Here is a 121896-nt window from a genome sequence, read left to right as displayed (position 1 = left end):
TGATCGATCTCCTATCTGCATCCCAATAACCAAACCCTACGAAGACAATCCATTTTTAGCGACGGATAGAATTCGCTCGTTACACTCATATTTGATAATCAATATAAACCAAATAAAGTAAATTAAACCGTAAAAATAATTTTAAAATATACATGTCTATGTTTAAAACATATCAAATATCTTTTTAATTATTTTAAAAACTGGTGTAAGTTAAAATCATAAGATAGGATATTGGCACAGTTAAACTGTCATTTTCATACAAAGGTCTATCCACAGACACCGATGCGACCTACCACGGATAGCTCGTGACAGATGGCTATTACATTCCGTCGATTGGTTATTGGCAGACTTTTATCAATATTTGGATCAAGTTTTCTATCTCAAATCGTGTAAAATGGATTGAGATAGGTTATTGGGTTTGGGTGGCCAAAATACGTTAGACAAATATTATATGTGCTAAAATAAAAACTGTTTTATACAGCAAAGTTGATGACACGCTTCACTTTTTTTTTATAGAACAGGGGATAAACAGGCAGAAGGGTCACCTGATGTTAAGTGATAACGCCGCCCATGGACACTCTCAATGCCAGAGGGCTCGCGAGTGCGTTGCCGGCCTTTTAAGAATTGGTATGCCCTTAGCTTTTTTTCTATCTTTCTTCTTTTTTTAAGGGACTTATTTGCTCTATTCTTATTATTAGTGAAAACAAATATAATAACATATAATATTTATATTGAATCGCATTACTATCACAATACTTATGTTTAGCCAAACGACAACATTTCATCGTTCAATTACTCTATATAAAATCTATTTGCTCATAATGATGCACGTCTCACACTGCCCGCTACTACAGCTAAATATCTTGATACTTGTGTAATTAAAACAATTATTACAAAAGTTCATATTGTTTGCTCAGAGTATACGTTTATTTCTATCCAATACTGATTTTATAGTAATGAAAGGCAAGGAAAAATTTAATCGTTAATTCTAAATAGATTTTAAGAAGAATTTTTTACGTCAGCTATCATGCACTTGAACCAAACACAAAGATTTTATGTTTCAAATATTGATCTTCATGTACCATTTGTTTTTAAGTGTTTCAAGTATCAATCGCATCGCAGTACAGTAAAATGATAAACACAGTGAGCAGTGATTACAGGCCTAATTCGATAACTACGCACCCCCGCACTCCGCAGCTTCCCAAGCACCCCACACAGACACCCTACACATCATACAAACCCTCACACGGCTTTCTTTAAACGAATCATCCAAATTATACAACTGATGAATTGCACAAATGAGCAGGGGTCCGGCTTGACTTATCACGTCTTGTTTATGTCATACATAGACTTTGACAGTTGACCTGTACGTCAATTGACAAGTTAATAGAGCCTAATAATACTCATTGTCTTCCCTGTCTGTGCTAAATAGTCGTTGGTCATATATGATTGATTTAAGTTTAACAAAAACATTTTAAACGAATTTTTGAGAAATTATTATATGTAGTTATATCGATTGGACAGTTTTTTACTCATATTATAAATTCAAATTCAAAATAATTTATTCATTTGGGTAACACGATGTACACTTATGAACGTCTTGCTAATAATTGCTTGCTTCTAATTTTAGCCAATTTATAAATCAAGGGCGTAAAAAGGACGAGAAGAACTGGCCAATTCTCCGCCACTCTTTTTAATCGACAAGTTTTTTGTTTCACAAAATGTTCGTAAGGAGCTGCAACAATTACACCATCTTCCACGTGACTAGTTTAAGTAATTAACTAAAATAACAAAATATATAAACAAAAAAAAAACATTTATCGTCTATCAGTAGTAGGCATGGTGAAATAGGATCACGCACTTAAATTTTCGTATTAACAACACGCAAACACATGTGCAAGATTGGCATTAAGGTTACATAAAATTCTACGTCAAAAGATGGTAGAACCATTTTAATTTCTAGAAGGTTTATTAAGATGCAATTACAAGTAGAGTAACGAACAGGGAGCAATGTCACACTCCACTCTACGATTCCATAGACGTTAAGAAGATCGGGTACTATTAAGTTAGAATAGAATTATCTCTCACGAACAGCCCTATATTTACCGCGGGCGCGTTGCACCCAAATAAATCTTATTCTAATGCGTGACGCACTGCGTTTTAGGACATAAGTATCATTTCGATAATTGTGGCGTAAGCACATTAAACGCTTAGTAATGCGGATTCGTCCTCATTAGCTCTTAATGCCACGTACTATGAGGCAAAGTACTCTGTTCGGCGCCCCGTGTAAGCCTGGTGTGTTGGCTATTGGTGGGCAGCGAGGTGCGAAGTCGCGTGTCAACAAATCGCTCTCACGCAACTCACTCTATCGACGAATGAGTGAATCGTGAATAGAATGAGCGAAAATTGCAATTCGCAGCCACTGATTGTACGCCTTTGATCATTACGCGAACAAATGATAGCCTTGCCTGAGGTTATCACTTTGAATAAATTCGTATAATGACGCTACGTTTTGCTTTGGTAGTTACATTTCATCAACACAACGCGTGATTAGCTCTCCGCTCGATATACATGCTTAATATTATAATTCCTTTTACCGCTTTTCCATCTGAAATACCACAACACATCAATCGTACTCGTAATCCACAATTTCTGAGATATACATATAATCTCTCACCTTTATCTATTTTATAAAATACAAATTATACAGAATAAATTATTGGAGACATACGTTTACAATACCCCAATTTTAATATACAAAATTATGAACAAATTAATTTTTAATTAAAAATTATTCATATAAATCTATCGTTTACACAGAAAGCAAATACAAAATATACATTAATAAATATTGATAAATATGTTAAATACAACCAAAGACTAATTACGTAAAACTAAATATTATGTATCAAGGCACATAAATTTTTAATACATTGCCATCCAGATTATAATAAATAAAACCTTTTAAAAACTGTTAAAAGTACCTACATATAATTAACAATGTAGGTATGTTGTTAAAATAAAAAAAAATACACATAATATATAAATCTAAATATATTTAAAATAGTAAAAATTCAATTTAAATCAATGGAATAAATATGTATAACATAATGCATGTTGTAGTATAAATGCAAACTGTACTTTTGTAAATAACATTGTTTGTATATAGCTTATTTTCAAATAATTTCATAACACAAGCACCTAACTAACCTACTCTTAATTCTTAAAATAATTTATCGCTAAGTGAATGTAATTCTTTGAGAAATAAAGTATCCTTGAACCGGAATCTATAATCTAAAAATAAATGACACCGATCTAACTGGGAGTGTTGTGATCTTTTGTTTTGCAAAGTGCTACAAAAGCCGGACGAGCCGAGTCAGATGCTCGCAAAAACCGAATAAACTTTCATTCGTATAATTGATTGCAATCAGGTTTTCATTCAAGGCACGTTCGGTCCGATCCTGATACCGAAATAAACATCGGTAAAGACGCTTTGGCGAGGGAGGCTTTCGGAGCGGAGGGGGCAGCGGGTGGCGGAGTGCGAGGGGGGGGGCCTGCAGATTAGATTACCTGCCCCCGTGCGCTGCAAACAGTTCGTTACGCTTACCAGTAACGAATTCACTAACTTTACAATTTTCCTCTCGCCCAATATTTACCGAACGAAGTACAACGCCTGAATCTAATAAGTATGATATTATAATTTCTCAGAGTCTGTGACTCATATCAATAAATATATATTATGATTTATTAAAGCCTTTAATCTGCCAGTCCCGGGCTAGATACCCGGGCAAAACATTATTGTTTCGACCAATGAATGAATCATGTGTAACTCGTTTTAGTTTACTAAACAGTTTTTAGATAATATTAAATAATGATCTGTGGTTTGAGTGCATATCAAAAATGACAGAAAATAGAAACATTGTCACGGTTGATATTTCTAAGAATTTTATTAGTATGTAAAAGAACATTTTAAGTTTTATTCAGGCCGAGATTTTTTAACGCTTAAAAAACTGATGTCACAGTTTCTACAGAAACATCTGAAGTAAGTATCACTGTGTAAATAATATTCCAGAGACACATTTTTTTTTGTGTTCCTTTTATTTCATAAATTATAACATGGGTTGGATTAAGAATTACGTCGCCCGAATTTGATGATACGTAGGTGTCTGGGGGGACCTTGATTGCAACACCTTCAAGTGATTTTTGCTGTCGGAGTTACCTCTAAGTATTAAAAAATATATTTAAAATTTTGTATACTGTAGTGAAATTCGTAAACAAACCGTACATTTTCGGCTTTTCTATTGGTTATGAAAAACAATATATAAGTATTATAATAACGGAATAAAAAATTCAAAAAAAAGAACAATAAAAACAACTATTATAATATTTTTGTAACCCCGTGAGTGAAGCCTGCCCGTTTGCCTGCTCGTCCTTTGATAAAAACGATTTCCCATGCCATGCTACTTTTTGTAGGTTCGTTGACCTTTCTTAAAGCTTTATATTAAACAGCAGTAGTTTTGTTTTTGTAATAATTCATCCAATGTTGGTTACAAAACTACACTTAAACACTTTATTAATTAAAAATAAAACATTTATATAATAATACCATATCTACCAACAGTACATTTTAAGTTATTCTTTTACAGCATTCTATTATTAGCAGAAAACATAGAAATTGGAATCGGTTAGTTGTTTTCATGCTATTACGTTAAATAATATCATTCTTATTAACTCCATTAATTTTGTATTTTTTTATAGAACAGGGGCAAACGGGCAGGAGGCTCACCTGATGTTAAGTGATACCGCTTCCCATGGACACTCTCAATGCCAGAGGGCTCGCGAGTGCGTTGCCGGCCTTTTAAGAATTGGTACGCTCTTTTCTTGAAGGACCCTAAGTCAGCTAGGGCAGCTGGAAAACGCAAAATAACTTTACATTTTAGAATGCTAGGTCTCAATTTCCATGTATAGTCCTCATAAACTTGGTTTTAGGGCGAGTCAGTACGAAGACTTTAACGAATTTGAATGCAGGTGTATTATGCTTGGTGGTGGTGATCCACCAGTTGGGCGGATTCAGTCAGAGTCTTGCCGCTAATCCTTTGGCGTTGATCGGTGTGGCCCTCTCTGCCGGTGGCCTGGTGTGCCAGGCGGTCTCCATCCTCAAAGTTTTGATGCCATCGAGACGGGAGTTGAATCATAATAGTGTATAGATATTAGATATATTTATTTTCGTGAAATTTTAAATATATATAAAATTGTAACTGTGGCGAAATTGATTTGTAAATACTACTTTTCGTATAAATGCAATTAAAGTGTTCTATGATTTTGATTAGATAAGGAAGGATTAAGTCTCGAGTATTTAATGCGAACATTTTGCAGAGTTGGAAAATTTGTTTTTTTTTAGTGACATAACATAATTTACATTTCAAATAGCATATATGTTTGCTGTGCCGTAATGAATTCAATAATGAATACTCTATGGGAAGGTGGACGTGCTTCCAATGCAAAGCTCAGCGCAATGCACTGCTAATGAACATGTCGTGTAATAGACATAGACATAGATATATCATTTATTACAAACAAAAACACACATATATACACACAAAATAACAATAATCAGAGAGAAAAAATTAAATAAAAGATATAATATAATTTAGATATATATTTTTTTTTCATTTTCCCATTCGGTTCGTCTCAAGTGGGTAATGTGTGCTGTGGTTGTAATTGGCCCTGGCTCAGCATTATGCTGACGAGCAGAGTGTTCCACAGCGCTGGTCATTCTGCCAGAGACCACATCAGTTAGTTTTTGCCTCAGTCGCAAAGAAAAATAGTAACATTTAGTAGAAAATAATAATAATAGTAAAAATTAGCAATATCAGTTTTGAAGTCTTGTGTAATGTGGTGTGAAGTAAATAAAATAAATGTATATACTGAATAATACGATAAACCACAATCAATAGGCCTCTAATGGGTACTGCAAGTCAATGTTTGGTCGTCACATTGGCCATTAAACAATTCTGGAGCGTGAAGTGTGAGCGATCATGGCGCCCGCTGTCAGCCTCTAACGTCCTGTCTTGATCGAATAACATTTGCGACAGAACCTACTTTGGTATCGTGAATGGGCGTGGAGGGCGGAGAGGGGAGGGCACTGCTGTTGGCGCACTTCGCGATTTATGTCATCCGCCGTTAACAACGCGTTTAGCTGACGACAGATATACGGCCTCACATATTTATGACTGTTTGTTTGCGACTGTACTGATCACAAATGATCCGCATTTTCAGGGAATAAATATAAGCTTCCTGTCGGTGGACCTAAGGAACTTTATTTTATCTCTCTCTAATCAAATTATATTGTGTATCTAAGTGAACGTAACATGACAAAATATACTATGTTATGGTTATTTAAATTCTTTATGTAAATAACCCCAATTTATATGAGTTAATGTTTTGTTTGATTTTTTCCGTTCCATTTTACTCGTACGTCCTAAAAGCATGGTCAGAGTACGAAGCGGCGGAGACTCTAATAAGAAATTGATTTATAACTACAAAAGTCATTAAAATCCTCAGTCGTCTTCAGCTCGAATATTTCCAAAGATATTGTAGAAGTTAATTGAAAAAACGGGAGCGGCGATCGCGCGCGCCAATAAATCAGATTTAAGACCAAAATTATGTGTTGATTTTGGCTTCACTGAATCAGATACCTATATTGAGCCGCACATTCTTATAACTTTTAAATGCAATATATTTTTCCCTATTCCTTAAAAGAAGGTTTTAAATTGTATTTCATATATTCGTTGTCCTTCATTATAATAAAACCTTTATCTAATGGTTTTCCTTTGCACCTATTAATTAATTTAGTTTTAGTAATTGCACGCCTTAAAGAGTTAGGTTATTGAAATCGCGAGTTCTGTCTTTTATTAAATAAAGATATTGTTATTGTGGCTGCTCATGTTTCTAGATCCCGGATACATTGTGTCCCACTTTGATCCCCGGGGACACGGTGTTAGGGGCAATAACAGTACAATTGAAAACGAGTAGTTCGATTAACAAGTCCCGGGAGACATTTAAACATAAACTGCTTCTGATATTCATTAATTGCTTGATTTGCATATCCTCATTAAATTAAATTGTAATAATTCTTAAATTTTGACCACTGTATAATTATCTGCCGTAACGAAATGTCTAATCGAATACAGTCATATAGTAGACGGAGATTAGACATTTCATGCATTCATCTGAGTCTAAGATAGAAGCAGCTTCTGCAAGAAGATATCTACTTTATTTATAAATAATGGGGGGGGGGGGGGGGGTCGAGCCTGCTGGATACCCAAAAAGGGCAGCCGTCGCAGCCCATAGACACTTTATAGTGGGTGGGTTGGCCTTTGAGGGAGAACGACACTCGAATAACTTTTTTTTTATAGAACAGGGGGCAAACGGGCAGGAGGCTCACCTGATGTTAAGTGATACCGCCACCATGTATGGACACTCTCAATGCCAGAGGGCTCGCGAGTGCGTTGCCGGCCTTTTGGTATTGATACGGTTGGTACGCTCTTTTCTTGAAGGACCCTAAGTCAAATTGGTTCGGAAATACTTCAGTCGGCAACGGGTTCTACAAAGTGGTGGTGCGCGGCAAAAACTGCCTAGAAAAGCGCGCAGTTATGGAACGGTAGACGTTAAGTTTTTGAGCAATACCTTTTAAACTTTGAATTTTTATTACGATCTGAGAATATTGTGTGCGTAAAGGGTGCGCCATCGGGGCGTGTGGTCGTAGGGGTAATCACATCTCGCCGCGCGGCTGCGTTCGTATAATCCCATTGAGCTAATAGTCTTAACTCCACAAAGGATCAAACGCAGCAATTTGACGCGCCAAATGTCACTGCTACTGTTCACATTGTCATTTTCTCACTTAGGTATATACAACATCTAAGTAGACGTAATCATATAAGTACAAATTATATACATTTTAATACTATTTATATTTTCTCAATGCATTTAGTTATAGAGAAACGTTGTCCAATGGCATCAAATAAACAAATTCACTTGATGCAAACATTACATTCTAAAGGTTGTAAACATACGCAAACGAATCATTGAGATACAATATTCATTTTATTAAACTAGGCCTTAAGTAAGCTTCTAAAACTACTACTTTAGCCTGTATCTTAAACGCCATTAACAAATTGGTTAAGTTGTTGTCAGAGGTTTATTCATGTTATTATTAAACATCATGTTATTATTAGTGATTATTAAACTAATTCCCGTAAGTAAATGTAAAATTGGAATCATTTTATATATTTTTCTTTTTTTGACGTTCATAAGTGTACATTGTGTTACCTATATGAATAAATTATTTTTGACTTTTTGAGTGTAGAATCTATATAAATGTCCAATGGGTTATACCGTAATAAGTATGAATTTCGTCTTTTTAAGTGTTGTGGATGAGTAATTCAAATACAAGACAAAAAAAATGCTTAGTATGGTTGTACAGTCGCGAGGGACAGGTGGAGAGGGGAAGACGGCAATTGACTTGACGAGGACAAGATCGACTGATTGTTAATAGAGTCCCTGAGGGGATCCTCGCCTATCGCCACCCCATCGTATTCACCATGCATTTACCAAATATCATACGTCGATACACTGAAAACTACATAATTTATCCTTATAATATATTTAAGCAAAATATAGTCAACTGTATAATTTAGTTAAAGCAGTTAATGTAGCCAAATCATCATAATACCACCTACCGCTGCGAAATGTATGAATAACGAGACTAATTTTATAAAGATTGCTGTCTTTCAGTTACCAGTGTACACACTGATCGATAAGGTTTAATTCTGTGCCAATGGACTTCGTATCCGGCTAATAAATAAATTTAAAAAAAAGGTTTAATTCTATGTATTGCGGATCTTTTGTGTAAGTCATCGATGTCATTATGACAAATCAGCTAATTATTATCATTATTCTTTTCTACTGGGTTAAAATGCGAGAGAAATCAAGTTAAATAAGTTAAGGCCAGCAATGCACTCGCGAGCCCTCTGGCATTGAAAATGTCAATGGGGTATCACTTAACATCAGGTGAGCCTCCTGCCCGTTTGCCCCTGTTGTATAAAAAAAATACGTACTATTTTATTTAGTATATTACAGATACGGAAATATACTAGAGGAATAAACCTTAGTTAAAACTATGCATATACAAATCACTGGTACTATTATTATATTACCACTAAGCTGCCCTACAAACTGAACGTAAATCCGTTTTATTCGATTAAGTTCACGATACGAATCTTAGACATTTCAGTTAATATCCTTAATTAATTTGATTACAAAACCCGAATTTTGGATTTATTGGCTGAATCTTTGGACTGCCCAATCGCTTACATCTTTTCTGTGACGGAAGAGAATACGAGTATCCTCTTCAGTATTATTGAATATATCATGTGTAAGTATGGCTTAAGTTCTTTGTAATTAAAATATTTCCATACAACTTGTTTAAGTAAAATCGCTTCGATATCGGACCGGCGTGGCCACCCCAGCGGCAAGATCACGTAGGCTAAACTCAATTTAGCGCTGTTTTGTTACACGCCACGTTTTGATACCAGGATTTTTCCTTTATTTGCTCGCTTTACGCAATTTATGTGCTCTACATAAATCTAAACGACGAGACCCTTGTCCGAATGCGCGTCGTGGACAATCCTACTGGTATGCTGACGTCAGATTTAAATAGTTTGTGAAGAATTGTGTATATTAACGAACGGTTCGGGTCCTAGGTAACTGTCGTACAGACCCGTGTTGCATATGAAAGTAAAGTATATATTTAATTAATCACTTTTGCCATTTTCTATTATCCCTTTACTAGAAAAAAACATTCAGTCTGAAAAATAAAATATTTGAAGGCGGTTCCGACTGCCCCATCAAAGTTGAATTTTTACGTTGCAAGAAGTTATGCAAATTTGGAAAATAATGGTAACCTTTGGAGCAAGGTCCAAGGAGTACGGTGGATGACTTAGATATTCCAATTGAAGCTCTAATTTGGTAGCAGTCTGTTGTGCAGTGTGTGGTCTAGCGTCGCCGTGAAGCAGGGCCTACAGCGATTAACCAGCCTTGGTTATTTAGGGTTTGCAGCTACTACATCTGCCGTAATCGTCCGTCCAGTTTAAAGAAAGCTCACAAGTTATTCGGAGTCAATTTTCTCTTGGGGAACGATTTGGCTGGTTCAGCTGTTTTCCACTGGCCATTTCGATGAGCACTTCCAACAGCTAATGATTCGATTCAAATCCCTTCATTATTGTGCTGGTAGAGGAATGTAACGCAGCAGTTGACGCGCGAGGTACCCACCTTTCAAGCTTTTTCATCTTCCCAATTTGCTTTAAGTTGATTGATACAGTTTCATAACTATCACCGCCTGCAGTTAACTCCGACGTAGATTGCGATGCTTCTGCTTCCACATCCATCAATTCTTCAAAGTATCACCTTTGGTCTTCGGCCGTCCGGGCTTGTTCTGCAGGTTGAAAAACTACAGCCATACATATCATTTATCCTTCGAGCCGTTACACAGGTGCCACGGGGGAAGTCGTATTCGTAAATAATGCGATATTTCATGTTTTCCATTCTATAAATAGAGTGCAAAGAAAACACGTTAAGACGGAAAATAAAAAGGATCATGGTTTTCGAAAAACAAATACACCAGTAAATAATTGAATTAGGAATATCTAACTAAAAAGCAAACGCAGAAAAGGGAGACAATTCAGAAGGTGGATTGACCACATTAAAGAAACAGCAGGTGGTACATGGCAGAGAGTGGCACAGTGCAGAGAGGAATGGCGGGATTTGGAGGAGGCCTTTGCCAAAAAGGGGCACACAGATACACTAGAAGAGGATTAAAATGTAAATTTGTTTAAATGTAAAATTTATCTGATACAAGGCTATTATTATTATTTATTACTATTATTAACTAAAGTAAATATTAGAGGTCAAAGTGGACAATACGAATAAACATCAATTACATAAGCAAGGACCCTAATATTTATATCTTTTTGAGAAACAACCTAATTATCATAATTCGCCATCTGTGTTTTCTATGAAAAGTATTAATGCAATGTTTTAGATAAGTTATCAGTACAGTGGTACACCTGTTCACAAATGAGTACAAAACGCAAATCTAGATAAATTGCCTCAATTATATTGATACGTTGGGTTGGGCAATTTTTTAGGGCGTTCATACGCCGCCCGATTCCAATCGAATCTCATGAGCCAAGCGTAACCTCCTAATAGCGCGGGGTAAAAATATATACACATTACTATAATATGGTATTTGCCCGTTTCGTTACAACGTATACTTAATAATATCGTATAGCATAATTGTCCTTTAGCCTTTATTGTATATGTAGCATAAAGGCTCATAGATTTAGAGAATAAAAAAACTTTATCAAAGCTGTATCCAAGTATGTAAGCTGCCTTAGTCAATTCATTCGATTGTTATCTGCGTTGTGTTCGGAAGGTATTGACCTCGCGCCCTGCTATAACAAACCGCGAATTTGTGCGTCGTCCCTCTCGCAAATTTGCACTAGGGAGAAAGAGACGGAGCACAGGTTTTGCGTAATGAGCGTTAGGATTTCAATAGTTGCAAAAGCATCAGTTTGATCTAAGGCGTGTATGAATATTTCGTCTACACTTTGACAAAAAAGGCTCTTCGTTACCATAATTTCTGCAGCAGAAATCGAACGCCGATTCAAAGTTTGTTCGTCTGTGTAAACGTCGAGGGGACGGACATAATTAGAATTTCAAATTCGCATTCGCGATGAAAAATCGATCCTTCCGGCCAATCCGCTCCCTTCCGAGTTCCTTTGAATTAAAAACGCTACGGACGCCGGGCGGAAACTCACTCGCTATCGACGCCTGAAACTGCGTAATTACACAGTCTGCCTCCATCCCCTATCACTCCCTCCCCTTCTTTACATACCCCTCTCACTCCTCACTCCTTGATTCCACCTATATAGCTACACTAGTCTAGCTTTTTTTTTCGCTTTCGAAAATTTAAGTCATATAAGTCGTATCAATTGTTCATAAGCCAAAAATGGAGCAATTACTGTTTCGCGATTGTCATCTGACTGTCGTTAAGCTCTTCAGCACTTCAATCATTGTCGTCAGACCCTCGCATTAAACTAGCATGAAGTGCCATAAAAGATACAAGGCAAAGGATATTGTCATTCGCGTAATCAAGTTAATCATATGTTTACATATCACTCTTATTTAACGAAGAAACGTATTCCTTCCATTCTAGAAAATATATTTTAATGGGAAAAGTGTTTTTTTCCGATTAGTGAATAGAAAAGCTTGTAAAGAATTGCAATTCTGCAAATGTCCCCCTGTCCGCTCATTATGGGATCAATCGGAACAATGAGCAACAAGCCCTTTCTCCGCATTCACAAGCAAATCTTATAATTGAGTATCGACTGGGTTGTTCATACTCACAACTAGTATGCATTTCTACCCACTCATACTCATCTAAGGAAAACCACTGGGCAACTCAAAATGTGTATTAAATTCTAAATAAAACTAGACTTGCATTATACGCGCTACGAGACACTATGGATCATCGATGTTTATATATTACTTATTAAAGTTTACTACATCGTACATACTAAACTTACATACATACTTTCATCTCAAATGTATGAAAATTTAAGTAAAAGTGTTACAAAAAAAATTAAACTTAAGGTCTGCTGCATATACAAAATCGATAACTGTTTATTTGTCAAGGAAAACGTTTGAAGTTTTGCACACGCACATATAGAGCTTGAAATAAAGTTCAGATGCGTTGCTTTTATAAAAGTATGTATTTATAAATGGATCCTTTATTTTATGAAAATTATCTTTTTATCGACAAAATAAAAAGATGACTTTATTATAAAGCATTAAAATGTTCATTATTATGTCAAAAAGTTATTAAAAGGTATGATTACTAAAATTAAAAAATAATGTTAAAAAATACAAATTTATCCTACTTCAAAATATATAAAATATGTAAATTATACCTCGAAATGAGTGTAAAATGTAGATAAAACCTGTAATCTCAATAACCGCAACTAATCAATCGCAATAGATAGAGATTATCTGTTTCCTGACTTATATCATACTATTAACGATAACTTCCGAAACACTACATATCCGCGGCTGATTTTAATAAGATTTTCTTGAAAATCTACGCAACGAAATAAAATGTGAAGGCACCGGGAGACATAAGCACCTGTCCAAAGTCTAGACGAAGTAATAAAACTGTCTTCTATTATCGTATATTTATGTAAAAATACAGTAAGTGAGGGGCACTTACTGTATTTTTACATAAATATAATCCTAAAACCAGCTATTCATTATTTTCGTTAAAATCTGCATACCAGGGGCTCTAAAGATCTGACATAGGTACACATTATTTGACATACTTTGCGCTAATAAAAAAACATAATGCAAATGAAAAATCTTGCAAGATTACTACATTATATTAAAGTTCCACTCTTATACAATTCGATAAACTTTAAAAAGTTCGTCAATAAGAACATTCGTAAAAACGAATTGATAAGCCATTGTTCTAACATTTTCTATATCGCTACGCGCATGAAAAGCTTTTCCATATAAAGATATATATTATCTACATACAAATATGTTTATATCAATTTGTTTATGCCAAGATATTCTCATACATATAATTCGCTTGATTAAACGCAGCCAAAGAACTATAACTATACTATAATAACTAAGAGGAGATCAAGTATTATAAGCAACATGGATCGAATTTGTGATCAGCATAATAAGAAGATATGACAGAATTTCTTTCGCGCCATTAAGTACACGTAAGCTTAAAGAGTGTAGCTCACGACTTACAATAACAAACAAGAAGCTCGGATACAAAAAAATGCAGATATCATTTCGATTTACTCATAGCCGAGTACATGATGTGATTGAAAGCCAAGACTCGGGGCTAGAGACACGCCCGCCCGCCTCTCCCGCGCCTTCGACCAATGGTTGCCCTGCAACTTTGAGGGGCCCGTGCCGGTACCGCCTTAAACCATTGAAAAACTTAGTTTCAACCTAACTATAGTCGCGGTCGGTCGTGCGAATAGGGCTGTGTATGATGTGTTGTTTCAATTGACGCTCAAGCGAGTGGTTCGTGAGAGTCAAATTGTTGAGTGCGTAACGAAAATGAAGGTAAGTGGTTTCAGAATTATTATAATTATTAAACCTGTGGCCCAACATGTGTACATTATCTATCTTATGTAGTATCAACTCTTATGTGCTATTTAATCAAGAAATGTGGGTTAGGTTTGTTAGATCTCTTTGTTTCTGTAGTTGATTCTCCATGACACGTGAAACAAGGTAAAGGATCTTGCAAAACGAAATATATCGCCATTTGGAATAAACTTAAACCAGTGTATGAGTTGGGGACCTACTATAGTTATTTATGAAGCTTATACAAACACATACATAAGAGAGCAGGTTACATAAGTTATTAGGCAACGGTCGGTATACTATTATTGTGGCCAATAATTTTTACTAATAATAAATGTCCAACATTCATTCCCTAAAGAACTTTCTGCCGAACCGGGTAGTGGCCGACTGGAATAGGTTTCAGGAAAGTGTAATCAGTGCACCATCATTGAACTCTTTTAAAATAGGTAGATTAGATATTTTCTCCAAATCTCAAAATAGGCGCGCATCAACTTATTAAGCTGCCAGTGTAGATATTTAATTACATTATAATAATAATTCATCATCGATTTTCCATTTATTTTTCTGCCTCAAATATCAACAGATCTATAAATTCAGAGTGAACCAATAAGACTTTTTTTATCAACTGTAACATAAAAACCTTCGAATCACACTCACCACTTATCCCGTAAGAATCTCTTGCAATAGTTGTTGCACATCTTGCGATGCGTTATCTTGTATTTTTTTTAAGCAAAGGGGCAGGAGGCTCACCTGATGTTAAGTGATACCGCCGCCCATGGACATTCTCAATGCCAGAGGGCTCGCGAATGCGTTGCCGACCTTTTAAGAATTAGTACGCTCTTTTCTTGAAGGACCCAAAGTACAAATAAATTTTTTTTACTAATTTAATTTGAATTGTTTGGCAATTATTTATTTTTCAAACAATATACAGCAGGTCCGCCCGTCGGTTGCAGGAAGACTCTCGGTTAAATTTAGTCCCATTTGAATTACAAATGCGCCGTGTACCGAGTCGGCATCTCTCTTACATTCAAACAACATTTTACGTTAATTAAATCTTAATTAGTCTCTAGAACACTTAAAGTCCTTGTTCCCATTAATTATCTGAATATTAACTAAAACAGCCTCTTCAGATCTATCACGCACTAATACAAGTTTGTAAAAACAGATAAATTACACGGTAAATGTATAACGAAATGGCGCTCAAAGCTAAAAAAATAAGCCGAAGAAGATTAATATATAATAAATTACGTATACAATTTAACTTGAATCGATTTACAAAGTATAATGATGCGGAACAACCTCGAGAACACACACTTAACAAACTCACACTTTATTTTACGACTACTCAGATATGACGGTCGATTCTATGAAGATTGCTTTCTTTCTTTCAACCATTTTGTTCATCAACCATTAAAATGGTTCATTATAATGGCTTTTAATTTAAAGCAATGGTGCTACATGCATTGGCCTCAAATTTGTCTATCACTTTTTTCGTAATAAATTATTTCATATTAAACCATTTTGTAACAGACTATGTCGTATGTATATGCCTTTAACAGCCGAACTCGTCGACTATGACGACTATAAAGGCATGATTTTGATAGAGCAAATTAAGAACATCTAATAGACACTGTTGTTTTACAGAATATAAATTAAATATATCCCATATACAAACAATTCTAAAATAACTCAACGCTTATGTCGTTTACCTTTCCGTGTATTAAAAGATTAACTGAAGCGAAACTCATATTTTAAGTTGACATTTACTTAAGCTAACGTGAACTTAAGCATTCAATATTACATTCTACTTAGTAAAAATATTTTCTAAGAGCAATGCGCATTGATATGGCGACAAATGCGCCTAGCTGGAATTGCAAAATGTTTCTTAAACTTAAAACACCACTTGCGTTATTATGTTTTTTACAATACATTATTGATAGCTTTATATAATATATATACGATAATATATGGTTTGTTTTTAATTACACTCGAACTGACCGAATATTTAATGTGACATAATAAACATTTGCATCCGTCGGTCGTTACTTAAAAATTTACTTAGACTCGAGTAAAAGACATCAACGAGCTCTTACTATAATCGCTACGCAAAAACAATAGACTATAAAAACTATGCAGGGGCTTTATCAAAGAAATATTATTATTTGTTTTCAGACCTGTTATCTCTCGTTAATAACAATTAAATTAAATCAACTGATTTAATTATTTGGATGTCTAATTAGAATGTGGTTTAGTGCGAATTGATAATTAATATTTTTTTAAATCAGAAGTCCCGACACGAAATCCGATTATCGATCGAGAGCGGGCCATAAATCGAGAAGATGTCGCCTGTCGTCGATTCGATACGTTTTCCCAAAGTTATTCGACAGAGAGAGTTATGGCGGCGGACGCTTTGGCCGGTAATGTGTTAGTTAGGTGTAGTGGAGCCCTGCGGCGACGCCACCGGCTCAAAGACGATATTAATGATCCGAATGTATCTTCCGATGCGAATGTCTTCTTTGAGTATCGATTCTGACGGGTTTAATCGAGTCGCGACCTTTGAACCCCTCGTACGTCACGCTCGACGCCTCATGTTTTCAGAGTGACTTCTTCAATTTGTACTTTGGTTTTAAACGCTGCAGGTGTAGAATATTTGTTTTTTAAGATATTTTAATTCTTCTTGCTACTGCGCCTCTCGAAACAGTTGACGGTCGGTCGTCTACCACTGATCCCCTCTTTCCCTCCTCGAACACTGGATTGGGCTGTTTATTAAATAAACAAGAGCGGCCGTATTGTACCTGCATGATAAGACAGTTTTGAGATTAGGGATCCACGGTAGAATTATAAACTAATATTTCAGTAATAAAACATTCCTTGTTTATTATAACGTTCTTTTTCTTTCAGAGAGAGAAATTATAATAATTGTATGCTGCGTTATACGCTCTTTTGTACTTAAACAAGAATAAAACTGCAAACGCTATCGATGTATGAAAAAAATAGTAAATAAATAATTTGATTAAAAACGTCCGACACTTTTGTATAACAATATTGTGATGATGTAGAGATTCATAGATGTATTCTGATCGATGATACATCGTCAAACATAGAAACAGGCCGAGCAGAGCCAAGGCAGTGGTGTAGTCTTACTCACTATTCGCGGTTTTATGTATCGTACGCAAACGCTTTGATAATCTATAAACTAATAAAACAAAATGAAATTTCGTGTTATCAATACAATTTCCATTTTACGACATTCGTGTATTGGAAAATGCAAGAGGCACTCTTTTTGTATTTGTGCATACGAATTAGTACCACTTTCGGGAGTTCTTCTGATCTGCGAATATATGGCGGGCGAGACGCGCAGCTGGGGGAATTTCCATATGTAGTTGTTTTGGGACATCTTCATGAAGACAATAATTTTGAACTCACATGCAGCTGTAGCGCCCTATCACCCACCTGGAGCTTGACGGCCGCTCACTGTATGGATTCAAATGAGGCGAAGGGTGTCATCGCGTATGGAGATATAATACCAGGACAAAAATTTAACGTTTCAAAGGTTCTCAGGGTTTTTCCGCATCCGGGCTACAAAAGCGCAGGAAACGCCGAGGAGTATGAAACGGGTAACTGTTACGATATTGGCCTTTTGAGGACAAATAAAATCAAAATAGCGCAATATGGTTTGCTAAGTGCAGTTGATCACACGACAATCACCGGACATGAAGTGATCGTAGCTGGGTTCGGTGTTACCAACGGAACAAAAGATTTCTCCGGTGCCATCGCCGCAAATAAGACTTTGCAGGTTTTCAAAGGGATGATAAGCAGTTGCCTGGAGGAGGATTTCCTTTTGTGTTCCCGATTGTGTGTGTCTCCGACGTGTAAACAACCGTCCTTGATTTGTGGGGGTGATTCGGGAGGACCTGTGATTCACGCGTCTGGCATAGTGGGTGTAAATGGTTATCACAACATCGAATGTGAATATTTTACGGACGATCATTCTTTGGCGCAGGGCTCCTCTGTAGTTCAGGCAGTCAGCCCAGTGATTGATTGGCTGACTAATACTATAAACAGTCATTCCTAATTTTCCACTTACACTATTACAAATTACTGTGACTTTTCTCATACAAATAGAAGAATCATTTTATTCCATGAAAATTATTGTTGAGTAAAGCTGAGATGCAATTTAACCTTCACGCTCATGTTTTACTATGTCGATAAATCATCACACGGATACATTAATAGTGCTCGATAGTGACGGACGGACGCACACAATGCATATAAAAAAGCCAAAGAAAACATTACATATATCACTCGTACAGGAATCTCGACAGAGCACAAGGGTTGGGACTTTTTTATTCTGCATATTTGTACCCTTGCGCCTCTTGATCCGTGGTTTGGGTTTAGCCGGTCGGGAGGCAGTTTTACCGCGGTTATAACATAAATAATTACTAAGTTCATATGACTTCGGAACCTATAGAATTAATTAACACAAATGTGCAAACAAGAGAAAACGTTTGTAGATTTTTCTTACTTCTTTGTAATCAATTTCTCTCAAAAATGAAAAATACCTACCTAGAGGCGAGAGATGCACGCATTGTAACTAAAATAATAAAAACTATTAGTATTTGTTATGATTAGAGAAATTATTAGTAGTTGATGTAAAGAGATAGATATCACTGTATTTGATTAAGTTTCAAAAGGATCAGATTTGTACTATAACTTTAAGAGAGGAAAAGAAGAGAAGTTATAATAATTCCCTTATAAAATCATCTATATTATATATATAAAACAGTTTATTTAGGTACGTATTACATTCATGACGTTGTCGAAAACGGGGAGGTCAAATTAAAAGATGGGATGACGATCTACCAAAAGGATGGAGAAGGTCTGCCAAGGATAGAGAGACGTGGAAACAATTGGGAGAGGCCTATGTCGACAGACAACCTGACCAAAGCGGTTGATAATAAATTATTATTTTCGCTATGTATATTAGATTTAGGAATACCACTGTTTAATAAGAATAGCATATAAGTTAAAATGGTCAGTGAATAAAGGGCTTTTATTATTATTATTATATTCATGACGATATTCATCATTATCTCGGAAAATGATGAATTTTAATTGTCTTCATTTGTCCACTTGAAAATTTCATCAAAAAAACAATCTATATACAACATTTTACCATTTACTAAATAACTTAATATATTAAAAAATAATAAATGGAACTTCGTTTAGATTAGGACCTAATTAAGAAATTACATTTTCACAGTTCAGTGTATATAATTAATATTGTCGTACAATACGTTTTTTAATTCGTCATAATATGGATATGTACAGTTCATTAAAAGAAAGTAAGCTGTATCTTGTATTTTTAAACAACATATAGACTATGTAACATAGAAGGTTATATATAGGTATATTGATTTCTTTCTCATTAAGGTCACAGAATCACACACAGATCAGTAATCGGCTCCAAAATCCTATTAATAATTAGGTCAAAAAATGTTATGTTAACTATTGCAGTTCCTATCCATTTTAGCACCGACGTCCAGGTAAATTAATGGTCGTTTAATAAATTTAATTATCTTGTTAATAACACAATTTAAAAGAAATTTCTATTTCATAACGGAATTTATTCCAAAATAAAAAGCAGTCAAAGTACGGCGGAGCTTAAAGGAATCCTTACAAGACATTAGCATAATACACAACATCGATTATGAAGCGGCGGTTCGGACATTTTTCTTAATAAAATTATTATTGGAACTTGTAGCTTACAAATGAGTTTAACAGCTCGTACAATGGTGGCAGTTTGTCATTCGCTCGGCACCTTGCCGCCTCAGACGGCCTCGCGACGACCGAAGCGGCTTTCAATAAATCTCTTCTTCTGGTAATATTTATTGAGTCTACGTTGAACTATCCTTATTAATAACTAGTTAATAACGCAGGAATTCGATTTTAATTCGAGGGAACATGAAACTGGGCATCACGGATTTCTTGTTTGAGATACCAGTTGTTTTCCCAGTTTTAGTATTTAAATGTATAATTTTTTTTTTAATTTTCTGTGTTGATGTTTTACAGCGGATGACCGCCGACATCTAGCTATCCCGATCTGGATTTATTGTTAATAAATTACATCTGCTGTTTTAAGTGGGTACTACCAAGTTATATTATATTAAATCGGAATATTGGTCACGCTTAAAAGAATTATGCTTGTCCCGTCTGTAATTTATCAATTTGTGCATTTGGTATTTTATGAGCGCTTATAAACGCAGCGCCGGTACATTTACACCTCACAATCATAATCCTTATTAATGATGTCTTTTTCAACTTGAGATATTTTTAATGGTCTCAAGACACGCTTTCGATCGCGAGTAAAAAAGCCCTCTTGAATAGAATGGATTTTTATCTTAGTAATATCGCACAGAACTGTGTAATGTCTGAAATGTGTCGAATTTCGAAACATTCTAGAAACAAAAGAAATGTGGGTCGCGCCTCGAAGCCTGTGAGAAACCCAAACTTCGGCTGAATAACATCTTTATTATCGTATGACATGTTGCTTTCTTCTAGTACGACTATACGCGCGCAAGTCGATGGAATAGCAACCGTAATACCAAGATATAAAGCTTTATTTAGACAAATCACACCTGTGTACACAGTGGGACAGTCGGGCAGTCACTTGTGTCAATTATTTCAGTTTTTTAATGAAATACGTTAAAGGACATTAGTCCTTGTGCGTACGATTTAAAGTTGCAATCAGCACTCGCCAAACTAAATTGATTAAACAATATTGCGAGCAAATAAAGACTGTTATTTGGAAAATTCGACAAAGCATGAATAAATACGATGGCCGCACTGTTGACTGTCGGCGCATTCAAATACTGGAAACAAATTAATAAAATCAATTATAGTTTCTGCGTGTTCGCCGCATAATTATTGAAAATACTCTTCCTCGTTAATAGAAGACAGAAGCCCTGCCTTTTAAATTCAGCACAATCGCCTATGGCATCGTGATCATCTCTGGTGCTGGTACGTCTCTCGCTGCAATAAAGCAATCATTAATTTTGTAGCACTCGGCTCGACCACCGGGCTCGGTTGGGATTCCCTTATTCCAAGAAGAATAGCGGAACAGCGGGGCGTTAGAGCGCTCGTAGCAAACAATACTTTAGGTATGTTTGCGTCGACAATGGGTGGTATTTATGTATGGAGGAGTGAGGGGGAGGGGACGGGTAGGCACGAGCGGTGCCCGCGGTGTTCACACCGATTCAAACTGTCGGCTCTATTACGGCGATAAAAGTCGATTAATCCATAATGCTCTTCCCTTGCTCTGAGTTATCGTTTTACGGCCAAATAAACATGCAATCTTAACCCAATTTTAACTATCTTAGATGGACAATTCAATCCATTTCTACAGAAATGCATGCTAATATTTATCCCACGGATTGAGATACCAATCTAATTATTCAACTAATCGTTCAGAGGACGGATAAGAGATTAATAATTTTGGTCGTAAGTCACACAGACGGTAGTCAATGTCACTGATGATGACACTTCAGAGGTCCTAACTGATAGTTTCAGAACAATGCTTTTCAGTTGATGTCCACGTCACAAACTGTTGCAATTATTATTGAAATTGCTTTTAAATTAACACGAGAGCAGTTTTAAATTTATATTAATCTAATCGAATATTTTATCGATACAGGCACACCACTAGCGCCGGCTAGCAGTTAACACCTGCCGCGAGTTGTCTTTTTGCGATCTACTCAACTCGATATTATTTGTGAAACAGCCTTAATTGCCGGCGCTTGATTTCATCTTAAAAATATTTAATTTGGTTTCTCTTTTGTTTACTTTTTGAAGTTGAAGAATTATGAGAGTCAATTTTATACGACGCGCGCGCACACCGTCAAAATACCGACATCCTGAAGTTAGCTATAATCAACATTTTAGCGTTTTTGTGACATTTAAATAAATTTTATTTAATTAGATAATGTTGTAATAAAACTTTTCAATGTATATATACCTTTTTTCTATAAACGTAGAATAAATTTTTTGAAAATATTTTTTTCTTGTTACGTCAAAGAAGTATTGCATCTAACGCGTGCACGTACACACATGTTTTTTGCGCATCTTTGTATCAAGAGAGGTTTTAGCTTACTAGACTGTACTCATCAGAGTCGTCTAATCGACCTTACTTATCTGGTAAGCAAGGAGGTAAGTTTCTGGCTGACGTCACGTCGAGGGCCGAGCCCGCACTATACAACTTTTAATTAGTTTAGAATATTGTTCAAGACCGCTATGCATATAAAAGCGCCCGCCTAATTTACAACTTCCCAGCCGAACGTAATTAAACAGAACTAGAATTCAACTGGCGCCTTCGGCTATTTGAAAAAAGAAATTGGAAGTTTATACGTCAATAAGAGTTCGGAGGGCATTAAGGCAAATAGCGTCTGGCCTTATGGTCGCTTCAAGGGCCGCTCCTATTGCCGCCAGAGTTATGGGACAGCCGACGGAGACACGCCCGCCCCTGACACCAGGGCTGCCGCATTTGCAAATGCTTCGAGTCCTAACAGAAACACGATCTATTGTTAATAACTAGACGCTTAAAGTTTTACATTTCAAATTGCTCGGGTGTTAAAAACATTTGTTTTTTTAAATTAAAAGTTCCGACGCAACGAAAACGTAACGTCTCGGTGGCAGCCCTACGACACAACCGGCAATATAGGAGAGCAATAACCGTCTCTATAATCGATATGGTCTGCCATGTCTTGTTTAGAATGTTAACGGCCTTGTGAGTGCGGCGAAATCTTTCATTTTTGGGATCCCATCATAATATAGACGTTATAACATAAATCCTTTATTTAATCACAAACTCGAACGTTTCGGAATTGTTTTTTTCTAAATTAATATAACGCTAATCGCACACATCTTTTTTAAACAAGAGACAAAATAATATTAAGAAAAATAACTAAGGTAACATATGTTATACAATAAATAAACTAAAGTGGAAAAGGAAGGGGGGGTAAGAGGAACAGAAAAGTGGAGCAAAAAGCTACTTAACTGGTGCCCAAGGTATAGCAAACGTAAAAGAAGGAGACATCTCAGAAGGAGAGACCACATTAAGGAAACAGCAGGTGGAACAGGGCAGGATTTGGAGGAGGTCTTTGCCAAAACGGGCACACAGATACACTAGAAGAGAATGGAAAATGGAAATTTTAAATGTATCTGGATAAAGGATATTCTAAAAGCACACATACAAATCACTTCACTCTCGTCTTTCTTTTCCGAATCCATGTTTGCAACGAATGGAAACAGCAAAGACGATACAATTGTATCTTAAATTTGCCTGTGTGTGTCGTTAGTCGTCAACTACATCCATTCTCCATACATCTCCATCGAAACGACATTTACACGATGTAGGCGCGCCGTAATTGTCGGTAATTAGCCGGCGCGTCGGTTCGGCCGAACGGACAAACACACATTTATTGGCTGTTTATTGCTTAATGCCCGACCGATGGAGACCTTCATTCCGTGTAATAACCCAGCGGTTCCCACTCTATTTAATATTCTCGTTGAGATAATTAAAATATCTTTCGTCATCGTTGGACTGAAGTTAGTCAAAAAATAAACGCCGCTATTCGGTTTGGTTCTGAATTTGCGACCTACTGACGTTATTTAGATATTATCGAATCGTTATTGTGCAAGGCGCTTCAGCTGGAATTTGTTGAAACATTGTCATGAAAAAACTTCGAGTGGAATTTCTACTGACTGAATAAATTTGATTGTTTGCTTTAAGGTTCTTATCACGAAAACTACTGTTTTGAACTACAACATTTCTTCAATTCTTTTGGAGCGTTAGGGAAAAATGAGAATAAATTTTTACGACGCGCGCACACTGTCACAAAAAACACCCTGAAGTTAGATATGGTCAACACTAGTTTTTTTTGTAATAAACTTTATATAACTAGATAATGTGTTATAATAAAACCTAAAATGTATTAAATACCTTTTTTTCTGTTGTGGTGGTTTTTCTACAAATTTTTGAAAATATTTTTATCTTGTCACGCATAAGAAGTATAACTTCTAACGCGTTTACATAAGTACACAAACGTTTTTTATTTACTGCTTTACAATGCTTGACGTTCAATAAAATTATTGTTATTATTACTAAGCCTTTTTTGCTGACGTCCAGTCAATTAAACACTAACCTAAGTCAGTTTTGGGGATTAGCTTGTCCTGTGACACATTGGCATCTTCCAGCTACTTCTATTCGTTTCTAATGTTAGCTATTCTTGTCCACTCTGTGCCTCCTATTCTCTTTATATCGCCTGCTCATTTATTTCTATGTCTTCCTCTTATAGTTTTTCTATCTCGTGTTTGGCTTTCTTTCATAATTTATTTTAATTCCGCAAATAAATAACAATAATAAATGCATTTTATTCGCTGACCTTTTTAACTTAGCTGTGCTAGCATGCTATTCTTATAAAATGGTAATATTCTTAAATCTAATTCACGTAGCAAAATAATAAATTTATTAGCAACCACGTTGGTCAGGTGTCGACATAGGCCTCCCCCAATTGTTTCCACGTCTCCAGGTTATAGGTCCAGTCCAGTTCCATTTAAGTTTTCTTATTTTTTGTACAACGTCACGGACTTTCTGTTCGCATTAAAGCATTTGCTCAAATGGTAAAAGCAAACATTGTGAGGGAATCTTGCTTGCCTAAGACTGAAAAATACGGCGACGGCGTGTGTCACGCAGAGCAGGCTGAACACCTAATTACTTACTTACACCTACACCTACCTACTTTGTTTTTTACGCCGGTTTTTTCTCTCAGTCTCGGAGGGTGTGGTGTCTTCTTTGCCGATAAGTAGTTTCAAATTTAATGACGTGGAGTAAGTGATCTGTATCATTCCAATTTTTACCTATTAGATTGATAAATGATGAACAGATACATAAATCTGAGGCTGAGACTTTCTTTTTTTTTAAATTTATTTCTATATTTCGAATGAAATTGAATGGCTTTGTTCTAAAGTCGAATATATATGCTATTTATCTGAAGTTGGTATTGATATATGTCTTAATATCGTATTTACATAATAATAATAAAAAAATATGTGTCGCCTTTTAGATTTTACATACTCTCTCTGAAACTGACCTTTGATGTTGACAGCCTGAATAAAATGTGATGGACTGTTGTTAAGCTTAGAGCATAAACTGGTGAAACAAATAATCTAATCAAAAACGATAACGAGAGACAGTTTTCATGATTAGACAGAGTGAATATATGCCGCCATATTCACGTCGACAGCATAAGGTATCGCAATGTACAATCTACGTACGATGAAACGGGGCGATGACGTCATGAGCCACGCCCAGCCCCGCCCGCCCGTAAACAGTCCCCTCTCCGCCCGCCGACCCGACCGTAGCAAATAGACTCGACTCCCTAGCGAAATCTCTGGAAAGTTTCAATTTTTGACAAACAAATCATACGTTTAAAAACATCTGCCTGCGTATCCAGGGTGTAAACTGAAAACCAATCGAGTGATTGGGTAACCGAGGATGCACATATGTTTCCTTCTGCTAGACATGTAGTCCAAAATTATACGAGTAGCTTCTTATTTATGTATATAAACTCTGATGTCTCAAAAACTAACACAGGCACACTGCTGGATTATAACAACTTTCAGCTACACTATATACAAACATGCGCATACACACCAATTCACAATATTATTATTATTTTTATTTTACTTTTTTAAAACTGTTTTAAACATATATACCACGCACCACGGAATAATTTTCTTTTAGTTACCCACAACACAGGGCTTTGCTAGTGTGGGGACTAGCGATATATGAATCTTGTCACAACCCTTTTGACATAAATAAATTTTTTATTTATTTTAGTATTTTTCTGAAATGCGTCTGACAAGTCTGTGATATTTGATACAACCACCTCAGCTTGACGACTTATAAGTGTCTCTTGAAGAAGATTCAGTACGCCAGATCCGCTTCGTGTGTTGTGTGTGGACAAAAAACTGAAGATCAATGCGTGAACGGTGTGAAGCGACCCTATCGGCCGGTGAGCGGGCCGCGGGGTGTCTCTTTGTGTCCGCCTCACCGATCGCTGACACACACATATTATTTATTTCCGATTCGCTTTTGTGCTTCAAAACACATCTCATCCTCCACCAGACCATAAATCATACGACAAAACAAACAGCGAGTTTCTATTCGATTTGAATGTTTCTAACTCGCCAGGAAGGGGTTCGTACGGGGAATTCATGTCGCGGAGCCGCCGATTTGCAAGATTGACTAGTGTTATGGAAATTCGGATAGAAAACGAGCCTCGTTCGTACCTTTTGTTGTCTACTGTTTGTCTAGAACCGTTTCTTTTGAAGTATCTCGTTGCTTCTTGTTTTATTGGGTTATATATTTATTGATTCGAATCAAGCTTATAAGCTTTATTGTTTAACGCCCGAACCCAGTGATGGATCACAATCTCAGATTGAAAACAATCTGATCAGAACGTGACTTATACAGCTGGAGATTACGGGTTTATAAATCCAATAGAATAATAGGAATTTAAAGTATCGACGACGTAAAAAGAATTATCTCTTATCGTATGTATGTATCAACTGTCAACAATTTTGCTGTCTTACGCCCGAACCCAATAATTAATCCACAATCTCAGATAGAAAAAATCTGAGTTGATGGATAGTGAGACTATGACAGTCGATCGATCTCCTATATGCATCCCAATAACCAATACGATGACAATCCATTTATGGCGACGGATAGAATATAATTTCTTCGCTCTTTACACTCATATTTCATACCTACTCAATACACACCAAATAAAGTAAATAAAACCGTACAAATAATTTAAAAGATATACACGTCTATGTTTAAAACATATAAAAGAGCTTTTTAATTATTTTAAGATCTTAAGTTGAACTGTTATTTTCATACAAAGGCAAATCCACATACACCAATGCGACCATGGATAGCTTGTATAGACAGATGGCTATTACAATCCGTCGATTGGTTATTGGCACACTTTTAACAATATTGGGTTTAAGATGTCAATTTTAGATGGTCAAAAATGGATTAAGATATGTTAATGGGTTTGGGCGTTAAACACCTATAATGTCGTATTAGCTTCATAAGCATAATATCAGCAACTCGCAAGCTATTTGCGTAAGAGTCGATGCAGCTTAATACGAGATAGAATAACAAATACAAATCACTGGAGATACTGTGATCGGCTCGGGCCACGGAACGAACCGAGTATAATCTCCCGAACACATTTATCATGTTCAGACGATAAAAATGCCATTGAAATGAGCCGCTTACAAAGGGAAACAAGCTTCGTACCTGACACCGGGCCGAAAGTCAATTATATTCAAATATAAATCGGATTTGCGAACGTAAGCCATCTACAATGGGTGACAAAGGCGTAGGCGCCGCACACCGGCCCCCGGACCCCCGCAGACACGCATTATCTGCCCATTTGACCGGATATCATTTGGCACTTTAGCCACCGCTAGAATCGCTAGGAAAACGTTGATGATGCTGATGCCTCGCTCTGGTGATTAGCATAAGGCATGTTCATAATAATGTCGAGACGAGAGCTAATATCCGGTGATACAGTTATAAATGCTATTTGCCAAGGCTGTCAGATTTATCACAGATTAGATTGAATTCTGTAGGTGGTAATAAATTTTAAATAAATTATCTGTGTAAAATATGTAAAGTGTCAGATATTGTTCGAGAAATAGCTGAATAATATCTGTATTTCGAGCTAAATTAGTGCTGTTCATTTATAATTTATTGTTGACGGGTTGGGCTGACACGGCGCCACGGCGAGGTGTTGTCGTATCGCTCAAGTGAATAAAACCGTTCGGGTCTATAAAAGGTGATATTCCCCTGGTATTGTTAGAAGTCAATGCTACTTTACAATAAATGCGGTGGCGATTTAACAGTGCATAATCCCGCCCCTGCAATTGTCACGCCACAGGGTATTTGCCGCGATTCACACTTACTTTGTCATATAAAATCCATCATAAAACTGTAATTAAACGAGCGCCTAACGAGTGGCGTATATTAAACGCTGATGAAATTAATGCACGTCGAATAAATATAGACACTGAGAGTAGCTCCGCGTATCCAATTCCGTGAAAAGGCGAATCATTAGCATAATTTCCACTCGGAGAACAAACAGTCGTAAATGAGGCGTTAAATACACTCAAACGTCGTCATTATACGGGAGTAGCTCGCTCGCTCAGAAAAAAGTTGCATAAAAAGTGTATCCATATCAGTTGGAACAGGACAAAGCCCGGATTCTATTCTTTCACATGAATGGGGGCTCTTAAGAAATTTGTTAGGATGTTTGATGGGTGTCAAGCGGCATTGTGAGAGGCGCGCACCGTGTGCGCAGTGCGGTTGCGGCCAGCCCAAGTTTATAGCCGCGGATTTGTTTTGGGGTGGCTGAGCGTCGCTAAACGAACGCGCCGCTCGCCTCTGTTTGTTATTGTTTGAGCGCCGGCTGCAACTATTATGTGCCAATATCGAGTGCGTGAAGTTGAGGGCCATTCGATTGTATTTATGATGTAACGTGAATTATGACGCTGGTATCTATTCGGTGATCGACGATACTTCACCACAATTGTGTTATTGAAAACGCTTTTTGATTTATTCCATATTTATTACGATACATTTCACGTTGCAATATAAATAGGCGGGTAAATTTTTCGTGGGGAAAGCACTTCAAGCCCTATAGTTGAATAATATATGGATTAATCCGAAGACACAGACGTTATAATATATATTATTTATATATATATATATATATATATATATTTTATTATTAGATTTTATTTGTTACATTAAAATTAAATGAAATAACTTACATTGTAAGGGATGTATCGGACTACCTTTTTAATTCTAATAATTAAAAAGCTATTTGATTTTATATAATTTTTAATTATTAAGTAAATATTAAGAGTAAATGGTGAGAAGTATTTAAGATAAATTACAATTAACACTCAAAAAAATTACAAATACCATAATCTAAAATAAATAAAAATAATAAAATAAACTAAAAACAAACGGCCAATCTCACGAATCATAAATTAAAATTCTATACAAAAGAATAAGGGAATATATAAATTACAAAAGTCGCGATTGAGCAGGATAGGATATGGTTAGAACTTAGACATGTTAATTAGAAGAGTTTTAAAAGATAGAGAAGAAGGAGAAGAAGAAGGCGTTAGCCTATCGTATGGAGTTGGGAAGCGTATCCCACAACTTAATCAAAATCATTTATTCATATAGGTAACGCAATGTACACTTATGAACGTCGAAAAAGAAATATATATTAAATGCTTCTAATTTTACATTTACTGCCAGTTATTAAGTTAGAACGAAAGGAGATCGAAATGGCGGAGATCCTAAACGAATTGCCGTAAAAGGATGAGCTTCGAGATGGCAGTTCCGCAAATCATAGAGAACTTAGTTATGTATAATAAATTTTTATTTGGAATCGTTTTTGAGTTTGAAAAGACTTCAGTAGAGTTGAAGGAAATGAGCTTAAAGGTGCTGAGTGACAAAAAAGCTGATATTTTCCAGCATCTTCACATTTCCATAAATTTTCTTCTCCAATTGCCGCTATCAGCAACTTCTAAAGAAGCCTATAGTCAAAGTCTTCGTATACAATTAGCCGTTGAGTAAAACAAATAGACCAATCTAAGGAAAAAAATCATTGGCATTTAAAAATAATTCACGCGATACAGTCAACTTGCAATGCAAGCGGACCTTATAGCTATGTCCTTTTAGTTGAGTTTTTCGCTGGTAGCGAACGATCGAGAAACTCCATCTCCACTATAAATAAGTAATCAGTCAATCTTCTACAGATCTTTTTATTCTAATAATAGATCACTGTAAACTCCAGGCTATTGATCTGATTGATGCAGGAATGTACACGAGATACTGCATGCATGTTAATAGGTACACTATTTTAAATTCTCGGCTGCAAATAAAATAGAAGAACGCGCATTGTGCCGCTAACGGGATTAACTCGCGCCTTTGCGTCGCTCATGCGGCACAATTTTGTTGCAAATATTTAACTAAGTTAAGCTAGCGTTTGATTATCGCACGTCTAAGCTAGGGCGTTTTATTTATGCAACGGCTCTATTAGATTACGAGCGCCCCTCTTGGCCGACCGGCGACATGTGGCGCGATATTGTTTCACTAATATCTCGTGTTATTCGCGATTTACAATGTAATTGTATTTGTAATGTTTTTATTGTGGCAATAGGCGATTGACATAGACATAGACATAGACATATAATTTATTACAAACAAAACACACACACATAAATACACAACACAGCAGTAATCAAACAGAAAAAAATAAATAAAAGATATAAAGAGAGGTATATTATTTTTTTCCTTTTCCCCATCGGTTCGTCTCAAGCATATATTGCGTGTGTGCTGTGGCTGTAAATGGCCCTGGCTCAGCATTATGCTGAGGAGCAGAGTGTTCCACAGCGCTGGTCATTCTGCCAGAGACCACATCAGCTAGTTTGCGCCTCAATCGCAAAAAAAAAGAATATAATATTAATACTCTTTAGGAAATGATAATAATAGTATTATTGAAACTTGGCAATATCGGTAACAAAGTCTTGTGTAATATGGTGTGAAGTAAATAGGTAAAATTGAAGGTTAAAATAATGATAATTGTTAAGTTTTATTATTACAATTTTTTTGTTTAAAACTAGATTTCGTGGGATTTTTGTTGTGTTAATAGATAAGTTTTATAGCTGCGACAAAAATTAGACTTTAATTTAAGACTCTTCAGCGGAGGAGGGTTATCATTGAAACCCTCGGTGTCGGCGAGTGTCACACCTACATCTTTTTGTTGTGTTTGTCATCTGGGATGAGAAGGAGAGACGGCTTGCTGTAATGTATCTGTGTACAGACGGAGCATCGCACGTGCTGCGCGTGCGGAGAGGCCATCGCAGACCGGTTCCTTCTGGAGGTGGGCGGAGGCGCATGGCACGCTTCCTGCCTGCGCTGTTGCGTCTGCGCCTTGCAGCTGGACCGCCACCCGTCATGCTTCCTGCGCGACCGTCAAGTCTACTGCAAGCAGGACTATGCCAAGTGAGTTTCTGCATTTTATTCATCATTATCATGAACACCTTTGATGTGGAGTTCCACTTTTGATACTCCTAAGACAGTGGCCATATATTGGATTTAGTTTTTATGTAATTCCATTCATGAGTGACGTTGATGGTCCAATTTAAATTTATCTTTCGTTGAAATACTGCTTCCGCGATTACTTGTGTGCTGTTATGTATTATGTTATTTATATATAGTTTAAGGGATGCATTTTCGGTATGACTATTCTGACTACATGATGGTATAGCCATAGATGATCCATGTAATTCTTTTAGATTGTGTCTTTCATTATTAATATTTTGAGTTTATAGTCGCAAAGATTTTTATTTTTACAATGAATTTTTTTGTTTCCCTTTAACACATTGAATAAATAAAGATATTGAAGTAATAGCCGGAAATCAAAACTTTTTATGGCGAATTTTGATTAAGTAAATATAAATGTTTGAAAATATGTATGAATGTGTTATTGTTATAAAGAATACTCATTTTTCGGATCCGAGTGATCGGCATACAGCACGTCGGGTGCCGAATACTCGGATCAGCAATGGTTTAAATGAACGGGACGCTCGCACGGATCCGAGTTGGCGACAACACTACTTTAGCCCCGCTCCACTCGGATCCGAGAAAAGAGCACTTAATGTGTTAAAATATATTTTTCATATCATGAATCCAATATTCAAAAAATGCTTGTAGATAAACGCGTCCCAACTATATCCATTCGGAGGCTCGGTCCGATCAGTGTTATCAGTCTGACCTCGCCATACCATACCAGTTTACTCTCATCAGGCTAAATTCTTAAGCTAGAAGAGTTCGGTCATCACAGCTCGCTCGGCCCGCATTAATTCCTACACAATACAGGGCCCGCGTCCAATTAACCTTACGTATTAGAAATGTTCATAGTCATCGATCCAGTCATTCGTTATCCGACCATTTCGAAAGGCTACGAGGCCTTTGAGAGGCTTGCGAGTCCGCCGCTGCCTTTAGTCGGCCGGGTTGCCGGAGGTATGCGGAGGCACGACCTCTGACCCTCGCTGTGTGGTCATGATACTCCATTATCAGCGCTATTCTTTATCAATTTCAATGCAAATCTTACCAATACTTGCTGATCCGTGTGTCATATCTCTCTATCTACGCAATGGTAGAAACTTGTTTCTAACGATAACAATTTACGGGTCGTATGATTATTACGGAAGGCGATTTACTTAAAATAATGCCACCTGCCTATTGTCAGAAAAGCTCTTAAGTATAGTAATCATAAACGTATAATTTTTTTGTATTTCATCTATTTAATTTGATTTGATGCACTTGTGAGAAGTCATATCACATATGGAGCATAATTCAGCGATCTGGACTCTATATCAAATTGAGTATAAGGTGATATTGGAGCGGGTACAAAATACATTTTTGAGACACATATATTTTAGGATGTACGCTGTGTATCTTTGTATCCAAAATTGTTTATTCTTGGTTCTTTAGGGTACAACGAGCTAAGAGTACGCCGAGAATTCGCGCATTTGATGTACTTATTAACGTTGTTACATGGCAAGGACAGTAATTCGGCAGTACTTCAGTACCTTAGCTTCAATGTGCCTGATGGATAGCTCAGAAAGTGACATCCTCCGCCGTTACTTCATGTGCCCACAGCTAGGACTAACCTTCTGCAAAGGGCACATGTTTTTTCGTTGTGTTAATTTACTTAACAAAATACATAAGTTGGACCTTTTTCAGTGAGCTGGCAAAAGTAATATTTGTTAGTTCCTACAGTTCGTTAGTAAATTTCTTGTATTTTTTATTTTGTAATTTCATGTGTTTGTATTTTTTTGTGTTTCGTCTGTAAAGTGTATTATTATTGTTCAGTCGTGTCAATTTAGGGTCACCTGTTAAGGCAGGAGTCTTTTTATAAATAAATTTAAAAAAATGTTCAAACATATACAATGTTGATGTAATCATCAAAAAATAAAATCAAAGACTATGCTTATGTGATACTTACGAGTTCTTACGAGTTTTATTTTCAAATTAGCGTACTTCAAATGAAATCACATATAATATTAATATGGCTAACGGGTAAGATGATAACCATGTGTACGAAGTATAAATTAAGTATTTATACAATTCCCTAAATATCTATATCTTGGAATTACTGAAGTATTTCCGAACCAATTCGACTTAGAGCCCTCCAAGAAAAGAGCGAGCTTTCTGGCATTGAGAGTGTCCATGGGCAGAGGTATTACTTAATATCAATTGAACATCCTGCCCGTTTGCCCCACGCTCTATTTAAAAAACTAGAAGTTTAATCAGTTATTAATTGAAGCCGTACGTGCATTCGCGTGTAATATCGAATTTGTCGTATGTTTTCGATAACTGCAAATAAATAAAACAATGACTTATGAAATACGTATGTATCCAAACAAGTTTGGGTCGAGAGTCATCGAAGATGTTTTCTCGCCGATTAATAGTTTATGTCGTTACCATAATGACTTGATTCAAAATAGACTCTTTTTATATTTTGTATTATTGCAGTTTCTTTTATAGTTGTTTGTATTATCGGTTTGTAATTTCGGTGGTCGTCTCTCAGGGACGGTACAGTTTTGATATTTCATTACGTCAGTTTCTTCTTGTACCATATGCTTGTCCTACTAAAAAAAACTATTGAAGCGAATACGGAAAATGTAAGTTATTGGCTGGTTTAAATGGTAAGTAATACCATAGTACACCCATAGTACACTGCACGCAGAAGGCAGAGGTGTCGGAGCGAGTGGCCTCGAGCGGCCAAATAAATCTCAGCTGGTTGATTGCTTTCCCTCCCCCTTTTTAATGGGTACCATTGAGCGCCACGACAACGACATGATTTAAGTTATTTGTTTTAGATAGCAGAGATTCATTGGGATATTATGCGCGTTTGTTTAAACCGAATCGCGGGCAGCGTCCGCCGCGGGCACTCTCAGACTGCACCACAAATTACACTAACAACTGGCAATGATAGCTTTATATGCCTGCTTTAATTGCTTCTTAGCTATTTCTCATTTTTAATATTTATATCCAATTGGAAAGTTTTCACGAACTTTTTGGTCATAATTCATAACGAAAGCTAAACTCGGCCAGTCTGCCGTTTCAGTACCAAATTCAAAGTCAATTTAATCCAGCCAAGACAGTAGAGGCAATATTATTAATGAATAAATTATTTATCGAAATACATTTGAGAAAATGAATTGACGCCGATCGGGCGGATGCGCCAGGATCGTTATCGCGCGTAATATTATGATTGCGGCTATATTGTTTAATATTCAGAGTGAATCGATTAAGCTGGGTTTATTTATCCGACTATAGAATAATTAAATCGAGAAGACACGAGACATTTACATAGAACACGGCGCATTTGTGGGCTTGCGAGGGCCGCGTGGGCGGCGGGCTCGCGTGACGGCTGCCGGACCTGGTCAATGCTTTCCTTGGCCACGAACTGCCAATAGATTCCATGGCGTGTCCTTCAAGAGAAGCATTGTTCACCCAAAGCGCGACCATAAAATCACTAAAAGGTTTTTTTAACTCTTTTATTGCTGCCGAAAATCGTCTTGAACGAAAGATAGTTAATTATTAATATATATCTGTGTTGTGTAACTAACCAAACGCCAACGATTCATGTCAATGTATTATAAGTAAATCTTTTTACCACTAGACACATATCCCGCTCGACAACAATGAAACTTAAAAAGCTTCACAAAAGACAAAGCAGCTTACACGCGTCAAACGGCTCCCCGCCAAAAACAAAAGATGTCCGGCTACCTGATAAAAAGACAAGTTAAATAAACAATAAACATGTGATATATCATCAAAAGCAATTACAGCCTGCGCCGGCGGCGACGTCCGATTTACGGCTGACACTCTCGCACTCACGGCATTAGTCAGCTGTGACGCGGTCATTTTAACGATTCCTGCCTTGCGTTTTCTCGTTGGGCTTAAACAATTGGGTTCCGAGAATTAATCACAGAAATAATATAGCATAGATAATATTTCCTCTAGCTAATTTACCTATATAAATTAAATAATAAGGACTCGTTAACAAAACAGCGTTTTATATTACTTATTTATTATTGTGATTTTTAGATAAATTGGTACCTCGTTACTTATAAAGCGTCCTAAGAAACTGACATAAATTTCCAACAATAGGGTATCAACAACAAAGCGCGCAATCACATCACACACACATACAGGGCACACCTATATATGGCCAGTCCATCACTAGTCTGTGGCATCATCGAGATTGGATACTTAATGTCAACTGTCAAGTGGCCGGCTCTTCTGACGTCTAACGTCTGACACCTCGTGACCCACCTGATTGAGCTCCAAGTGCCCATATTACTATCATATTTACAAAACTTATACGTCTTCTATTTGGATTTGTAGGTACCCGCAAGTAATTATATATAGATTTTCACTGATGATAATAGTAACTAGTACTTATTATATATTTATTTATTTTATCCTAGAAAATGAAGTGACGAATGGAGGGAAGTTACTTTAAATGAATCTTGCACTAGATGTGAGTCGACCGCTTGAAATTAATTATTTGTGCGACGAATGTGTTTATTCTAGCAAACAGAAAAAAAAACTATGAGAAAGAGCACATAAGACAATTAATTATATAATTTTACAAAAATATAATATATGTTTAAATATGTACTCTTTAGGTAATCTACAATATTCTACGGTTTCGATATTTGTAAATATGTGAGGAACATGTATATTAACCTTACAATAACAGACCTGTATAGTAGTTTTATTCTAGGAGTACATTGTCTTCACATATAATTATTTAACTAATGTATACAAATACTGTAAATTTTATTTTAAAAGAGTTAGTGTGGAGTTTCTTGCCTATTCTTTTCCACACGAAACTACCCTTTGGAAGGGGCAACTAGAATCTTCTTTATATTTTTTTAAACGTTGAAAAGTGCCATAGGTGGTCTAATTGGAATAAACGATTTGACTTTGACTTTTATAAGACAAATTCTATGATAATTTTAATTCCGCTCGTCATTTCTATGTATATCTCCTATTCTATATCCACCATAAGCCGAAGCATCATTTTCAGGCAATCAACGGTGTCATAGGACTTCAGCCGAAGGCGTCTTGGTGGTCCATTCCTATCAGAGCCTGTTCCGATTGAAATATATCGTTTCACGTCGCATCGACTTATCACAATCAAAATAAATGACAAATGAAAACGGCAGAGTTGCAAGTCACGGCGCAGCCAACATTCCGTCATCGCTTTGTTGTGCCACACTCGAGCCGAGCTTTTTTCAATACCGCTGCGGACATCGCCGTGGCCTATTCTCACGCACCTGTCCTGTAATAGACATTAGACACATGTGTCCTTAAAGGATGAAACACAATCTCCCATCGAACCGTACGGCGGCTACGGCTGTGTGACCACATGCAGTCTGCAACTGGTTTATTTCGAGCTAGGATCGCGGACCACCCCTCGCCGCCTGAATAGTGAATGGAGGCATTTATCGGTCGGTAAGCGACGTCTTCATTACGGCGGAGTGTTAAAACTTGTTAATCTGTCACCGAGTTAATTACTATGCAAGGTCCGGTTTTAATTGATGCTGCCGGCGACAAAATGTTAATACGTATGATAACGGTAGCCGCTGCTCACTTTGCCCCGCCAACACTTTTTGAAATGCAAATCGCTTTGAAACATCGCCCTGGATAACACGACTAACGTATTGCCTCCATTAATAAAGCGACTACACGCTATTCTGCATTCTGCTAAGCGACGACCACAGCACTATGGACGTCGCAAATTGTTAACCAATATTCTGTGGAGATTGTTCAATTTCACTCATTTCATAATTCACACATTTGGCATATTTTGTTTATTATCTTAATTGTGCTAACCTTGATTTGGTATTTGATATTTTCATAAATTATTTCCACTTCAATAAAACGCTAGCGGTGATAAGATGCATAAGTTAATATCGACAAGATAAGCGAAGGCTTCTGAAAGCAAAAGTATAAACAAAAAGTTCCCCAACTGTCGATACGATAGCGTGGTAATGGAGTGTCGCACGCCTTTATTTAGTTCTGTATCATGCGCCGCGAAATGCTAATGAGGCGCTCCTGATAACACATAACCCCAACACACTTTGCAGCGTAGCTCTAGAGTTATGCGGTTTAGGCACATTATTCGAGATCAGCTTACAGATGTGACTGACGGATAATGAATATTATTTTTTATTATTTTAAAAATAAGTGTTATCTTGGATTATATAGCGACACCACTAAATAATATTCTAAATCCAGCATGTGACTTGAAGCCAGATGATCTCCCCTGGGGACGTGGCGAGTTCTAAACGACGCGCTAACATTGCGTCTGTAATAAAGTTTGAATTTCTTATGATATACATGTAGGTATTAATTTTTTAATAGAACTATTAATATTTATTTTATGAAATTGGGTTACATATTGAAATATAATCTCCGTCGATGTGTATAATATACAGAATCTTAATAAAGTGATGGAGAACTATATATAATTGCCAATATAATCTCACAAAAGGTGTATTGCATATAAATGGAAATATTAATCGCGACATCAGCAATAAATTATCAGAAAATCATATAATTAAACAATAAATTTAAAATTATGTATTGTAAGTGCCTTTTTAGAGCGCACTTGCGTTATTGCAAAAATTGCATGTCAATTAAAAGTGAAATATAATTAAATTGATGCAGCGGGTCCGTTTGTGTCGCCCATTAGTTGTATTATTTATATCCACAAGTGTTTATTACACACGCGTTCAAACATTCGATATTATTAGCTATAAACTCCTGCATTATCACCATATATAATATTATATTCGTTTGTGGACCAGTCACATTGAATCGGATCATGTGCTTAGAACAAGAAGAACTATTTGCCAAGAGCACCCGCAGATCAAGAAGGCTGATAAGCCACCACGAGTTGCACCCTTCCCCCCACAACGCCCCTCTCATAACCTCTTATCAACTTAATATACTTCACTGAAGAATAATGGAATAGGACTATTAAAAAATCATCTCATTAAGTATAAAAAATATAACTAGTTGCGGGGCGAGTTGAAACGGACGTTTGCAAGCTCCGTTGCTGACGGGGATATTGCAACATTTAATTGTTATATGAAATTTCTAATGGACGCCATTCTGACGTATCTGTAAAGAAAAAAGTTTGATTTGCTTTTTCCTGAAGTTGCGGTTGCGTTGCGATGTTGTTTATCGGTCGTAACTCGCGCCTGCCATTCAATATAACATGTTTTGACATTAGCCGGCACGGAGGCCGATACGCACTTAGAGAAATTAATTAAAATAATGTTGATAACCGTAAACACTTATTTACTTCCTTCGCAAAATGTCAGGTTGGGCTCACCTGCAATGGGTCACGCGACGTCACCAGTTTTACCAACGATTACATATTCCGATACTAGAGCAACAGTAGACGTTCACATGTACCTCGTAGCTGACTTGACAATGTTTTGAGTCTATGGGTTTTTTTATTTGGGGAAATGCTTTGCACATCTGCGCGACTGCTTGTTGCGGAAGGGTTATGTGGGTCTCGCTATTGTGCATACCCACTAAAACCTCAAGGCGCCACCAACAATCTCCTTAGGCGGGATGCGGTAACAGCAGAGCCTTATCCGCTTCCTGACTTGCGATGCGGCGGTTGCGTCCGCCTCTTCACGCCCAATAGTCTATGGTATACCTCAGCTCGTCCCGTATTTTGTGGACTAGTATTTTTTCTTTATCGGCTACTTTTTTTTTTTTCCAAGAGCGCATCGTGCAATCAGTCTTCTGACTATGAGCAGATAAGTTGTAGGAATTGTAGGCTACTTAATGTAGATTTAATTGATTTAATTATACGATAACAACATATACATCTTTCCTCGTGAATATGATATAATTTACAGGAACCTTTTCATATGTGAAGACATTTAACGCTAAGTACAAGGAATATTTATTTCCGTAGCAGGTGGAAGGGAGGGATCACGTTATGTTGCGCAGTACCATGTGAATGTTAGCTGCTATCTCCATATTATAATTAACACATTAAATATATATGTTTTCGTCCCTTTGTCCTCGACAATGGCCTCATCAATAAAATTTGTCACATCACAAGGCTTGCCTTAACCACGGTACTAAGTGAAGCCAAGTTATTTTATTTTATTTTAATTTTAATCAATGTTAATTTTTTATTATATTAATAGCGAATCATAAATGAGAATAAGGCGCTTTGCGATCATTATTTGGGCTTATTGCGACTCTTAATACTTCAGAATAGCTTCACACGAACAATGTCTATGCAGTAATGTGAACTTGGGCGCAACTTGGTTCAGCCCTGTCACGATCTGAATATTGTTTGTCGCAGGAGCTTCGGTGCCAAATGCTCGAAGTGCTGCCGTGGCATTTCGTCATCGGACTGGGTGAGGAAGGCCCGAGAGCAGGTGTACCATCTCGCCTGCTTTGCCTGCGACGCCTGCGGCCGCCAGCTCTCCACCGGTGAACAGTTCGCACTTCACGAAGACCGGGTACTTTGCAAGCCTCACTACCTCGAGACGCTGGATGGGGGATCTATATCTTCCGATGGTAATTTCAGCATTTAGCAATAGTACACCTCTCTTCTACTTCTTACTCCTAAGTCCTGTAGTCCTGTACTCGAGCCGATCTTAAATGTAATTAGACAGCCTCAAAAACGTCATCACGGACGTAACAAAACTGAAATATTTTTCAAATTAATTTTAAAATCAAATCACAGACGGTTGCGATTCAGAGGGCTACCACAAAAGCAAAGCGAAGCGGGTGCGCACTACATTTACGGAGGAGCAACTTCAGGTTCTGCAAGCCAACTTCCAGTTGGACTCGAACCCCGACGGGCAGGACCTCGAGAGAATAGCCCAGGTCACAGGCTTGAGCAAGAGAGTCACGCAAGTCTGGTTCCAGAACAGCCGCGCACGCCAAAAGAAGCACCAGCATACAGGGAAAGGCAAACAGGGCCAAGGTAAGAGCCAGTTTTTATCAGCCGTTGCGAATGCCTTTGCGCCTTTGAAGCGAATGCGACTGTAATTATATGTGTATGTGCGTGTATAATAGCAGCATTTATTTGTCAGCAGTGATGTCCAGAGATTCTGAGCCAGTGGGGTTTGGGCGCCCCATCAACCTCCACCTCACCTATTCGTTTCAGAACAAGCCGCCGTTCGTGCCAATAGGTAATCCTCACTTTCATACTGCCACTATATGATTTTTACTTGTTGTAACTAATGGTTATTGGGATGAAGACGGACGTTTTAAATATGTAGTTATCTCTTTTTCGCAGATGGGACTTCTTTCACGGATTCCTCAATGGATGAGCTCTCTGAAGACTCCTCTATTCACTGCATGCAGAGTGAGGCGTAGATATCTCCGTGCAAGCTGCAGCTGCTGACACATTTAACATTCTTTTTGTCTTCGATGTATTTTAACCTTTGGGCGTTGGAATTCGGATTGGAATTTGAGGTTGATTATTTTTATATAGTTATTAATTCTCTACTCTCTTGTAAAAAGATAATTAATTTTAATTAATTTATTTATTTATTATAAGTAACTGTGATACGTTTCTTCAAATATATTTTGCTTATAAAATAGAAATACTCGCAACATTATTTTAAGTACTCTAGTAAGCTGATTGTGAGAGTCTGCCGTGTGAATAATTAATATTCTTGACCCGAAACGCGTAATTACAAACATTTTTGGCAATATACATAATCAAAAATAAAGTGTAAGAAAACCAGTTCCTTAATTTCATAAGAAATAAAGCCTTCTTAAAAAGCCGGCAACGCACTCGCGAGCCCTCTAGCATCGAGAGTATCCGTGGGCGGCGGTATCACTTAACATCAGGTGAGCCTCCTGCCCGTTTGCCCCCTGTTCTATAAAAAAAAATTCATGATCGGTTTGATTCTTCATATTGAGGGCTGTTCTTCCGATGTTGCCAAATTGATGAATGGAGAAATTGCCTAGTTTTAATAATTTAAGTTACATCGCAATATAATTTATCATGGCGTAATTAAAATATTCTTGTTGAAATTTATACAATATCTACTAGCGAATTGCCGACAAGGTAATACAAAGGCTTCAGCGCTAGTTGTATGTATTTTAATGATTATTGTAGAAAATGTAAATAAATAGGGTATTTTAATGTAAACAATAAATTATCCCATATCAGTTGGTAATTAGCAGTGAACAACTTACTCTAACCGAACCCGTGTTGCTCCCTTTGATAACCTCTATATATATACATACATTAGTTTATAGTTATATTATAAAGTACTGTTCATCCTCATAGTGTAATAACGAGATAGTTTTTTAGAAATAGCTCATAGAACCAGTCAATTAATGGATGATTATGTCTTCGCTTATATCTAAATTATTAGTTTAATGTAAGTTGTATATAATATAAATTTTAATATAATCACCAATTATTGTAAATTCTTTATATGCGACTCATCACGTCATTATTGTAGTACATAAGTAGCTGAGTACTAAGTACTTGTACTCTTTTATGTACAAATTATGAATTATATTATGTTGTTTAAAAGTCGTTTTAATTCTCGACACCTTGTAAATGATTCCTTTCTCAAATCACTAGAAGGTTATAATGAACGAAGTGACCTCAAAATCGTCATAGTGCTTACGAGAGAAATTGATACATTTTCCTATATCGGATAGGGAGTGGGTTAAGGGCAAAGTAAATAACTTCATCATAAATTAACTAAACATTTAATACCTTATATATAATGAAACTTTCGTTTTTTTTTAAATTAAATCGCCAATTCACTTTAAACAGCTGAAAATATATTTATTTCATTCTAAGCTGGTTATTTCAGAATGGGCTTTAAAATTAAACGTACCTATCGCTATTATACTAATTTTCATCATTTTATCCTAAATAGTATAAAATTATTAACGAGGATATAACTAGTTTTCAATTTACAGTTGAAGTCTTAAAGCTTTTCCATAGTGTTGAGGAGGAGGTTCATCTCTTGATGCACTTCCCGAAGAAGATCCCTCATCTGCTTCTGTGAGTCCAGAATGTCGATGCTCTGCGTGTATGGGTTGTACCTTACAGCGAAGTCTCGAGGAATCGTTTGAGAGAATTTTCTGAAAAAAAGATTACAGGAGCTTTCAGATATGCATATCACCTTTTCTACTTCTCTTTTTTTGTCACAAATTATTATTTTTTTATTTCAATTACAGCCACTCACTCAAATTATTCTTTTATATTTTTACATCACATCCATGTGGGATTAAGTGATATAATTATTTATACAAATAATTTTAAAACGCAATTCGTTTAAGTATTTATTACTACTCGTACTACACTTACATCATTTTCTCTTTGGCGCTCTCAAAGCTGTTGGCAACGAAGTATATTGGTTGATATTCGGTGATAGGGTACTTCTGTTCCCCAGTAACCTCTGGGTTGAACTCCTTTAGTTCTGGTTCGCTGGACAGGCAGTATTGCAGCTCACCAAACGAGGACAAAAGACCGGCGCCGTAAGCTTTCAACTGGCCGTCTTGGCGACAGAGACCGAACTCTACCGTGAACCAGAAACACTGAAATCCAGTTAATCTTTTTTAAATGTACTTCAATCTGTGCGAAGAAACGCTGATAAGCCGCCTCTTACAGGCAACATATCATAGTAATGTATTTTTAATACGAATAATTCGCATTCTAAAATAAGATGGTCAGACCATTCGTAACAATTTAAAAGCAAACTGTCCCCCGGTTTGCTGGGCTTATACTTATAAGACACTTATATATTATATCTTAGAATTTAAGTATACCTAATATATAATAATTAACGGTTTGGAGGAGACTTAGTTCCGCAGCTTACATACATGCTTAGCTACACTAAGGTAGACTTGTTTATTTTAGTTACTTACACACGTATGGCTTATTATTATGGGGTCATGCTGCTGTCGAAACTATTTTCATCCTACAAAAGAGGGCTATTCGTGCTATAGTTAGTAGCAAAGATAATTTTACTAGAATAGAACATACGCACAATGTTAATACTCGGAACAAACGCAGGCTGCAATTTTCCCGTACTAGACTCTAAAATCAGTAATTCTTTTTTGGGAAAAGGGATGCTCTTCTTTAATAAAATCCCAGGGGCTCTTTAATAAATTTAAAAAATGTTTTAAAGAAAAGCTGTGTGAAAAGCCTTATTATAAAGTTAGCGATGATCTATTTGATAAAAGGGCCTGGGACTAGTGCTGGGCAGGCTATTACGAATTAATTTGCTATATTTATTTTATAATAAGTGTTGTTTGATGATTTGCTTTTTTACGCCGGCATTTGCTCTCGGCCTACACCCTCTATCTTTGCCGATGAGTAGGGATGCCTACAGATTCAAATTTAATTACTTAGAATAAGTGATACCTAGGTATATCTAATGTTCCATAATAAACATATTTTTATTTTTACAATAACAACAAATGTTATTATAAGCAATGCAGCATGTACCGTGGCAAGTCTCTCGATGTAATCGTCGGGTGCACCCAACGATGCCAGTCCAATTTCCTGCGAGAACTGTGCAAAAGCTGGATCAGCGAAGAGCGGGGCGTGGCCGAGCAGCTCATGGCAGACGTCTGGCTCGGGCGTATACAGTGGTCGAGAATGATGGCGAATGTACTGAGTGCTGTGAAATACTCGGAACGCTAGCCCGGCGAGGAAGTCCCGGGATGATAGTAATCCAGCGACCGGACGTAGCGTGAACCCGGTACAATCTGCAAACCGGGTACATATTAACGCTTCATGGCAACCAGAGTACAATACATATTTGTCATTATATTCACCTTTAAGGAAATTGGAAACATCTTCCAGTTGTGGAATGTTGTCTACCCGGTAGCCGCAGTTCTCGATAAGCAGCGGGAAGACATGGTTGTGTTCTTTGCAAGCGTGCGTAGGATACAGCTCAGTGAGCTTTTGGAAGACGACGCCCCATGTGGCCGTCTCCTCTTTGGTGTATTCCACGTGCGGAAGCGGTTGGCCGTGCTTGTAATTGTATGCGATATCCGCAAAGTACTTTCGCCTCGCCCGGTATTTGGGGTCCGTGAAGCCTGGATGGTCCGCATCCAGCTCCGAGCCGTACGAAAGGATCTGGTTAGCGAACTTGTCCAAGTCTCGAATACGGCGCGGGAACCATGGGACCGCCGCTGTTACATATTAAACCAAAATTACCAAAACTGGTGTAGGAATTTTCTCAACCTACAAAGTAAAAATATAAATAATTAAAATGAAAATCAAAACAAATTTAAAAAGTTTGGTCCCTGTGGCACTGTATAGGAATTAAAAGAAAGAGTTTCCAAAATGCCTACATCGATTATCCTTGTAGTTTCTCGAAATTATGGTGAGATAGCCGGTATCTTTCTTCAGCTCGTCCAGAGCGGCTCCGAAATCGCCGGAACCATGCTCACACTCCACCATGAACTCATATCCAGGTCTTCGGGCTGAGGAGCGGGACTCGATGTGGCTGAGGTTGACTCCGTGGGTAGAGAACACGCTGAGGAACTTAGCGAGAGAACCGGCCTTATCTCTTGTGCCCGGAGAGAAGAGTAGCCACGTCGACTTGGTAGAGTCTCGACCTTCGGCTATATAGTTCCCTCCTTGCATCAATTTTGGCTGAAATATTATGGTATTTTAAATTTATTATCACGTACGTAGGTTTTGCAACAGTTTTTAATTACTTTCATCATCGATATTTTCACTAATGTGATGTAATGTTGTTTTTCATACAATAGGTATATAAATATTATCATATGATACTAAATATTTTGAATTATTATGACGCTGTAGAATCCTGATAACCTATGACACCGGTCAACGGCCGCGACTTAACAAACAGATAAGATTATTTGACTCCTGTTCTCGCGTTTTCTTTGATAATTATTTCGTTCAATACATTAGGTATACTTACTGAGTTTGCGGAATAATTATCTGAACAGATAAATGAATATAATGAGTGATATTTAGGGACATATTTCTTCTTCCTTGGGTAGAATGCTTAGCGACTCCCGAGGGCCCATCTTAAGGGCGTGTGATGGGCTGAGGTGTTTTTAGTGGGTGAGGTCTCGCTACCCCTCTGAATATCAGAGGGATTTGAGTGTAGATCCAGCCCCACACAAGAATCAAGAATATCGAACTTGACGCGGGGACTCCGCGTCAAGTTCGATATTCTTGATGCGGGTCTGCATAAGTGCATTTCCAACTCATAAAAAAGGGCCATATTTCTTGATGTACCAAGATGTAAAATGTTCATACTTTTAAAGAAATCAGTTGCGTACAACCATTATAGGCCTAGACTTCAGATTTCTGTATCTGTTTCATGATCATTTTCATTTGCAATCGGAAAGCAGGGGATCAAACCTATGACCTCGGAGATAAGAGTCGCTGAAGCCACTAGGCCAACGCTAGCTATTCCTACAAAAAATAACTGGCGTAACTCAGAATATGATACGATAAGTATTTCTTTACTCATTTATTTATTAAGTCATACATATTACGAAATCTACTGATTATTTTATAAAATTTTCTATCTAATATTTATGAAAATTTATGTAACAACAAGTTTTGCAAAAAATATAATTTAAAAATACAATTAAAAACATACACAAGATAACACACAATAAAATTATGATAAAGCCGCTCGGAGAGGTATTCCCGTTGGATATTTCGAATGACCCTTCGTTGAATACGGTCAACTGGAAGGAGGTACTGGGTAGCTTCCACCCAGAGGTGAGAACCGTACTCCATATTAACTTTAAGGTTTTGGACGGATATGGGCAATGGTTGGCCTAATCATAAAAAAAAGTTTAAAAAACGTAAAATCGCGACATATAAATTAAATTAAGGCCAAATATACCTGTTGTTAAACGGGTTTCTGACCTTGAAACTGATACACAATAATGTAACGATTTCGAGTGATTGTCCGGTATAAAATAATTAATATAGATAACAGACAAAATGGGAAATGTATATAACCATATATAACCATAATATTTAATAAACCGCTTAAGATATTTATAATTATAGTCAAAACTAATGATCTAAAACTCTTCTTTATTAAAGCGCCTTTCCCCTCGAAAGCAGTACACGGCAGTGACCTTTGGGAGTTGATTAAATAGTTTAACAGCGTCAAAATTATTTAAAAACATAAAGGTTTTACATCCCGGTTTTTTATCCCTCGGTAGATACAATCAACTATTTAAATGTTTAGAATAATTATGAATATAAAAAAAAATTCGGTTGATATATAAACTTGATACAGTCAAAATAGCGAGGATTTTTTAAAAACATTTAGAATAATATCGCGCAGCATTTTACCTTGTCGAGAGGAGAGGTCGAAAGAGTGTCCTGCGACAGAGTCTCCATAGTTGATTGTTGAGTCGTTGCGTTCGAAGCACTATCACAAAGAAATAAGCTCAAACGGCGCTCGGCGGTTTTATTACGGCCGCATGACGTCACAACCTTCAATACCACTGTCGTCCAACTAGCTAATGTCCGCCACTTTTCCTGCAATTGGATTAAAACTATATTCTGCTGGATTCAATGCAGTCTTATGCACCCACAGTTCTTTTTAAAGTTAATTATTAATTAGAATATTACGCACCTTTTTTATTGACGGGAAAGCATTTCCGCACAGTGTGGGACTCGCTGTAAAAGCCCTACCCACTAAACCCCACCAATCACGTCACTGTTGGGGTAACTTGGGGTCGCGTAAGCATTCTACCAAGAAACCCAGTGACTGGCTGCTGCAGCACATTGACATCGCCTTTAAAGTCTTTACAGTAGGATTGCAATTTCTTGCACCCAACACGTGATTTGCCGCCATGTTAGAATATTACGCACCTGAAGCTCAAGAGATAAACACAATTGTTTCCAAAACATATAAATATAGTAAAAGAAATGTCATTGTTCAAAAGTGTCCCTGACGCAATTGAACTACATGTGTAGTAAGTAACTTGGAACGCGTGACGTTCGTTGAAACAAATTGAACGAAAAACAACAATAAATACTGTTTTAAATTTAAGCTTATCACACATGTTATGCGATATGCGAAATTACCAATTTATTATATTTACATAAGTATTTTATCTTTACTATACAACAATAATATTATATAAGAATATATAATTGCAAATATAGAGTTTTAGAATCTTTATTTCTGGTACAATTTTACAACAAGATAAAATAATAAAACAAAACTACAGTGAACGAAGTACAAAAACTAGGTGTTGCACGAAGCACTGGGCCGCTCGCGGCAGATGATGATGATGGGGTAAGGGGGTAAGGAGTGAACTAATAATTAGGGGGGAAAGTCATATTCCCTCAAAGCAGGAGAGTACCTGTATAATATGAGGATGCTTGCAATACTGAGTCTTCTTCTCTCGGCAATTTATAGGTTTTTCGGCAAGTTTAAAACCATACTTACAATTTGTCAGCATAGCAAAAGCCTTTGGCCAAAATTCGACAAACTTAACTGTGGAACGACACCACCGAATATTTATAAAATGCTTGAAAAGAGTATCTAAGCATTACCGAAAAAATGTTTGAAATCGGTTTCATTAATTATACCGTCTTTATAATGTTGGCAATATGTAATAAAAATATTAATAATATACTTAGGGCCTGTTTCACAATGTCCGGATAAGTTCCAAATAAACTATTTATTACTTATTAGTAGTAATAATAGTATTTGTTGTTTCACGAATGTCAGATAGCGCTATTCGTCATGAAACGCGAAATCTTATTTAATATTTTATATTTCGAATAATGTATGTGTTGGACAGTTATTTGGTACTCTATCCATACATTGTGAAACAGGCCCTTAGTATTAGATACGACTCGCCAATACGTCAATTGATGCAAATCATAAACTAATACATAATAATAGGTCAAGACGAAAACACATTGTTTATTTTCCATCTGTAGGTGAAAGTTTTGTCGGTGGTAAATTCCTTGTTGGGCTCTGTAATGTTAGCAATAAGAAAGGGCGAAGATGCAGGTTTTGACGCGAAGACCCTTTTGCGTGGGGTAGTTTATTTATTTATTTATATAATCATTAGCTCTATACAGTGTATAAAGAGTGTGAATATATAGATATACAAATACTTGGAGTGATCATATACTGGTACATGAATCACCTATTAGGGCTTTTACCTTAGTAATAATTAAGTTACAAAAAAGTTTCTATTCTGACACTTTATACGCACGCACTTTTTCAATACAGGTAACAATTTTCTTAAATTTGACAGTGAAAATAACATATATGACAGTAAACGTTATAGTCCTGTCAGAAAACAGTAATTTAAGAATAAAATGGTCCAACTAAAGCAGGTTTCTCTGCGACTTAAGTCAATAAAAAATATTCAAAAAATCACCAAAACCATGAAGATGGTCTCCGCAAGCAAGTACGCCATTATTTTAACATTTATCGTAACTAGATAATTTAATATCGGCCTGGATTTCTGCTATATCCATTAGACCACCAATCCTGTGGTCTTCTTATTTTTCATTAATATTGACGAACCATTATAAATATTGGCTCTAAGAGTTGTTTTTGAGTTCTATTGTTTTGTTATTATATAGTATATTTGTTATGTTGATACAACTGTGTAACAATACACTGAAATGACGTGGAATAAGTGATACCATGATGATCTTATGTTCCAAAATAAACGTATTTTTTTATTTTTTTTTATATTGTCTAGATTTACAAGAGCAGAGCGGGAACTCCAAGCGGCGCGTCCTTTCGGTTATGGGCCCCGGAAGTTTTACGAGTCGAGCCATTTGGTGAAAGGTCCCGTAGACAAGAAACCAGCTGAAGATGCTAAGACTGAACCGGAGGCCGTCAAACCCGAGGATGATAAAAAGACAAAAAGAGTCTATGTCGCCATGACGTCGGATCGAGGTTGGTTATCGCGCCGCTGTCTGGTGTACTGGTTTCAAGTGGAATCTGTTATACTCGTGTGGTATTTGCAATCAGCATTTTGCCTACATCGTTTTATTTTGATAAAATGATGAGGTCAATGCCGACATAAATAGGACGCGTTCCACTGAACCATACGGCCTTATTTATTCATCGCACTGAAGCGACCCAAAAGTAATGTTTAAAGAACTATATTTACATGAGAAACTTAATATTAATATGTATATACGAGCGAGATATGGCAACGTCCATTAGCCGTCTCAATTTTAGTCAACAGTGTTCACTCTAACATGCATCTTTACTGCCCTTTTGAATTTGTCAAACACATCAATATTGCGAATTTTAGATGTTAATTTATTAAATAATTGCAGCAAACTCGCTCGACGAGTATTGTGTCTTTGATTTTTTAAAATGATTAACTAGTATAGGGAGAGTTATTTTTTTTGAATTAAGATACAGAAATAAAACTACTGCGATTATAAGGACGAAATAATTAATTACAGCAAACTTAACAATTGTAATACGATGATTGTAAGTAAGCAGAATTATAATGAAATTCCGTAGGCTGGTGTAATATTCGCGAGAATTTTCATCATACCCGTTTTTGCTTGTGCGAATAAATTTATCAAATTAATAATAATTGAAGCGTTATGATTCTTGTTATGATCATAATGTCAGAGGTTGCGATTCGTTAGGTAATGCCGTGCCATAATTAATGTTATTATTATTATTTTTATCTACGACTTAAATAAGGAATGGCGTTCTATTAGGCGTCTAATCAAGAAAATTTGAAATGTTTTGTCAGAACAATGGCTGTACATTGTAAATTTTAAGGGATAAGAAAAATACGGAAACCATTATTTCAGATTTATTTTATTACAAATTATCGATTTAATGGGTAAAACTTAACGCCTACCAAAAGTACGCTATGTAGCTATCTTTAGTTAATAATGACGTATTTGAGAAGTAGGTCTTTATAATTATTGTAGTTTATATACGTTTTATCGCTTGTAATTATCAGTCGTGATTGTTCATATAATAATTTATTTATTGCAAGAATATGGTACAAAATGTTAAGGTTGTACCATCGTAAATCGTTCGTATATTCTACACATTTACCTGTATCAAATTATATATAAATTAATATTTCAAACTAAGAGGATAAATTAAAGTTCCTTAATTGTCTTATTGAACATATACAAACTATAGCTACTTTTACCGCTACTCAATGCCTTCACAATTTAGTTTCGGATGACCGGTTTTTTTTGTGTTTTTTGGAAATTATATTTTGAATTAAGTACATATTAATAAAATGATGAAATATGAATATAAAAAAATATTCTTCGATCTTACCGACAGAATAATAAAAAAAATAGGTTATTTAAAGAAAAAAATCATCATTCTATTCATCATCATTATATTCTCTAGATCGACTTATCGCCCCCGAAACCCCCGCCGATTCCGAGATTCCAATAATTATATATTTATATTTAATATATACAAGAATTGCTCGTTTAAAGATATAAGATGCAAGAAATTGGGGGAAATTTTCCAAAAACACTTATGAGGTAGAATGGCACAGGCACATACAAACATATTTACATTATGTAATCTTTTTTTAAATCACCTATATAGATTTATTTTGGGCCAGATCACAGTAGTACTGGTAGTGTTATGTAGGTCTTTGCGGCGGCGTGCACAGTGGAGTGGCGCGGCGCATCAGGCGGGATTTGGCGGCACGGAAAGCTGAAGGCGCCACGCACAAATTGGTCTGTGTAGGCGATAAATCCCGAGGAGTCCTCCGTAGGAACTATGCCGAAAACATGCTCATTAATGTTAAAGATGTAAGTGCCCCATCTGGTTCAATGTCAAGGCATTAAACAATTTTTTTATAGAACAGGGGGCAAACGGGCAGGAGGCTCATCTGATGTTAAGTGATAACGCCGCCCGTGGACACTCTCAATGGCAGAGGGCTCGCGAGTGCGTTGCCGGTCTTTTAACAATTGATGTACCTTAGACCTAAATCAGTTTGATTGCAACTTCTGAATAAACAACTTGAACCTAACGAGTCACTTTACATCACCTTTCTGTCCGTTTGCACCCTGGGCTCCCTGTTCTCCTTGTTCCGTTTAGTTGTCTTTCTTTCACGTTTCTGACTGACTTGTCTTAGAGTCCTATATCTCTCAGATGAGGCATCCAGCGTAGAAGACCAGCTCTTAATTTCACTCCTCATCATTCTAGCTTCCATTCATACTTCAACATCATAAACTTATGTGATAACTTCGTCATGTCTTGGGCTCGTTTGTCTTAATTAGTTATAATAAGGGTGTGTGTGCAGATCGGGCGCATAGCGCCGGTGTTCGCAGACGCGTCTGTGATAGCCGCAGCCATCGCGGAATCGAAATATGGCTACGACGTCGGAGAAGTCTACTATAACAAGTACTTCAGTCCCGTCAAGTACGAGTTGACAATCGTTCCCTTCTTCAACAAACTTCGCATTGAGGTACTAAACTCAACAACATTATGATTCTAGTTGCCTAGATGCAGCTCTTTCTGTAATCCTGGAATACTGACTGCACAATCCTTATATATAAATGCAAAAGAGTATTTCAAAGTTGAGCAAAAAATTTTAAGCGCCTGTTCTTAAACACTGAGCAATGCGGAGGCAGAGATACCGGCACTACTGACTTATTAATAGGCGCTCATCAATTGAAGTAAAGCAGCTGCAAATCACAACAATAACTTCAATAATTCCCACAATGCATTACATTTATTTATTAGAATAATAATGGAAACATTGCCTTATAATATTGGTAGGCGTTCGACATAAATACAAATTATCGCAAGGAACATAGGGCAAAATTATGATTACAGAACGCTCCGAACATGTCTGCCTTCGACGATGTCGACGAAGACCAGTTAGAGAGTTACGCGGAATGGACGTTGGCGGCGTTGCTGTATTACGCTCTGAAGCAAGGCGCTGCTTCGGAACAGTCAGCGCGGATGGCTGCCATGGATAACGCCACTAAAAACGCTGAAGAGATGATCCGAAAACTGACTCTGCTATTCAATCGCACCCGACAGGCCGTCATCACAAGGGAGCTTATTGAAATCATCTCCGGGGCTGCCGCACTCACATAAACCACACCTTAGCGTAAGAAACGACGACACACTTCCTCCGTATTGGCAGATGTGCAGTTCCGAAACAGTTCGCCCCAACATTCATTTAATATTGTAATTTCATAAGCTTGTTTTTATTATTGGTAAAATGATAAACAATTGTCATCGTCTATTGTGGTACTGTTGCAGCGATAAAACGTATACAATAAAGATATTTGGATTGTTTTACCACTGTCTCTCTCTCTATTTACATATATATACTCTTATTTCTTTTGGTTTTTCTGTGAAGCATAGTCTTGTGTGTGTGAGACGCGAGTGGTTTTACACACACTCCCTATTTCCTAACACATATATGGAAGTAGGCTTTTTACGGCAATAAAACACAACCACCAGACCAAAATATTTAATTACTATCTGTTTTATTCAAAAACAAGTAGAAATTGTTGCACAAATAAAAATAATATCTGCACTGTAAGGCATACACACTTAAACACGATATATTTATTGACAGTTTGATTATAATAATGCCCTTACGAAAATTACATAAGCTAACATTAAACTAATATTTAACAGAAGCTTATTATTAAAAATCTTATATTATTTTAAATCATTACATTCTTAATTACATTTCATAGTACGAGATGGAGGCTCGCTTCAATACAGCAGAAAATCAATAGAGAGACAAAACTATTAGACGAAACATTAACTGAAAATTTTATAAACGTAAAACCTTGCAACAAAACGAGAGAAACAGAATCTAAATTATACAATTCATAAATTTGATACATTTTAAAAATCTCGTCCAATTTAAAATTTATTGACTGCCGGCAAAGATCACACCCCGCGTCAAAGCATGCCGTTTGAAGATTCCATTTATAATATAAAGTGTCGTGCAATGTAAAGAACCCTTCGATAACTATGCTTAATTTATTAGGCGAGCCGATAGCACAGATCTACCGCAAGTAGCAGGGAACAGCCTGGGCGGTGCTAAAGATTGCGCTCAGGGCACTGTATGCTGCAAAGGCGCCCCCTACAACTCCCACAACTATAACTTGCCAGCAGAACAGTTTGGTCCAGTTCGATGAAGCCCTAGAAAGTAATAGGATAGCCCTTTTTACAAAAATAACTAAATCAATGATTCTACCACTGGTTTCATGATCATTTCTTATCTAATTAGGTACCGGGTTACAACGAGTAACAGTTGTGGGTCTGTGCCGGCCCGACATATTATTACGGGTTTGGGCAAGGACGTCGACCCAGCTGTGCAAATGCAATGCAATTTTACAATTAAGATTTGATTTCTGGGCCTCAGATTTTTGTATGTTTCATGATCCAGGATCGACCGGGGGTGCGATACCTGAGACCTCAAGGTTGCCCACTCGCTGAGGCCACTTGGCCAATGCAATAAGGGTAGTGTGATTTAGTATGTTTGCCCTGACGTAGGCTGATCGCAGTCGTAAGTATACTCACACAGATGCAGGGGTTCCGGTTGGTTCCTTGGCGAGCAAATTGAGGTAGCAGTAGGAGGGCACTACGAAGGTGATGAGTGCTAGCGTGGTACCGCCGAGTAGCGCCAGGATCGTATAGAAGCGAGGAATACTCTCACCCAGGAACAGGATGCCGGCCATCACTGACAGACGCACCAGAGTGCGGTAACCCACAGACTCTGTAAATGACAAACGCTTTTATTCTGTTCAGTACATTGGAGACGACATTCGTTTTTGACGTGCATAAGTGTACAAAGTGTTAGAATACATGAAATATTTAAAGTGAATGTCAAGACTTTCACTGTGCGATCGGAGGACTTTAGCCGGTGCTATCTTCTTACATAAATTGCTAAATAATCATATAGAGCAGTGACCTCTTACAGGGTATTAAAATTGTAGTCCCATACTCGTTCCCTAGGTCTAAAATCACCAATATTTTCCAAGTTCCTTTTGAACCTAGGAGTTCAGGCACCTCTCGTTCGAATTCTTCGCAACTTTAACGGATTGAACACAGCTTATCCGGAGCTGGATATACTCGGTAGTGGGCTGATCGGTTTTAGAAAAAGCATTGTTGGCTGCCTTTCTCAAACCTAATTCGCTGTTTTTCTGATGATTTTTTTTCTCTACTTTAAGTACCAACATTCTTGGTAATTTTATTTTATTGTGTATTTGTCTTATCTTGTTTATGTTTTTAATTGTATTTTTTTAATTCCTATTTTTAGCAAAACTTATATCTAATATTGTCGTACATATTAGATAGAAGATTTTATAAAATTATCAGTAGATTTTGTAATATTTATGATGTTACTAGACTTAATAAATAAATAATAATAATAAATCTAATAAATGATAATAGAGTTAAGCTTAAAGAAACCTGAGGAGAAATCGGTTGTACGTAATACGTACGTATGTATTTACAACCGATTTCTCTCTTCGACTTCTCTTCACTCTACGTAATGAGTTTATCTGACCTGTAGGCACACGGTAAACGACCTCTTCTACATGTTGGCAAACAGGGTTGATGAGGATGACGAAAGCTGCAAGCAGGTGAATACTCATCAGCACGTTGCCAACTAGCGTCAGTGCAGTGGCCGAGAGAGACGCTGCTATATTGGGCGCTACTGCCTCACCGTATACCGCGTACCCCGATATCGCTATCACCAGGTACAACACCAGTATGGCTGCGGACAAATATCATTAGACTGCGCTGCGCTTCGATGTTAAATATGAGCTAATTATAATTTTGTAAGCGCATTCCTTGTGAGCCTTAAATAAATAATTAAAATACTCATCAATTGGAGAAATACATCAACTAAAATCATAAGGTGGTAAGAAAGAATACATTACCTGAGAAGCTGTACTTGAGACTAGTGTTGAACTTGGAACGATCGTTCATGTCGTTCTGAATGGTGGGGAAGGTGGAGGCGCCTCCAAAAGCAAACATGATGGTTCCAAAAGCGAGGAAGAAGTCCGTGAAGCCGTGGATACCCCATCGGAATACGAAAGGCTTTATATCGTTCATCATCTGGATGAAGTAGAACAGACACGCCAAGACTGTGGTCACAAACGCCACCAGACCCAATTTGCTGCAACAAATTTATATATTAATTAAAACTTCCGCCATGGTACATGATATTGTAAGGATGCATCGATACGCCTTTTTGTCGATACGATGCTGATACTGTTATTGAAATATCGCCGATACCGATACCGATACCAACGCTTATTGAATGAAAATTATATTTAGGTAAAATATATTTATATCAAGTTTAGTTTAAAGTTTTTAATTTAAACACTCACGATCTTCGAAAAGGATATAAGGTTTAGTTATTAAAATTCAGAATTCAGAATCATTAAATTAAAATACTTTAATAATTAATAGTAACTTTTAGTCTTTATAATTCTGTATTTTATTTTATTTGGTATCGAAAAATACTGGCAGTTAAAGCCAATTAAATAGTCCATGTATCGTTTGTAATGCACTAGATTTTTAAAACGCGAAATTTGATAAGTACCGTTGCAATTAAAATATCGCCGATACCGATATATCGGCAAACCCAAAATATCGCCGATATATCGATATCGGTATCGGATGCATCCCCACGATGTTGCATTGCATGAACACTTTACATACTTTGTCTGTGTCCGCTCTGCGTGAAGCTAAAAAAACACTTACGAGAAATCTTTAGGTGTTCCGAACAGCAGGAAAGGCGTCACACCACAGCCAACCACCAGGTACCAGATGCAAATGGTGACGTTGGGCATTAGCGACAGGAAGATCTGCTCGATAAGCTGTGCCGCCAGCAGGAGGTATACCACAGACATGCCGAATTGAGTGACCATCAGGCAAACGAATACCACCACACTGTAAACACGAGAATAGTTCAACAAGTGCTCCGTACGTCTTCTGAAATATTCAGACTAAAGAAAACGTCTCGTTTAGAGACGCTATCACAACTGCCATTAACTGATCCCTCGTGGGAGCTTTTATAAATCGCTTAAAAACGGAAAACTCATGTCATCGGTACCTCCAGATGGGCCCCAAAGCCTCGTTGGCTATGATGGCATACGGGTGTCGGTTTCGGGTTCTGAGTTCGGGATGGCGATTCTCCAACATGGTCCAGCAATCACCAAGCCGCTTCCCGCTAAAGGCAGCTGCCAACGCCATCGCGATTATCAACGGCACACCCACCCATCCTGCAAATACACGTGTTGAGTCCAGATGACGTAAAACAAAAGGGGATGAAAGCCTCATGGCTATGCCGCCTTTCGCATTTGTACATTTAACGGCCGCATAACACAACATAATTAGGTACATTCGCTTAGCAGTGCAATTTTTTATAGAGCAGGGGGCAAACGGGCAGAAGGCTTACCTGATGTTAAGTTATACCGTCGCACTCTCCATGCCAGAGGGCTCGCGAGTGTGTTGCCGGCCTTTTAAGTATTGGTACGCTCTTTTCTTGAAGGAATAATGCCAGAGAATTCATGAGTGCGTTGCCGGCCTTTTAAGAAGTGGTACGCTCTTTTCTTGAAGGAATTAGTTAACTTGTTTGTAAGTGTATTTTTACCAACTTTCGCTCGCCGCTTGAAATCAAAATGTTAATTCCATATATTTATCGAGATTTAAAACCTTGATTACAGAGACTTACTAAACCGGTTTACGTTGCAACATAGTCAGACTCTACGCTATTTTAAATAATCTACATATTAATAAGCGATGAGTGTTGGCGTAGTGCCTTCAACGTGCGACTCTCGCCTGAGGTCGTAGGGTCGATCCCCGGCTGTGCACCAATGGACTTTCTTTCTATGTGCGTATTTAACATACGCTCGTACGAAGGAAAACATCGTGAGGAAACCGACTTGCCTTAGACCTACAAATACTCATCACCTACTTGCTTATTAACAAACGATCATGAAACAGATACAGACATCTGAGGCCTAGAACTAAAAAAATTGTAGCGCCATTTGTTAACCTTTGTATCATATTTAATAAATAAAGCGATTAAGAAATCGTGTGAATTGTACTTAAAAATTAACAATACTCAAGTATCTACGTTATATTTTATAGCGATCAGTCAAAACCTGCCTGGTCTGTCTTATTTTATCACACGATTTCGTCGAGAAATATTTAATAATTATGCTTCTCGTTGACGTGGTTTGGATCAGATGGGAGTAAGACAGCTGAAGCGTGGAGAATGTCGATGTGCATGCGACTCACGATATGTTGATATATGAAATTAACTTTGTCATAGAACATCATATATATAAATAGTAAATGCTATCAGCCTTATTGTATGTACAAAAAAAAATTAAATGATTTTAAAACAAATGACTGTCACCAGTATAATACGCGAAATAGAACTAATTTAAGTGTACGACCAACCAGGCTCCAGAAGATAAACCACTCAATGTGGAAATTGTATTCGTTTTTACAACAAACTCCGAAGCGAAATAAGAGAATTATCACTGAATAAATTCAAAGCCCTCGTTAAAAGTAAATTGATCAATAAAGCTTTTTATAAATGTGACGAATACTTAAATGATAGTATTGTCTTTTATTAACATAACTTTTACACATTTAAAGAAAAACACTTTTTAACGGATTATAGTTATGTATTATTGTATTTAAACTTATAATTATTTAAATTATTAATTTATTTTTACTATAATCCGTTGAAAAGTGTTTTTCTTTAAATACTTAAATGATCCTAATTTTTGGGATTGATTTGCTCCAGTTCAAACAATTTGTATTAAAAACTTGGCGATTGAAAAGAGTGGCGGAAAGTTGCTCACTAGTTCTTCTTGCCCGTTCTACGCCATTGACTTGCGAACACCATAGTAAATTAACAATTAATTAATTAATTTGACGTTCATAAGTGTACTTGTTTACCTATATGAATAAAGATATTATGTTTCTTATCTACAAATGTGTTATTAGATGTGTGTAAGCTTAACTAATTAAAAACATATAAATCCGATCATTGAAAACTGTACGGAATTTGTTTGTTTTAAACTGTAACATTGTGATAAAGGGAGAACGGAAATATTTACCTCATTTTAACTAAAACTCGCCAGACTGGTTCTCTACCTGTCCTCGTCACACGTATGCGGGCTTTGTATTTCTCTGTTCAACATCTCACAGCGTAGGCCCAGAAAAGTTTTTATAGCCGAGATATGTTAATCTATTTTATTAAAAATTATGTTGAAATCAGTCGTGGCTTCGTCGAGTTAATGCGGAAACATTGCGCAATATATTCACGTGTTGCAGCCGACTTATAACGGCCGCTGTAGGCACCTACTTGATACTTTATTGTTGCTAATTGATATGTATAGTAGTTTTATTCTAGGAGTATATTGTTTTCACATAATATACAAACATTACCTGTCCACATCGTATCCTTAACATTCGTACTAACTACTAACTGACATGAGACTGATCTTGATTTAGATTTTCGTATTTCATGTGCACTTTTTAATTATTGTTTTTCAGGGATTCAGTATCATCCCCCCTAGAATCATCTTTATATTTTATTTAACGTTCAAACGCCTCTAATTGTAATAAATGATTAGACTTTGACTTTTATATTACTTTATATAAGATATAAAATAATATAAAGTAAAGATTTAATGTAAAATATAATAAGTAATTAATTAAAATACTACTGAATAATGAGCAAACAACAAAGTCACTCCTACTAAATATGTGGATCTTAATTGATTCAAAACGAGTTTAACCTCTGGGGGATCATTATCTGCATTTAGTTATTTCAATATCAAATGTCAATAGGCAACGCAGACATATTATTTTAGACTAGTATTCAAGTACTATACGTATATCTTTTCAAATTAATTATTTTATTTATGGTCACCACGAAAGAAGTTTTATTCAAACATCTCGATGCACCGGATCCACGTGTAATAATTGCCACATTTAATTAGGTACCGTGTTACAACTGTGGGTCTGTGCCGGCTCGACATATTATTACGGGTTTGAGCACGGTCGTCGACCCAGCTCCCATAACAATGCAAAGCAGCAAGACTCATTAAAAAGAACAAAGTATTATACAATAATTAAGAATGGATTTTTCAGGTCTTGGCCTCAGATGTCTGTATATTTCATGATCATCTGTTAATCTAATAGGCAAGTAGGTGATCAGCCTTCTGTGCCTGACGCACGCCCTCGACTTTGTCTGAGGCGAACCGGTTTCCTCACGATGTTTCCCTTCACCGATCGAGCGAATGTTAAATGCGCACATAGATAGTCCATTGGTGCACTGCCGGGGATTGAACCTACGACCACATGTATGAGAGTCGCACGCTGATGCCAACACTGACAGTTTTTTATTAATGCCAAACATCAAACAAAATATCATATCAAATATGGATAGGGAGTAGAAAATATTCGGAATGCACAAATGCGTGTGGGCATGTTATGATGCATTTAAAAGTATTAGTTAAATGAATATTCACTAACATTCACCGTCTTTCAAACGCTATGTTTCAAACGATTAGCATATTAACATAGGATCCACAATGATTAAGTATTTTTTACTCTCAGATACATGAAAATAGTATTTATGTTTTCAATATAAGAATAGCATGGCATTGAGTGTTCATGGGCAGCGGTATCACTTAACATCAGGTGAGCCTCCTGCCCGTTTGCCCCCTGTCCTATAAAAAATAAAAATAAAATAAGAAATTCAACTTTCTTTCGTCATTGGTGGTGAACACTGATGCTATCGGGTCGGCGACCGCGACATGGGAGGCCGTACCAGTGTATCAAATAATATGGATTTACAAATTTACTATTCCAACAAATTGGAAACCAATAATATTAAAATTATTATTTAATTATTACATACAATATGTATGTAATAATTCAAATAATTTCGGGTGTTATTTAAGTCTTTATTCACCAGACCTTTTAGGAGTTCATTGACCTTACCGAGTACAATTTTCCAAAAAAGTTTGATTATATATATATATGATATTGGGTAAAGTTTATGTAACGTCAAATGATATACATAGGAATGGAAATATGTAACGTGCGAATGGCGGTCGCGTCGGTTGAAACTCGATAAGACCTCGTTAAGTAGATTACTGCCTAAGAAATAACTTAAGCACAAATAGGCTTTCCGTAAAACTATTACTTCCCCTGTATTATTAAATATCAATTCTAACAGGACTTATAATAATAAAGTCCATTTATTTACAACAACCTTAAATAGTATTTTTATCTTATATCTAGAACTATGTTATTGGAACCCCTCCTCTAGTTCAAAATTATCATGTTCTTCAATATATTTTCATCCCACTTTCCTTACTTCCGCTATCCCAAGTATATCTATTTCCTTTTTTTAGTGTTTTATTTCTAAGTATCTTATCTCTGACCCATATGATCTGACATTAAATGCACCAATTTTTAGAGTTGAATTTTTTTTATTTTGCCTAGAGGCTTAGGTCCTATTTGCCCTCTAGGCAATCAGGACTTAATCCTCCTTATTTAAGTAATATAATATAAACACGGAGCCAAACGGAATATTTGGTATTAATTGCGAAGAATCATTACCGCCAGCCTTAAATTAACACGCACACAAATAAATAATCGCTGAGCAAAGAAAACATGAGATAAATGTTTAAAAACATCGTCATCGCTTCAGTTCCAGCTATTCTACAGGTTGTTGTGTTTCGAATTCCAATATGATTCCTTAGAAATGCTGTAGATACGATGGTTCTTCACACCTTTGTAGTCCTAACATATTAGATAATAAAAACTTTATAATATCAAATAATTTGAAAATAGACTGAAATTTTTAACATAGTATATACAAAACCAATATAATAATGTCAGTGGAACAATGGCGCCAGAATAAGTATAAAAGGGACCGACCTGTCTTAACGAGGGCCCGTGGAAGCGCTAACACTCCGCTACCAGCCATCTCGCCTGCAACCAGGATTGCCGTCTGTCGCACGGAGAGCCCTGGGCCGGACCCGCCCGCCTTGCTCGAACCGCCCGCGCCATCACTCGTGTCCACACCCTGTAGATAACCATGGTCATAAAAAATGTAAGGGATATTACCGAATACGACAAGATCAATGTTCCATCTGTTGAAAAGGATTCAATAATTGTTTCATCTTGGTGTAATTAAATTTTCGATGTCAGTAATAAGTGTAACAATCGAGGTTCTGTTACGTTTATCGGATAGAGGCCTCTTTATTTCGTGTCAAATGCCCCTTTGTTTAAAAAAATGTAAAAAAATACTTGTATTTCCACATGACAGTACGGTCATAGCTATTGAATAATGCATAAGGATTTATAATAAACAGATAATATTGAAACATCGCTATTTATTGATGATTTATAAGCTTAATATAACATTGAAGAACCAGTTATACGTCTAGAAATACACGAATTAGACGAAGTATGCTCCTACGCAAGATTATGTCGTCTCATCGACACGACCGTGACATATCTGCTGTGCACAAACGGCACTGTAATTCCACCACGTTAAAAGACTACCGACGATATCGAAGGTATTGGCAGGTGTAACTGTAGTAGATTGTTGACCGCAACCGGCGACATGTAAGCGATGCAGATTACAAAAAGTCTCAACTTTCATGTACACTGGACACGCAACTAAAGTCTGTCACGCCTGACTGGCGTGCACCCGTAGTCGCGACTCTCATCTACGATGAACAATTAACAATAATAGCCATTCAATATACTCGTAATGTTAGGACTATGTCTGAGGCTATTAAGGCTGGTGCGAAACCCTGATCAATGTTATAATTTTCTGACAATTATTGTTTAATTTAGTCGTATGCTTTAAAAACATCGCGTCGTGTGATAGATTAGCATGGCAACGAAAGTACCTATGCTGTCACACAAGTAGCCACAGTATTATATGTACTGGTGTAGCGTTCCTCTTAATGCTTTATTTCATTTACGTTTCCTAATTGTGATTTAATTGGTGAATTAATCACGGACATTAAATACTTTTAAAATATGTAGTACTTTGAAAAAAAACCAACTTACCGTTCTAGAAACTAGCGGAGTGGTTTCAGTCGGATTCTGGCCGGCAGCTTCGACTTCTAGCGCACTTTTCTTCGACATTGTTGATCTGAACGAGATAATGTAAAAATATATTGTTTTATACAACAAAAATCCCTTGAAACTCTGAATGAGGGTAAAAAAACATGAAAAATTTTATAGACGTCGTTTATAGCGTGTTTCGATGACTTTGGGACTATTGATAAGGACAATTTCCTGTGGCATCAATAAGCTCAATTGGTTCTTACCGTTTTAAGACGGGCTACGATGTTCAACTGTATGTACTCCAAACGGACGCTCCGTCACAACCTCACGACTCAGCACGCAACGTCACACTGGCATGAGGCATTAAGAAAGCATTAAACAGCCCCACTCGCGAACGAATTACTTTTAATTACTAAGGTCTTGTTTATGTTTCATTAAATCTGTAGGCTATGTAAATATATAAATATGGATAAATGAAATTAAAAGTAAAAAATGTAGTCAAGCTTCTAGTGTAAAAAATAGTGAATTGTTTGAATGCTACTGAAGTCGATAATTGTAAACTTTAAACTCATAAACAAAAGGGGAACTGTTGTTAACAGCAATTCTAAAATTAAAATAATCCAGTTTCGTGGTATGGCATTATGATAACTTTTATTTTAATAGAGAATTAATTTTTGGCGGTAAAACATGTCGGTGTGATTATAGCGAATGTACCTACACATGAAAACTAAATATCAGTTAAAAGCAGGAATTTCATGCACGATCCTGAGATCGAACCCTGAGGTGAAATTCGCTGGCTTAAACCACTAGATCATTGCTACATGTTATTTTTTATGGATCGTTGTATAAAATGTTGTTCTTAATACTGTACATTGTAAAAGAATTCTGTGGTATGGCATCTAATGCATCTGTGGTACGAATAAATACGAAACGAAACAAGAAGTAAAACTTCTACCTACTTTAAAAAACGAAGAAAGCTGTCCAAAAGATAAAAGTTTGTCTCTTACGTTATATATAACCTTTGCGCATGGGGGAACGAGACACGTAGTGCTGAATGCACTTGTACTTACTCACACATGATGTGCAATGATAATGCACAGTACTTGATAGTCGTTAGTTAATTTGGATGATGGTTGTATTTAAGTAGTAATTTAGAAAAAAATATCAAAATATTTAAGATATTTTTGTATTAGCGCTCGAGAATTTCTGATTTTTTTTTATTAAAGTGTACTGCACGCATTGTTAACGTATTAACGTTATACAAAATTTTAAAAATCAAATCAATAAATGTGAAAAATAAAAATCAATGTATAAAAAATATCTGTATCGGTTCAATATTTTATTTATCATACAACTATGCAAAAGGACAACTCTAGCCTGGAAGTACTGCCAACCACATATACTTATTACTTGAGCATATTTGGTTACTAATTAAATATAGGTAGGTACCTACTATTATGTTTTTTAGACATACTGTGGCAATATATGTATATAAACCGTCGTTTGTAACATCGTTTGCTATTATTCTTGTTCTAAGAACGAAACAAATTTAATTGTATTTTATTATTTGAAGCAATACTATCTTCGAAAAAATTTTAATGTATCAGAAAATGTAAAGGTGAAGCTACCAGTTGAACGTATATTTTATCTTACGCCCTCTTGAGGTCAGCCCCTAAATCATATCCTAATGCCTAAAGTTCAAAGTTGACGACGCTGAAAACAAATTCATTAATAAATTCATTTATTATGATTTTATGCCCTGACAAGAATGAATTCATTTGAATTAGAATAAATGAGCTTCAAGATAAGAAGAACAACTTTCAGGGATTACATGTAAACTTATACATATATTGCGAATTAAAAGTGAGAATATAGAAAACATGGAAATAATAAAAAATTTTTTTTTAAATCTGATTGTTTGATAATTAAAATTATTGGTTTTAGTAATTAATTGCAGTTTTTAATGAATACAGAATACAAATAATTATCTATATTTATCATATACATTAATGGCAACATTCACTTTTTTTTAATTTTGTTAAATCCTAAAATCTTCAATATAATATGTGATTAAAAGTTAAAACAGTTGAGAGGCTTTTCTCAAATCAGACTATAAATGAGACAAAAGTTAATGAGTTTAACGTTTTGCAATTTCACATTTACTCGTAACCCTTAGTTTGACTATCAATAAAAGTTAAATGGGTAGAACATTGTAAACGGTCTAAAAGTGATTTCTTTTATACTTGCCTGTAGTGTCTATAACTTGCACTTAAAAACCTGTAATTCTAAAACTCTAAATGTCCTCGAAATCGATTGAAACCCGTTGCTATGAGGGCTGCGGCCGCATTGGCCCAATACGGTGCATATTTTTGAGTGAATTTCATCCTGTGGCTGGTCCAAAAATTGTTTGCCAGGTATTTTTTGATTCATTTAAAGGTGTTTGAATTTAGAAATACTTAGTCTAAGATCAAAGCATAGAGCATTACATGTTCCTTATAAGATATTGTGTATCACGCTTTGTTTTAGTTCCCAGAAGACAATGTATCAAAAGATGTATTTCATTCCATCAGTGCATATATTATTCCAAAACCTCAATTTATATTAAAGTGCACTATGACAATGTAAGTAATAATAAGTATACAAACAACTCACTTTTAACATTGACTAATACTAAACTCTGAAGGGTTATGTTCAACCTTGTTGTCTATACAAAGTAGTGTTTATTTATATATAATAACAGCTTTACGATATAAGATATTACAAAACGTAGTTTAAACTCTCTGATCTACATCCTAACTTATCAAGTTACCAGTGTAATTTATGCATACTGCTTTTTATTACAGAATAACCCACTCTTCCTAGGTTCAATAGAAAAAACTTAGTATGAGGATAATGCTCCAAAGCTGTTAATAATAACCAGTTATTTGATTTCCAGAAACTCTCTTGGGCACAAGATCATCGGTTATCCAATCAGAATAGAAAACACTAGGTATGAGCGCAATATGTACATCTTCAATCTGTGCTTTGTCTGCGACAGCTGGTCTAAAACGGTTCAGTATGAACCGGTTGTTAAGAAACTTGGTGAATACCTGGTAATGTTAATATTATATTTTGATATTTATATTGTAGTTTGAGAGTTTGTTTGTTTGGTTGAATGTGTTAACTAAAAATCACGCTGCTAGCTAATGAGCTCTGGTAAAACTGCAAAGCACAGTTCGCTTGTTATTTATGTGTGTATTGATTGATATGTAATTAATAATTAATATATAAATATGTAGAAGAATTTTGACAGATCATTTAATTTGCAACATTCCATTGTCACTGAGTGAGGTTTAATATAATTCCTGTATACATAAATGTGTAATAATTATAGGTTTTGATGGAGGAAGATACTGGATTTGTGTCAAAGGGGTCAAGCAGACTTCCCACCCTGCTCGCTCACCTGTTCCACGACCTCAATACATATCACAGGGCAACCCTCGCGGGTGAGTTACGTCTTCGCAATCGCTAGTCGGGTTTTTCTGAAGTCTCTAAAGGGCCCGCCTCTGCGGCAGAGGGTGACATTGCAGTGCGGTTGCTGGTGGGTCGGCAGCGCGCTTCTCCCCCACCGGTGCATGACCACGACGTGCCCGTACCCGTGTTCCGATCTGCACTCCCTTCGCCGCCATCAACGCCCACTTCCAGCGATGAGCCGCACCTGGAGCCGGACGCCGACTGGGACCTCACCACGTCCCAGGTGCGTTTCGCCTTCGTTTCTTAAGGCTAACAAGACTAATGGTCTAAGATCCGACTGCAGGATTAGTGCGTTAATTGGTTAATTGTTATAAACTAAATTCTTGTGTATGTTTATAATTAGGAGAATGTATATCTACCAGGTTGCCTATCAAAATTTGGCGGCTAGTATTTTTAGTAAAATTATTTTGAATTGATTTTTTGGGAAAACATTTCGTTCACTTGTTATTTAAAAATAGAGTGTTTTTATGTTAAAATCCGTCAAGAAAAACGTCGCACAGGCGGCATTCGCTGTCCTCGTCTGACAAATGATGTTATGCGTTTACTCTCACTCTACCAGCAGCAGGTAACCCATATTTGCGGCCAGATTTAACAAGGCACCCATATACGATAAACAGAAGAATATACAAGCATTTGGTTTTTAGCAATTAACCGATGAGCGGACTAATCCTGAAGCCGGATCTCGTACTATAAGTTATTCTTATGGTAAAATTGTTTCAGCTGTTGCCTCACATCGACGGCTACAATCACGTGTCGAAGATCGCGGCCGACGCCGACGTCGAGAAGACGTTGGTCAAGTCCTGCATACGGAACCTCCTCTACTATGGCGTAGTGAGTGAATAAGGTGCCGTCGTATAAACGCATCCCGAGGCGATTTCTTCATTCGTCCTTTCGCAGGTGAGGTTGGTGCCGGTGCTCAAGTTCAGCAACACGTACCGGGCGACGCCTGCCCTTTCGCGCTTCTTCCGGGACTCCGAGCTGCAGGCCGCATGTTTGGCCTACGCCGCCCCTACCGCGCGCCGACAGGTGAGGGCATTTTATTAATCTTTTTTATTTTTAGCCTGGTCAATTTATATTTGAAGGTACATATAGTTCCAACAAGCTGTAAATCAGTATTAAAGTATAGTATATATTAGTAAATTAAATCAGTAAAACTGTTTAAAACATAATGATAAATAATATTTATAAGTTCCCCATCTTTTCTGAGTATAGATATTTTTTTATTCAATGTCAAAGGTAAAAAAATTAGGTAAAAAGTTTTTCGCGATTTCCAGTACCTAATACATTATTTTTACCTTTGACATTGAATAAAAAAAAATTTCAGCTTGTTGGGGCCTGAACCTTCACTCTCTTTTTTTGATCTAAATTGACTGAACTATAAGATGCCATTTGCATAAATATCTCAATATAATCTGTGACGTTGTGTCGTTTTGCTGTCGCAGACGGCTCTACGGGACGTCGGGCGAATGCTGTGTTCGCTGCAGCAGGGCAGCCCTCTGCGCAGTGTTTGTGAGCGCTGGGCGGCCATCGCGCCAGACGTGGACGTTCGACGGCTCGTCGTCTTCGCGCAGCTGCACGGGCTCATACGTTGCATCAAGAGGTATCCGTTGTGGAGGGGCGCGGAGGGAGCGGGGGGTTCGGCTGCCGACCTTCGGCACCTGTTCACGGGCGCGCTCTGCGAGGACGAGATCTGCTGTCGCGCGAGACTCGACCTGCAGTCGCTGCGGAGGATCATAGACGAAGACCCCGACGTGGCAGTCGTGTGGCGGTAGCCCGGAGAGGAGGATCTTCTCCTCCTCTCTCACTTCACCAGTCCTAACCAAATAAATTAAATTAAAAATATCCTTTGTTTTCGTTTCATTTCAATGCTTGCATAGCAATGCTTCGCGTAGTATACGAGATGCTATCATAGACTGTCGTCCCAGAGAGATATCCGTGCAAACTTAATTAAATGAAAAAATATTATTCAATTAATTAATTATATGCATAGCTTAACTATTATTACTATTTGTTGAGTAAATTAACGTGAAACGGGTAGCTGCACTAAATAATTAAATATATGAGAGGGTGGGAACTGAGAAACTACCAACTGTGGCGATGCTGTCGCCATAATTTCTAAACCGTACTTCTCAGACCTGATAACCTCATCAGAGCGACATAACAGAGCGCTAGGGGCAAGTCCGGTGTTCTGGTTGGTGCGGGGTGGGCAAGCCGAGTATGGGTGCCCCGGTGATCGCCTAACGAACGCCTAGACGCAGCCCGAAGCAGATTATTGGTCAAGTTATAAATAAACATTAATAAATTTATTATTATTATTTAATTATATTGTAATATATATTCAGATTATATTTTGGATTAAACATTTACATACGTACGAACATATCTGCGCGGAAGTTTTTCGGTAACTTAATGCAAAGAGTAGTAGAGTAGTAAAAGTAAATAGACAAATCATTGCTGAGGAAATGTCGTAACGTAACTAAGATGGATGTCAGAAGCTGTAATAAATAAGAAACGTTAACCTAATTGTACAGCTTGCCAGCAAGTGGACTGTGAAATATAATATTGAGATGACATGTAAGAACCTAACTACGGATGCCTACAAACGTACACATATATAGTGAATATATAAATAAGGTCTGGATGTTTGCACCAACAGACCTGAGGTAACAGACGAAGACCTACGGATAGGATCAAGAGTTCGAGGAGGTGGAATTATCTCAACCCTATCAGGCTCACCACTATAAGTAAGGGCTAGAAGTAGTCTCGCCACTTTGACAGTAAGCAAGCAATGAATAAAACAGAGCAATATTCAAATCAGATTTATTGTTCAAAGACCATATCTTACATACTATTTACGCCATATATGGTCGCCACCGGCCCACTGTAAGATATCTTATATACCAAAAAATATTACATTAGATACCTACATAATATACTCACGGGCGACACATCAAAAGAATGATTGCTTCTCAATTATTCTAAACTAGTTAATTCCAGATTATTCCTTCTTTTTTCCTATACATGGTGGCCAAAAAGTCGTGGGTCAAAAGCAACTAGGGGTAGAAGAGCTCATCAGCTGCAAAAAATTGTTCGACGGAAGGTCCTTCAGCTCCAGAATTTCGAATTCCATTCCCATTCCATTCCAATCCAGAATTATGAATTTGGTAGTGAAAACCATATTTTAATTCGATCCCAAGGGCCAACCATGCAAAGTTCAAGGCGTTTTTGCATTAAATATCGGATGAATAAATGTTACATACTATAACCAAATGAATAATGTTGAAAATATTTTACGAGCTTAGAAATGAGATAGCAGACTTTATGAAATGAAAGATAAAAGACTGTCGACTGACGAAATCTGAATTGGATATGTAACAGAATTTCTGGTCGATCTTACAGACTATTTGAATGATTTACATTTGAAATTTCAAAAACAATGTTAGTCATCTGTACAACCATGAAGAGTTTCAGATAAAACTATTGAAAAACATGCGAGGTTGCCAGTCTGAAGTACGGCAACATCGCAAACGTATAGGTATTTAAAGAATTATTCAATTATTCAAAAGCAAAAGAGACCCAAACCATGACGACGTAGGAATTAGGATATTGCAATTGGTACGTACATACACTGGTCAATAATATCTTTCATAAAATGGGAATACAAGTATCATAATTATATGTATCTATTACTGTATAGAATTTTAGATCTTGACTTAAAATAATAACTGAAAAACATGGCTTAAAAACAAAACTATATCATACAATACAATATAGAAGAACAATATGGCTTTTATTTATTGTGTAAGTGTTAAAGGTAATAAGAATGTATCCGAAAGAGTTCAAGGACAATTTTATTAACTCAAAACGGGACATTGGTTTGATTAAGGTCATAACAAGTAGTCAATGAAAAAAAACACTAAAGTTATTTATTTAAAAAAAGTTAGTTGGCTTAAAAGTTACGAATCACAAAATATAGCTATCCAAAATGTTTAGTTATATTTATCAGAAGATGGTGAGAAGAAGATGGAAGACGATTTCAATCAAGAATGAAACTCTTGGTTCTTTTTTAAATTCTACTGCTCAAATTTTGGCGGTTTCTGAAAACGGGACAATTATGCGTCCCACGGTTCATTTCAGGGACACCGGGACTCGTGATTGGAAAAAGGGACAGTCTCGTTCAAAACGGGTCGTCTGATCACGTTATTAATACTAGACCAATGAAAAACGAAACGTGCTAGTTCGGTAGGATTAAAAGAATACCTACAACCGAGATTAATTATATTATCGCTAAGTACACTTGTGTCGAAATAATAACAAATTCAGATTTATAGGTAACAATTATTTTTACATGTTCAGAAGTGGCGTATCAATATCGTTGAGTTCCATTCGGTAATTCATAGAATCATAAAACATGTCTTCAGCAAGAAAGCTCCAAGGTGCTCTCGGCATTGCGATATTGTATGTATCGCGCAAATTTTCTAGAACTAGTCTAATTATCAAGCTAAGTAAAATTTGTCTTTCTAATAAATTCAATAGGTCTAATTAAATTGGTTTAGATACTCACGTTATTAAACTAATTGTAAAAACAATGTTGTTAGTACGCAGCAACATATGATTTGGCATTTTACATTCCTAGATGTAAAGTGCAAAGCATGAAGCTAGCTAGCTAGCCTTGAACTAAAGCTGTCGGCGACATCAAAGAATTGTAATTGACTGAGTTTAACTTTTTGCGACACTTCACTTTAACGGTTAACTATCAGTGATTAAATTATAATTGTTGTTAACATTAATTCACATTTTTGTATATTGTTGTTTCTACCCCTAAGTGTTTAAGCTACTATCACTATTAAAACACGCACATCACTTATTAATTGCTATTGGGTTTATACAAATCACATCTTCATTATTCGTAAGACTTAGCATCAATACGCGCGCATATGAGATGAGTAAAAATCCTGCCTGCGCATGGGCATATTACATAACCAAATTCCGTCACAGCGACAAATCGACTGAGACCTTGAGAAGTGAGGTCAAAAGGTGAGTAGGGCAAGGTAGGGCATCGTCTCTTGTAAAAATTGTCAATATGAACTATCCATATTATAACATACACTAGACCGCAGTAACGATACATTTTTCACGGGACTGAGTCGTCGCCATTTTGACGTCCGCCTTTATTTTTTGTACAATGCCATTCCCAGTGAATATAAACTACAGGAGATGGATGCAATACAAAAATTATTTAGTGCAGATACGAAAGCTAAGGGAAATTAATTTAATATTCCATCGTGAGGTGGGGGGGGGCAGTAACCCCACCAATAGCGTCACGGAGTTAAGCGATGCTGTCCTGTATAGGCTGTCTTCTGTGCAAAGAGCTTCTACAGTGCCTCTAGTTTCTTCATAAATCATATATGTATAATAGATTAAATCAAAATAATAATGTTACGAATAATAAATTGTAGGTTAATAATGCTATCTTTAGGTTTAGCACTAAACACACCGTTTATGAGGTGTAGCCACATATTTATTTTTGAAGTAAGTACCTACTTTGATGTTTGCTTTTAAGAAGTATGTAACGGTTTCCTCAAGCTGAAATTCTCGGCACTCAATCGAATATATTGTGTGCAAAAGACTAAGCCATGTTGCCCATAAAACTTTAGGTAAAACATTGTTAGTTGTATGTATTTTACATGGAAATACAAAATAAAAATTCATATAGTTTTTACTTAGACTACCCTCAATTTTTTTCTTTATCTTTACTATAATAGTTAAATTGTATATGTATAATTGTAATATGCATATTATTGTTTCAATACAGAAGCATAACACATTGCACTATTTACAATTTAAACAGATAATCATAATATTATTACAGCCAGTTACACGGGGGCGGCGGGGGAGTGACGTATCGATCGCGTTATTGGTAAATCAGTTCATGTTTGTGTCCCGCGCTGCGATGCGACACAACTTATTTACTAACAACTTGACAACACTTTGAAACTTGTTGTGTCTACCTGCATTTTTGTTGCTGTTTTTGTTTTGTGAATTTTTATATACCTTCATCTGTGCTTTCTAGTAATAATTATTTAGTCTTAATTTGTAATGTTTTCTCAGCAAGCGAATTTTTAATTCATATGAGAAATAAAGTTATTCCAACCGTTAAACTACTAATACATATAATTTGTATACCAATAATTAATAAGAAATTTCACGCCGTAATATAAATGATACAACTATAATAATATGCCTATTAAAGATAAAGCATAGTTATTTAATTTTTTTATTAGAGCGCCACCTACTGCATACTAGTGTAATTACGTCATGTTTGACAAAATTCTTTTCAGCGCCATCTCGTCAACTTATGAGTAATTACCTTAATGTTTTTAGAGTTGATAATGTGTGTAAGCAAAACAATGTTATGCTCAACACAAGATGACGCCCAAAGGCTCGTAGAACGAGAATTTAAAAGGTTTTATGGACAAAAGAAATTACATTTTTACATTCCTCGTAATTGTTTAATTGAAATATAAAATATGGTTATAAATGAAAAAGCCCAAACAATATTTCTTATAGATAGTGGAACTGGCGAAATGTTCAGTTGTTTATTTTAATGTAATTCATTTGTGGCCAAAAAAGCATAATATAAACCAATATAATCATATACTTTAATATTCTTCTAGAAATTCAGTCAATATTTTCTACTATATAATATATAATACTTCGCCTCAAAATCCAAAATGTCAAAGAAAAGGATCAATGCCGCGTTTGATACTGATAAAAATTTGGTAATTGTTTTTAAAGTACCCGTTGGAAAACGTGTTAATATAATTCAGTCTTTTGTTTTATGTCGTGTATTATGAAAAGATGCTAAACATAAGAATAATGATGGCTAAGGGTATTATTAAAATAGCTAAGACCCTTAACAATCGAACAAGAGTGAAAACTTCGTATATTTCGACGTAGACGAAGAGTTTATTTATTTAGAGAAAGAGATACGATAAACATTATACATATAGGAGTGCTAAGTGATAGATATACATATACCTATTTCGTCATATTTTATTTTTATATATTTTGAAATGAGAGATTTTAACATTTATAGTTTTAATTCGATATTGTACGAAATACATATTTTCATTTAAGTATATAAATTTTAACTCTGCCGATCGGCACTTTTGTCACTCCTTTGTTTCGCTATACTTTTTTTTAATAGTTTGTTTCCAATTATATTCATTATTAATTATCTCCTCTATTGTAGGTATATATTTTTTGTGACTGTGCGTATTGTGAAGGCAAATTATTAGGACATAGTATATTATCATTCTAACCTGTCTTGTACCCAAATTAATTTCCTTCATAACCTTACGACTTACAATTGTGCCTTTCATGTTAATGTATATTTAAGAGTATACCATTATTTTTTATATTTTAGTATAAAATGTGTATCAACGCCACCGAACCGTTCTTAGTGCTCTAGACTTGAGTTAGTTTTGTTTCACAAGGACAGTCATCGCGGCCTATGGACACTAATTTTAGAAGGAGCGTTGCCGGCCTTCTAAACACTCACGAAATCAATGATTTAATTCCAATATTATTAATTATATAAGAAAAGTATTTTTAAGTCCTGGTCCTTCTCAGGAAGATTTGTATATTTGTAACGAATAAACTCTCTAATAAGCCTACTTATCAAATTTACTATATGAAAAGCTAACTGGGTCAGGCACAGAAGGCCGATTTGGCCATCCTTTAACCGTCCGCTTTAGGCCGCGATTGTATCACCAGCTCCTAAGCTACATATCTGCGCCGCTGTATAATTTAACTGTCTTAGCGAACAATTAAAAAGATTTTTAAACCCTTTAAGTTTTTTGTTAATTGATGACTTTTTACCGATACAACTTTTAACCGACAACACAAAGAATGCCACGGCTCTTTCTCCATTATCTGTAATTATTATTAGGCTTACGGTCTCTCTGCAACTTCTACTGCATTTCCTATGGAGAGTGTTTAGAGAAGTTGTTCGAACTAATATTGCAGGTATGAGTTTAATTTTTTTTTATAGAACAGGGGGCAAACGGGCAGGAGGCTCACCTAATGTTATGATAGTATTTTTGTATTCAAATGCCTATTTACCGAAAGCTGTAGGTTTTAGAACATAGTGCTACTGAATGCTGGTGGAACACAGATAGTATAATATAACACCTAATAAATAAGGTTTCAAATTCAAAAATCATTTATTCATGTAGGTAACATAATGTACACTTATGAACGTCAAAAAAAGAAATATAAGTTAAATGTTTCTAAGTTTACATTTACTGCCAGTTCTCAAATCAAGGACATAGAACGGAAGGGAAGAACTGGCAATAAACTCTCAGCCACTCTTTTTAATCGCCAATGTTTTTTCGTTTCTATACTAGAACTTTATAGCTGGCATTTTCTTTGCGATATATAAAAATTAAATCGATATATTTCCAACACACAAATAAACAGTATTTATAATATTCTTAACATTCATAGTAATAATAATAAGTTATAAAATAATTATTTAATTAATAGAAAATTAAGACAAATAACCTACTTGCCTGAAACAGATACAGAAATCTAGCAAGGCTTTCTGTGGGAATAAATATTTTTTAACGACGGTGTTTGGCGAAAGGAATATTTAAAAAATAAAACATGTTTTTTATGGAACATAAAATAGACAGGTATCTGTTATTCCACCACATTAAATTTAAACCTGTAGGCATCCCTAGTCATTGGCAAAGAAGACAGAGGGTGTAGGCCGAGAGAAAAAGCCGGGGTAAAGAACTAAAAAAGAAAATCATCAAACAGCACTTATTTTAAAACAAATTTAAAAAGAAATTAATTAGAAATTTTTAATCAAAATTAATTAGAAGTAGCCTGTCTAGCACTAGACCCAGGCCCTTTTATCAACGAGATAATCGCTAACTTTATAGTAAGCCTTTTTTACACAACTTTTCTTTAATATATTTCTTAAATTTTTAAAAGGCAGAGATAAAAGAGCCTCTGGGATTTTATTAAAGAAGAGTACCCCTTTTCCCAAAAAAGAATTACTAACTGTAAATAGTCTTGTACGAGAAAATTCCAGCCTGCGTGTGTTCCGAGTATTAACATTGTACGTATGTTCTATTCTAGTAAACTTATCACTATTTTTGTATACATACACAATATTTTTATAAATATATTGCGAAGGAAAGATAAGTACATTAATTTCCTTGAATTAATATCTCAGAGATTCCCTACATATTAAATTATAGATTGCACAAATAGCCCTCTTCTGCAGGATGAAAATACATTTTATAACATCCAATACAAAAAATGAAATGGATTGCATTTTGATGCAGGCTTATGTGATTATGAATTGGATAAGCAAATAATAATTGATTACTTATGATTAAAAATTTCGGACGACAGAACCCCAAGGATACTGATCTCACAAACTAAGCAAGAAAAGAAGAAAAAAGAAGAAAAATCGCGTCGTCGCATAGTCCTTTTATGGGATTGAGCTGTCAAGGTGCTCGGAATTTTAGGTTAGAATCAAGAACCACTAATTTGCGACGGCGAAAGATACTTGCGGAGTCTGTGGTCCTTAGTGCTGTACCTGGACTATGATGATGACGTGATCCACCTGTGCCTGACATACGTGTCTGTGGCCGCTTTCCTCTGTTTGTTTTTTTTTTTGTTGATAATATAAAAAATGAGGTCGATAAGTATCCTCTTTCAAACAAAAAACGCCTGTCGAATTGTAAGTGAAAAATATTAAATTATTATATTTAATTACAATATCAAGTTCGGGCGAAGACGACGGATTCAAAAATATGTCCGTGCGCGGATTAATATCGCGTAATCGAATTGTTGTGACCATCTTTTAGTTTAAATAATTTTTGATTTTCATACCCGGTCATAAGGTAACCTTTCTTCTTATTAAATTGTTATTTTCTCTTTTATATATTTATGATATATTCTCTTTTCTGGGCTGTTACTTGTATAACAAACTCAACAAAACTCTGAATATATATGATAAAACAAAAAAATGTGTAAAGCAAACAATTCATAAATTTTTAATTACTTTGAGCTATGATCAAACTGAAATTCTACTAGAAGTAATAAAATAATAATTTTCACATAATATGTTCTTGTCATGTCAAACATCCTTTAACACTCACTAACACACGCCTGCATACCCTTCCCCACTATCACACACAAATACACACACACTCACATACACAATCCCTAACAAACTTCCTTTTTGTTATGTATATGACTTGCTATGGAATGGAAGCCTGTTTATCCATATTACAGGTTCTTACCTAGTTTGGAAACCAGTCTCCCAATACTGTCACTATATTATGAATTATTATTGTTAATGTTTAAGGGAGAAAAATAAATAAATTATTATTATTATTATACTCTAATTTTCCAAATCGATACAAGATGGCGCCAGCATCATTTCGGTAAGCACGATGTACATCGATGGGCACGGTAGCCTAAAGCTTTCGGAATAATACTTGAATGCAAAAACATTTTGTTAGACATGTGTAGATGTTGATGTCTTCTATAAAACTGTAAAACTCAACAAAAAATATATTTATAAATATAATTAAAAATTCTCAACAGTTTCCGAAGCATAAAGGAATCTTTATTGGTCTTCACACCTTTGGTTAACTCGTAATATCTCTAACTTTTTTGAAACTATTCTACAGCCATCATCAAGGATCGAGGGTTTCATTATGAAAGTATTTTGCAAAACCAGTTTTGGTGCCTATTTAATGATACAATATAATATAATATAATATAATATAATATAATATAATATAATATAATATAGTAATTACATTTTAAGGTAAGTTATTCTATTTTGTTTAATATTAAGTGTTACATAATGTAATGTAAATATATTACTTCTTGATATATACATATATAAATAATTAAAATTATCTTAGTGTTATGAAACAGCAATTCCATGGTCACACTCCAAGATGCCAGATAAAGCCTCTCACAAAAATGTGCATATTTCATGCGAAACGAAAACTCCGATCTTATCAAACACTTGTTTATTTACCAGCCTTATAATTAAGGGACGTGGCACACTGAAGTATAAAAATTAAGTGGCATCTTTTTGGCTTAGTGGCATGCGACTCGTATCGTTGAGGACGTAGGTTCGATCTCGGTTGCTCACCAATAAACTTTCTATTGGTGGATTGGTTACGACTAGTGCTTATAGAAGTATATTATGTATAAGGTAAACCACAGTGAATATTGTATAAAGAATGTATTGTTTGTTTTGACTTTTGAATCAAATAAAGTAAATTTTAATTTATTTTTTATTATAATATTAAGTATTAATTATCTTTTGTTTAAGCTTGTTTTATTTTACTTTTAATCTATAAATGTACATAATTGACTAATATTTCGGATTGTCTACGTGCTTTCTTTTATAATATGGATTTAGATTATTGATAAGATTATTATTAAATAAATAAATAAATAAAAATACATAATATAACTAGCAGACTCGGCCAAGCGTAGCTGTGGCTAAGGTTGTTGTTATTACATGGTAGTAAACTATTTAAGGGAAACGGTAGGAGAACTTGTAATGTTAAAGGTAGATAGCTGTCTGTGTCTGTGAAACGTTGGTACTTTTAACACAGCGCCATCTGCTAGAATTGTCTATACTAATATTATAAAGAGGAAAGGTTTGATTTTTTGTTTGTTTGTTTGTATGAATTGAATAGGCTCCGAAACTACTTGGCAGATTTGAAAAATTCTTTCACTGTTGGAAAGCTACATCATTCCTGAGTGACATAGGCTATATTTCATTTTCAAAAAAAATAGGCATCCTTACTAAAATTACGATAACATTAACATTTGTTTATTATTTGATACAATTCTAACAGATGGCGCTGAGTTAAAGGTAGTTTAGTTTAGGTCCGTGTCGTGGTACCAACGTTTCACATAAGTTCTCCTACGGTTTCCCTTGATTAATTTACTACTATGTAATATAACAAAAACCTTAGCCACAGCAACGCTTGGCCGAGTCTGCTAGTATCAAATAATAAACAAATAATTTGCAGTAAAATAAAATTGCGAGTTTAATTTGAGATTTAAACTATCCTATCTCTCAAGTTGGATCGAACTGCACATGGTGTGCGAATTTTATTATAATCGGTTAAGTGGTTTAGGAGTCCATTGAGGACAAACATTGTGACACGAGATTTATAAATATTAAGACAGCTCAAATTACATTGCAAAATCAGTTTTTAAAAGTTATTTTTATGCGTATTTATTAAATTAATAAACTATTTATCCAAGTGAAAGGTGTTCCTAACAGAGTTGAACGTTAATTTACGATACATTTTATAAGATAAGATATTTTCATTGAACGTATTTTATGTGTCGCTTAACGAAATCTTAATATCACTCTATATACCAGTTTATATACTAAGATATAATTCAAAACACACTAAAAGGTATTAATTATGAATTAACATAATATTATTTATATGTTACCGGAATTAAACGGGTAGAGGCTTACTTGATAGCGCCACCCATAGACAATTGCAGATCGTAAGAATTTTTATAAATTAAATATAAAAATCCTTTTTGGCGTTAACTTTTTTCATATCATAAGGTTATTACCCGTTGGTCTGATGTATTCTTGTTAATAATCTGTATTTCATTTTCACAATAAATCTATTCCCAGCGACTATAGACTATAAGACTGTCAATCTTTTACAAATTGTTGCTGAGGTAGTTTTTTTTGTCCAAAAAATCACCCAAAAAGGAAAGTAATTTCAGCCGATGAACACCCATTCTAGTCGGTGCCAGCCTTTCAAGTATTAGGATATCAACGTTATTATATTAACGTTGGATATTAACGTATCAGTTAGGGCTTGAGACAGGCATGATCGTCAGTAATGAAGACCATGGAGAAGGAAAATGGAATAAAGGAAATATGAGAAAACCAGATTAAGATAGATATATATATATAGATAAATGAGACTTATGACTCTCATAAGATATGAGAGTCATAAGTCTCATTTATTTATTAAGTTTACTACATTATGCATAGTACCTAATAAATCTACGGAATAGTTTACAATCAATAAATCTTGCATTTAAAATTGACAATTAAACAATATATAAAATGAGATAAGCATACATTAATATAAAATAAAATTACCAGATTTTTTTGGTAAAGCATAAATAAAAATCATCAGCAAAACAGCGAATTATGTTCGAGAAAGGCACCAAACAATGTTTTCTCTAAACCGATCAGTCCATTACCGAATATATCCTTAGCTCCGGATAAGCTGTGTTCAATCCGTTAAAATCGCGAAAAATTCGAACGAGAGGTGCCTGAACTCCTAGGTTGGTTTTGGCAGAAGGAATTTGGAAAATATTGCTGATTAAGATGTTTTTAACCAACTGAGTGTAAAATCCGCACAGATAGACCATCGGTGCGCAGCCGAGGATCGAACCTTCGACCTCAGGGATGTCGCACGCTGAAGGCATTAGGCTACACCTTTCCTTCTAGTATGAGCATTATAAAAATATTTATGTGAACAGTAAGGTCTCAAATATATAAAATCCTCACTCTCAACTATTCTTGTAACAATACAATAAGTTTTAGAGCATTGAAGCCACCTGTCGGGTTTGACAAGGGTGTGGTCTTATAAAATGGTTCCGTACACATTGGTAATCTTGCCATAAATTAGGGTAAACGTTTAATTATAGATCTGTGGTATCATATGTGCTGTTTAAAATTGGGTGATACGAACTGAACAGAATTCGTAAAAGCTATGCCGGTTCTAAAGTTCGTATTGGTTTGTATTGTGGAATCCTGATTTACCTTAGCCAACAATATTTTAAATATTTCTTACATAAATGACCACACGAAATTATGGAAACGGCGGCGGAATGGCGGGATTTGGAGGAGGCCTTCGCCAAAAAAGGACACAGATATCTACAAGAATGAGAATTAAAAGTGTTAAAGTATCTGCAATGAAATGCTACCATTATTATTATTATTACATGAATGAGTCGCCATTTTGTCTTTCTCTCCCGACGTCAAAATTGACATTTGTCGTACATATTTTAATGATTTTTGGAGTAAATAGAATATTGTAGGTTTCAAATGATCATTTTAACAATTTTCCGTCGTTATATATGCTAATTTTTTCATATTACGTAAACTGCCACAGCAGGAGATACGGCTGTGGTGATAGTTTACATAAAGACTAATAAATAATATATATTATTAATTATAACCCACGAATACTATGTTTATATGTTGTCTATAATAATAATGGTATGGCAGGATATACAATCATGGATGATGTCGGGTTGGGTAGACCGGTACTTATGTATTAACGCCACCGCAACAAAATTTTAATGGTAAGAGTGGACAACCTCAACCTAAATTATTAATGATTAAATATAAAATTAATCAATTTTTATAAAATCAAAACACTTTAGATAGTTTAAGATGTCCACACTTTGTAACCATTAATTTTACCGCTGTGGCGTTAATATTTAGGGAAGTACCGGTATACCTTTCGTACCTGGAACAAATCCGGAAGAGAAGGCTATCAGCCTTCATGATAGGCCAGCGATCAGCTTTCTGCGTCACATTTTTGTTCCTTACGCATACCTTACTATGTTTAGTACTGGAGAGCGTTATGCTCATAAAAAGTCCATCGATGCAAGGCCAGTGTCTGTTCCTACGAAGGGACGAGAGTACGCACGGTAAAGTAAATTGACTAATTTTAATTTTTTTTCTTCTGCCATCTGTGTATACATGAAGTTTCATTCAAAATACCTTTTGTACCGAACTGTATACCGGTAAAAATGTATGGATCGGTATTCTAGATAATTATAGGCCCTTGAAAGCTTTATACACGATAAAAAGATTTAAAAACCATCATAATATCGGGATCCCTAATTTAAAAGTGTACAAGTCAATTGTCAACGACAATGACACTTCATTTAATGTCAATTACGTTGCCTCTTCGATCACAATGCATCTGCCATTTTAACAATAGCTTTTTTGTACGTTTTTTTAACACAGTTTGAATGACAATACTGGTCTAGAATTTCATCTCTTTGTTGTTTGAGTTTGATTTTAGGGAGAAAATATAAATATAAAAATAGATTTTAATAATTTTTTATTTATTTCTTTACACATGGAAATATCCTGAATTTGTCTAAATTCTCTGGTTTATAACTGTGGCAACATTTGCGACCTTGTTTTTGGAGTTGGTCCATGTACGAATGGTCATAAAAACTGTATAAAAATCCGTTCGATAGTTTTTTAATTTTTTGCCTTGATAAAAGCGATGGCGGACTGTTGTATAATTTATATATCTGTTGTATAAGACAGATACATAGAAATATATTTAAAATGAGAGTAATTTCTTAACTCTCATTCTAGGACGGTACGGTAAAGAAGTAAAAGGACACAAAGCATGTTTAATCCGCCATTTTATTCTTTCACGGAGTGGGTATGGATAGCAAATTCACAACAAAATATAAAATTATGAATTATTAAAAAATACATTGAATTTATATTTCCAATGAAGGAAATATATATTACGAGCAACAACTGCAGAAACTATTGACAGTAAGTGTTCTTCAGTTTCATAGAAGACATCGATACTTACACTACATATGTCTGACAAAAACTTTTTTATTTGAAAGTCTTTATCGAAAGTTTAAGCCTAAATTGTGCTACCCAAGAACTAAGTAGCTTTTAAGCTTTAAATTGTGGAGTATCACTGTCTTGAACCTTTGATACTGTCAGTAGATAGTAGTAGTAGACAGTAGATCCCTGGATATCAGCCCCAAGATACCTCAGGTATATCCTTAAAGATTCCTATATGCTGCGGAAACTGTTAACAAAAGTGTTCTACAGTTTTTAAGTTTAACACCATCTATCACGCTTGCCCTGGGGAACAATGTCGTAAAAGTAAAATCTATTTTTGTTAAGAAATATAAATTAGGTAATTATTCCAAATAAAAAAAAATAGCCACTATATTCCTATAGGGGCTCATATTTTTTATTTATTCTAAATAAGAAAACATTACAGTGGTAATAGTGCTTAACGATCCATCTTTATGCATATAAAATTTTAATTATCTCGATAATGTTTGTGTACCTGTATAAAATAAATAAATGCGTAATACTATAACATCGTCCGTACCAATATAATTATTTCTCTGACAGGAAACATATAGTATTAGATACATATAAGCATTTAAAAACAATATTAGTCTGGCCATTATCAAATCGCGTACACAATTGTAAAAGCAAATAACGGTATCAACGATATATCAATTGACCGGTTCTTCGTTACAAACAAACGAACATAAAACAAGCAGATATCAACCGCTATTAACACGTGAGAGACGAACTAAGGCCGTTTAAACACTTGAGGTTAATAGACATTATTTAATTATTCACAAAAATCTTTGCAGTTCTACGATAATGTCGAAAATATAATATTAAATACATAAGCTGATACACAATATCATCTGTGAACGCTGCGAACATATAACGATGTCAGAGACAGCATTTCGTAGTATTAAATATGATATTCCACGCCCATCACGATCGATTATTTTCTTACATTTATTATTTGACAATTTACCACATCACCTGATAGTATATTATGGTCTATACGACCGACGAAGCGTACAGTTTGACCTATGAATGAGTATCAATACAGTGAGGAAATGCCAGCGTCAAAGTTACACTGCGACCATTTTAAATTTGTTTCAATTTTCTATTTATTATTATTATATACCTTTTATTTTGACTTGCTACAGGTATTAAACCGATAAAAATTAGACTAAGCGCAAAACTTGAAATCAGTTATCAAAAAACAGCTGTTGCCTGTATGTGTAACACGTCCGTCTATAAACAGCCTTAAATTGCATTCTTTATCCGCGATAAGAAGTAATTCGAAGTGTTATCAAAGAAAAGACAATTATTGTCACTTTTTTGAAAATTTATTTGTTTCGCGTGTGGTCGGTTAATTACATTGGTCCCAGTGGTCAATTGAGGTCGTGAAGCCGGGCGGTTTAGGAATCTCGCTGGTGGCCTGAAGGGCCTTGACAGCTCCGCCTGAAGAAGGGCAAGTACTCCCGTGAGACTCGGACTTTCGGTTGGCCGTTGAACCAATATAGGTGATGAATATTATAGTTTTCAAGATGTATTATTTGTTGAAGCAAAACTTTACCGTTCTTGGGTGGGTTTGAATACTTTTAATGTCATTTTGGAGTCGGTTTAATCCCAAGGATTTTATCGCTTACCTGTAGGAAGACAATATCTAAAGTACACTAAATATATTGTATTTCATAATAATCATAAAGAAGAATAGATAGAAAATTTTAACAAATTTAAAATGCTGGCATTTCTGCGCTGTATTGTTGTCATGATATGTTATTACATATATATCGCAGTTTCAGATAACCAGGGATGGCGTTTTGGCATTTATTACTCCAATATATTTTGACTTGACGAAATCACAATTAATATAGCTTTGGTTCACGATACCTTTTTGAAGCATGGTACTCAATGTTATTATGAAAGTTTGATTCCCGTCTATAGAAAAATGTATTAGCTAGCTGTTTATATCAGATACTTCTAAAAAGGGGGATAGACGATATAGAAGCGTTAGCAGGACACGAATGAAGGAAGAAAGCCAAAGAAATAATATAGATATTAGAAAAAATCTCGAGAATGCCTTTACCTAAAGGGGTTCTGATCAACGGAACTGAAGGAAACTAGGATAATAGGATACAAGAAAAAAGCGTTTAAAAAACTTCTCAGCTGTAATTTCTACTTTAAAAAAATGGAAATTAAACGGGATCTTATTATTATGTTAATATTTATTGTTGTTGTTAGAGAAAGTAGTTGTTGATATTGTTCAGATTTCACTTAGGCCAAATGCTGACACGACTCAAGTGGTTATTCCAACAGCTTAAAGATGATGAGATGAGTCAGATTTGACTTTTATTTTTTCTTATTAATTTCTTGTTTTCTCTCAAAGTGGCAAAGACTTCTTCAAGCTCTTCATTTGGCAGATATATTGAAGATATTTCCATCACTTTAAACCTCGAATTTGGCTCAATCTGTTGCCTTATTTCCCTTTAATATATTTGCAGCTTATTATACATATACTATAATGAATATATATGTATACACACATTTCACAGTCCAAAACTGGGAAGCTATACATCACCTTTAGACCAAATCGTTGGGCACCGAGCATAAAGACCTGCTTCTGAATATAACAGTTCTATTGAGACTTGCCATGTGGAGAAGCATAAGTAAAAAGTACCAAGTCATAAAATGTGTAATACATTTTGTTTTCGGTTTGACGTGGGACCGTTGTCATGGCAACCCTATCTCGGTTTCTTCCTGAATGATCGTCGAATGGCGCAAAGCCTTCGACGCTACCACCGGTCCTCGATTTCAGATTTTATGTCATGTTACGAACATTTAGTGGAACATATAAAAATTAACATTCTATTGACTCCGAAATTTCTTCATTATAAAAAGACTTCTGGAAACCCGACGGGAGTTTTTTAAATTATAATAATACACTGTGGCACTATGTCCAGGGACTTTTTCTATCACTAAAATTTTTACTAAAAACATACAACATAGTAATTACAATTAACTAGTTCACGAATGACGCGTTAGGCTTCTCGCAAGAAGAGCCTCGGCTACATCGGTAATATTTTTATTTACAATATTCATGGGGCGCAATTCCTTGTGAAACCCGTTCTTTCATTATTGATTGCCGCCTTTAGATATTCAATATTTTTTTGCTGAATCGTTCCACGTATATACATACTCTTATTTTTATTTTTTTTTCAAATTCAATATTATCTTATCTTATAATCTGTAAGTTTTTGCTGGCAGAGTGTAGAGCGCAAGTAACTTTTAACTGTTTTTAATCCTGAAAAAGACCTTTGCAGCTGAAGCATCTTGGTATCTTTTTCAAGTTTTTGACATATTTTGTGAACCGTCGATTCTAAATTTAATTTGGATGCTAAAATCTCCCATCAGCTTGTAAATCCAGTTCACAGTTCATTTAGTGTTTTGTCTCGGTCGAGTTGAAATTTTCAGAAGATGATGCATTGGATCAAGCGAAGACGCGATTTCAGCGCGCCCCTCTAGATCGTCGCGCCCTAGGCTGCAGCCTAATTAGCCTAAGGGTTAATCAGGCCCTGCTAATATATAAAGTTACACAACTAACGCTATAAATAAATTAAAAAAGTTCGATACCTGTGCCAGAACTCTAAGGCTGAAATTTCTCTTGCGATATCGTTGAAGAAGGAAAGCACCAGATGGGCACTTGCACCAGTAGTATAGTCTACTTCGGACACGAAATCCTTAGAGAAAATACTATTATACTTGAGCCGTTTACTGCCGCGGCAGCTTTTGTTTTTTTTTACAAATATAATTTAAGTAGTAATTTTCAATTTCACTTCAAACTTCTCGAATACATTTATTGTCCACGCATACCGTCGTAGGGTGCTCCATCCTTGCGATACCCACCTCAATTTTGACATTTTCCTAATTAACGCGAGCACTTGGAAAATTTCGTTAATACTTAAAGGCTTCTGATACGACAGTTAAATTAAAATATGCTTCAGCTTTCAGAGATTTCTGTCTATATGAAGCTGAGTATCAAATTTAATTTAGCAAATTTCAGTTTGTTCGAATCACAAGGTTATTATATTAAAAGGTTGTATATATGTATTATGTATATAATACTGCGTTTAAAATCGCTCAGTTTTGGAACGGTGGATGTGATAAGGATATTGATGATTCTATCTTGACGATGACGAAACTTATCTGCATTATCAGAACTACTTCTCTGAACACTCTCCATGGTGAATGCAGAAGAAGATGCAGAGAGACATATAAAACACCTTGTTTGAATTCGCCGAACACAAACTAGTTTTTAAACTTTTCTGTTGAATTTTTTCAATTTTCGTTTCCATAAAAGCCTTTCTCAGAGTTCAAGGAATAACACTCGAACTGCTCCAGTCTTCGTTTCTGTTTTTACTAAGATATTTCAAATTTTGAAAGCCTTGTCTTAAATCTCTATAAAAAGAGGCAGCACCGTTTATTAAAATAAAAAGAATATAATATAATAAAAAAATAAAAATAAAAAGAAAATTAAATTAATTTTAAAATGGTCCCTGTGGTTGTATACCTTAAACGCTGGCAGCATTTCCTTGCTTCATTTTGATACTTATTCGTTGAGCGAGGAAATCACCAGGTTTGGGGTACCACCAAACAGATGCCAACTTAAGTCTTTATTTACGACTGCGAAAAAGACTTATAGTTGAACCGTTTGTATTTTTCCCTCTCCAGCTTTTTTTGCTTATTTATATACTTTATTAGTTGAAAAGAGACAGAAACCCATGCACTCAAAGTGGTATACAACCCCTTAAATTCGTATAGCAAACATTATTAACTGAAATTAATTAAATTCAAAAATGTGAACGAAATTAGACTTCCGAAATTTACCATCAGCTAATAGGTTAAGGCAGGCTCAAACCGCTTTTTCATTTACATTTAAGTGACTACGAAAACTGACCACCAGTTTGAACTTGTTTTTTTGGTTATAACTTGGTTACGATGATGAGGCTTTTAAGCAAGTTAAATCTCTTAATGTGTTTGTCCAGAAGATACAGAAGCTATAGGATTTTGATTAGGTATTTGGAATATTTATTTTTATTTAGAAGAGTGAGTAAAGTCACAGGACGTTCTTCTCGTGTTGTGATACTTATGGACACTTTCTCTTTTACTAATGGAACTAAACTTTAAAGTCAATTATTCTCATAACAGACAATAGTAAATTACATGGGAACTAAAGATACAATTTATTATGTCGAAGAGCTTCAAGGATAAATTGGCGAAGTATAACTTAGTAGACATTTACGAAGAGAATGGGATCTGTTAAGAGATGGTTTTTTTAGTTTTAATTTAAATATTGCCTGGCTGTAGCACTCCCCCAGCGCTAAATATTTTTTATATAATTGGTACTTAAAAAAAAAAGTCTAAATTTATTGTATTTTTACTCACGATATTATAAGAGTTGGTACGCTCTTTGAATACCTGTCGCCTCGAGCTCGCAAGTGCGTTTGAAGAATTGGTACGCAATTTGCACTACCCTGAGAGGTTCAGAAATACCAACCACCACGGGATACTGTTAATGCCAGAAGGTTTGCAAGTGCCTTTTAGGAAAACCCAAAATCAAATTTGGTTAGTACACTATAAACATAGGAATTAATAATTTTTACCTTCCGATAGCCATGTATGAAATGCCCGTAACAGCAACACGATCTTATTAATTTACGAAGTCTAGACTAGACGCTTTCTAAGCACTATTCAACCTAAAATAATCTGTATAATTCCCGTGTGTCAGTAACCAAACTCCTCTAAAACGGTTTGACCATTTTTTTGTACTTTGTAAGTCTGGGTTTTACCATATTTCAAGGCCGGCAACGCACTCGCGAGCCTTCTGGCATTGAGGGTGTCCATGGGCGGCGGTATCACTTAACATCAGGTGAGCCTCCTGCCCGTTTGCCCCCTGTTCTATAAAAAAAAAAAAAATTTTTTTACTAATTAGGATTTTAATGAAAAATTTAATAATTGTAATCATAACAGTCAATTTTACTGTATTCAAAATTCACAATTAACCTACATACTAATATTATTAAATAGAAAATTTAAAAAAATCATATGTTTGGTCCGTGTGGCAGTGTACCTTTAACGCTGACAGGAGTCCCTCACTGTATTGTGATACGTTATATGATACCGTTGAGTGAGGAAAATCTTTATTTACAGATTGTTTTATTTTTTTTTATACAACGCAAACGGGGGCAAACGGGCAGGGGGCTCACCTGATGTTAAGTGATATCGCCGCCCATGGACACTCTCAACGCCAACGAGTGCGTTGCCGACATTTTAAGTATTTGTACGCTCTTTTCTTGAAGGGCCCTTATTTACTCCATAGGTAACAAAAGCGAAGTTGAAGGAGCGACTCTTACAGTTGAGCCGTTCATTATTTTCCGAGTGTTATACATAAATAATATAATACTAGGAAAATGAATAAAATCATACATTTTTATTTGCAAAAATATTTCAATTTGTATAAAATACCAATGAATCTCGTACAAGAATTTGATACAAAACTTTGAGTGGGGATCAAGGGTGTGGTACACTGGGACATAACGGTAATTTCAAATATAGAACCTCTCTTTTTAATAAATCACATTGCTCTCGTCTCTTTCTCTCTAATTGTGTTTATATTTTGATAGAAGGAGATGAATGAGTAATTTAATTAAAGCAGTAAAAAAGGCTTTCCAACCGAAGGCCTGGCTTTTATGGATTTCTTTTAGGAAGTAGGTGGTCAGCCTTTGCCTGATCGGGTAAGAAATGTATAACGATGCTATCGCTACAATCTTTTAGTTCTGAGTCCTATGTATTAGTATCACAAGGCAAGTTGGTAATCAGCCTTCGTCTGAGTGGGTATAAGGTCGTCGTTACGATGTTCTCGATACAACCATTTAGTTCTGAGTCCTATGTATCGGTTTCATGAGTAAGAGAGCAAGTAAGGGATTCGCATTTGCCTGATTGGACAAATTTAATATTACGACGTTTTCTTTTATACGTCCGAGTGTTAAATATGGATAGTCCATTGCTGAAGCCTTATTACTATATATATGTGCTTTAGTTTAGAAATCTAGTCAAGGCCAACAGGGATATACAATTAAAAAAAAAATTAATTAACGGTGGTCTGTGAACCTGTGCACAATTTACTTTTAGAGATTTTTGAGCCGTGGGGTTCAAGTGCTCAGCTAATTAAAGATTTAAGTTTGCGCCAGTGACCTTAGAGCTGATGCTTTAGTTGACCAACGGTATCAAATTTTTGCACATTAATTTTAGATTTCTTTTATTTTTTTAAGAATATTGTAAATTACTGCTCCCGGTGTGTCCCGGGCGTCGTTATTTAAATATGTCAAGTGAGGCTCAGTCATATCGATCCAGGTAACGCCGAGTGGCACAGATAGTGAAGGAGTTGCTTAGATGTATTGTATTCTGAAAGTAAACATATCAACGTTGTACAACCATAGACAGCATATTTATTATATTTATTATATTATATATATAATATAAAACACGCGATATACTAATTAGTAATACTGAGCAAAAATGTACTTATCATTGTCTGATCTATGACAACAGATCATCTTAAATTAATAAAGACCTGGAGGATTTTTGGATTCTCCTGCCTATGTGGTAGTAAAAAAAAGTAATTTCCTACTAATTGATGACAGTGTTGGCCTCGTGGCTTCAGCGTCTGACTCTCATCTCTGGGGTCGTAGAGCCCCGTCTGTGCACTAATGGACTTTCTTTCTATGAGTGCATTTAAAACTCGCTGGTACAAAGGAAAACTTGCCTTAGACCCAAGTCGACGGCGTGTGTCATGAGGCTGATCACCGACATGTCTATTAGATTGGCAATCATTTTACAGATACAGAAATCAGGCCCAGACATTAAAAGGGTGTAGCTAAAGATTTTATCTATTTTATTTATTGTGAAACAATTTATTCAAGAGCCTTTCCAAGAGCTCTCATAAATTCTATTCAAAATATAATTTCACAAGAAAACAATTTATAATCCTCTTAACCAATTATATTTTATTTATCCACTCGACTTATTGCTTCAAAATTGTTTTTCGATATAATACTAAAAAAAATGGATAATACAGATAGTAACAGTCTCAAAAGAAAGTTTATATTTATTTAGCTTATTTTATGTGAAAATGTTAGATATCTTGGTGGCTGAACTTCAAAACTTTCCTGCCTATAAAACATGGTTTCAACAGGACGCAGCAACGTCACTCACGCCCAATTCTCTGCCACGAGTTCGTGAAATCTTCTCAGGCTTCTCATTCATCTCCAGGAGAGGTGGCATAAATTTAGCTCCACGCAGTCCTGATTTAACCCCTATGGATTTTTCTTATGGGGTTATCCTAAATCTAAAGTCTACTCCAATAGGTTAACTTCTTTGGCGCAACTGAAAGAAAATATCCGTCTCGAAATGGCAGCCATCACTGAGTCTATCTGACGAGCCGTCTCAAGTAGTTTTATTGTTCGATCAATCAGTGCCGCGAAGGTCAACATTTTCAGGGTATTATTTTTAAGAAATAAATTCCCAAAATGTGTACTTTAACAATAAATAAACACCTTCATGATACACGACTTATTTTTTTTAAATCAACTAAATATGAACTTTCTCTTGAGACAATTTGTATTGTAATACAAGTCGAACCACAGGGAAAAGAGCTAAATTATCTTTTGTTTTTATCCAAGATGGGGAAGACGGACAGGAGGCTCACCTGATGATACCACCCATAGACAATGCCGGAAGGCTTGCATATGTCATTTTCGAATTGGTACTCTTTGAAGGATTCTACATGGAATTGGTTCGGAAATACCTACAGCCCATGGACACTCTCAGTGCCAAGCTCTCGAAATGACGGCCTTTTAAGAATTGGTTCAAATCTATAACATTGACTTGTATACTAAAACTTAGGAAATAATAAATTCGTAAACTAACACGAAACGAATAAACGCAACGGAAAATAAACAACTTTGACATTGACATTTCCAAAAACAGAACATCTATTCAATTCAAATTTCACACCACAGATAATCTAAACAGGGAACGACCGATAAATATTTATTTATAAAAAAATGCAACCCTTTCTTAACAGGTGACCCTAAATCGACAACAATGCATCTTAAGAAAATTTTTAGAAAAACAAAATTACGTAGTAAAATATAAAATACTAAGTTTGGACACTAACAAATAACAGATTTGTCAGTTCCCTCAACGGGCAATAAAAAAGGTCCGTAAACCTATCTAAATTTTTCTCTTCATCTATGCCCTTCCAGATACTTAGTCGTTGCTCTGGGCACATGTGGACCAGGAGTTGTATTTTAGCCCTCTGAAGGCATAGCGCTTACCATGTCCACGGAATTTGTAACACAATGCCTGGAAAACGAATAGCGGTCAAAGACATAATAGAAGGGACCACACGGGAAAGGAAGAGGGGCTGATGACTGGATAGAAATAGCAGGACTGGAAAGGGTTAGAGAATTACCTAAGAGGAGTGAACATGGGCAACTAGCATTTAAAGTAAATACTAACAACATTTGAAATCTAAATTTAGGTTATGGAAAGTAGACTTTGTTATTATTATTAAGGACATCCAGGACTTGAATTCTGACACACTAAAGTCATAGTCTTGTGCTCATGTATTTTTTTTGCATTCTTCAGCGCGTTTTATATACGTTCACCCCTGATGAATGCCACTGGTATAACGTGTATTATTTAAATTTCAAATGCGCCCGCGCAGAATTCAAATCAGTCTTGTCCTATGTCGAGATCATTTACATTTCTATGTAAGGTTTCATATGTAAAATTGTAATACAAAATTATTTTTAGCTGAATATTTGCTTATAGAGGTAGGAAAAAGGTTTTGGGATGATAAAGGACGGAGCTCGGGAACAATATCCAGTAAATCCAGTATCCTAATGGGGGAAGAGAGTCAGCATAATCTAACTAGGGAAGAAGGGACTCAAATTTCAAAAGAGTTATAGGAAGAAGGCTAATCGTCCAAGAATACTTGAAACTGACTTCTTTGGCGAGACAAATGCTTAACGTTCGATCTATATAAACACTTTTTATGTATATTGTTAGTTATAAGGTTTAGGAATTGTAGTTTAATTTTTTAATGTTTGTATGTAGGTTAGTTGGTGTGGGTAGTATAATGGATTTCTATCGCATTAGTTGTAACTGTAAAGATAGGAAAATTTAATGGAAAATAAAATAAAATAAAATAAAAAAATAAAAATTTTTAACTCAATTTTAATTACCACGTTTATGGTATATATTAGAGGTAATAAGGTATTTCAAAGGGATAATTGTGTGTGTAAACTCATTGCTCCAATTCAGTATATTAGCCAAATAAGCTTTTATCTGAATAGGTGACTGAAGTTCTTGTGTAGCTTGGGCATAGATTTGGAGGACATCCACAAAATTTCAAGGAGTAGGTACGTTAACGACACTAGTAAAGAAAAGAGGATATAAAATACCTCCCTGTGAAACTCCAGATCTGATCTAACAGTATTGTTAGATAGATACATTAATATTATATGCTTCGGTACGGTTATATATAAATAGAGAACCAGTGGAGTTCAGGAGAAGCAACACTGATGGCACACAACAGCACCAGGAGTATGAGGTTCACTGGGTTAGCATTGCTATAATTACGAAGGTGAAAACTGTCCAGTCCCTGATGAATGTCATTGTCTCTTAAACAATATATAAGTGGAATAAAAATAAAATATTTAGAATAAAATACGTAGCGTGTGGCCCTTAGATGTCTGTATCTGTTCCGTGAGTATTTCTAAAAGGCAAGTAAGAAAAGTAAGTTCAAGCCGGTATTGAAGCTACTAAGCCATATCACTGCTGCAGTCAAATATTTATTTGTCAAATAATGTTTCAGTGTTCCGATATATTTTTTAATACTAAATGATGCAGAATGCACGTCGCCAATGGCGGATTACAAAGTTGTAAAAATATTCATTGGTAAGATGGTATTTTTTAATCCAATTAAAAATATATATATAAATATAAACGTCACTGGATTTTTAACTAAATTTAATAAGGATTTCATACCTGTTCAGCTAATGAACTATGATATGTGTGTTTGAATTAATAAACAAAAATATTTTTATTCATATAAAGTACAAGTACACTTATGAACGTCAAAAAAATTAAATTCATTGTTAATTTACATTTACGAGTACTACCAGTTCGCAAGTCAAAGGCGTAGAGCGGGCAAGAAGAACTGGCAAGATACTTTCCGCCACTCTTTTCAATCGCCAAGTTTTAAATACGAATTGTTTGAAATGCAGCAAATCAATCCCAAGGATTAGGATCATTTAAGTATTCGTTACATTTAGTATATGTATTATCTAGCTGGTCTAGATAATTAAATATATGAGAGGATGAGACCTAAGAAGTAATATATAAATTTTAGGCAAGGTTCCGAAGATACTGGCAGCGTTTAAATAGCTAGACTAATTCTTTGTCCGAGGTACCTACCAGCTTTTCGGTCTCATGTGATGTCGACTAACCTTTTCCAAAAAATTATTATAGCACTAGGACCCCACGGACCAAGGGTCTCAACACTGAATGGGACAAAATCATATAAATTACATTCAAACTTATTACATCGTTCATCTGTTATTGGAACAGCAACGTCAGCTGTGTCAGCAGTTGGCAAAATAAATAAGCATTTTGATTTAAATCAGCTTTATACAAGTTTTATCAATACTGTTAACGGAATGGGATTATGTTCCTCTATTTTTGTTATCGTTAAAAAACCACATTATCGCGGATTAACGGAATGTAGACACAAAACAAGAATTGTTAGATTCCCAGTTTAATTCAGTAGCTCCGTATTTAATGTAAAGACGGACAGAAACGTGGAATTTATTAAAATCACTGGCACAGGGACGGACATTGTGGATATTAATATGCCTGCAATTATTTATTAAAGTATACCATATATATTATATAGTATATGTTGCAATAAATATATTTTTGAAAATGTATATGTTAACGGAAATGTATGAAATCTTGGAATTGTTTACAAATCCTAGGAAATTTCAAATTCCTAGGCCATTTAGGAAATATTTAAAATATTGTTTCGAAAACTATTTCACAAAGGGGGAGGTATGACCTTCAATTGTGTAAAGAAGTATACTCTTCCCAAAGGCAACGCACTAAATTGGCCAATGACTGCCGTTTTTGGGCGTCCATTACATTCGTTTGACCCGCTGTATAAAGGATTAGCTCTGGGTAAGTGTTTATTGTGTTATATTATAGACAGACGGAATCTGGAAGAGTTTGCTGATTTTAAATTAAGGGACTGAATATATATAAACTTTGAGTTTGAGAACGCAGTGTTGGCATCCCTGAGCTCTTTTAACATCCGTTCGAACCGTGAAGTCAACGGCGTTGTACAGAAGACTCTTGCCTATTACATTGACAAGTCATGAAACAGATACAGAAATCTGTTGCCCAGACCTAAAAGATCGTTGCCATCCTATTTTTTTAACATTAACTTTAGCTGACGATTCATGATCCTGGTTCACACGGGCCTGAGTCAAGTGAACAAGTATTTATGGGTATCTTAGAAATTCTTATTCTTGCTGTATTTAATATGGTTGCTTTTTATATTTTAAATGCATTTCTGGAGGTCTAACTATTTTATACGTGTAACTGTTTGTGGGATTATTCACGGATAACAATTTCACATCCACATACTTTTCTAAGATCGTGATTTCGTGATGTTATCAGCTATTGCTTATAGTGAGTTGTAGGTGTTGGGACGACAAAACGTTATGCGACAGTAATCCAAAATAATGATAAATAATGATAATAATAATGTTCTAATATGTAGCTACTAAATGAATACATCAACCAATAGCGTGTATTTGTTCTCCACCTCCCTTACTCTCTCTCTCTCTATCTTTGTCACTATAGCTATCTCCCACCTCTCCCTCAACTGCACTGTGCGTGATGCGATGTTCAATCTATCTCACTCTCTCTCAATCGGTCTCAATAGCTCGAACCCTTTTCTTCGATAAAAACGCTGCCGTTTTTAAATTAAATTTTCGTGACGCTAATATTATTTTTATTGAGTTTCATCCGTAAATAATTTAATAAAGAAGTTTCAATTTAAAAAAATCAGGGAGTGAGTCAAGGTGGCTTTCTAGGTCCACATTACTGAATAATGAGAAATGTTTTATATTTGAAACGTCGAAATCCCTCCCTGTAGACATTCGAGTTCCCTTCAAGTTAACATAATTCTGACACAGATGCAGTGATGTGATCCGACATGGTTCAAAAATATATGGTGTTACTATAGGAGAGATAAGAGACTTCAACATGGCGAAATGCGGGCAAGTCTACGCTGTTGCCGAGTCTAGCCTTGCGTGATTGTTAGTAGCTCCGTAGGGTTTTAATGGGTAGTAGGTATGTCCCACATAACCTACTATCGCAAGGCAGTTCCGCCGTGAGAAGGTATGCGTAACGCATTTCCCCCCGAAGAAAAGCCTAGGGCAAAAGTCAAAGTACAACATGACCATGAAACTGTTTGTCATTTCTAACCAATCCTCGCTGACGGCTTTATTTTTAATAACAGTTAGATTTAACCATGAACTTCTTATTTTTGCCCACCATACATTATTATACCGTAATCTGTTTTAAATTCTTGTTTATTTCAATTTCAGAAATGTTTCACAGAACACAATGTCTTTAAAAGGCTTCTACGTCTATGGTCACTGTCTATGGTATTTATCTTTTGTTTTAGAGAACGGGGCGAACGGGCTGGAGGTTCATCTAATGTTAAGTGACCCATGGACAATGCTATGAGGCTCGCATTTCTTTTAAAGAATTGGTGTGCTCTCTGAAGGACCCTTAGTCAAAAAAATATTTTTTTGAATACGACTTCTCGCCGAGGAAGGTCGAGTACTAGTGTAAGACATAATGACTTACTTTTCGAATAAAGGCTATTTTTAATTTAATTTTTTTTACTCTGCGAGTAAACTATAGCGCGTTTGACGTTTATACCTTATTGCAGTGATTGTTAATAGTGGGAATAAACGCATGCTGAAATTTTCCCGTACTAAAGTTAGTAATTCTTTTTTGGGAAAAAGGGATGTTTAATACAATCCCAGAGGCTCTTTTATCTCTGCCTTTTAATAAGCTTCAGAAATGTATTTAAAAAAGTTGTGAGGAAAGGCTTACTATAGTTAGCGATTTTATCTATTGATAAAAGGGCCTGGGACTAGTGCGAGACATGCTACTTCTAATTAATTTGCTATATTTGTTTTAAAATAAGTGTTTACCGAAAGTTTTCACACGGCTTTTTCTCTCGGCCAACACCCCCTGTCTTCTTTGCCGATGAGTAGGGATGCCTACAGGTTCAAATTTGTCGTGTAATCTATCTTAGGTCCCATAATAAACATATTTGTTTTATTGCTGTAGATTTAATATGTCGCTACACTATATCTAACGAGATATAGTTATAGCATTCCGCAACAAAATGGGCAAAACTGCGGGGCATAAGATGAGATAGCTTATATCCTTTAAAAGCTTTAACAAGCGCACTTTAATTACAAATGTGCCTTTCAGAGCCGGCTTAGTTTACTTTGAAAGGCCTGACATAGTTTTACATAATTATAAACGAAGTTTCAAAGGATGTGTAGTCTAAAAACCTAATGATACTTATTCATTTTTATGTTAACAAACAACTATGATTTAATTTACTCACAAGCATAATGGGCCGTGACTCAAACGCCGGAAATCAAAAACGAATTTTTGTACAATTTCTAAGGAAAGTTTTTGTTATGGTTTTATGTAATTTACAGAAATATGGCAATCATTGCTGAGATCGGAATTTATTTATAAAATAAATGAAGAATTCCTTTTAATTCATTATGCCTGTCCGAATCTTATAATTAAAATTCAATAAAACCTCTTCCTCCAATAAACCTCCTCCACCTCTTCAATGAGGTAGTAGATTCGAACCTTGGCATATACCAATCAACGACTTGTATCACTTTCTATGTGAATTTAGTACATGCTCGTACAAAAGAAAACATCGTATTCCCGCATTAGACCCAATAAGCCAAGATACCAGCCAAGAACTACTTGCCTCTTTAAACAGATACATAATATACAAGATTATATATTATTATTTTCTGATTAGTGATCACATCTACTAACTAATTTATTTATTAGTACTAATTAGTTAGTAGTTTAACATTTATTATATACAAGAACTAGACTTAAAAGGTTGTAGCGAGGGTGACCTCTCTTTCTTTTCCTTGTTGAGTCATTCCATCTTGCTTTTACAACAACGTTCTACAACAAACTCCCAAGCGAAATTAGAGAATTATCACTAAAAAATAACTCTCGTTGAACATAAAATAATCAATAAAGCTTTTTTATAAATTTGACGATTATTAAAATGATCATAATTCTTGGGGTTTATGAGTAAAAATAGTGGCGGAGAGTTTGGTTGCCAGTTCTTTTTACCCGCTCTAGTCCCTTGACTTGCGGACTGGTAGTAAATGTAAATTTAGAATCAATTTAACTTCTTTTCTGACGTTCATACGTGTACTTGTTTACCTATATATGACTAAAGTTATTTTTAGTTTTAGTTACCCTTTTTGTTGAAAAATGCCTCCTCCAACTGGGTCCAACTCTAACCTGAGCATCTTTACAATTGGCCCCACCAACTAAGCCCACTATGCAAGGGCGACTTTCTGTTCTCTGGTGGCCGCTTGTACTTTATTTTATATTCTCCTTGTCAATCTGCCATTGTTCATGCAAGCGGTTTGGCCATTTCCACTTAAGTTTTTTGTTGACTCGTTATGAAATTAAAATAAATATTGGATATGTTATAAATCTATCATCATTTAAAATTCAAATGCTCTCAATTGCTCAATGCCTCACGTAAACAGTTTGTTAAGCCAGATGTTGGAAAAATCTATTTTTGCTTATTACGCATAGATCTTTGGTATCTGAACGGCTGAGATTTTTTAATTCTAAACAAATTTTTAATTAAAACACCGATGTACAGTTTCCAAATCTCTTTCTTTCCAATCTTTTCAAATATTTTATTTCTCCATGCGATTCCTAACGCTTCTATATGTATAAACTACCCAGCCATTTCTCGAGAGCTCTCTTTCCCTTCCATATAGTGGTCTCTCCTCTTTCCCTTCTTTGTCTTTAAAGTTCCCAATGCCACTTCTATGTTAGAGCAAACTTAATTGTCTAAATTCATATTGCTATTGTTTATTAAACAACATATGGCGTTGTGCATATGTAAAACGCGATAGCCAAACGATGACAGAAGTATATAGTGTATAGTAAACTAGTGTAAATTCTTGCAATCAAGCCGAGCCATGCTCGCCAAAACAGCCTGAACTAAGCTGTTAAACCCTTAAGGCTACGGCAAGATTCTACAAAAAATATCATTTCAGATTAGACTATGAATAAATAGATTAGTGTAAAAGAAATAACTTGGCGATTAAAAAAAGATGGCGGAGAGTTTATTGCCAGTTCTTCTCTTCCGTTCTACGCCCTTGATTTGAGAACTGGCAGTAAATGCAAAATAAGAAGCATTTAATAGATTTCTTTTTTTGACGTTTATATGTGTACATTAAGTTACCTAAATGAATAAATTACTAAATTACTAAATAACTATAGAAAAAAATATCGTTATAAATTTAATTCTGTTTTGAATATAAAAATAATTTTATTGCATTTTTGAGTCGAGTTTTTAAGTATTCATTATTGATAAAGATCAGATTGGAGACGAAAGCAATTGATGCACTAAGCCACGCAAAAAACTGAAGTGGAACTTGTAAACATGTAGCCCGCCTCACAAATTACTAACTACGAAAACACTAACTATACGTAGGAGTGGCCCAACAACGATCCATACCAACTGTAAAAGATATTTACAGTTGGTATGTTATACAATTTATAATTCTAGTGTTTATGATATATTTATATGTAAAGTATGTTTATCTAGAAAGTATAAACTCACATCATAATAAACTCGAAAAGTCACATCACGATAATCATCATCATCATTTCAAAGTTCAGTATATTTAATAACACACAAATATGGTATTTGCGATAAGAAAACTTACTTTAATAATTGAAAATTTAAACAAATTTAAAATTGATCCCTGTGTTCTTTAAAAAGCTTTCATCGCTGTAATGTGATACTTAGTAGTTGAGAAAGTATTATTAAATATTAGATGTCTGTATCTTACAATATTTTTAGATCATTAAAATGGATACATATTATGTATAATCGTTTTAATGATGTAAATGCTGTAAATCAGATTTTTTAGATCTGGGCTTCAGATTTTAGTAGCTGTTTCATGATCGTTTGGCAATGGGTGATCAGCCTGTGCCTAACACTCCGTCGACTTTTTGGGTTTGAATTTGGCCGGTTTTCTCACTATGTTCTTCGTACGAATGTTAAATGCGCACATATAAAGACTAGCTGGTCCCGCCCGCTTCCCTGGTCGAATTTTCAAAGGAAATAAAGTAAATTTTATTCATATTTTTTTATTCATTTTTTTTTGCTTTTTTGTTAATTTTTTTTTTCTGAAATTTTTATTTTCGGTTTATCATAAAATTAAGTAGGTTATATAAAAACAAATGAAATTAATTAAATAAAAAAAACAATTGTCTTTAACCTTTTTTATTTAAACAGTAAAAAAATAATCATTTGGAGTCTGTAGCAGTTACAGTTTGGAAACATAAATTTAACATTCTCACACCCACCCCCGCAATCCCTGTTGGAAATAGAATTTCGTAAAATCCTATTTGAGATGATTTCTGCATGACAAATAAAAGATTACTACCAAATTTAAAGTCTATAGAGGTTACAGTTTGGAAATAGAAATTTCACATTTTAACACCCACTACCGCAATCTTTTTCGGCGGTGGGTTGTTGTAAAATCCGCTCTTAAATCATCTCTGCATCACATATAGACGACTCTAGATAAATTTGGAGTCTGTAGGAGCTATGCCTTAAAAAATAAAAATTATCATTGTTAAACCACCCCCGCAACCCCCTGTGGGGTGAGCTACCGTAAAATTCGTTCATAGACTATTTCTACATCTCTTACAGAAGATTCCTATCAAATTTGGAATTTAAAGGAGCTATAGTTTAAAAACGGGACTTGTTCATTGTTAACGCCCCCGCAATCCCCTTGGGGGGATGAATTTCTTAAAATCCGTTTTTAGTTGACCTTTACATAACGAAAGTAATATTCCTACCAAGTTTCACATTTCTAAGTCCTATAGTTCCCGAGATTTCGTGATGAGTAACTATAGAAATTGGAATTCTTAGCTGAATGTAAAATAACATTATCCGTTTAGTAAACTCCGTTGCCATGGAAACAAAAGAATCAAGAGGAAACGCTTGCAATTAGCGGGATAAATGTTCATAAAAGTAAAACAGCAATAAAAAAATGAAGGAACGTTAGAATTCGATTCCCATCTAGGAAAAATTTCGCATCGAATAGTGGTAGTTTCATGTCGATACGATCAGTGGTTTAGGCGTGAAAGAGCCTCAAACGAAGACCATTTTCATTATATATCTATATATAGATAGTCCATTGGATCACAGTCAAGAATCGAAACTGCAAGACAAACTAGATAATATATTATATTATTTATATGTGCTTATGATATTTTGAGTAATGAGAATGACAACTGTCTGCCATTTTGCAATTGCCAATTGCAAGAAACTTGTAAGTATAAGACAAGTAAAAAGCTGAAAATATATCCAATCATTACATATTTTTACTTTTGGCTGAAAACAATACAGAAAATGATAAGATTGAAGTCTGTTCATTTTAGTAAAAGCACACCACGCCTTTTTCCGATTGATGTTATAGGCTAAATAAGTTTTAGACGGGAAAATATTAATTTCATTTCACCCTGAGCTAAGAATATTGTAAATATATAAATTGCTAAATAGTTCAATAGAGAAGCGTAACCTTTTACAGGACCTAATGATTGTCGTCCCTTGTTCGTTCCTAAGGTTTGAAATCGATTAATTTTCTAAATTCCGTCTGTCACTGAGAAAAAGCTGAAAAGTCCATTCTTGGCGAATGTAACAGAAAAAACAGTTTCCAGACTTAGATACAAACATACTACCCTACTTTTTTCTGTTAAGCATACCTATTGTATATGCTTTAATAGTTTTTGTATAACAATTAAGTGAGCACTGACGGCGACGGATAAACCATATCCGGTTTTGGTTCGCTGTAAAATGTACCTAAACCTAAGTTTTTAAATTAAATAAAAATCTTTGGTAGTGGGCTGATCAACTTTACAGAAAGCGTTTTTAGGTAACGAAATATAATCAGCTGTGATGCTGGTATTATTTACGGAACGTCACAAAGATGTGCAGCGTTTTTGTGGCGGAAAAGGGAGAGAGTGAATGAGATCGATTGAGAGAGAGCGAGGAGGGTGAACGTAGCAATGTCTTGTGCATAATAAACGCAGACGTTTTTGTATATTACAGTCGTATACAGTGTAAATATACATATAGAAATACATGGGAATGATAAAATACTGGAACATGATCATCTTTCGAGACTTTTACCTTAGTAATAATTAATTTACACTGAAGTTTCACTTCTAACATGTATACTTTGTATGCACGCACTTTTTTGTAACATTTATGTGTACAAGATTGTCATACATTTTATAAACGAGAGCTTCTAACGTTTTGTTGTACGTAGACATAGTATTATATATGATGTGGTCTTTAATAAATATCCGGTGTATTTGGGTAATAACAATAATTTTAATTTCCACCATCTCTTAAACAAACTTATTAATTATAGAAATTGGTGAAAGCTGGCAGTATTAAATTTGGAATGAAATCATGTCTATTCACAGATAGATCTACGATCTATGGCTGACGCGTCAAAATGGACGCGAAATGGCTACTTCCGGTTGAGTCAATGGTTTTCCTATCACGCCGCGAATATATAGTTTTTGATATAGAATTTACAGCGTTTCTGGTATAAAAAATGTAATAAAAATTTAATGATTCTTCTACAGCTTCTAAATGTGTTCAGCAATTAATTTTTGTTTTATGTGAATTTTTGTGTGTATTTTTCTATATTATATAAATTTCCCAATATCCCCGATTCTTGAGGTGTGAGACCTTATTTTCCCCATAATATATTTGTACAAACATATATATATACATCGCTCGAAAGCGATTAGACCGCCACTTGCCTCCTTTTCATTTAATGATGTTCAATTTTTATATTGTAATGTAAGGAAGTTAATAAATAAATAATACACATATACTTTAATCAATTTCCTAATATATATATCCATATACACAAACATTATATTACTACAAGTTCGAGTAAATGCTCGGTTTATCGATTTGTTGTTCAAGATCGCTGGAGGCTCCAAATACCTACAGGACATTCATGAGATGTATCTCTGTTTGACTTGTTTGTGAGTCGCACATACATGACGGATGTGATTTTAAGCTAAATCTGTCCAGGTATTGAGCAAACGCCCTATGTCCTGTTAAGTCCTTTTTGTGTGTATTAAAGACTCCTTTGAGATTTATTTTTATTAATCATACAATCAGTCTTTGCGACTATAAGTAGATACGTTGAGTGCTTCTTGACGTGTTAGGCGCTACTCCCAGCGGAGCCTGCCTTTTCTTATTTAAACTCAGTTTTTAATTAACCATTGAACAAGCTTTTTGTTGCTAACCAGCGCCGCTACGATCTCATGGGTGAGTCTCTTATGTATCGGTTTCATGAAGAATCCCGTTGTTGGCCTTAAGGGCCTTTACAGCACAGCACGAGCTGTTTTGGCGAGCTTAGCTCAGCCTGAAACTTAGCTCAGCCTGTAGCCAGAACTGCAGTGGTTATCTAGATATATATATATATATATATATGACCAACGGGAATACTTCGATAGCGCGTTTTAAGGTATGACGTCATCGCAGCGATTGCAGCCACAGTTTAGGTGTCGCTACAAAGGCTTACAATAATCACAAAAGTCTTGAGTCTTGATTGATTTAAGCCTCTATTGAAATATCCGCCAAACGCACTCGGATTCGAACCCGCTCCCCCTGTAGTCACCATATTTAATATTTCTTTTTAGTATTCTCGCTAAAATGACGACAAAATGGCGGCCGTAAATAGCATCGTTTGATGTGAGCGAATCAAATTACAAAAGACTTCCTGCGAGTTTAATTAATTTATTGACGAACGACACGCCCAACTCAACATGTTTTAGATGAGCTAGGTTAATAAATAAACCAGTGCGCTGCAACCCTTGCTTCTAGCAGATTTCTATATATAGAAAATGGCTGAACAAATATTAAAAAGGCGTCTGGTAACCCCAAAGCTGGTGAGTTCCATACATGGAAATGCCTGACCACACCAAAAGGGTGTGGTCAGGACATTTAGTGTGATTTTGAGAATACCGTGTTTTCTTAGTTTGATGAGTAAATCACTTCTTAGGTTATTTCAAATTGTTTATTTTTATTTAATATCACTTCTGGTTGCTAAAAATACATTTTAAAATTTCTATTACGTCTTATACTTGCATTTTAGACATATTAAATTTACTTGTTCTTCGAAAACGTGTGCGTTAATACGTTATAAAATAAACTACAAAACTCTTATGATAACATAATTGTTATATGTTATTCTAATTAAAATTCTAGTCATCCTAGCTTGTAATAAACATGGATACTTTAATGATTTTTTTATCCACTTGAAAAAGTAGATTATAGTTAGAATAAAAAAAGATTCCATGGTCCATGAATATCGAATTGGCATAACGAAGTAACGAAAACAAAATAACGGACACCGTTAGGATCGTAAAAGTACTTTGACACTTCAAGATTTGTTTTCCTTTGGTTTATTTCATTTGTTGACTTCTAACCTGTCTGTACAAATCTGTACAAATTAAGGAATTGTATTGAGTTATAAGTCCAATCCAACCCAGCCAACGTAGGCCGGGTCAAGATCGGGCAGTGACGGTTACCTGAGCCGACCTATCGTTCGGCTTAGGTACCACTGGATCAACAGGAGGACCAGCTGAAGCTCAAACCCAACGATTGGCGCTGGAAGATTATCATGGCAGTGTCCACTAGTAAGTAGTAGTAAGTTACACAATTATAAGGTTGGAAAACGCTTTCTAATATTATTCCACGGCTTTTTCCAGAACACGGGCATAGACCATGGATTTTTACCCGCCACCTGCATTTTTGCCACGACGTGACATACCTCTCTCACTTCACCCACTGTGCATGCTCGGCGTTTATGGGTACTTACATATCCCTTCTCTAATACGACCTGTATTTCGTCCATGTACGTCATTTTCTATATACTCATAGATTTTTCCAGAAGACAGAGGTCATCTACCTACTTTTGACCCGTCCCTTCTTTAGTGCCACCTGGATTTGGACCAGGTACGACAAGGCCCACCCAACCCGACTCCACCACTGTTGCCTTGTACTGGTGAACCCTTCTTCACCACATAAACAATACCTTTCGTATCCTTGATACTTCTTCCTACACCACACTTATTGAATTTTCTAACCACAATTGAAGTTGCCTGGAAGATTTATTATAAGTAATAGCATCTCCGTACACGTGCGTGCAAAGAATATATAATGTAATAGAATTTAATTGTTCCGTGTTGATGAATTAAATTTCAAAAAATCACTGATTTATTTTACTATTTCCCCTTAATTTGGGCGCATTAAATTGCAACACTAACGAATTTACAAATCGTTAGACTGTGGTTACCTTTGCAATTTGATTTGATTGCATTTTTAAATGAGCTGTTTCAACGTGGTAGTAACAGCTAAGATTTGACAATTTATTGAAAGAAAGAGCTTTTCGATCCTCTAGGTCATCACCAAGAATCTGTTGCACAGATCCTCCGATTTTTGATTATCGTATTGGCTTAGGTACTGAAAGGATTTGTAAAATTGTGAATAAATAAATAATTAATCTATAATTATATTCTAAAGAGGAAAGATTTGTGTTTATGTATGTATGTTTTTACACCTATAAAAACCTGCATTTTCACTGACTGACATAGGTTAAATTACATTTTCAATAATAATTAACATCTCTTATAAAAATGCAATAGTACCTATAACCCATGGTGTGAAAAAATACTCATAAAAATCTATTATGTGCGTACGCTGTGAAAACTATTGACGATAAAAGAATAAAATTTGGTACAGAATCTATAAAAATATTGTTTTCTGTGTTACAACTCCAGTGGAATTGTATGTTGACCTATCCCGAATCGGAAATCAATAACATCATTTTGGTGCCACAAACAAAACCACGTCAAATGTTGTGTAGAAAAATTTCTGAGACACTGTAGTTTTACAAATAAATCTCTTGTCTAATATTATGTAATACAGATTTGCAGTCACAATTTTTATGTTTTTTTAACAATTTTTATTAATAAAGTTAAAAATTCCTGAACTAATTAAAAAATATTTCATTATCCGCTTGAAATCGCGAATTTTGAAATACCTGTAGTCTGTATAGTATTTTTTAAATTTAATAATGTCGGACATTCTACGTCAACAATGTTACGAGTTTAAAATTATATTGGATATAATATACTCGTTTTAAAGTAAAATTCTGTATATTATAATTGATTATTAGATTATAATTGTAAGAGCGTATCTAATAATCTAAAAGGAAGTAATAAAAAACTAAGAAAATTAAATACAATTTTTACACAAAAATATATCTATCGTCTAACTTAATATACTTTTGACTACCACGATATCGGTATCTATGTGAAACCGCGGGGCATTGCTAGTCTTCGATAATTTTATAATTTGAGACGCCCATTATACGAAGCATGAGCCCCTAGTTAAATGGGAATTAAATATTTTAATAATTGAACGATCTTCGAAGGAAATAATTAATTCCTTAATATGTTTTAGGGTTGCCACAAGCATCTCATTGCCTACTGTTAAGTTTTTTTTATTTTTTGTAATAGTTTCTCTAAAATCTATGAAGAATTTTAAATCTGCTTTGAATACGTCATCACTTTAAACTTTTTTCATTGGACGTCGAGGCAGATTTCTAAATTCCACACCTGAAAACGCAGTCGCCAGCCCTCTGACATTGAGACTGTGCATGGGCGGTAGATATTTCTAACCGAATCGACTAGGGATTCTTCAAAGAGCTAATCAATCAAAAGTCTAAAAGACTGGCATCGCAGTCTGGCTTATATATATATGACACTCGTTGGCCTGTATTATATTTCAAACGATAAGTATATTAATCAAAGTATGAAAGTACCCGTTGCAGCTCCATCTGCCGGGCCGATTTGTGAATCTAAACCTGTATATTTAGCATAGCAACCTGCACCAGATAACTAAATAGATAGCAAGTGGGATACCTATGAACCTAACATATAAATAGTGAATATATATAAGGATGGGATGTCTGTACCAAGAAACCTAATGTAACAGACGGAGCCCTACAAATAGGATTAGAGGTTCAAGGTGGTGGGATGGTAGGGAGTGGCATGAGGGAGGCTTTACCTTTGACTTTGAGAGGTAGCGAGAAATGAATAAGACAGAGAAATCAAATGTGATTTATTACTACTTACACACATAATATATAACTCTCGCGAGGTATTAATGTTTCAGCTTCACCTATTAAATCAACCATGTAAGCCGTGTCAGCGATTGGTCAGAGTTCAAGTGAAATCTGAAGACAGAAACAGAAAAATCACAAAAATCGGATCGAAAAATTGATAAATTCTCGAATCGAACCAAACTATTTTCAAATCCGCAAATAGCCGACAGGAAATGTTCTCAGACAGCGCGGCATGTGCGGATCTATGACACGATTTAACAAGAAAATTATGATCCAAAATAAACTTAGTCATGTCAAAACTATTAATATACAAACTCCAGTAAAACACCAAAAATAGGACCCTTCAATCTATTAACCGTGGACAATACCGAAATCTCGGTATTGTCGATTTTATACGTTCTTTCAAGGAGTCGAATTCGTTCGAAAAGACCTACCGCCCATGGACACTCTCAATACCAGAAGGCTCGCGACTGCATTCCAGGCCTTTAAAGAATTGGTACGCTGTTTACATGACCCCAAGTCGAATTGGATCGGAAATACTTACCACCCATGGATGCTATCAAGGCCAGAAGGCTCGCGAGTGTGTTGCAGGCCTTTAAAGAATTGGTACGCTTTTAAAATGATTCCAAGTCGAATTGGTTCGAAAATCTTATCGCCCATGGACACTTTATATGCCAGTAGGCTTGCGAGTGCGGTTCAGGCCTTTCAAGCATTGGTACGCTTTTTAAATGATCCCAAGCCGAATTGGCTCGAAAATCTTATCGCCCATGGACACTTCATATGCCAGAAGGCTCGCGAGTGCGTTGCAGGCCTTTGATGAATTGGTACGCTTTTTAAATGACCCCAAGCCGAATTGATTCGAAAATACCTTGACTAGAATAGACTGCTAGTCGAATTGGTTCGGAAATACCTACTGCCTTTGTTTACGCTCAATGCGCAAAGGTGCGTGAGTGCGTTGTCGGCCTATTACGAATTGTTAGAGTATTTAACCCTAAGTCAAATACCTACCGTCTAACGACTGGCTTGGACCCTTTAAATAAGTTTTAGTTGTGAAACTCAGTTTGGAAACTGCGGACGATGTTCTTCGTCGGTCATCAGTGCCTGCCAAAGGCACTATAAGCATGTACCAATAGCATCCTAAGGCACCGGCAGTCAACTCATCGGTCGCTTGAGTCACATCCGCGCTTAAACATCTAGTTTAGTAAGGTGTTTTTTTTACTGGCAAACAGAAGAACAAAAACCAAACAATTCAAGCGAAATTATTCACCCAGGCAATAAAATTCGACGAAGCCTTTTCAAGCAATATTTTAAATTCAGCTTAATTGGTGCTAAATTCAACTGAGCAATGTCAAATATCTTTATCGTCCAAAAAACTGCGATTAGCTCGTGACAAATTTCTTTAAATTCAAAATCTTTCAAATGCCGACTCGCCAGGGTTCAGTTTCCCTTAACTTTTTGAATTTCTTTTGGCACGTTGGGGAAAAATTATGAGTGTAAATTTTTGCAATGCATGCGCACACCGTCACAAAAAGCCGACACTCGCACACCGTCACAAAAAGCTGACACCCTGAAGTTAGCATAGTCAACATTTTAATTTAAAAAAAATGTCCATTTCTTTAATTATGTATAAATATTTATTGTGATATTTAAATAAATTCTATTTATATAAGTGGGTGCTTTTAAGAATTGGAGGTATAGTCGGGAGTCATTTCTACGTTTCGCAAGAAATTTTCTTGTGAACTCCTTATTTGCACAAAATAACCCAATATGGAAAGGTATAAAGTTTGCAAAATAACGAGCTTATCTATGAACAGTTTCTATAAAACTACCAAACTGATTTTTATACAGTTTACACCAATCGATAGTTTGTTTCTTAAGGAAGGTTTTTAGTGTATAAATCATGGCTTTGTGTAAACTGACTGAAATATAACGATTATTGTTGAAGCAAAATATCTGCCAAAAAGTAATACAGCTTGGTAGGACAGGCCAGCTTTATTTATAGAAATTTCGGAATCGCGTTCCTTACGATACAGTTTGTGTTAAAGAAATTCAGACTTAATTGTGATGGATAGAGGGTTGTGTTTCGTTTGATATATGTTTTAAATTAATTGGATTTAATGTATATTTATTGGTGTCGCTAATTATTTGGTTTTGTCGGAGTTTTATAACACCAGTTAAATTTAATGATGGCTATGTTGACAATCTTTTGTGAGAAGTTTTATTGTTAACATACGAATGCAAAATTTATTGAAAAATGTTTTTTTTAAATTTTATTTAAAACATTTTTCTTATATTTTTTTAAATAGAGAATAGATATTTCTTTAGGAGTAATTTAACTTAATCTCATAAAAATGTCGTGTTCAATTTTGGAGACATACCTCATGTTCAGTGACACCACCCACAATACCAGAAGGCTCCGACTTTTATACAAATCGGTGTCCTCTTTGAACCCTTAGTCGAATTTGATACTTCAGTGGGCAGCTGGGTCCACATAGTAGTGGTGTCATAGATAACGCTCACTTGTGGACGGACGAGGTGATAATTTTTATACCTCATCATCTGCATTCATGTCAGTTTAATTTAAGTCACATTTATTTATCGCGTATTTATTTCCTCGTGTTATTGTTAATAAAAATTAATCAACGCATCCATCACGGCCACTTTATTTACATAATTATAATAATCTCCAATCTGTTAAACATAAACGCCAATTAAATGAAAATGATTTTTATCAACGATTTAAATAATTTTCGCGATCAACGAGATTAACATCAAATCCTAAACAAGATGGCGACTTATTCAAGATGGCGTTTTGGAATTTACAAAGAGTATAAATTCTGTAGATGGTGATCATTAAATATTTAAGACGTGTGTGGGACCTCAGTCCTACCGCAGAGCAGGCGAAAAATAACAAGAAAAAATAGCCTCCATAATTGTTTCAGCCATTTTGGAGACAGCAGGCTAGATGGCAAGCAGGATGGGAAGTGTTTGATTCCTTGGAGGTTAGGACGGGCTTTGGTATGGGATGCCACCTGTGGACACGTCAGCCCTGCTTCATCTCTCTTCAAAGAGCGTACAATTTATTTATTGAAGTTCACCACATCATAGCTACATCTACAGTTTGTGTGACAAGCTATTATATTATAAAATATTTTAATGTAAATATTAAAAATAACCGGCAATTTTCTTTTTAAATCTATCTGCCCCCTACCAAATCGAGACCCTGAGCTCCGGATAAGTACTGTTTAATGTGTTAAAATCGCGAATTCGGATGAGAAGCTTGAACTTCTAGGTTGGAGACAGTTGGAATTTGGGAGATTGCTGATTTAAGCATTGGGTATGAATAAAGGACAATGTTAATGTTCTGTAGTCCATGGGCTCGCCCCATAAAAAATCAAAATACTTTGAATAATCTTAATAACAGTAATACCAACTTAAGACAAGAGATTAGCTTTCATCAAAAGTAATCCAGTTCCAATCAGAACTAATCTCCAGCCATTTAACATTTACAACTTTAACTGAAAATATACTTATTCCAAAAATAAATTGTGTTATATTTTATAACATTTATAATAGCGCAAGCGAAGGAATTCACGGCTGAAATTGACCACTGACATAATTAAGGATCCAGTAGTAGGAGATATCGGTGATGCTACATAGTCTTAGTGTGATCGATGTTTGGATTTTTTTATTATACGCGACAGCCGAACCAGTGCGTAGTATTTACTGGAAGGGATCATCCTGGATATAGCTTAGCCAGGCCCACATAGTATTAATGGAACCGGTTTTAGACAAGGGTACTGTTATGACGCCCACGCCTTCCGCCCTTCGTTCCATATTTGGGCTTTAAATAAATTTATAAGGGTTAATAACGTTTATTTTATCTTTAAATTCTGTAATTTTTATTACAAAGAACACTCATAGTAAGAAGAAGGTTATTATTACTATTGAAGAAAAAGAAAAAAATATTAAGTTGAAAAATAACAATTAAAAGTGAGACAATAGAAAACTAAAATTTAACCTGATCTCTGACATTTTCTGACTGTATTGCGTACCCAATGGTGGAAAACACCAGCTCTGGGGTTACCGGTACTCGCGTCAGGCGTCTTTAATCTTTGATTATCTCTGAACTTGAACCCCACGACCCAAGAGTCCACTCCAAAGTTGGAGGAATGACTTATTGATGGAGGCGTATACAAATATATATACTATAAAAATATTATTTCAAAAATTTCATAAATTATAAAGCATGGCAAAAAATACAATAAAATTGTGATGAAAAATAACTCCAAGGCTATGTTTAACCGAGTCGTTTTATACTTTGCAGAGTTAATAATTTTGAAGTCTTGGTTGTGAGCAACCCAATTCTCAAAGAACTCGAGTTCTTTGTAGAGGATATGCATGATGATATGAATATATGATACCAAGGGCCTGTTCCACAGATTCGTTATTTCAGACAGAAGGTACTACCACATTGTGGAACTACTGAAGTATTTCCTAACCTATTCGATTTGGAGTCCTTTAAAAGCGTAACGAACATTACTAGCGACCCTTCTGGTATTGTCTATGACTGGTATCATTTAAGATCTGATGAGCCATCTGCCCGTTTGCCCCCTGTTCTATAAAAAATCAGTTCGGCTATTTTAGTACGATCCTACGAACAGATTCATGTAACACATAAATTGTGTGTGTTTGTGTGTTGTCAGTCATCGCAGTAATTGTGTACCATGTATACACTTTGACGATAATGACACGACCTGCTTACGCGGAGACAGCGATATATAGAACTAGATTGTTGAATTACAAGTGAACAAATTCTTATTAAAAATATGCCGTAAAACAATGTAATAGAGTTGAATTTGTAATAAAACAGTTATTTTATCTAATTTCCATTTTATTTATTTGTATTGTTTTATTGTCATAATTTTGGATTAATATTCTATTAAGCTTTTTCTTTATAGATCAAACGAATCATCTGATGTTAAGCGCTACCACTAATGGACAATAGAAGTCGAATTGTTTCGGAATTACCTACCACCCATGAACACTTCGAACAGCACCCAAGAACAGAGTATCTATTTATTAATAGACACTGTAAGAATCGTTATTGGATTTAATTAATTATGAGTATAAGTGTGTACCTATGTACACCCGTTAGAAGTTATACTTCTTTGGCATATGGAAAAAAATAATTAAAATGCAGTAGTGATTAACGATAAATATTAAAATTAATCAAAACTATTTTATATAAATAAATAATTAGTAAATACTATCACCATCGTATATGAAATTGATTTATAAATAATATTTATTCACACTGTTTAATTGAACTGATACGAAACACGTGTTCTAAATATAAAAATACTAGAATATACAACTTGAACATAGTTATCGATTTCCATGCCAACTAGACCTAACTTTACGATGTCGAAGTAAAAATTTACTTTCATCAAAAGAAGTATAACTTCAAAAATAAATGTCAAGTCTAGTTATCTATGGATCGTCGGCGAGCGGGTGCTTTTAGAAGCGTTATTCCTGTTTTCACTTAGCGAGCGGAGCGTCTATTTAAAATTTCATCATTCCTTTATCAGTGTCGCTTATTCAATGCTTTTAGATTTAGGTTCGATTAAAAAAACGAACCTAGAAAAAATCGTGTACATAGCAACATGGATGTTTGTGACTGTCAAAAAATGTTTATTAGCTAGTTAGTGGTAACTGTTGTTTTTGTTGGCAACATTGTTTTGTCATTGTAGTGAAAAGTGATATTATTCTTGTAACTTATGAAAAAAGTTATATATAGCTTTTTTTAATTTGTTTTATAATTTTTGCTCCCAAACATTTAATATTATATTTAAAAAAATATTTAATTTTTATTAGATTTTCAGCGCAGGTTCAAAAACAGCAATTTTTTTTAACAGCGAAACCGCTTATTATTACTACTTGACTATGAGAGTGCATCAAGTATTGTTCATCCATTAGACGTAATATACGTACAAACATTGTGAGACCGCTCTCGAACGAGCTACTGTACCAGAGAGCTATCTACGAATAGAGATATGTAAGGAAACACATATTTGTATTAGATTGTTCCAACAATATACGAAACTTCAAAAACTTAGATAAATATTCGTTTGGGTCACCCAAACATAAATATAATATTAAATATAAATTAAATGTTATATTAAATATTATATTATATATTATATTAAATATTATATTAAATATAATATTAAATCAGTTACATGTTAAGGTCTTACCTTTTATGTATCTATGTCACGATTCTCTCATTCATGATTCATGCCTCTTGTGTTTTTGCTCACGATGTTTTCCTTCTAACAAGCAAAAGTCCATCAGTGCTGGGGTTCCACAACTACAGGGATGGGCCTCAAACTTAGGTTTACGGGCATATTAATAAAATTCACCAAAGTGATGGAGGGGGTGCCGCAGGCTACTTGATTGTAGACTTGGGCAGAGACTGCGCGGCCGCTTACGGACTAGGTGGACGACATCGTCAAGAGTGGATACAGACAGACCAGTGTTTCCCCTACTGGAGGAAAATGGATTACGTCCAAAAATGAGACGAAGGAAGAGAGAAAGACCAATATCCTGATGATGATGTTGCATTAAAATTGAAGTTTCACTCTTTAACACACACCCAAAGCCGTGATTATTATACTTAGGGTCTGTTTCACAATGTCCGGCTGAGTTCCAAATAAGCTATTCATTACTTATTGGTAGGATAAAAACTACTGTTGCGTTTCACGACTGTCAGATAGCGCTATTCGTCATGAAACGCGAAATTTCTTATTCGGAACTTTTATACTCTGAATAATTTATGTGTTGCATACCTATTTGGTACTTTATCCATACACTGTGAAACAGCCCCATAGACTTGTGTGTATATGTGAAACAAATTTCTCCCGCTCTAAGCATTATTAGGTCTACAAATTGTCCAAACAGTTAAATGTGTTTGTCCAACACTTAGCAGCCACACGCGGACATTTTTGGACAATTTGACGTCACGTCAGGTATTTTAAAACCGAGAAACAATAGATCAAATATTATGTAAACGACTCAACAGTTACTAATAAAAAAAATTATAGGCCGGCAACGTATCCACTAAGAAGAGTGACTATAAGCTGTTTTTATTTAACGGGGGAACGAATAGGAGGCTCACCTTATGCCCCCAGAGCCCCACGTGTTTTTCAACTCTTTTTAGTCTATACTAAATTTTGTGTAGGCAAGTTGGTCTCCTAGCGATGTTTTCCTTTGTACGAGCGAGTGTTAAATCCACGTATAGGAAGTCCACAGCCAGGATTCTATGACCTCAGGGATGAGAGATGCACACTGAAGCCACTAGTCAATACTACAGCATATATATGCAGCTATATACCATATAGACCAGCCAATCACAGCTGTAGAAAATGTTGTATTATCTGTATTTATATATAGATAATTCAACATTTTCTACAGCTGTGATACTTTTTGACATTTAACACCTTTGTCTTCAGTCACCATGACCACGCACGCTGTAAAGCACGCGAAACGTCGGTTAAATTTAAAATTATGTCTAAATAATTATAAGTTTAAATACAATAATACATAACTATAATCCGTAAAAAAGTGTCTTCTTTAAACACTGAAGATTATTGATTTGACATTTCGCAAATGACATAAAAAGTAATTAGAATGTTATCTATGGCTTCACCCCATCAACAAATTCCTGTCAAAACACGTGTAATATGATAATCTATTATACAGAGTGTTGTGTAATATTTAACATAAACTTAATAGATTATTTATACATATAACCATTATACAGAACCATGAACACCTACAGACTATATTTAATTAAGGCTGTTGGATACTGACGAATGCCACGGGAGAATTCCTATGCCTGTTCTACGGTTGCACAACATGGACGTTCATGGAAAGAGTGAAGTCAGTGACTAATGACCAGAGAGCGATGGAGCGGATACGAAGTGATCACATCAGGTTGAAAGCTAAGACGTCTTACAGCTGAAATTGGAATGGGCAGATGAAAGAAGGACCGGCGAAGTCACCTTCTGCAGGGAACATCCAGGAAAAACTTGGAATGAGCACAAATGCGATGAGCTGACCATATACAGTCAAAGCTATAAACGACACTCAAGTGATTGTGCTAAGTTTTACTTATAAAGAGAAGTCGTTAATGGAAGGAAGAAAAATCTGTAAAAAGAAAAAAAATGTGACTTTATTTGAATTAATGAATTTTTTTTTGCCTGACGCCTATTGCTCCAGAAATTATGTTGTACTTTTTTACCTATTGTATTCATATCTTGCGATATTTGTATTTGTGATATCTGACGCTCTAGCAATCTCAATTTGTATACAATAGAACGGATTTCTCAGAAAGTTCGGTACGTACGATGCTGATAGTCGAGTTAATTACAGCCAGGACAATATTGCGACAAAACAGCGTACACAGCTCCGCAGTTTTATCAAATATTAGCAACTTAAACAGTACTTATGACTCAATTATTGTCGTTATGGAGAGTCAGTGTAATGCTATGTAGACTGTATTATTGTATGGAAGACAAGCCAATTGATTTCAACGTTTTAGAGTTTCGTTAAATCAAGAGACGTTATATGGAGTTACCAGTCTTGTGATTTGAACCAATATACGAATGAACGCGGCCAGAACAACTAGAGGCTTTTAAGAACACCCTGTCAATGAAGGCGGTATCCTGTGGGTTAAGTAAGCAACGATCAAGGCTGTATTGTAAGGAGAGGGCTATTTAATCATTACTTGATTTATGAGGTCCTTAAGTACCAACAGAGTTTTAGCCTGGTGTCTTCATCTCTGAGGTAGTGAGTTCAATCCCCGACTCTTTTATTTTTTGGAGGTCGCACATACCTGTCGGATCTGATTGCGTGTGAAATCTGGGAAGATCCTTGGGCTCTACCTATGCTCACACCTATGGACTTTCTGTCTATGTACCGTATTTAACACTTGCTCGTACGAAGGTAAACATCGCGAAGGTAAGCTTGCCTTAGTAAAAAAATATATTAAAACATTTAACATTTAGAATCCATCTCCATATTTTCTTACACATAACATCGCGTGATCTTGGTTATGGCTTCTCAAATATCTAGAGTATCCACCACAAAAAATTGTCGAATAACCTAGGTATAAGAGTGGGAGTGAGAAGCGGTTAACAAATAGGATATACAAGGCAACAATGGTGAATGTAGCTAGTGGATATTCTCTGCTTATCCGGCCTACACCCTTTGTCTTCTTTGCCGATGAGTAGGGATGCCTACAGGTTCAAATTTAATGACGTGGAATAAGTGATACCTTGATGGTCTTATGTTCCAAAATAAACGTATTTTATTTTTATTTATTTACCCTTTCGGAACTACAAGACACATCGCCGCGAAACTCCTTAATAACACCATTTTTTTTAACAAAGTATAGTCCTACCAACAAGACCTACCGGGTCATAAAGTTCGGTCTACGCAGTCTTGGTTGGAAATCAACGTTTCGGACTTCATCAGAGCTGAAGACTGGCCGTCGTCTAGTCCCGATCTTAATCCGGTAGATTATGATTTCTGGTCAGTTTTAGAGAGTACGGCTTGTTCTAGACGGCATGATAATTTGTAGGCCCTAATGGGCAGTGAAGAATTTGTGCGTGCTTTTATTGATAACTGACCTCAACGTTTAAAGAACTGTATCGCAGCCAATGAAGACCACTTCGAATATACTTTTTATAACATAAATTGTTTTTTATTTATGTATTAAACTAAAATACTGCAAACGTAATAAATGTTATTTGCAAAATAAAAAAAAAATTTTTTTCTTTGTTTCAGTATTTATGGCAAGACTTGGTATACAAATACATGGAGTAATCATATTATACTGGTATAGCTATTGGGGCATTTACCTAAGTAATAATTAATTTATGAAGTTTCACTTCTGACATATGTACTTTGTACACACGCGCATTTTATTATATATTACTTCTTTTAAACATGCTTAAACAGCAATTTATAATCGAACTAACACAATTTAACATCCAAATTGTATTTTTATCGATAGTTCGCATCACTTAACCTTCTTCTAGGGATGTTATTGTAGATATTTGGCAAGCATTCAACTTACATTTCCTTGTTGGATCACTATGTTAATTATGTAACGCAGATATTGAATATCCTGTAATGGGGTATGGAACTTAAAACTAGGTTTCAATCGTGCAATGTATATAGGCATGGTTTTGATTTTGTTTTAGTATCAAATCTGAGTGACATTGACATTCAAAGCCACGGCTCACATAGCTCTTACAGCTGAAGAAGTTAAATACCGACAGCTATCATAATGATATCAAAGGTAGTATTTAAGATATTTTATAACAATAAATCAGATTAATAATGATGATTAAATAAAAATAAAAATGTATTTATTCAGTTTAGATGCGACTTAAGGCATGCTTATGAATGTCAAAAACGTTTACTAAATTCGCGAAAGAGCAAAACTAGGCCATCCATTCGCAAGACTACCAGGAGGTCTTGTTCTGAGATTGTTCTTATATGTATTCGCTTTCGCTTCCTCTCGAAGTGACGAAGCCTCCTTCAAGCCCTGACGCCCGGTTTGAGACAATACCACCACCTTGAAGCTCTGATCTCACCAGGACTCCACACTACATACATAGTGTTCATATCTTTGTCTTCAGCAACAATTAACCAATGAACCAGCTCTTTCCTTTTCTTCCAATCCACATGTGCGAATGTTAAATGCGCTAGAAAGTCCAGAATTCTGCCTAACTGACTGAAAGACTGTCGATCTGTACACGAAAATATTAAAGTTTCTTTTTAATATTTCCACGAAATTGTTGGTACATTTTCCCGTACATTGTGTTGTAAATGTCAAAAACAGAATTCCCATTTAAAATATAAATTGCTTCGCTTTAAATGACGCATTTCGTCATATCTATACAATATAAACTATGTTATCAATACTTTGTATGTTTAAGCATATTCTCGAAATTTGTATAGGTTAATTTAATTTATAAATTTGTATTAGGTTCTTAATAACAAAGTCATCGGCTGTTACGACTATCGGTTTTGATGACCAAATATGAGTAGTGTCTTCGATGTCGTTATAACAGATTTTTTCAGATTTTTTTTGTTTCTATAAAACAGGGGGCAAACGGGCAGGAGGCTCACCTGATGTTCAGTGATACCGCCACCCATGGAGAGGGCTCGCGAGTGCGTTGCCGGTCTTTTAAGAATCGGTACGCTCTTTTCTTGAAGGACCTTAAGATTTTCTTACACATACAAATCCTTAATATGTAGAAATGCTTATAAATAAATACACTACAGAGTTTTGAACAATAACATCGGAGACGAAAAAAATACATTCCTTCACTATTGAGTCCGTTAAAAAAGGTAGCCAAATTATTGCTAATATTTATTGCCACAAACCTATAATTATTGACTAACAGGGCGTGGCGTTTCGGCTTCAACCTATGTTTTGGAGATGTATAATAAATTCTTTTCGTCGGATATAACTTTACAGACTAATACAAATATAAATGGTGAGAAATGCTTGAACGACTAGGTGACGCGACCCTCATTACAGAGGTCGTAGTTTCGATCCCCGGTTCTGGCTGTGCACCAACGTACTAAAAATCAAAAATCATTTATTCATGTAGGTAACACAATGTACACTTATGAACCTTAAAAAGAATAGAGTTAATAATTTAATAAGTTAATACTTTCTTGCCTAAAGGGACTCCTTTTAATAATATTTTTTAATAATTAAATTTTAAGGTTAGTTATTAGATATATTTTTATGTATTATGTTATTTGTTTTGAATTGTATGTTAATTAATTATTGACTTAGCTTAATTAAATGACAACGTAAAAGAAATATACATTGAATGCTTCTAATTTTACATTTACTGCCAGTTCTCAAATTAAGTGCGTAGAACGGAAGCGAAGAACTGGCAATAAACTCTTCGCCGTTTTTTTTAAATCGCCAAGTCCCCTATCAGCAGGTGACATAAAAGCACTCACTTACTTTACTTACTTTGCGTTTTGTCACCACAAGAAATACATAGTACAACCAACTTACATCACCGCATACATGAATTCAACTACCACCATTCACCCAGTCACTAGGACTTTCTGTCTAATCGTAAGGAAACCTTAGATGCAACACGACGGCGTGTGACACAAGAGGCCTATCATTGCCAATCATGAAACACATACAGAAATCTGAGGCCCAAACCTAAAAAGGTTATAGCGCCGCTGATTTTTTATATTATATTAATACTTCTCGGACCTTCCTACTGCATTAGGCTTTTCAGTTGGGTGGTTACCTAGCCTTCACGAGCAGACGCCATTGGGTTACTTTCGTTGCTGCAGACATGGATCCATCCATGTTTGGATAACGATCCAAAGACTGGAAAAGGGAAGTGGTAGGAAGATGATGTAGGCCAGAATGGGAAGAGAAAGGGTAGAATGCTGGCGAAGGCTGTTGTCGTTACCCGACCGAGACCCGAAAAATGATGTTGTTGCTATTTAAATAGAAGAGTGACGGTCAAGGATTCTGTTTAAGGCTGATGTGGACCAGAACCCCATTATCATTATTCCCTTTTACAAAGGGAGAGCTCTAACTGCCCAAGTTGATTAATTATAACAAACTTAAGGGTATATGGGAGTGATTCACACGAGACTTTAATGTAAGAGAAAAATCTTTGTACAGTCCGAAATATTTTTGTTCAGACGGACCACTTAGCCCATTCACTCCTCTGACTCTGCTATAAAAACCGTGTCTCCGTGTCTACCAGCAGTCCCTGTCCTGTGCTGGCTTTCACCTGCAGCAGTTCCTCCACTCTGTTAATCCACGGAGCCCAAGTAACAATTCATTTTGATGTATGTTTGTGTTGTATCCAATTAAGTTGACTCACCAGACATGATTCGGGTTTTATGTATGTAAGGAAATAGTGTAAGAGCTGAATTCTTTTTAATGTAGCTTAATTTATGTTAAAGTCTAGCTGTTCAGTTTAAAGAACTGCAGCAAAGCAAGGAGAGCCGGAAAGACTTGGAGCGAGGTGCGAATGCGATGGAGATTCACTGTGGACCCCCTTTGCCCCATCTACTGGTTATAGGACATTAAGTCAAGTAAGTCAAACGTTATTATTTAAAAAGAGAAATAATAATTTATTTAGAAAATGATTTAATTTAAATTATTGGTAAATACTTATTTATATTTATATTAGAGTAAGGGCAAAAACATCAGAGAAACTGCTTTCGAGGTTAATACTAAAGTATAATTATATAATATTTTGCATCATAAATTAATTAACTACTTTTCGATGAGTCGTATATTTCAGTCAATTTACATAATGATATATAAAATTAATCCTTACTCAGGAATCTATCTCTTAATGTAAACCATATAAAAATTCGCACTTCTTGAGTTATTCGCGTTATTACAGATATTGTGTTATGATTTCTTTTGACTCTAAGTCTATATTCGTGTTCACAGATGATATTTCAATGTTAAAGGCACGCCCAAAATTTTGATTGGAAATTCTTTCATGCGAATTTCGATGTTATCCCAATTGTATAAGGTATATAATTGTATGATATATAAAAAATGAGCTTATCTCAGATTTACGGGTTGTACAGGTTTTTACCCAAAGTTTCTTAAGCGAAATTTAATTTCTAATACAGTATTGTGAATTCTTTTCTAGATTTGCTTATACGGAGGAGAAAGATAACCTTCGCGACTAAACTGGCATTAAAACAGAAGGCATATAACAGCAGTGGCCTAGTGGCTATAGCGTGCGACTCCCATCCCTGAGGTCGTAGGTTCGAACCCCGGCTGTGCTACAATGGACTTTCTATGAGACCATTTGAAAATAGAAAGGTTAGGTTAATTGCCTAAGCAGCAGGATGCAAGCTTATAGAGCAAAGCATGCAGTAAGGAAACGCGTCTTTTCTGGTTTTTAACTCTAACTGAACCCAGGTGCCAACGGCACCTACTGCATCCCTCGTGTAGGTTTAGGCTTGCTCAGGGCTTCTTACGGTGGAGGTTCTTGATGGGCCGTAATAACTCTAACCAGTTTTTTTTTTTTGGAAAGGAATCTCGCTGTTGGCCTTAAGGGCCTTTACAGCTCAGCACGGGCTGTTTGGCGAGCTTAGCTCAGCCGGAAAGGGGGGGGGGGGGGGGTCCCGCGACTCGCGCAAGGGCGTCTCCTGTGAGACTCGAACCTCGGCTTGGGCCGTCGCGGGGTAGTAACTCTAACCAGCCTAGTTCAAGAAGTATATAAGCACAGCTGGACATACTTAGATACTGCGTTTTAAAATATGACGTCATCATGCTGGTTGTAGCCATAGATAGTAGATGTCGCCGGTAATTAACTATATTAAAATAACAAATGAATAGTCAAATACCACACACACACACACACGGGTCTTAAATGGGATAAGTCCAGTTACGCATAATATGTTTCCGTGGGTTTTTTTTTGCGAATTCAATTAATGACATGACCCGTACAGACAGTTCTTTATCGTTCACAATAAATTTAAGCGATACCAAATGATTTATTATACTTTAACAGATTTATTATATTGATAATATTTATCAATGGTTAAATTTTTAATGAAATTTTGTGTAGATAAGAAATTTTACATGTGAAATAAACCACCAGCCGTGTATGAACGCGATTAACTCAACAAGAATCGGACGGATTTATAAATAGTTTTCATTAATAAATAGATCAAGGTTAAAGACAAGGTGATACCGAAGCCTTACAAAAATAAAAGACGTTGTAATATATACAAAAAAGCTAAAATAAAACTGGGTCGGTCACATAGGCCGCCTAAGTGATGGTATATGGGTCACAAAGACCCTTAATTCGAATGGCCCAGTGGGAAGAAAAGAGAGAGGATGCCCACCAAATCCTTGGCAAGATGTAATAAAAAGGATAGTGGGAAAAAAATATCAAAGTCATTTCAAAGTAATCCTGAAGTTTAATGCAGTTTATGAGTCCGTCTGTATATATTAATATTATAAAGTTGTCAAAATTGTGAGGTTGAACTATGGGACTGATTTAAATAATTATTTTACCAATTGAAAGCCATTATGAGTCTTAGGCCGACTGAAGACACGGGTGGTAGTCGGCTTCTTAAGCTGCCTGAACCAAAAGTTCTAGAGAATTGATATTGTCTAAAAGTCAGAAATTTATATCGTCAAACTTTTATATAGAATCACTGAATTTCTTATGTTTCACCAATATCTGTGAATCATGACGAAGGTTAGGCCACTAATATATTTAAGCCAGACAGTTTTGGACGTAGGTCCAGTTGAAAATACATCTTTAATAATATTAGTATAAGCCATTGGAAACTGCAAACAAAAAAAATAAAATCAATCAATTCCATATTTCAATTTGTTTGGACGCGGCAGCTGTCCATACATTCCGTTTAATATTAAAATAA

General features: G+C 35.6%; 6 protein-coding genes across 8 annotated transcripts; 4 read left to right on the top strand and 2 right to left on the bottom strand.

Moving 5' to 3' along the window:
• The first annotated feature begins 14094 nt into the window (after positions 1–14094).
• On the top strand, positions 14095–40946 carry LOC111003352 (LIM/homeobox protein Awh). Its single transcript, XM_022273799.2, has 6 exons — positions 14095–14199; positions 31191–31372; positions 39792–40009; positions 40179–40421; positions 40534–40629; positions 40737–40946. The coding sequence occupies exons 1-6, from the start codon at positions 14194–14196 to the stop codon at positions 40814–40816; spliced, it is 825 nt and encodes a 274-aa protein (XP_022129491.1). The 5' UTR covers positions 14095–14193; the 3' UTR covers positions 40817–40946.
• Positions 17484–19263, top strand: LOC123690572 (trypsin-5-like). Its single transcript, XM_045634191.1, has one exon. The coding sequence runs from the start codon at positions 17486–17488 to the stop codon at positions 18293–18295; it is 810 nt and encodes a 269-aa protein (XP_045490147.1). The 5' UTR covers positions 17484–17485; the 3' UTR covers positions 18296–19263.
• A 1210-nt stretch (positions 40947–42156) lies between the features above and the next one.
• LOC111003375 (protein henna) lies at positions 42157–46920 on the bottom strand. Its single transcript, XM_045634190.1, has 6 exons — positions 46785–46920; positions 44780–45083; positions 44258–44617; positions 43926–44188; positions 42783–43012; positions 42157–42556 (listed from the first exon to the last, which is right to left on the bottom strand). The coding sequence occupies exons 1-6, from the start codon at positions 46830–46832 to the stop codon at positions 42400–42402; spliced, it is 1362 nt and encodes a 453-aa protein (XP_045490146.1). The 5' UTR covers positions 46833–46920; the 3' UTR covers positions 42157–42399.
• Positions 46921–48430: 1510 nt separating this feature from the next.
• Positions 48431–52737, top strand: LOC111003349 (ATP synthase subunit gamma, mitochondrial-like). 2 transcript variants are annotated; one of them, XM_045634149.1, is made up of 5 exons: positions 48431–48494; positions 49172–49371; positions 51070–51233; positions 51728–51892; positions 52264–52737. In XM_045634149.1, exons 1-5 carry the CDS (start codon positions 48460–48462, stop codon positions 52528–52530), a joined length of 831 nt encoding a protein of 276 aa, XP_045490105.1. In that variant the 5' UTR covers positions 48431–48459; the 3' UTR covers positions 52531–52737. The 2 variants fall into 2 exon arrangements, with proteins under 2 accessions (XP_045490105.1, XP_022129483.2); XM_022273791.2 differs by lacking the exon at positions 48431–48494 and adding an exon at positions 48757–48871.
• A 160-nt stretch (positions 52738–52897) lies between these two features.
• LOC111003389 (amino acid transporter AVT1D) lies at positions 52898–62948 on the bottom strand. The gene is made up of 9 exons (XM_022273852.2): positions 62796–62948; positions 62533–62617; positions 61387–61534; positions 56525–56693; positions 56173–56361; positions 55344–55582; positions 54968–55177; positions 53980–54175; positions 52898–53598 (listed from the first exon to the last, which is right to left on the bottom strand). The coding sequence occupies exons 2-9, from the start codon at positions 62608–62610 to the stop codon at positions 53463–53465; spliced, it is 1365 nt and encodes a 454-aa protein (XP_022129544.1). The 5' UTR covers positions 62611–62617; positions 62796–62948; the 3' UTR covers positions 52898–53462.
• Positions 62949–64575: 1627 nt separating this feature from the next.
• LOC111003364 (GATOR complex protein NPRL2) lies at positions 64576–67887 on the top strand. Of its 2 annotated transcripts, none has more exons than XM_022273819.2 (8): positions 64576–64946; positions 65059–65153; positions 65468–65624; positions 65906–66017; positions 66069–66268; positions 66766–66876; positions 66943–67071; positions 67488–67887. In XM_022273819.2, exons 1-8 carry the CDS (start codon positions 64830–64832, stop codon positions 67815–67817), a joined length of 1251 nt encoding a protein of 416 aa, XP_022129511.2. In that variant the 5' UTR covers positions 64576–64829; the 3' UTR covers positions 67818–67887. The 2 variants fall into 2 exon arrangements, with proteins under 2 accessions (XP_022129511.2, XP_022129512.2); XM_022273820.2 differs by having other exon boundaries at positions 64577–64946; positions 66087–66268.
• Positions 67888–121896: the final 54009 nt, after the last annotated feature.

Source organism: Pieris rapae, chromosome Z (genome assembly GCF_905147795.1).
Source record: "Pieris rapae chromosome Z, ilPieRapa1.1, whole genome shotgun sequence".
Taxonomy (NCBI): Eukaryota; Metazoa; Arthropoda; class Insecta; order Lepidoptera; family Pieridae; genus Pieris; species Pieris rapae.
Note: the sequence above shows the minus strand (reverse complement) of the source record. Positions and strands in the feature narration are given on the sequence as shown.

Excerpts from the sequence above, each read along its gene's own strand:
- LOC123690572 (XM_045634191.1), top strand. The coding sequence starts at position 17,486 with ATGCAAGAGGCACTCTTTTTGTATTTGTGCATACGAATTAGTACCACT.
- LOC111003364 (XM_022273819.2), top strand. The coding sequence starts at position 64,830 with ATGTCCTCGAAATCGATTGAAACCCGTTGCTATGAGGGCTGCGGCCGC. Across the intron at positions 65,154-65,467 it reads TTAAAGTGCACTATGACAAT|AAACTCTCTTGGGCACAAGA; the intron begins GTAAGTAATAAT and ends TTTGATTTCCAG. Across the intron at positions 66,269-66,765 it reads GGGACCTCACCACGTCCCAG|CTGTTGCCTCACATCGACGG; the intron begins GTGCGTTTCGCC and ends AAATTGTTTCAG.
- LOC111003352 (XM_022273799.2), top strand. Across the intron at positions 31,373-39,791 it reads TGCAAGCAGGACTATGCCAA|GAGCTTCGGTGCCAAATGCT; the intron begins GTGAGTTTCTGC and ends TGTTTGTCGCAG. Across the intron at positions 40,630-40,736 it reads GCCGCCGTTCGTGCCAATAG|ATGGGACTTCTTTCACGGAT; the intron begins GTAATCCTCACT and ends TCTTTTTCGCAG.
- LOC111003349 (XM_022273791.2), top strand. The coding sequence starts at position 48,780 with ATGGTCCAACTAAAGCAGGTTTCTCTGCGACTTAAGTCAATAAAAAAT. Across the intron at positions 48,872-49,171 it reads AAGATGGTCTCCGCAAGCAA|ATTTACAAGAGCAGAGCGGG; the intron begins GTACGCCATTAT and ends TATATTGTCTAG. Across the intron at positions 51,234-51,727 it reads TGCTCATTAATGTTAAAGAT|ATCGGGCGCATAGCGCCGGT; the intron begins GTAAGTGCCCCA and ends GTGTGTGTGCAG.
- LOC111003389 (XM_022273852.2), bottom strand. The coding sequence starts at position 62,610 with ATGTCGAAGAAAAGTGCGCTAGAAGTCGAAGCTGCCGGCCAGAATCCG. Across the intron at positions 61,535-62,532 it reads CTCCGCTAGTTTCTAGAACG|GGTGTGGACACGAGTGATGG; the intron begins GTAAGTTGGTTT and ends GGTTATCTACAG. Across the intron at positions 55,583-56,172 it reads GGAACACCTAAAGATTTCTC|CAAATTGGGTCTGGTGGCGT; the intron begins GTAAGTGTTTTT and ends AATTTGTTGCAG.
- LOC111003375 (XM_045634190.1), bottom strand. The coding sequence starts at position 46,832 with ATGGAGACTCTGTCGCAGGACACTCTTTCGACCTCTCCTCTCGACAAG. Across the intron at positions 44,189-44,257 it reads TGTTTCCAATTTCCTTAAAG|ATTGTACCGGGTTCACGCTA; the intron begins GTGAATATAATG and ends CCCGGTTTGCAG. Across the intron at positions 42,557-42,782 it reads AGCGCCAAAGAGAAAATGAT|AAAATTCTCTCAAACGATTC; the intron begins GTAAGTGTAGTA and ends TCTTTTTTTCAG.